The sequence below is a fragment of the Oryctolagus cuniculus genome, chromosome 10, assembly GCF_964237555.1.
Source record: "Oryctolagus cuniculus chromosome 10, mOryCun1.1, whole genome shotgun sequence".
Lineage (NCBI taxonomy): Eukaryota > Metazoa > Chordata > Mammalia > Lagomorpha > Leporidae > Oryctolagus > Oryctolagus cuniculus.
The window spans coordinates 76,175,150-76,285,279 of record NC_091441.1 but is presented as its reverse complement, the minus strand read 5'-3'; the positions used below and the strand labels follow the sequence as shown (position 1 = coordinate 76,285,279).

The 110,130-nt window shown below is 43.4% G+C and overlaps 2 protein-coding genes and 1 pseudogene across 12 annotated transcripts in view; all 3 read left to right on the top strand.

The window, feature by feature from the left end:
- Positions 1 to 15,635, top strand: part of GXYLT2 (glucoside xylosyltransferase 2) — a 100,024-nt gene extending 84,389 nt beyond the window's left edge. Inside the window, exons 6-7 of the mRNA XM_051851472.2 lie at positions 2,577 to 2,749; positions 9,796 to 15,635. Coding sequence (XP_051707432.1) covers positions 2,577 to 2,749; positions 9,796 to 9,981 — 359 coding nt within the window. The 3' untranslated portion in view covers positions 9,982 to 15,635. The remainder of the gene's footprint in view (positions 1 to 2,576; positions 2,750 to 9,795) is intronic.
- Positions 15,636 to 29,848: 14,213 nt separating this feature from the next.
- Positions 29,849 to 30,246, top strand: LOC138843932 (large ribosomal subunit protein uL23 pseudogene; annotated as a pseudogene).
- Positions 30,247 to 37,323: 7,077 nt separating this feature from the next.
- Positions 37,324 to 102,397, top strand: PPP4R2 (protein phosphatase 4 regulatory subunit 2). 11 transcript variants are annotated; one of them, XM_070050574.1, is made up of 10 exons: positions 40,069 to 40,122; positions 41,315 to 41,396; positions 71,287 to 71,363; positions 80,294 to 80,464; positions 92,895 to 92,988; positions 95,002 to 95,039; positions 96,047 to 96,121; positions 96,941 to 97,084; positions 98,001 to 98,290; positions 98,546 to 102,397. In XM_070050574.1, exons 4-10 carry the CDS (start codon positions 80,346 to 80,348, stop codon positions 98,863 to 98,865), a joined length of 1,080 nt encoding a protein of 359 aa, XP_069906675.1. In that variant the 5' UTR covers positions 40,069 to 40,122; positions 41,315 to 41,396; positions 71,287 to 71,363; positions 80,294 to 80,345; the 3' UTR covers positions 98,866 to 102,397. The 11 variants fall into 11 exon arrangements, with proteins under 11 accessions (XP_069906666.1, XP_069906673.1, XP_069906671.1 ...); XM_070050568.1 differs by lacking the exon at positions 71,287 to 71,363 and adding an exon at positions 69,335 to 69,448; XM_070050573.1 differs by having other exon boundaries at positions 40,076 to 40,342.
- Positions 102,398 to 110,130: the final 7,733 nt, after the last annotated feature.

The following is a 110,130-nucleotide window of genomic DNA, read 5'->3' as shown; positions in this document are numbered from 1 at the left end:
CATCTCCTACATGGGTAGCAGGGACCCAGCTGCTTGAGCCATCAGCACTGCTTCCCAGGGTCTGCATGAGCAGGAAACGGGGATTAAGGAACAGAGCTGAGACTGGAACTCAGGGACTCAGAGACGGATGCAGGCATCTTAACCACTAGGCCAAACACCTGCCCTGATTTTAGATATTGCCGTTCAATTGATCCTCACTCCACCCTGTGCACTGAAATGCAGAAAGACCGCTCAGCTAACAGGGTTATGATTCAAATCTGTGACAGGAGGATGGCCACTGCTCCGTCCCACTGAAGGGCTGTGCACGTGCAAATGTGGAGGGAAATGCAAGCAAGAGGAAGGTGGGAGTCTTGAAAAGAATTCCAGGGTGTTGTAGACAGTTGGGGGGGGGCGTGGCTATCACCAGCCGGCCATTCACGGTCTGCCAGAGAGAATGCGATCCCATCTTTTCCATCGGGACACTTTCTGAATGCAGTCTCCAAGCAGTGGTCCTTTTTCCGTGAGTCGGGACTGCCACAGCAGAATGCTCAGCACATCCTGAAGTCATGGTCACAGTCACGGTCACTGCTTCACTCTAACACCTCTGTGCTCACTCACAGGGCCTTTCTCATGCTCAGTGACACGCGTGTGCAGAGCGATCTGGTACACAGTCCTCTGGCCCCACCCTGAAAGGGGAAGCTAAGTTACTTCTTAACTTCTTTCATAACTCTGACTCCATGAGGGCTACAGCAGTGTCTCAGCACCAGTGCCATCCTATTGGGAGCACTGTCAGGTTCACTGCCAGATGCTGATAGCATCCCTGGTCGCTGCAGGATGTTTACAGCACCTGCTGCATGGCAGGGGTGACCCCCCCCCCCCCCGCAGTGTACAAGAGCCAACAGTGTCTTCCACCCAATACTGCCAGATGGGCACTGTGGCTGGGGGAGTGGCTAGGGGAGAGGGGGAAAACCAATGCTAGTTAAGAACCCTGTTTAGAGAGTCATTTGTTCAGAGATGCACGCGCATAGCCATGGTGCACCAAGTACCTTTAGCCTAGGACTTTTATTTTTTTACCTCCTGCTTTAGGTTTTTCTCCCTTTGCTGTTGTAGATGGTATTTCTTTTTTTTAATATTCTGTTTGTTATTTAAGGTTTTGTCTCTTTGAAAGACAGAGGGCAGAGGGAGAGAGAGAGAGAGAGAGGGAATTTTTCATTTGCTGACTCTCTCCAAATGATCACAATGGCAGATGGGCCAAACTGAAACCAGGAGCCTGGAACTCCACCTGGATCTCTCACTTGGGTGGCACTCACTGCTTTCCCAGGCACATTAACAGGGAGCTGGATTGGAAGTGGAGCAGTCGAGACCCGAACTGGCACTCATGTTGGGTGCTGGCATTGAAGGCAGCGGCTTTACCTGCTGCGCCATGGTACCAGTCCCTTTTGTTTTGTTTTTGTTTTTAATCTGTAGAGGAATCTTGGCCTTGATCTTGCTTCTTATTGTTGGCATCTTCCCAGCTCACAGTTTTTGGGTTGGAGCTGGGATTTGGAGCCAGGCTACCTGATTCCCTCATTTGCCTTCATGTCCAAGATGCCTTAACCCCATCCTCTTTCAGATGCAGTCCACGACATCACTGATAGGAACCCCTTCAGTTCGGCCCAGAAAGTTGACAATTGGGGCTGTGCTGGTGCTGTTTTCATGTCCGTAATGGAGTACTCGGGGCTGGGTGCTTAAGAGAGATTTGTGCAGCTCACAGTGTGGGAGGCGGAAAATCCAAACAGCATGGTGCTGGCATGGGGGAGGACCCCATGGCCGTGTCAACTCGTGGCTGACAAACCCATGGGAGCAGGAGCACATGACAGGAAGGGAGCCCATCACCAGAAGAGCAGGGAAGGGCTCTTCTCTTTCCTTTTAAAGATGTACTTACTTATTTATTTATTTGAAAGGCAGAGTTACAGAGAGGCAGAGAGAGAGAATCTTTGAGCTACTGGTTTACTCCCCAAATGGCCAAAATGGCTGGGGCTGGGCCAGGCTGGAGCCAGGAGCCAGGGGCTGCATCTGGGTCTCCCATGTGGGTACAAGGCCCCAAACTCTTCAATCATCTTCAGCTGCCTTCCCAGGAGCATTAGCAAAGAACTTGATCAGAAGTGGAGCAGCTGGGACTCGAACCGCTGCCCTTTGGGGATGCTGGCAACACAGGCATGGTTTAACTCACTGCATCACAGTGTTGGTCCCTGGCAGGGCTCTTTTCTAATAATATATTCTTGTGAGAACTAACTCAAGGCCCCATAAGAATACTTCACTCCCTTCTGGGGTCACATTTCCAATGACACCACCCCAGCTCCCACTAGACCCTACCTCTTATAGGTTCCCCCCTCTCACATCACCACACTGGGCACTAAGCCTCCAGCCTGAGAACCCTTCGGGAACAAGCCACAACCAAACCCTAGCAGTGAGACTTGGTCCATGGGTGACAGTCACGCTCCTGTGCACTCATGTGTGCTGTTGGGATTATGCATCGTTGAATCACCAGTCACACAGGTGGGAGCTGGCATTGACTGTGGACACGTCTGTCTCTTGTTCTCTCCTCCACCCCCCAGAGTGTCTCTATGTGTTCCCGTGCCAGTGGAACTACCGGCCTGACCACTGCATGTATGGAAGCAACTGCAAGGAAGCTGAGCGTGAAGGCGTGTCTGTGCTGCACGGGAACAGAGGCGTCTACCACGACGACAAGCAGCCAACGTTCAGGGCGCTCTACGAAGCGATACGGGACGTAAGTGTGCCCTGGCTTGCTTTCGGCAGACATGCCCTCAGCAGCATGGAGCAGCACAGGTGCTTTGGTCACCAGACCCTTGGAAGACCAAACGTTTACGAAGCATCGAGTAATCCCGGCAAACATTCAGTGTTTCCCGCCTCAGTCGCTCAGATCCCTATAGCCACTCACCACCTAATGCTATACCGTGTTCACGGGTGACTGTTCCCAGTAGGCCACTCATTATTTTTTATTTATATCTAAATCTATTTAATGTACTTATGTACAGATGTATTACACATAGTTAAGAGAGAGCTCTTCCATCTGCTGGTTCACTTCTCTAAATGGCCGTCAGGGCTGGGGCTGGGCCAGGCCCACGCCAGGAGCCAAGAGCTTATTCCAGACCTCCCACGTAGGTGCAGGGGTTCAAGTACTTAGGCCGTCCCTCTGCTGCTTTCCCCAGCTGTTAGCAGGGAGCTGGATGGGAAGAGAAGTGGAGCAGCCACGACTTGAACAGAATGCCAGCATCACAGGTGTCAGCTTTACCCGCTATGCCACAGCGCTGGCCCATAAATAAATATTTAAAGGAAAAAAAGGAAAGAGGAGTCCTTTGCCCTTTATCACAGTAGAAAGTAACAGAGTAAAGAGAGTATGATAAAAATAAAATGACATGACTCAGTCTAAAGGGTTACCCTTAACAATTTTTTTTCAATATTTATTTATTTGAAAGGCAAAGCAAGAGAGAGAGAGAGGGAGAGAGAGGGGGGAGAGACAGAGAGAAAGATCTTCCATCTGCTTGTTCACTCCCCAAATATCCGCAAAAGCCAAGGCTGGGCCAGGCCAAAGGCGGGAGCCAGGACCTCCATCCAGGTCTCCCACATAGGTGCAGGGACCCAAGCACTTGAGATATTTTCTTCCATGTTCCCAGGTGCATTAGCAGGGAGCTGGCTCAGAAGTGGAGCAGCTGGGAGCTGAACTGGTGCTGTGAGAGGGGATGCCACTGTCCAAACTGATGCCTTAACCTGCTGTGCTACAATGCTGGTACCTTAATTTGAGAGATAGAGAGCTCCCATTCACTGGTTCCTGACCCAAATGCCTATAATAGCCACACTGGGCAAGGGGGTGGAAGCTGGGAATTCAATCCAGGTCTCCCATGTGAATGGCAGGAACCCAGTGCCATGAGCCATCACCTGCTGCTCCACAGGACTTGCGTTAGCAGGAAGCTAGAGTCAGGCCCTGGAGGTGGGGACTGAACCCAGGGCCTCCAGCAGTGGGATGCAGGGGGCTGAACTCCTGGGCTGAACAGCTGCCCCAGAGGTTACCTGTTTGAAACGGTAATTCCAAGGCATAGAGCATGGGTCAGCCAGTTGAGAAGAATCTGTTCTGTTACCTGTTTCTGTAAGGCACATGGACTGAGAATGATTTTTACATGGATGGAGAGAAAAAAAAGGAGAAAATTTTTTCCTGACACAAGAAAACTACCTAGAATTCCAATGTCAGCATGCATATTGAGTTTACTGGGACATAGTGGCACCTCTCTGTTTGTGGGTGGTCTGGGACTACTTTGGTGCTACAGCAGCAAGGATGCTCAGTTGCAGTAGAGAGCTATGGTCCCCGAAGTGTGAAGGATTTTCTACTGGGACAGTGTTGTGGCTCACTGGGTTGAGCCACTGCTTGCCGGTGCCAGTAGCCCACACTGCAGTGCTAGTTTGAGTCCCAGCTGCTCCCATTCTGACCCAGCTTTCTGTAATGTGCCTGGGATAGCAGCAGAGGACAGTCCAGTGCTTGGCCCTTGCCACCCATGTGGGAGACCAGGATAGCGTTTCTAGTTCCTGGCTTCAGCATGGCCATTGTGGTCTTTTGGGGAGCAGATGGAAGATAGCACTCTCTCTCTTTATTCTGTCTGTCTCTCTGTCACTCTGCCTTTCAAATAAATAGTCTTTGAAAATAGAAAAAGAAATAATTATTACATAGTAATCCTAATAATATTTGACACCCCCTAAATAAAATGTATAGATTTTATTAGAGGTGTTTTTCTTTTTGAGATTTATTGATTTGAAAGGCAGAGTGACAGAGAACAAGAGACAGATAGAGAGAGATCTTCCATTTGCTGGTTCATTCCTCCAAATGGCCACAATGGCTAGGGTTGGGCCAGCCTAAACCAGAAGCCTGGAACTCCATCTGGGTCTCCCATGTGGGTGGCAGGGGTCCAGGTATTTGGGTCACCTGCTTTCCCAGACACATCCGCAGGGAGCTAGATGGGAAGGGGAGTAGCCAGGAGTTGAGCTGGCACTCACATGAGATAAGGGTGTGGCAGGTGGTCCTAACCCCCTGCACCACAACACTGGCCCAGAGTTTTTTGTTTCCTTGAGGAACCCTAGGGGTTTCATGCAGGCTTTGGAAGGAGTGAGGCAGGGGTGAATGCTATGACTCAGTAATACATTCTCGTGTCTATGAAAGTGTGCCTTCTTCCAGGGAGAGTTCCAGAGAATTCCACCTCTGGAATTCCTGGAGCCATCGTCTGTGTGAGGAGGAGTTTAGCGCGCACCTCTTTCTTCTCCTGGACTCATGATTCCTAATGTTTGGGCCTGAAAGGCCAGGTGTTTAACTGCATAGGCGGCTTGTCCAGGACTCATCGAGAGCGTTACCTTCGGCCCTGCAAACACTGGCTGCAGGGGAGAACCTGGTGGGGACCACATGGAAGTTCAGGAAGCCGCAGCATCCCCTGGTTCTCGGGGTGGGGGTGCCCCCTCGTTCTCGGGGTGGGGGGGTCCCCTCGTTCTTGGGGTGGGGGTGTGTGTGATCTGCCAGCCCTGGTGCAGAGTGGGGCACCTGTGGCTCTCTCATCACAAGTCATCTTGTTTGCCCTCTGGGGAGTCACAGGGAGGGCCGGAGCCCTTGCTTCGTGAGCCATGCTGTGGAATACACTGGGTGACGGAGTTCCTCAGTTGGGCCTAAGCACCCAGCTGTTCATGCAGGCATTTCAGTCGGCAGTCACTAGCCCCACCCCAAAACCTGGGCCCACCATAGATGGACTCTGTTGTAAAGGATGCCTTTGCCCACCCTCGACAAGGCTGTGTGCCTTCCTGGCTCAGACCTGGACAGACATAGGCTCAAATCCCAGTTTTGTTCCTTTATTAACTGTTTTTACCTTACTGAGTTTCCTCACTGACAAAATGGACATAATGTCTATCTCCTAAAAGTACTTTGAATGATGGTCTTTAAACTTGACTTATGCTTATACTCAATAGCTAATAGAAGTTGTTGGTTTTTTTTTTTTTTTTTATGTTACCTGTTTTCATTTACTTGAAAGGCAGAGAGACAGAGATCTTCCATGTACTGGTTCACTCCTCAAACGCCTGCGATAGTAGATACTCGACCAGGCTGAAACTGGAAGCCAAGAGCTCAATCCAGGTCTCCAGTGTAGAGCTCAGGGACCCAGCTCCGTGAGCCATCATCTGTTGCTGCATCAGCAGGAAGCTGGAATCAGGAGCAGAGCCAGGACTTGAACCCAGACGCTCCAAAATGAGATATGGGTGTCTCAAGTGGTATTTTTTTTTTTTTTTTTTTTTTGACAGTCAGAGTTAGACAGTGAGAGAGAGAGAGAGAGAGAGAGAAAAGTCTTCCTTCCATTGGCTCATTCCCCAAATGGCTGCTGCGGCCGGCACTGCGCTGATCTGAAGCCAGGAGTCAGGTGCTTCCTCTTGGTCTCCCACGCGGGTGCAAGAGCCCAAACACTTGGGCCATCCTCCACTGCCCTCCCGGGCCACAGCAGAGAGCTGGACTGGAAGAGGAGCAACCGGGACTAGAACCCAGGATCCATATAGGTTGCCAGCGGCGCAGGCGGAGGATTAACCAAGTGAGCCACAGCGCCGGCCTTTTTTTTTTTTTTTTTTTTTTAAGATTTATTTATTTACTTGAAAGGCAGAATTACAGAGAAGCAGAGGCATAGAGAGAGAAAGAGGCCTTCCATCCACTGGTTCACTCCCCATTTGGCCGCAACAGCTGGAGCTGGGCCAATCTGAAGCCAGGAGCTTCTTCCGGGTCTCCCACATGGGTGCAGGGGCCAAGGATTCATGCCATCTTCCACTGCCTTCCCAGGCCATAGCAGAGAGCTGGATTGGAAGTGGAGCAGTCAGGACTTGAACCGGCGCCCATATGGGATGCCAGCACTGCAGGCGGTGGCTTTACCCACTATGCCGCAGCACTGGCCCCTCAAGGTATCTTAACTTCTACATTAAACACCTGTGTCTATAAATTGTTTCTGATAACAGTTTCACATTTGTCTCTTTCTCTAGCATGTCCATATTTTCTCACTTGCTCTTTCTCTTCCTGTTTATAAATACTCTCTGTCTTTCTCTTTACCTAACCTGTGCAGTACGGTCTCCTCCCATCACAAACCGAGGACAGTCATCCATCACATAGACATTCTTTTTCAGTTTGAGGCACTGATTTTATGCAGAAACAAGTCCATCTTCTAGGATTTCAAAAGTTAACAAGACAGAGCGCTGGACCTCCAGCTGTGTCTAGCCAGGTGAGGGAAGCCAGACAATACTCAGAAAGAAAGCAAGAGACACCCAGGCGAGGTGTTCACCTGGTGAAGGAGAGCAGGGTGCTGGGGCTGGACCCACAGGTGGGGAGGCCTTGGCAATCAGATGGAGGCAGCCCTGGGGAGGTCTGGCGAGGGTATCACCCTGAGCAGAACAGCCACATAAGGAGAGAGGGGAGGCTTGGGGGGTGCCCAGACGGCTTTGCGCCTTTAGCTCGACCTTTGTCCACTGTGGAGGGAAGCCCCTGTGGGAATGTGGTGGGCTCTGATTAGGGTTCTGATTTATCACGTGGGTAACTCAGTGGAACGGGCACAAGAGAAGCAGCACGGGGCCATCTCTGAGACGGACGGCAGCTGTTAAGTGAGAGACGGGGCCTGCATGGGTTTGCATGGGACTGGGAGGCTGGGAAGAAGTGGCCGTATTCTGTGTATGTTGTCAGGATGGAGTTTGCAGGCCTTGCTGATGGGGCGGGGAGAGAAAGGGGTCGAGGATGATGGCAGGGTGGTTTTGGCCTGTTCTGTTCCCATCACTGGGGATACAGTGGGAGGACAGACTCTGGGGTCTGTCAGTGGTCCAAACTGGACTGGGAAGGAAACTGTCCCAGTGCTGGTCTGGGACAGAGCCTTCTTGCATTCTGTCACGTGACGTACAATCTGTTTTGGGGGACTTTAAAAGGATTAACATGTGCTCCAGAAACCAGACACCGACCCACTCCTGCCCTCTCCCCATCCTTTTCTTCCTTTCCGTTGGTCTCATCTTCCTCTATAAAACGTCCTTGGCAGGGATGAACCTTGGACTTGATCTAGTGAGTGGCCTCTTCCCGGACAACAATACTAATAAAACAGGGACACACGCTCGTGACTAAATAGTTGGAAAGATTTATTTGAGAATACTGCTCATGGACATTTCCCATGGGAAAACATGGGAATTTACCAAATAAAACAAAAACCCCAAAAGTATGATATAAAGTGGGGCCAAAGAAACCATCACTTTTTAGTACATGAACTATTAAAACAAAGGTCACTGGGGGGTGGGCATTTGGTGTAGTGATTACGACGCACTTGGGATGCCTGCATCCCACATTGGAATTCCTCCGTTCAGATCCTGACTCTGCCCCTGATTCCAGCTTCCGGCTGATGTGCACCCCGGGAGGAAGTGGTAGAGTGGCTCAAGAAGCTGGGTTCCTGCCAGCCACATGGGAGACAAGGATTGAGTTCCCAGCTCCTAATTTTGGCCTAGCCCAGCCTCTGCTGTTGCAAGCATTTGGGCTGTGAACCAGCAGATGGGAAATCTGTCTCTCTCTCTCTGCCTTTCAGATAAATATGACTAATTAATTAAACAGAAATAAAGTTCATTGCCAATAAATTTCACTAGTGATCACTAAACTCTGGACTGATGAGATTACCATAGACATACTTCAAGTTTCTTCACTAAGACTTCTTAGTGGTTAAGCTGTGAGCTAGGATACCTTTGGCCCACATCTGAATACCTGGGTTTGAGTCCTAGCTCCTGACTCCAGCTTCCTGCTGATGTAAACCCTGGAAGGTAGCGGTGATGACTCAAGTAGATTCCTGCCAGCTATGTGGAAGGCCTAGATTGAGTTCCTGGCTCCCAGCTTTTGCCTTGCCCAGCCCTGGCTGTTGTGTGCATTAAAAATTGAACCAGTAAAGGGGCCGGTGCTGTGGCACAGTGGGTAAAGCTGCTGCCTGCCGTGCTGGCATCCCATTTAGGCGCCGGTTCGAGTGATCCAGCTCTCTGCTATGACCTGGGAAAGTAGTAGAAGATGGTCCAAGTTCTTGGGCCCCTGCACCCACGTAGGAGACCCAGAAGAAGCTCCTGGCTCCTGGCTTTGGATTGGCGCAGCTCTGGCCATTGCGGCAATTGGGGAATGAACCAGCAGATGGAAGATATCTCTCTCTCTCTCTCTCTCTCTCTCTCTCTCTCTCTGCCTCTCCTCTTTCTTTGTAACTCTTTCAAATAAGCAAATAAATCTTTTTTAAAAAAGTAAACCGGTAGAAAGGATTTTCTTTCTCCTCTCTCACTCATTCTCTTTCTCTCAAATACATATTTTTTAAAAAAATAAATATTACTTACTTTAAAGGCAAAAGCTATGAAAAATTCAATGTTTTGGTGTAACATTTCAAGTGAATATTTACTGAGTCTTTTTCTGCTCAGCATGAACATGCTATGTAAACTGTCCTGTCCCAAAGAATGTGCTTCGTTTTTAGACTTTAAAAGAATTGAGGATGCAAATGAGCCCTCTTCCTTGTGTGTGTGTGTGTGTTTTTTTTTTTTTTTTAATAGGTAAAGACACTGAGATCCAGAGAGGTTAAATAATTACATGAGGTTGCAGGACTAAGTCAGGATTTGAATTTAGGTCCTAAGAACACCCAAACCTGTGCTTGCATGCTTCCATGAAATCCCTAGCATTTCTTAGGACAAAAGTGATTTGCATGGTAAACGGTGTCTCAGTAACTAAAGTCAACTTTTTCTTTCTCTCTTTAAATCGCCTTTCAGTTTCCCTTTCAAGACAATCTCTTTCAATCCATGTATTACCCGCTGCAGCTGAAGTTTCTGGAGACTGTGCACACTTTGTGTGGACGAATTCCCCAGGTCTTTCTGAAGCAAATCGAGAAGAGCATGAGGAGGGCTTATGAGAAACACGTCATCATCCACGTAGGCGCCCACCACCAGATGCACTGAGCGTTTCCCCCGCTGCGAGTCAGTCGGGCATCTTGGGACCGGGGAAAAGCTTCTTCCAGCTGCCTGTGCCTCTCGTGTGTGACCACTTAATGGTGCTCCACCACTGCCGAGTTGAAAAGGACTCGTTAAATTTCCCTAAACTAGTTGGCCCTAAAAGGGAATATGCTTTTCTTCATGTTTTTCTAAAATGCTATTTATCTTTTTTTTTCATGAACTATTTTTATGCATTTAACATTGTTCAGGCAGGTTGCACCAGCTGGGAAAAGGAACTTCTGTGAGTCTACAGGTAGGCCTGAGATGCGTCTGAAGACATTTTAGTGGAGTCGGGCGTGGCTTATGCCCAAGAAGCTCCCACACTCTTGGGATAAAAGTAGTTATCTCCTTGAGAAGCAAACAAGCAAATGTGTACAGAACATAGATAAAGGAGGCAAAGGCAAGATTCGCTTAGCCATAATCCTACCCACTCGTGGGGAAGATGGCAGCCACTTTGATGGGCTCCTTCTGACCCCTTTCTCTACCTCTCTACTTTCCTTGTAAAATAAGCCATCTCAGTAAAAGTCGACCTCTTTGCTGAGATTTTTGTGTAAAAGACTAAAAAGTTGGACATTTAAAATACACCCGGGGAGTAGGCATTTTGCTTAGGAACCAGGATGCCCAGGCCCCAAATCCAAGTGTTGGTTCCCGGCTCCATATCCTGAATCCAGCTTCATGCTAATGCAGACCCTTGGAGGCAACCCTGATGGCTCAAATGATTGGGTTCTTGCCACGCACACTGGGAATCTGGATAGTGTTCCTGGCTCCCAGCTTTGTCCTTGGCCCAGCTCTGGCCATTTTGGGCATTTGGGACATGAACCAACAGATGGGAGCACTCTCTCTCTGCCTTTAAAAAAAAAAAATCTGGAAGAAACATTCAGATTTCAGCTAATTCGACAGTGTTAAAGAATGAAGCATGTTTCTTTAAAAAAAAAAAATTATGGAATGGGCCTGGGAAAAAAGCAAAGATAGCCAAAGTATGTGAGTCCCTGCCACCATGTGGAGACCCAGCTGGAGTTCCTGGTTTCTGGCTTTGGCCTGGCCTAACCCAAGCCATTGAAGCCGTTAGGGGAGTAAATCAGTGGATGGAAACTCTCACCCTCCACTCCTACTGTCTCTCCCTCTCAGTCTGTCACTCTGCCTTTCACATAAATAAAATAAATCTTTTTAAAATTTTTAATTATGTAAATTTTAGGAATCATACCAGCTGGCACTATGGCACAGTGGGTTAAGCCACCATCTTCAGTGCCAGGATCCCATGTGGGTGCCAATTCAAGTCCTAGCTGCTCTACTTCCCATCTAGATCTACTCCCTGCTAATGCACCTGGGAAAGCAGTGGAAGATGCCCCAAGTACTTGGGCCCCTGCACTCACATGGGAGAACTGGAAGAAGCTCCTGGCCCAGCCCTGGCTATTGTGGCCATTTGGGGAGTGAACCAATGGATGGAAGATTTCTCTCTGTCTTTCCTCTCTCTATCTCTCTCTCTGTAACTCTTCCAAATAAATAAATCTTAAAAAAAAAAAAATCATAACAAATTCCCATGCAACAATAGCTTCTGAAAGGAAATTCAGTAATTGTATCAAACCCAAGGAGTCTTATTGGCAGAGATGTGATTTTGAATTTATATTCAGGCAGAAATATTTTATCTCTTCAGTTATTTGTAGGGGTGGTCATCTTCCTTCTTTTTAATTTTTTATTATTTATTTGAAAGGCAGAGTTATAGAGACAGAAGCAGAGAGAGAGAGAGAGAGGTCTTCCATCCGCTGGTTCACTCCCCGAAGGCCAGAGCTGCACCAGTCCAGCCAGGAGCCAAGAGCTTCTTCCAGATCTCCCACGCAAGAGTAGAGATCCAAGGACTTGGGCCATCTTCTGCAGCTTTCCCAGGCCATAGCAAAGAGCTAGATTGGAAATGGAGCAGCTGGAACTTGAATTAATGCCCATGTGGGATGACCAGCACTGCAGGCAGCAGCCTAATCTACTTCACCACAGTGCCGGCCCCTCATCTTCCTTCTTTTAACTCTTGGGCAATGGGGTAGAAGTGTAAGGCCAATGTCAACTGTTGTGTATATAAAATAAATAGTTTAGCAAATTCCAGTGGCAACAAAATTCAACTTTAAATTTTTAAATATTAAAGTCCCTTTCATTTTTTTTTCTGCAAGAGAGCTTGCAGGTCTTACTACCTTGGTACAGTGGAGGAAGTTCTGTACTCTGTTCCCCAAAGGGACCTGACTTACAGTTGGTATCAGCGCAGGGGCATTTTGCATAATGCTTTATTTATCTCAAATGACTTTTGCAAATGTGATCACTCTGATATTTGCAAACTCTACTGAACTTAGTAGCGGTCCACATCATCTCCACTAGGTAAATAAGGGAATTGTAACACAAAGAAATGAATGTACCAAATATAACTCCTGCTCTGTAAGACACACAGGCCTGTGTACGTCGTGCATCCTGTCTTACAGAGAAAGAATGGGAAAAAGCAATATAAAAACCTTTCATCATAAGCGGAAAGCAGTCTGAAAGTGTCAAGTGAGAAATAATATTTGCTAATGTAAATATGGTATGCTGTGAAGTATAGGTGCAATATCAGCAGAAAATGTCTTACTCTGAGAAGAAGCTGTGAAAACCTCAGCACTAGTAAGAGGTAAATAGATATCAGTCAGTATTGGTATGTGGCACCCTGATGGTAGTAGCAAATTTAAATCTAAAATTTTAGAGTGATAACTCATCTTTTCCTTTGGCTCTGTTGGGTGGCCTTTGGTTTTTTTTTTGTTTTGTTTTTGTTAAGATGTGAAACTTATTTTTGCCTTTATATTTTGTTTCCTTATTTCACCACTAGGGCAGTGCTGCAGGTGATATCATTCATTCTTTTGTAGCTTTGGTGCCAGGCGTTCCATCCATGGTATGGGCACATAGGATTTGGAGAAATTTTGAATTGTCATTTGGTTGGGGGGCAGGTGCATCCTACATACCCCCAAAAGAAGGTTTTAGTGAGAGACCCGGGGTGAGAACACAATCCTCTCACTTCTAGGCTTCTTTCTCCTTGTTCAGAATGGTCAGTAAGACCCACAGCTCTCTCTCAGACTTGCTGCGGCTCCCAGACGTATAAAGAGTCCCCTCTGTCCTCTGGGAAGTCCCACAAAGAACTGCTGCGAAGACTTGAAACACAACGATACTTTTCCTTTGTGAGAGTCAGGTTGACCCCAACTCTCAACCACTGGCGGGACAAGGTTGCCAGCAACGTCAATGACAGAACCTTGGAACGTACCAGAATGATGAACCATGAGCCTGTGAAAAACGTAGAACCTAGTCTGATTTTCTGCCTTGGAATTCCTGTGCTGCCTCCTGAAATTTTAGGTGAGTATGGCAAAGAATTTAGGGCCCATTTGTTCTTCCAGCCCCTACTGCCAGCAGGTGCAAGTTGTTTTCTGTAATATTTTCTCTGTTTTCAACAATTCTCAGCAAACTAGCTCATTCATACCTTTAAAATTGAGGCACTACCAAGTTGAATTCAATGGGCTTATTTTAAAAAAAATCACTATCATTTTTTTTTTATTATTATACAAGAGGCAAGAGAAACACAGACAGAGAGAGCTCCTAATAGCTGATTTCACTTCTCAAATGCCCTCAGTGGCTGAGGCTGGACCAGGGGCTGAAGCCAGGAGCAAGAACCTCAATCCAGGTTTCCTACATGAGTGACGGGGACCCTACTGCTTGAGCCATCACTGCTGCCTCTCAGGGCTTGCATTGGTAGGAAGCTGGAATCAGGAGCTGAGCTGGGATTTGAACCTGGGCACTCTGATGTGGGATGTGGGCAGCTTAACTGCCAGACCAGATAGATGCCTGCCCCAGTGGATTTCTTCAACATGTCATCTGTGGTCTGAAGTCTGCCAGAGGTTGTGTTGCGTCTTACACTGCATGGAGTCCATACTGGGAAGACCAAGGACAGGTTCCGTCTTCTGTCCTGCCCTCTCTGCTCTTCTCCTCTCTTCTGTTCTCATTTCTTTCAAGGCTCTGCTTCATGACTATAACTAAGTAGTTTCTTTGGAGAAGGAAAGAATGCTCTCTTCTAGCAAAATGTGCTGGGAGGCAGCGGTGATTGCTCAAGTGATTGGGTTCCTGCCATGCACATGAGACCTGGATTGAGATCACAGCTCTTAGCTTCTGTCCCCAGCCCAGGCTGTTGCAGGCATTTGGGGACAGTGGACCAGCAGATGGGAATCTTTCTCTCTCTCAAATAAAAAAGAAGAAGAAAAGATGAGGCATTCTATGGCAGAGTCACTAGAAATGCTGACAGTATTGTTCTTACTGAGTCTTTGTCCAATACAAATCTCAGAAACTGTGACTTACATTGAAAACTCCAGTATTTTGAAACTTAACTTGCTAGAAAATTGATTGAAGTTTTGCTTTGACTTGCAGAATGACAATCTAGCTTTTGTGGTATAATGCTCCAAGCTTTTCTATTCATGTGAAATCTCTATTGAATATTCAATGCTTCTGTTGCAAATTGTGACTTTTACTGGATGTGGTATGGAGATGGGTGTTTATATGGACTCCCAGAAGTTTGGGAGTATTTTGTTTGTTGAAATGATGGTTCAAAAACAAACCACACCACACAGAACCCTGCTGTTATTCACAGGGATGGGTCACAAGATGATGACCCAATAAAGGGAACAAAGCACTCCGACCCACCCTGAAAACCACAGCATTCATACAAATTAGATTTGTATTCACATTTCCTGGTACTCAGAGGGATGAAAAGATAAATTGCACGTGTTTGGTCAGCCAAAATGAACATATTTCACAAACAAATCCAGAAATGCATTGAGTTCTATGGGAATATGTCATTATACTCCTATTTAATAGGAAGGAAGGCAAGTTTTCTTTCTTTTTTTTTTTTTTTTTTTGGTCCTCTCTTTTTTTCGTATTCTTTTTCATTTTTGCTTTTCCCTGGGTAATACAAGAAGCTTGGCTGTGGTGGCAGAAGTGACAGAGCTTGGGGATCCCTTTGCAGATAGAACTGAGTTCTAATCCTGGGATCAAATCTTTATGATGAGAGTTTTCTAGAAATTAAAAAAAAAATTGTCATGTCATTTATACCTTTTATGCCTCTTAAAGGAGGCGCCAATGTGTGTTGTCCCTAAGAACTGAGCCGTCCTAGATGGCCAAGCCTTAGAGCAAACCACACCACAATTATATTGCTGGTATATAAAGCCGATGAGATTTCTCCAGCAAAAAGAGAGCTTTGTTCTAGTTTTTCTTCTTCACAGGTCAAAACTGGAAATACTCTCTGGAGTCTGTAAGATAGAGCACTTGTGTTTGTCCACCGTATACGCGAACATGTACAAATTGAGAGCAACTCCGCTGCATCGTTGTACATGTTTGTGTTGTCAAACGTTTATAGCTCCCAAGGAGACCTTGAATGCATTTTATGTTGGGGAAACTTAATTTTTTGTAGCATTTGCTTGAAAGGAAATGATCATAAAAAGAATACTCCAAAGAAAAATTATTGCAGCAAATAAAAAGGAATACTAAGTATTATGATTTAATTACTGTGTCGTCTGTTTAAATGCCATCTTATGTTTTGTCTTTGTTTTTTTAATTAAAATCTTTTAAATACATGTCTTTTGGGATTATTTGGAAATTGTGTGTCTTTTCCTTTATGGGAAGTTTAGAATTGTATAATGTTACATTATAAGATTTAAGCCCTTCTGGGACTGGTGCTGTGGCATATGGGTAAAACTGCTGCCTACAGTGCTGGCATCCCAGATGGATACTGGTTTGAGTCCCGGCTGCTCCACTTCTGATACAGCTCTCTGCTATGGCCTGGGAAAGCAGTGGAAGATGGCCCAACTTCTTGGGCACCTGCACCCACGTGGGATACCCGGAAGAAGCTCCTGGCTCCTGGCTCCTGGCTTCAGATTGGCGCAACTCTGGCCATTGTGGCCAACTGGGGAGTGAAGCAGCAGATGGAAGACCTCTCTCTACCTCTTCCTCAGTCTCTCTAACTCTGCCTTTCAAATAAAATAAATAAATCTCTAAAAAAAATTTAAGCCCTTCTAACCAGAAATCTTTAGTAGGTAGCTTAGTCTGTTTTTTCAAATCATAAAAATCTGCTTTGTTTATAAAAATGCCACACTATAAATTATGTTATTTGGTTTTGTGTTTGAGATAGAATGAACAGTGTTTGGAAAAAATGTGAAAATTAGTTCTCCACATTCCTACATTTTATTTCGCAAAATTGAGCGTGACTTGTTAGCTAGTACACATGAAAAGTAACAATCATGCCAAGAATTTTGAAGCCACACAAAATTTTTCCCCACAATCTTTTAAAATTTACTATGTCTTTTAAAATTTTACTATATTAATTTTTTTTTTTAATATTTGGGAGGCAGATAGGACTCCCACCTGCTGGTTCACTCTCCAAATGCCAACAACCACCAAGTCTGGGCTGGGCTGAGGCCAGGAGCTGGGCACTTAATCCAGGTCTCCTGTGTGGGTGGCAGGAACTCAGTGACTTGAGTCCCCATTGCTGCTCCCCAAGGTCTGCATTCGCACAAAGCTGGAATTGGGAGCCAGAGCCTGAGACTGAACCCAGGTATTCCAGTGTGGAATGTCGGCATCCCAACTGGCATCTCAACAGCTAGAACAAACACTTGCCATTCTAACCTCTGATTAAAAATCAGCACAAGGTGCTCAATGCAATTACTAAGTTTTCTCCATATATATATATATATAAGTATTTAAAGATTTATTTATTTATTTAAAAGGTAAAGACAGAGAGAAAGGTCTTCCATCTGCCATTCACTCCCCAGATGGCCACAATGGCCAGAACTGCGCCAATCCGAAGCCAGTAGCCAGGAGCTTCTTCTGGGTCTCCCACGGAGGTGCAGGGGCCCGAGGACTTGGGCCATCCTCCACTGCTTTCCCAGGCCACAGCAGGGAACTGAATTGGAAGTGGAGCAGCCGGGACTTGAACCGGCGCCCATGTGGGATGCAGGCACTGCAAGTGGCGGCTTTACCCACTGCACCACAGTACCGCCCCCTCATATTTTAAAACATGTCAAAATGCCAAGATATTTGGAAAGATCCTGGAGTAATTGAACCCACATTGAGTTATCGGGTGAGGTGTACACTAGCTAGGGCTGACATTCTCTGAGGGTCCAGGGACACCCTTGCAGCCCTTTGTACTCAGATTTCCACCCCCTGGAATGGGGCTGACTGTGACTTTCCTCATAGACTTTGGTGAAGAATACATGGGCCAGTGCACACAAAATACCTTGCACATGGCCAGCACTCAGCACATGTGAATTGTTGAGCAGGGACCCTCCTCCTGTGTTGAGAAGTTGTGATATGAGAAAAATCTGTTGCTTTAGGCAGTCTAGTTCCAAACAAGTGCTACCTCTGCCTTGACCGGTAACCCATGTGAGATGAGGCAGACAAAACCTGTTTCAAATCTATGAACAAACACCCTGGCAAGACTAGCATTTAGAAGATTAAAAAGGAAAAGGTGTTAGATTCCAAGCAGGTGGGAGAATGTCACATGCCTAGGGTTCCTATTTATGTATTGAATGTTTGCACTGTTTATTAATTCTTTGTATCTCAAGCTAACAGAAGTGGCCTCTCTGGGTTTAAAAGAGGCAGGGGCCTGGACCACGCAGTGAGTCTACTGTGTTTTCCTAGGGTATCATTTTGAGATTTTTTTACATTAAAATATACTGTGCTGTATGATGGAATGCAGTAAGCAATCATGGTTAGAAGATAGGCCCTGGAGCCGGCACCATGGCATAGCAGGTAAAGCCTCCACCTGGGATGCTGGCATCCTTATGTGGACTCTGGTTCATGTCCTGGCTGTTCCACTTCCAATCCAGCTCCCTGCTAATGGCCTGGGAAAAAAGGTGGAAAATGGCCCAAGTGTTTGGGTTCCTGCCACCCATGTGGGATACCTGGATCAGAGGTGGAACAGCCAAGACTCGAACTGGCACCCATATGGGAAGCCAGCACTGCTGATGGTGGCTTTACACCTTGTGCTATAGCACCGGCCCCCCTGTGCAGAATACCTGGATGGAGCCATGGTCGGACATTAACTTAGCAGGGAGTCCACATGCAGAAGTCCTGTCTTCTTTATCTTTTATTTATTTATTCTTTCAAATCTTGTACAGGGAGAGCAAGATCTTCCATCTGCCAGATCCAGGGCTGGGCCAGGCTGAAGCCCAGAGCCTGGAATTCAGTCTGAGATCTGACTACTTGAGCCATCACATGCTGCCTCCCGGTGTGCACATTAACTGGAAGCTGGAATGGGAAGCAGAGAGCTGGGGTTCAAACCCAGGCTCTCCAATAATGAGATGAGGGCACTCCATGCAGTGGCCTAACGGCTGTGTCAGCTGCTCACCCCTTCTTTGTCATTTTAGAGAAGCTCAGGTGGGAAAATGCGGGACTCCGGCTTCAGTAGCTTTACCATTCCCACAACAGTCTTGTTTTTGTTTGCTTCCTTACCAAGAAAGGAATGGCTCAGAGTAGCCCTGCTCCTTTATCATAATCTCGTAGCATTCTCCTCACTTCTCCTCCATGGTTCCATGAACTCAGTAAATGTCACCAAAATCCTTACCCCCCAAACCTGGGCGTTATCCTTGTCTTTTCCATTTTCCTGATCTTACGTGCTCTTCATCACTACATTCACCCCTAGACCATCCCACTCCTGACACCAGTTTCAGCAGTAGTCAAAACCCTTTGAATTCCCAATGGCAATAAACAAACATACAGAGTAAAAGAGAACGATTGCACTTACCACCTGGCTGTTAACGGATTCTGGATTCTGCATCCTATGTTTATCTTTAATGCTGCCTCTGCTTAATATACAGTTCCCTGGGTCCTTGTCCTCTCTGGCCTGGATGCTTGTTTAATGCCTCACTTACCTCTCTGCATTCACTCTGACCTTGCCTAAGCAAGAACCCACCTCCAACTCCTGTGTAAAACCTTTCAGTGGTTCCCCTTTGTTCTTTGAATAATATCCACGCGTCTTGTAAAATGTGTGTTCTACCTCCTACCTCATCTTGAGAGTTACTCTCTCCTGTTCCACTAATTTCCATTTATGCTGGTTTGTTTTCTGTTCCTTTAAGAAGCCGTGCTCCAGGGACAGTGTTGTGGTGCAATGAGTTAAGCTGCCACCTGTGCTGGATAACATCATCCCATATGGGTGCTGGTTCAAGTCCCACCTGCTCCAGTTCTGATCCAACTCCTTTCTAATGCACCTGGGAAGCAGTGCGAGATGGCCCAAGTGCTGACTTGGATGGAGCACCAGAATCTGCAGAATGAACCAGAGGATGGAAGATTCTTTCTCTCTCTCTTTCCTTCCCTCCCTCTCCCCCTCCCCCTCCCTCCCCCTCCCTCTTCCCCTCCCTCCCCCTCACTCCTCTCCCTCCCCTCCCCCTCCTTCCCCTCCCCCTCTCTCCCTCCCCTCCCTCTCTCTCCCTCCCCTCCCCCTCCTTTCCCCTCCCCCTCTCTCCCTTCCCTCCCCCTCTCTCACCCTCCCCCTCCCCTTCTCCTCCCCCTCTGTCTCTCTCTCTTTGTAACTCTACCTTCAAATAAATAAATAAATTTGTTAAGAAAGGTCAAGCTCCAGAGCTGGCATTGTGACACTTCGGTTAAGCTGCTGCTTGTGACTCTGGCATCCCATATGAGAGTTCCTGTTATGCTACTTCCAATCCAGCTTCCTGCTAATGCACCAAGAAGCCAGAGAATGATGGCCCAAGTACTGGGGCCCCTGACACCATATGTGAGACCTGGATGGAGTTCCTTGTTTCTGGCTTCAGCCTGATCTAGCCTTGGCAGTTGTGGGCATTTGGGAAATGAATCAACAGATGGAAGCTCGCTCTCTTCCCCCTGCTCTTTTCTCCGCCCTCCCCCCATCCCCATTCTGCATTTCAAAATCCTCAAAAAAAAAAAAAAAAGAAGCCAAGATCTCAGCTCAGGGGCTTTGCACAGACCTGGAACCTTCTATCCTGCCTCCCACTTTCTTTGACCTGGGAAATTTCTATCTGTCAGGTCTCAAATATCATTTCTTCATGCAGGCCTCCTCTAATCCCCACATAATGGCATATCCTCCTCTTATAACACTCATATCATCCTGTATGTTTTCTTTGCATTATCTATGGTATAGTGACAGCCTTCCACAGTAGACACATAATTCCTTGATGGTACAGTCTTTGCTGATCTTGTTCTCTGCTTCATGCCCATTATTCACCAATGATGAACCCTCTTCTCATACCCATAAAATACTTAAGGAGTAAGTAAATTAAATGATTCCACTGCAGTATGAATTAGGACCAATTTTTATCAGTCAAGCTTCACAACACATTATATTGACTTTGAGTGTTCTCAAAAACTACTTTTCCTATGAATGTTGGTGCTGGGCTATCATAACTCATCCTATAAAATCTTACTCATTGAAAATATATTATCACTTAATTCCTTGGAGAATTATATTTTATGCCTAGAAGGACATGGTTGGATCAGATGCTATTTAAGTTCCTTTCTGCTTCAATGCTCTCTACTTGTATTTCTACAAATCTGTTCTTTATGGCTTCATGGTTGGCATTTGTAGGATTTTGACTGCCTGGAAACTACCCCACTCCTGGTACCAACTTCTGTAGTAGTTAAAACTCCTTAAATTATAAGTGACAGCAAACACAGCTCAATTCATACAGAAAAAAAAAAAAAAGAAAATGCATTGGCTCATGTGAGTAAAAAGTACAAAAATAGCTCTGGGTTCAAAGACTCAAAAGATGCCAAAGGAAATGTGTCATTTTTAACAATGCTTTTTTTTTTCATGAATATTTTATCAAAAACAACATATCTTTCTAGGGTTCCAGGCATACAAATTTCATTTCATTTCAATGGGATATTCCGTCTTTGGAAAAATATATTGTCTCCACATTCAGCTGAAAAATGTTATTGCCAGCCTGGGCCAAAACATCAAGAAAACTGTTCTCCTGGTCTTTGCTTTAAAACAACTATAATGTATCTTTCCCCACCCCCTCAAGAATTAAATTATCCTAATAAAGCCTTCATACCAGAAAAAAATTCAGTCTAATATGAATGGGTGACGGGGGAGAGGCATTGTCAAAAACTTGATCTGTTAGATTAGAGTACTTTAGCAGTTCCTCAGCTCCACAGTTCTCATAGACTCCCCGAAGTTACAGGTTCTCCACTCCTGTAGACTACACGTCATATATGATGTGTAAGCTCTGGCTCTGAAGAGACTCCCAGGGATGGCTGTGCCTGTCTCTTTACCAAGCATTTATAGTTTTTCAAAACAATGGTATTTTTTTTCTGGATTGCTATTTTTTATCAAGTGACAAAAGCTAGTCTAAAATATATTAGGAAATGAGATTCTTCCTTGTCTATAGTATTATTATTAGGAAAGATAACAAGCACACAGAGTGCAAGGAAAAACAGTGATACTAGTTTTCGTATATTGGTTTAAAACTGGATAGTTGTTTATAGTAGTTCCCCTGAAATTCTACTATTGTTGGCATGTGTATGGTGGAGAGAGCTAACATAAAATACAACACACATGTTCAAATGAGAGGGATTTTAGATAAAGCTGAGAATTGATTAAGAAACTACTTGTGTGTTCAAACATGAGCCTCTTAAGGGTTCCAGCTGTCTGTTTAGACCCAGTAGTTTCTGGCCTGTAATGACGACGGGTATAGCACGTCTTGCCTTATTCCCTTATCACACCCTATTCCATTCAAGCCAGCTCACATTTTGATTCCCAGCCCCCTAACTCTGCCTGAAAGATCTCTTTGGCCTGTGCAACCTGTTGTTTGCCTGTGATCAGGATGAAAGTGTTAGAAAATTGATACCTTTGTGAGTAGCCAGCAAGCACTGAGTGGCAGGACTTGGTGGATAAATACCCCAGCTCCCTTTCCTGTCAGAGGAGGTGATCCTTCGTTGTCAGTTCCAGAGTTCTGTCCCAGCATACCCCCGTGGGGAGGAGCTCCAACTGCCCACAGAAGTGACTGCCTTCGTGGTACATTCCTCATTGGCTTTCTTGCCTCCCAGTCTTAGCTCCCCACTCTTCTCCCAAAATTGCTTTCGATTTGACCCCCAAAGAAATCACGAATGCGAGTAAAGAAATGCGAGTAAAGACTTGAATTTAAATAATACTTACACCCATTTTTTTTTTTTTTTTTTTGACAGGCAGAGTGGACAATGAGAGAGAGAAACAGAGAAAGGTCTTCCTTTTTGCCATTGGTTCACCCTCCAATGGCCGCCACGCCTGGCGCGCTGCGGCCGGCGCGTCGTGCTGATCTGAAGCCAGGAGCCAGGTGCTTATCCTGGTCTCCCATGCGGGTGCAGGGCCCAAGCACTTGGGCCATCCTCCACTGCACTCCCGGGCCACAGCAGAGAGCTGGCCTGGAAGAGGGGCAACCGGGACAGAATCTGGAGCCCTGACCGGGACTAGAACCCGGTGTGCCGGCACCGCAAGGTGGAGGATTAGCTTATTGAGCCACGGCGCCGGCCTTTTTTCTTTTTCTTTTTCTTTTTCTTTTTCTTTTTCTTTTCTTTTCTTTCTTTCTTTCTTTTTTTTTTTTTTTTGCCCATATCTTATTTTACTAATTATAAAATGGCTGAATTTTCCTCTTCCTCTACTTAAATTTCCTATTAATTCCCCCCTTTCTTCTCTTCCTCCTAAAACCCTCCTTATGGGTTTCTTCTTATTGTTCTTTTTCACTTTCTGTTTCTATTTTGGAATGTTTAAATCAACAAAATATTTGAAATTTAGCATCATTATCTCATGTTATTTACTTTTCTCTCATCACTGGCGTTTCTTGGCTATTTTATGTATCAAAATTTCTAACATTTAATGTCCAGTTTGTGTCACGGTTATTATTTTAATTGTATTATGAATAATACCATGGTTGAGTGATTTTTTTCAAAGATTTATTTTTTATTTATTTGAAAATCAGAGTTACACAGAGAGAGAAGGAGAGGCTCCCCAGTTGGCCACAACAGCTGGAGCTGCACCGATTCAAAGCCAGAAGCCAGGAGCTTCCTCCGGGTCTGCCCATGCAGGTGCAGGGGCCCAAGGGCTTGGGTCATCCTCTGCCACTTTCCCAGGCCATAGCAGAGAGCTGGATCAGAAGTGGAGCATGCAAGACTCGAACTGGCGCCCATATGGGATGTTGGCACTGCAGGCAGTGGCTTTACCCACCACACCACAGAGCCGGCCTTGAGTGATTTTTTTTTTTAACTTCAAAGATCCTCAAATACTTTTAGCTCTATTATCTCTTATCATCCCTTTTTTGTTTTATTTATTTTCATTTTTTTATGGCAGAGAGGCAAAGTGAAAGAGACAGAGAGACAGAAGAAGAGGGATCTATTCTTTGGTTCACCACTTCAATGCCTGCAACAGCCCAGGCCGAACCTCACAAAGCCCAGGAGACTGAAACTCGATTTGACTCTTCCACATGGGTGTCGGGACCCAAGCAGCTGAGCCATCATCTGCTGCCTCCCAGGGCGCACATTAGCAGGAAGCTGGACTTGAGGTGGAGTAGCCAGGACTCAAACCAGGCACCCCAGTATGGGATGAAGCCTTGCCAAGTGTTATTTTCACCAATGCCAAATATGCCAAATGCTCATCCCTAAAGTATGTACTTTTTTTTTAACGTTTTATTTATTTATTCTATTTTATTTATTTATTTGTTTGAAAGAGTTACAGAGAGGCAGAGAGAGAGAGAGGGAGAGAGAGATCTTCCATCTGCTGGTCAATCCCCAGATGGCCACAATGGCCAGAGCTGCACAGATCTGAAGCCAGAATCCAGGAGCTTCTTATGGGTCCCCCATGTGGGTACAAGGGCCCAAGGACTTGGGCCATCCTCTACTGCTTTCCCAGATCATAGCTGAGAGCTGGGGCGGGAGTGTGCAGCCGGGACTCAAACCTGCGTCCATATGGGATGCTGGCTCTGCAGGCAGCGGCTTTATCCTCTATGCCAGCCCCAAGTATGTACTTTAAATGGATTAAATTCTATGCTTGAGTTTCATTGTATATATTTTGCATTTCTGACTTGTATATAGCTATTCATTAACATATTTATATAATTTTGTTAAAAGAATTGAAATACAATGAAGTGCATATATTTCTAAAGGTGTGGCTTGATCACTTTTGACTTACATGTGCTCCTTTGAATCCATCCCCACAATCACGATAACAAATATTTCCACCACCCACAAAAGCTCTCTTCATGGGGCAGATGTTTGCCCTAGAAGCTAAGATATTGCATCCTACATCAAAGAACCTGGGTTTGATTCCCAGCTCCTGCTTCTTGCTAATACAGACCCTGGAAGGCAGTGGTGATGGCTCAAAGAGTTGGCTCTTTGTAACCCATATGAGACATCTGGATTGACTCCTAGGCTCCTGGCATTGGCCTGGCCCAGTGCTATAGCTGTTACAAGCATTTGAGAAAAACAACCATTGGTAGAGCCACCACCAGCAAAGCTGACATCCCATATGGGAACCAGTTTGTGTCCCAGCTGCTCCTCTTCTGATCCTGCTCACTGCTAATGGCCTGGGAAAGCAGTAGAATACGGCCGAAGTACTGGGGCCCTGCACTCATGTGGGAGACCTGGAAGAAGCTCCTGGCTCCTGGCTTTGGCCTGGCTCAGCCCTGGTTGTTGAGACCACTTGGGAAGTGAACCAGCAGATGGAAGATCTCTCTCTCTCTCTCTCTCTCTCTGTTAAAAATAAATAAATAAACCCTAAAAAAAAAAAAAAGAAGAAGAAGAAGCAAAAATAAAAAACAAGTGGAGCAGCTGGTACTTGAACCAGCAATGAAATATGGGATGCTAGTGTCACAAGCAGCAGCTTGGCCCACTACACCACAACACCGGCTCCAACAGAAGCAATTTTTTAAGTTGTAATATAAAATGAAATCTTTAATACAGGTATTTGTCAGAAATAGCTTTCAAGCCCCGGTGTCAGAGATAAGAAGTTTATAGGCAACCAATGAAATGCAACCATCATCTAGCATAAAAATAGATCATCTGTGGTAGTACATTGCAGGGAGAAGGAACAGCAGGTGCAAAGGCCTGAAGACACCCACAGCCATGGCAACTTTCAGGACTGATGAGAATTTTCCTGTACCAAGAGCAAAGAATGCTATGGGGTGGCCCAAGGAAAAAAGTAAGCCAAACAAGATGAGGTCAGAAAGATCAGCTGTGGAGAGTACAAAGATTTATTTATTTATTTGAAATGTAGAATGGCAGAGAGAGAGAGAGAGACATAAATCTTCCATCTACTGGCTCACTCCACAAATGGCTGCAAATGCCAGGTCTGGAACCAGGAACTACATCAGGATCTTCCTCGTGGGTGGCAGGAGCCCAAATCCTTGGACCATCTTCTGCTGCTTTTGCAGGTGAATTAGCAGGAAATTGGATCAGAAGTGGAGCAGCGAGGACTTTGATATGGGATACTGACATCCCAAGCAACAGTTTAACCTGCTGAGTCACAACATGCACCCCAGAACTTAAATTTTCTCAAAGCACAATCTCAGAAACCATCCCGGGAAGTGGCTCCAAGTGATCATCCAAGAACTTGACAGACATGAACATCTTTGGACCCCACCATAGACTTACTGAGTCTGATGCTTCGGGGGAGAAGCCTCGTAATTTTTTTTTTTTTTTTTTTTTTTTTGACAGGCAGAGTGGACAGTGAGAGAGAGAGAGACACAGAGAAAGGTCTTCCTTTACCGTTGGTTCACCCTCCAATGGCTGCTGCAGCCGGCGCACCTCGCTGATCCGAAGGCAGGAGCCAGGTGCTTCTCCTGGTCTCCCATGCGGGTGCAGGGCCCAAGCACTTGGGCCATCCTCCACTGCACACCCGGGCCACAGCAGAGAGCTGGCCTGGAAGAGGGGCAACCGGGACAGAATCCGGCACCCCGACCGGGGCTAGAAGCCGGTGTGCTGGTGCCGCTAGGCGGAGGATTAGCCTATTGAGCCATGGCGCTGGCCGTAATTTGTGTTTTTATAAGCATTTTATATAATTCTGATGCAGCCTGGTGCTTACCAACATGGAGATTCCTGACTCTCACCCAGGTCTACTGCTCTGGGGTAGACAAACCTAAACATCTGCTTTTGCTGAAGCCTGCCAGAGGACTTCTAATTCACTCTACATGCTGAGAGTGACAGGTCTAGGTGGCTTGTCCTCGGCTGTAGATGTTAGGGTGCCAGAGGAAATGTCAGAAACCCGCGGGGCCTCACTATGAGAGGAGTGGCCTCCTGGAAAGGAGGACTCCACGAGGAACCACAGTGATGTTGACAAACGTGCACAGAGCTTGCCATGTCATTGCTCAACATGTTCTATCATCTGTTAGCCTTGAGATGACACCCAAACCCCATCTCAAGGCTTAGTGGGGTCCCCAGGGGCAGCTGCTGCCCGCCTGCCTGCCTGTTGCTCTCCCCTGCTGCCTCCTGCCCCAGTCCTGACTGGCGCAAAGCCTTTGTATTTTTGTTTCCCCATCATGGCTCATTTTCAGGTCTGAACCCCAACGTCACCTCTCCTCAGAGGCCTTCCCTCATCATCCCATGCAAGGTGGCCTCCCCATTTGCTCTCCCTCCATTTTATCTGCTTATTTCCATGGTGGCATTTACCATCATTTATGATTCCTGGGCTTTTAGCTGATCATTGTCATCCTGTATTGTTTGTCCTGCTGGATTGTAAGAAACATGGGGGAAAGCAACCCATCTGCCTTGTTCACTGTTATCTCCGCAGACCAGTCCCCAAAATATGTTACATGGAAACACTCAAGCCCCGAGAACTTCTTTGGGTCAGCTTCGGTGCTGTGACTGTGCTAATCCTGTCCCCCACCGTAACTCACTCCACCCTTCTGAGCTGGTGGCACTGGCAACATTCATCTATATTTATTATTATTTTTTTTTTATTTTTGACAGGCAGAGTGGACAGTGAGAGAGAGAGACAGAGAGAGAAAGGTCTTCCTTTGCCGTTGGTTCACCCTCCAATGGCCGCCGCTGCAGCCGGCGCACCGCGCTGATCCGATGGCAGGAGCCAGGATCCAGGTGCTTTTCCTGGTCTCCCATGGGGTGCAGGGCCCAAGCACCTGGGCCATCCTCCACTGCACTCCCTGGCCATAGCAGAGAGCTGGCCTGGAAGAGGGGCAACCGGGACAGAATCCGGCGCCCCAACCGGGACTAGAACCCGGTGTGCCGGCGCCGCAAGGTGGAGGATTAGCCTATTGAGCCACGGCGCCGGCAAACATTCATCTATAAATAATAGGCAATCGCAGAGGGTGACATGCCTTTTTTTTTTTGACAGGCAGAGTTAGACAGTGAGAGAGACAGAGAGAGAAAGGTCTTCCTTCCATTGGTTCACCCCCCAAATGGCTGCTATGCTGGCGCACTGCGCCAATTCGAAGCCAGGAGCCAGGTGTTTCCTCCTGGTCTCCCATGAGGGTGCAGGGCCCAAGCACTTGGGCCATCCTCCACTGCCTTCCCAGACCACAGCAGAGAGCTGGACTAAAAGGGGAGCAACCGGGACAGAATCCAGCGCCCCAACTGAGACTAGAACCCGGGGTGCTGTGCCACAGGTGGAGGATTAGCCAAGTGAGCCGTGGCGCCGGACACCTTTTTTTTTTTTTTTTAAAGATTTATTTATTTATTTGAAAGTCAGAGTTACACAGAGAGAGGAGAGGCAGAGAGAGAGAGAGAGAGAGAGAGAGAGAGAGAGGTCTTCCATCCAATTGTCCACTCCTCAAATGTATGCAATGGCTGGAGCTGCGCCAATCCGAAGCCAGGAGCCAGGAGCTTCCTCCGGGTCTGCCACACGGGTACAGGGGTCCAAGGACTGCTTTCCCAGGCCATAGCAGAGAGCTGGATTGGAAATGGAGCAGCTGGATCTTGAACCAGCACCCCAGGCCAGGGCCTTAACCCACTGCACCACAGGCAGGGAGACACCCAAGTCCCATCACACCTAATCCAATCAACATGACTGGGTTATCTCAAGGGTCTCTCACTAATAGGGAGTGAAATACAAAGATGAAACTAGAACATTTGGCCAAATAATATGGGGAAAGTGCTCAAAATAACTGGTAAATCTTGGAAGTGAAAACCAAAACAACAGAAAGCTATTTTTCCCCTTAAGTTTGACAAAAACAACTTGCAGTCCACAAGCATTCTTACACTTGGACCTGTTGGGAAGGTGGCAGTGGAGTCAGTTGGCAATCTTGATTAAAATGCATATATGTGCAGGGGCCATCACTGGTATAGCTGGTTAAGCTGCCATCTGCAGTGCCAGCATCCCACATGGGCAACGGTTCGAGTCCTGACTACTCCACTTCTAATCCAGCTCCCTGCTAATGTGCCTGGGAAAGCAGTGGAAGATAACCCAAGTGCTTGGGCCCCTGCACCCACTTGGGAGACCTGAAAGAAGCTCCGGACTCCTGGCTTCAGACTGGCCCAGCTTTGGTCATTGCAGCCATTTGGGGGTTGAATCAGCGGATGGAAGACCTCTCTCTTTCTCTCTGCCTCTTTGTAACTCTGCCTTTCAAATTAATTAATTAATTAAAAAAAAAGAAAGAAAATCCATGTGTGCAGCAACTGCCTTCCTAGAGAAATAGTATTACATAGGAATAGAGAGGCATACAGGAGTAGCAGTGGCACAGGTAAAATAATTACATAGTGCCCAAAGATTTGCCAGACACTACACTAGGTCCTCTTTTTTTATTTTTTAAAAGATTTATTTATTTATTTATTTGACAGGTAGAGTTACAGACAGAGAGAAAGGGACTAGGTCCTCCTTTAATCATTAGCCTTTTTATGAAGTAAACAAATAAATAAGATTTAAATTATTATCAGGTGAGCAGACATTGTGGTACAGTGTGTTAAGCTGCTGCTTGGAACATCTGCATCCCACACTGGAGCACTGAACCAGGTTCAAGTCCTGGCTCCTCTGCTTCTGATCCAGCTACCTGCTAATGTGCACTCTGGGAGGCAGCAGGTAATGGCTCAAGTACTTAGGCCTTTGTCACCCTCGCAGGAGACCCAAATTGAGTTCTAGGCCTGACCCACCCTGGCTGTTATGGCTGGTGTCCGATATATGACAAGGAGTGCAAAAATGATACTCATGCTGTAGAAACTGTACTTTGAACTTTGGTTTTTCCTCTTGACTACCAATATGTGGTACGATGCTCCCAGTTAGCCAGGAGATGAGGAGAGTGAACAATTGACACTCCACAGTGCACTGTGTTGCTGAGCTATGGCATTCAATAGGTTAGGTGTATTAAATACATTTAATTAATTAATGTGTTTCTGACAAAACCCAAAGTCTTGAGAATGAGGACCTCTGAAATAGCCGATACAGATGCTAGCCAGAAAAACCAGGTCCCTCAGACAAGCTTCCACAACTACCAACAGCAGGGCTAGGTAGCAGTTGAAAAACAGCCCACTGGGCCGGCGCCGTGGCTCACTAGGCTAATCCTCCGCCTAGCGGCGCCGGTACACCAGGTTCTAGTCCCGGTCGGGGCGCCGGATTCTGTCCCGGTTGCCCCTCTTCCAGGCCAGCTCTCTGCTGTGGCCCGGGAGTGCAGTGGAGGATGGCCCAGGTGCTTGGGCCCTGCACCCCATGGGAGACCAGGAGAAGCACCTGGCTCCTGCCTTCGGATCAGCGCAGTGCACCAGCTGCAGCGCGCCGGCTGCGGCGGCCATTGGAGGATGAACCAATGGCAAAGGAAGACCTTTCTGTCTGTCTCTCTCACTGTCCACTCTGCCTGTCAAAAAATTAAAAAAGAAAAACAGCCCACTAACCCTTTTCACCAAGATGGCGCAGAAGGTGAAGAAGGAAGCTCCTGCCCCTCCTAAAGCCAAAACCAAAGCAAAGGCTTTGAAGGCCAAGAAGGCAGTGCTGAGAGGCATCCAAGCCACGAGAAATAAAGATCTGCATGTCATTCACGTTCTGGCTGCTCAAGACACCACGCCTCTGGTGGCAGCACAGATATTCTCGGAAACAAGCTTGACCACTATGTCATCATCAAGTTCCCCCTGACCACTGAATCTTCCATGAAGAAGATAGAAGACAACAATACACTGGTGTTCATTGTGGATGTCAAGGCCATCAAGCCCCAGATACAACAAGCTATGCAGGAATTCTATGATGTTGATGTGGCCAGAGTCCACACCCTGATCGGCCCTGACAGAGAGAAGAAGGCATATGTTTGACTGGCTCCTGATCATATGCTTTGGATGTTGCCAACAAAATTGGGATCATCTGAACTTAGTCTAGCTGGCTAATTCTAAATATATGTTTTTTCACCATTAAAAAAAAAAGAAAGAAAAATGATCCACTGGCCTGGGGAAAGAACATTTTTAAGGGGCCTTCATTGTGGTGCAGCGGGTTAAGCTGCCACCTGCAATGCCAGCATCCTATGTTGGAGCTCTGTTTGCGGTCCCCGCTGCCACCCTTCAGATCTGGCCCCTTGCTAATGTGCCTGGGAGGGTAGTAGAAGATAGCCCAAGTACTTGTGCCCCTAGAATCCATGTGGGAGACCCAGATGGAGTTCCAGGCTCCTGGCTTCAGCCTGGCCAAGCCCTGGCTGTTGTGGCCATTTGAGAAGTAAGCCAGTGGATGGAAGATCTCTCTCTCTCTCTCTCTCTTTCTCTCTCTCTCTTTCTCTGTCTGCTCCATTGTACCTCTCTGTCACTCTGCCTTTCAAATAAATAAATAAACAGTTTCCTTAAAAGAATAATATGTCTTAATCATGAAAATCTGGGAAAGGTAGGGGTAGGCCTAAGCTATTGATATCAAACCTACGTGAGAGGCTGGCAAGGTGGTGTAGTGGGTAAAGCCGCTGTCTTCAGTGCTGGCATCCCATTAGGTGCCGGTTCGAGTCCTCGCTGCTCTACTTCTGATCCAGCTCTCTGCTATGGCCTAGGAAAGCAGTGGAAGATGGCCCAAATCCTTGGGCTCCTGCACCTGTGTGGGAAATCTAGAAGCTCCTGGCTCCTGGCTTCAGATTGGCACAGCTCTGGCCGTTGTGGCTAATTGGGGAGTAAACCAGCGGATGGAAGACCTCTCTCTCTCTCTCTCTGCCTCTCCTCTCTCTCTCTGTAACTTTGACTTTCAAATAAATAAATAAATAAATAAATCTTTAAAAAAAAAAAAAACTACATGAGCTACAGATAAGGGAGGGTGGGGGTAGGGGTAGAGGGACTAGGCAAAGCTGGTCTTCCCTAAGAAGTAACAGTGGCTTCTGGAGTGATTGGGATTATGAATGGTGAATAGAAGGTGCTAGTGGCCAGAGAGGGTCGGGATGGAATTTAATTTAAGGTTTTAACATCCATTCAGGAAAGTAAAACTCTTGTTCTTTTTAGCCTGCAGCTTAACTAATTAACCTCCCCCTAGAATGTTAGGACATCCCAACATTTTTATCAAGGACATAAACCCCTTGTTATAGTATATAGGAAGCATCTATAGTGTTAAAAAAATCAAGTTGCATAATGTCCCCATTTACATAGAAAGAGAAATTTAAGCCAAGAATAACTGCTTGTGTGGCAAGTATTTATTTGTTGAGCATCTGTGGTTAAGATGGCACCCGAGAAAAATCGGTGAACAAATACAGTTCCCTGCTGTCAGGGTGCTTACGCTTTGGTAATGCAGAGACATGGCATGCACTGAAGTTTTCAGGAGTTTGGGAGGATCTGTTCAGCAACTTGAACACAAAGATTATTTTTATAATTCTTAGCCTAAGTAAGAACAATGGCTAACACTGAGTCAGATCTCTGGCTTAATTCTCAAAGTAAACCTGTAAGACATCACTATTAACTCTAGTTTACAGATGAGGAAACGGAAATATTGTGCTATTGATCATTTACCCGGGGCCAGTGTTCTGGCCACCTTTGTTGCCGGTATCCCATATGTATGCTGGTTCATGTCCTGGCTGCTCCAGTTATGATCCAGCTCCCTGCTAATGCATCTGGGAAAAGCAGTGGAGGATGGCCCAAGTGTTTGGGTGCCTGTCACCCACGTGGGAGACCCCGATGAAACTCCTGGCTCCTGACTTTGGCTTGGCCCAGCCCTGCCCTCGCTGTTGCAGTTGTCTAGAGAGTAAACCAGTGGATGGAAGATCTCTTTCTCTAACTCTGACTTTCAAATACATAAATAAATCTTTTTTTTTTTTTTAAATTTTAACCTTACTTCATGAAAGTAGGATGTGACAAGTCTATAATAAAGCCCAGATCTGTCTGATGTTAGACCCTTTCTTCTGAACCATCTCACCATTCAATTGTATTATATGCACTTAATGAGTATTGTGTGTATCTATATCTATCTACATCTGCGTGTATATGTGTTAGGATTCTCCAGAGAAACGGAAGAAGCTTGTAAGGATGTGGGTGTGTGCTTGTATGTGTAGAGAGAGACTGACTGTAGGAATCACTGCTTCATAAGATCATGAAGCTGGCGAGTTCCAGGACCTGCAGGGTGAGTTGGCTGGAGACCCAGGAGGGCTGCTGGTTCAGTTGCAGTCTGAAGGCTGGAACACATTCATAATCCCAGTTCAAAGGCAGTCAGCAGGAAGAATTCTCTTATTTGAAGGGTCAGCCTTTTAAAGTATGTTTTAACTTATTTATTTGAAAGCAAAGAGAGAGAGAGAGAGAGAGAGAGAGAGAGAGAGAGAGAGGGATCTTCCATCCACTGGTTCACTCCCCAAATACTCACAATAGCTGAGACAGGGCAAAGCAGAAACCAGGGGCCCAGAATTCAACCCAGGTCTCCCATGTCCTTCAGCCATCACCTGCTGCTTCCCAAGATGAACATCTCCAGGAACTGGGAATTAGAAAGGGAGCAGGGACTTGAAGGAAGGCACTCCAACATGAGGTGCGATGTCCCAAGGGGCATCTTAACTGCTTCGGCATATGCCTGCCCTGAGGGTCAGCCTTTTGTTCTTTTCAGGCCTTCACTGGATTTAGTGAGGCCCAACACATTAGAGAGGCCCATCTGGTTCACTGGGTCTGAAACAGCCTCATGCAGTGGCAATCTGGTAGCAAGAATTGATGAGTGTTGAGGCCAGTGTTGTGGTGCAGCAGGATAAGCTGGGGCCCGCAGTGCCATCCTCCTATTTGAGAGCTGTTTGAGTCCTGGTTATTCCACTTCCTAGCCAGCTCCCAGTTAATGCACCTGGGAAAGCAGCAGAGGCTATCCCAGGTACTTAAACCCCTGTCACCCACATGGGAAGACTCAGATGAAGATCCTGGCTCCTAGCTTCAGTCTGGCCCAGCCCTGGCCATTGTGGCCATTTGGGGAGTGAACCAATGGATAGAAGATCTCTCTCTGTCTCTCCCTCTGTAACTCTCCCTTCAAATAAATAAATAAATATTAAAAGAATTGATGGGTGTCTACCCAACCTTGTCCAAGGGAGACAGAGATGCCATTTCTTGCCTGCTGGACAAGTGAGCTCCTGCATGGGGATGGGTATGTGGTTTTTAAATCACACCACTGTCTGGATTAACTTTTTCTCAGACTGCTCATTTGCTTGGCCTCTACCCTGCACCATCCCACTTCCTCTGTGAGTGGTGGATGTTAGTCAAACCCTTTGCTGTAGTCATCTCTAGGCGTCTTTGGCCACCCTTACCCCATTTCTGGGCTTCCCTGCCCCTGTCTCCATGGTTGCACATTCAGGTTTATGTAAGGAGACCTTGTGCAACAGGCCATGGTGGAGGGGACATATGGCCCGAATCCAGCTAGTTAGATTCTCTGGGTGTGACTAAGCTATGTTGGTCAGTTGTTACAGTAAGCCATTTGGAACAAGGACATCTATTTGTGAGCAACAAACACTGATTTACACAGACACACAGGCATGCCGGCTGGGGTTAGTCAGAGTCCCATGGAGGTCCCTACTCTTCTAAAAAAATTCCCATTTTCTCTCACACAACCTGAAGCCACTTCCATGACTACAGTCAAACTTAAGATGTTTCCAGTGTCGTGGCATAGTGGGTAAAGCCACCAGCTGCAGTGATGGCATCCCAAATGGGAGTCGGTTCGAGTCCTGGCTGCTCTACTTCCTATCCAGCTCTCTGCTATGGCCTGGGAAAGCAGTGGAAGATGGCCCAAGTCCTTGGGCCCCTGCACCCATATGGGAGATCTGGAAGAAGTTCCTGGCTTCTGGCTCTAGATCGGCCCAGCTCCAGCTGCTGTGGTTATTCGGGGAGTGAACTAATGGAGGGAAGGGCTCTCTCTCTCTCTCTCTCACTCTCTCTCTGCCTCTGCCTCTCTGTAACTCTGCCTTTCAAATAAATTAATTAATCTTTGAAAAGAAATGGTGCTGGCATTTAGCATGGCAGGTTAAGTGGCCATCTGTGACACCTGCATCCAGGATGGGTCCCCAGTTCGAGTCCCGCCTGCTCCACTTCTGATCTGGCTCCCTGCTAATGTGCCTGGGAAGGCAGCAGAAGATGGCCCAAGTACTTGGACCCCTGCACCCATGTGGAAGAACTGGATGGACTGCCAGGCTTCTGGCTTCAGCCTGGCTCAGCCGCAGCCATTGTGGCCATTTGGAGAGTGAACCAGTGGATGAAGATCTCTTTCCTTCTATCTCTTCACCACTCTACCATTCAAATAAATAAAAATGTCTTCTTTTCCAAAACCAAATAAAAAATGATGACAAGCAATAACAATAATAATAAACTTGAGACATCCAGCAAGGCAGATCCCCTCTTTGGCAGTTGTCCCTTCTGACACTGCTCTTAAACCCAACTTGGTAGCCAGCAGCAATCACACCTGCTGCAGCATCAGAAACAACAACCCAGGCTCTTCTTCTCCAGCTTCCTATCTCAGCTTCAGCCTTCGCCCACTATGATATACAAAGAAGGACTTACAGGCATGAGTAAATGGACATGAGAATCAAAGAACCAGCCTTTATATAGATACTGGTATTTTCACCCAGCCTAATCCCTCTTCTCCAGCCTGTGTAGACTGGGCGTTGATATTTCAAGATTTTTTTTTTCCCTCACTCCCCTCTTCTCGTCCTTTCTCACAGACTCATCTCGCAAGGATATCCAAACTCTGGTTAAAAGATCCTATAAAAAGAGCCTCCCATGTTTTCTCTGATAGTCCTAGCTCTTTTCCTTCTCCTATTCTATCTCTGTCTTCCACCACTGCTCTGTCTCCTCTCCAAATTCAGGCCTTTTCTTTTTGGTAAAAAAAAATACATATTAATTTATTTACATTTGAAAGAGAGAGAGAAACAGAGACAGAGACAGAGAGAGATCTTCCAGCTGCTGGCTCACTCCCCAGATGGCTGCAATGGCTAGGGTTTGGTGAGGCCAAAGCCAGGAGTTTCACCAGGGTCTCCCAGTACTTGGGAGTACTCCCAGTACTCGGTCTCCAAGTACTTGGCACATCTTCTGCTGCTTTTCCCAGGCCATTAGCAGAGAGCTGGATTGGAAGTGGAGCAACCGACCCAAATTGGCGCCCATATTTGATGCTGTTGTTGCATCACAATTCCAGCCTCTAAGTTCAGGCCTTCACTTTTTTTTCTCCCTAAAGATTATTTATGCGAAAGCAGAGTTAGAGAGGGAGAGAGAGAGTGCGAGCAAAAGGGAAAGAGCTCTTCCATCAGCTGGTTCACTCTCCAAATGGCAGCAATAGCCAAGGCCAAGCCAAAGCCAGTAGCCCAGAACTCCATCCAGGTCTCTCCCATAGGTGGCAGGGGCCCAAGCACTCAGGGCATCTTCTGCTGTTTTCCCAGGCTCCTTATCAGGGAGCTGCATGGGAAGCGAAGCAGCTGGGACTTGATTGGGCACTCGTATGCGATGTCTGTGTGCAGGAGAGGCTTGATCTGTTGCCTCACAACAGAGACCCCTAAATTCAAGCCTTTTAACATACCCAGAGCAATGGGTCTTCCCCTTGCCCGTCTGCCTGCCTGTTCATAGCTGTTTGAGGTCTGTCTCCTCCATTAGACCTCGAGCTCCACCAGGAAAAGGGAGACCATGCTCATCTTCTCCCCAGCACCCCAGAGGCCCTGCCAACTGTTTGCTTTAATATCATTCAGTGAGCCTCCAGGGGGCTTTTCTCCATGGGGTACAAATCTCTTCCGGTCTTTAAGTGAGGTCCTGGGAGAAAGCAACTTCCATCCCTGCCTGGCAATTCTGGAGGCCTCAGAACACCCATCCGAGTTGCTTATTTGCTTTCCATCATGCATCAGGGCCTACTCTTGCATCTTAGGTCTCCTGGCATTCTGCAGACTTCTTGAAGACAAGGAAGGGTTGGGACTCAGGCTAGTTTGTGTTTGAATTAAGGGTCACTCACTTGCCTAGGGGTGTGCTTGTAGGGTAGGACACTGGGCAAGTTACTTTACACCTTTTAAAAAAATGTTTTATTGGAAAGGCAGAGAGACAGAGAGAGGGAGAGACACTTTCTATCTGCTGGTTCACTCCCCAAATGCCCTCAACAGCTGCAGCTGGGCCAGGCCTAAGCCAGGAGCCTGGAACTCCATCTGGGTCTCCCGTGTGGGTGGTAGGGGCCCAAGCACTTGAACCGTCATCTGCTGCCTCCCAGGGTACACATTAGCAGGAAGCTGGATCGGAAGCTAAGTAGCTGGGACTTGAACCAGGTACTCTGATGTGGGATGCAAATGTGGCCAAGTGGAGATTTAACCTGCTGCACCACAATGACCGCCCCATTATTTCACCTCTTTATACCTCTGATATCTCTTCAGTTAGGCGGGGATAATAGTATCATCAGCCTCATAGGATATATGTCAGGATTGAATTAGATGTTTGTGAAGTGCTTTCAAGAGGATCAGACACATAGAAAGTACTTAATAAATATTAGCTGGTAGTGTTTAATCTCTTATTTGTTGCACTAGTTATCTATTGCTGCCTAACAAATTATCCTGAAATTGAGAGGCTTAAGACACTTATATGTGTTTGCCATTTTTCATAGTTTGTTGGATCGGGACGTGGTTCACACGGCTATTCTGGTGGGATCTTGCCTAAGATTGTGATTCAGGTGTCAGTCTGGGCCACGTGCAAATCTGCAAGAATTTCTGAGGTTGGAGGATCCACTCCAAGGCCCCAGTTTCTCTGGGCAAGGGCCTTTAGAGAGGGTTGTCTAACTTCTCACAACATGGCCACTGGTTTTCTTCATTAAGCTGCCATCCAGCAGCCCAGGACTCAAGGACAGAAGTCCCAGTGCCTTTTATGACCTCATATTAGAATTCACACATCACCCCCTTTGCCACCTTCTCATTGGTCACACAGAGTTCTGATTCAGTGTGAGAGGAGATCATTCAGGGACAGGGTGACTCCTAGGAAGCCAGGCTCTCTAGGCACAATTGTGGAGGCTGGTTGTCACATTTGTGTTTTCCACCAAAGGAATTATCGCCAGTAGGAGGCTTTAGCAATCGCAAACTCTGGGATGAACTCAACTAGAGAAGTCATCAAGAGAAAGGAAATGAAGCAAAGTAAGTAATTATTCAGTATCCTCTTTTAAAAACATTAGTATTTGAAAGGAAATGGGGGGAAAAGAGAGAGAGGGAGAGAGAGAGAGAGAGGCAGGTAGGGCTGGGCCAGAGCAAAGCTGGGAGCCAGGAACTCGATCCAAGACCCAACTTCCTGAATCATCACAGCTATTTCCCGGGGGGGGGGGGGGGGCATTAGAAGGAATGCTGCAATCAGGAGTGGAACCAGGACTCTAACCCAAGCACTTTATGCAGGATGTGGATACCTCAAGCAGTGCGCTAACCACTGGGCCAAACATCTACCACCAGCCTCATCTCCTCAATCTTCAAAAGGCAGAGTTAGAGAGAGAGAGAGAGAGAGAGAGAGAGAGATATCTTCCAGAGAGGCAGATATCTTCATCCACTGGTTCACTTCCCAGTGGTGGCAATGGCAGGGGCTGGGCCAGGCTGAAGCCAGGAGGCAAAAACTCCGTTCGAGTTTCCCATGTAGGATTCAGGGGCCCACCTTCCACCCCTTTCCTAGGTATCTTACCAGGGAAAATTGGATTGGAAGTGAAGCAGCCGGAACTCATATGGGATGCCATCATCTCATGTCATGGCCTAACCTGCTGCACACCAATGCTGGTCCAGCTCCTCACTCTTCTTAAAATCTTGACTTCCAAACATGGGAGAAGGTCTGTAAAAGGAGAGGAAGTGCACACAGCAATGACAGCCTGAGAGTTTTTCAGAGGGTGTTATTAAAGCTGAGGCCTGAATTATGAGAGGGAGGGAGCTAAGTGACTGAAAGAGAAGAGGCTTTCAAACAGAAAAGCCACAGGTGCACAGCCTTGGAATGAGACGAGCCAGGCGAGTTCTTAAGAGCTGTAAGAAATTCAGCCTGACTTAAACCAAGAGTAACAAAAGGGATAGAGCCAAGTGGAATAAATGTGCATGGCATGTTCTCTAATGGAAACTTCCCATGGGACATTCTGCAACAATGGAATTTTCTTTATGTCATGCAATACTCTTGAGCACTTGAAATGTGGCTAATGTGACCGAGGAACTGGATTCCAGTGAAGAACTCAGGAATCGGATTTTAAATTTTACTGAATTTTAAGGAAGTTGAATTCAAATATCTACACACAGTTAGTGGCAAGGGTATTCTACAGCTAGCCATCTGCCTGGAAGGCAGACAGGGTGACAGAGAAAAGGGCAGGCTAAGCTTTGCCATGGAAGCAGTAGGCCTCTTCATGCCCCAAGAGACCACAAAAAACAATGCAGTGCTTGGTACATGCCAGCAGAGGGTCTGATGATGCTACCCCGTTACCTGGCCCAGCACCCCTGCTTGTAACTGAGCTGTGAGCTCTGAACAAACTGTCTGAAAACATCATGGCCTCCTTCTCTGATGATAAAATTCCAGGGGTATTTTGGGTATGCGGGGGTGGGGAGTGGCTTTTGCCTACCACCTAGGGTCGGAGCCACTATACACACACACACATATACATATTTAGATTTATTTATTTATTTGAAAGGCAGAGTTGCAGAGGGAGAGAGAGAGCTTCTATCCTCTGGTTCACACCTGAGATGGCCACAATGGTTGGAGTTGCACCGGAGCCAGGAGTTTCTTCTGGGTCTCCCACACAGGTGCAGTGGCCCAAGGACTTGGGCCATCTTCTATTGCTTTCCCAGGCCATAGCAGAGCATTGGATAGGAAGTAGAGCAGCCGGGTCTTGAACCGGCATCCATATGGGATGCCCGCTCTGCAGGCGGCACAGCGCCGCCCTGGAGCCACTATTTTTTAAGAAGCCCTTGGAGTAATAGCTATGCCCAAATTTGCACCTTCTAAGACAAATGAAGCAACAGCTTTCTTCCTTTCCATGCTTTTGTGCTGGATTCTGGAACAATCCAGTACCTTTTCTTTTTTAAAAGGCTCACGACCAGAGAGGAGTATTAACCTGTCCACACGCGGGCTGGGGTTCTGGTGCTACCGAGGCCACCTTGCGCTCCATGCTTTCCCATCTGCGTTGTCCCATTAGGGCCGACAAGAGCTCCGACATAACTCAACAGTACAAGGCTAGTAAAAAGAAAAAAAAAATAAGTCCCAGGCCCCGAACCACACGGGCCATACCCGCCATCTCAACTCGATCCTTGCGGCAGTGTGCAACCCCGCCTTGACACACGAGAAAACTGAGTTCAGGGATCAAGGCCAGGGTCCCTGGGGAGAAAGGAACTGACTTGGTATTTGGCCCAACCAATTCCAGGCGGTGGGCTCCCAATCGCCCTGTGAGGGCGCGGCCACGCAGGTGCTCTCTTCAGGACTGCCTATAAAACTGGTGTTTTCAACGCTCCCTGTGCCAGTGGGGGCCCTCAGCGTGCAGCCGTGGCAATGAACACGTTCGAGGGAACAGTTCGAGGCCACACAGCCAGCACATGGCAGACACGCGAAGGCAGGAGCCGCGCCTACGACCCTAGTCCGCTGCACTCGCTTCCCGGCCCTGCGCAGGCCAGGGCCCCGGGAGGGCGGAGCCGGCCCCAGCGCGCACGCGCGCTCGGGCTGCGGGCCGCGGCGCGCGGCGGGCGCGAGGACGGCGGCGGGGAGCGTGCGCGCGGTGACGTGCCGGGCGCCATGTTGGAGGGCTAGTGGTAGCGGCTCGGGAAGGTGCTCGCTCTCTCGGTCTCGCTCTCTCGCTCGCTTCCCCCGGCTCCCTTCGGTGCCCCCCCCGGTCGCCTGCGTGCCGGAGTGTGTGCGAGGGAGGGGGCGGGCGTCGGGGGGGTGGGGGGAGGCGCTCCGGGCCCCGGGAGGCCCGCGGAGGGAGGCGGAGGCTGCGAGGGACTCCGGGAAGCCATGGACGTCGAGAGGCTGCAGGAGGCGCTGAAAGGTGGGGGTAACTGCCCCCTCTCCCTTCCTCCTCGCCCTCTGCCGTCTCCTCTTCTCCCCAGTCAGGGTGGGGGTCCCGGAGGCCGGGGCCGGGTGAGGGGCGCGCTCCCCGGCCCCCCTCCCCCTCCGGCGTCCCCAGGGGCGGGGAGCCCTGTGGGCAGCTCCCTCCCGCCCCGCTCTGGGCTTTGTGTCGGCCGCCAGCGTCTGGGCTGGGGGAGGGGAGCCGGGCGCTCTCGCGGGGGGCCCCAGCCCTGCTCCCAGCCTTTTAGGGGCGGGTAGTGGTGGGCCCGCAGCCCCCTCCCCCTCAGGCAGGCTCGGCGCCGAGCTCGACCAGGCCCGTGAGGGGTGGGGGGGGTTCAGAGGAAAAGTGATCGGGGCGGGGTAGGGGGTGGCCGAGCAACTTGCGAGTTGTCTCCGGTAGCGTTTTTCAGGGCTGCGGAGACGTCGTCCTTGCCCGCGCCCTCGTTCTGAGGTGGTCGCCTTTGAAGCAACAGGCTGGGACCAGAGGTTTCTCCAACTTGAAAGACCGTGATTTCTAGCATTTCGAGAATTAACTCCGTGACGCCCAGAAACATTGGGGGGCGGGGAGACGGATACTCGGCGAGGCTGTTGTTTTCTTAAAAGACAGAATGTGGGGGCTCACTTAGACCCAGGGTGTCTGGGAGTCGGGGCCCCGGAGGTTGTAAGGATTTTCGTCGCATTCGCCGGTGGGTGGGATGGTGGTGGTGTTCCCCCGGGCCACACTTTGAGGAACACCCGGTGAAGAAGAGCGAGCGCTTCGTGGAGTTCAGTGCCCCCTTGGGGAGAATCCCTGTGGCAAGTGAAGGGGGGAGCCTTGGAAGGGAAACCGGGAGGCTTTGAGAAGCTGCTGTTGTAAAGTTGCCTCTCCGAAAGGGGGAGGACTGGGAGTAAAGTTTGTTTTTAGAAGACGTTTGAGAAATAATGATAAACCTTTCTTTCTTCCCTCATCTAGATTTTGAGAAGAGGGGTAAAAAGGAAGTTTGCCCTGTCCTGGATCAGTTTCTTTGTCACGTAGCCAAGACTGGAGAAACAATGTGAGTTGAAAACGCTTCATTCCTTGTTACAGACCTAGGCGCCTTTGAAGAGTTGCTTAGAAGTGGGGGAGAAGTGTATTCTGGGAGAACTACAGATTTTTATCTGTTAATGGGAGAAGCCCTGGTCGTTCAGAAGAGTATACTCAGTGTATACTTATTTACTTCATGTGAACGATAAGGGATTTTGAAATTTTGCTTAGGTTCAAGTTTTCCTTATGTCTCTGCATTGGTACACTTAGAGAACTTAGTCTGGAAGAGCCAGAGGAAGGAAGAATGCCTGTTCCACTATGTTCCTTTTTGGCCAGAACAAACAGGCTTATTCCCAGAAATCTTGTGGCTTTGATTCTGTTTCAAAGTCTTCTGTTGGTGGTATTTTTATATTGTGCTATATCCAACCTTTTTTTTTTTTTTTTTTGTCAAGTTTTGTATATGTGGGTGTTTGAAGTGTCACTTCTATTTCTTGTCTTGAGGGCTCTGGGTGATTATCTGAGGAATTCCAGATGCTACAGTTTTGACTGGCCTGTAAACTTTCTAGGACAACTAACTTGTTACATGTGCTCAACATTTTTATTTGGCTTGTTTTTCAAAAGTTCTGAATCTGAAACTTACAGAGTTTCAAAAAGAACATTCCAGTTCATTGTTTTGTAGTTTGGTAGGAGTTGTTTTGCGCTCTAGCCAAGTTAATTTACAGAGGACAGTGAATCTCTGTCTTCATGTAACCTTGTGTGTGGGTGAGGGGTAAGGAGGATGAGAGAGGGAAAGTGTAGACTCTGCCTAATGTAGGAGTGTAATCTGCAGCAAGTGATTGTAATGTCTCTGGCTTTATTAGCAAGTGTTCCTGTCTCAGAAGATTTGCTTATGTTGTAGACTAGCCTTTTAATAACTAGCCTGCCTTCAGGAGTAAGAACACCTCAGATGCTGTGATGCTTGTGATTAGATAAATGGCCACAAATACAAACTGAATTTCCTTGATGTTCCAGTAAAATATACTATTCAGATTAAGAGCATGCCTCCATTCATATTTCTATTTAAAATGCATTTTAAGAATGGAATCCTGTAAGGAGAAAAAAATCATTTTTGCTTCTGAACTGTGCTCTTAAAATATTTTTTTTTTGGTTTCTTGTTTTCATTTTTATTTGAAAAGCAGAGAAAAAAGAGAATCTTCCATGTGCTGGCTCACTCCCCAAATGACTGCAATAGCCAGGACTGATCCAGGTTAAAGCCAGGAGCCAGCAACTTCATCCTGTCTCCCATGTGGGTGGCAGGGACCCCCAGGTACTTGAGCCATCATCACCTGCTGCCTCCCCGGGTGTGTGTCAACAGAAAGCTGAATTGGCTCTATAATGGGATGCTTGTGTCCTAAGAGGCATTTATTGCTGTGCCAAATACTCACCCCATAGTCACTTTGATTTTAAAAAAACTGATGCAGAACTAATAACTGTAGATAGGTCTTAACAATGACTAGATGCCATCTTTCAGAAATAAATCCCTGAATCATAAGTGCTTAGATTGCTGCTGTTATTCTCTAATTGCTGGCTAGTCCAGACTTATTCCTTACTATATTACCAAGAGGAAAACCATTTTACTTTTAGACGTTTTTTAATACACACAGTTGTATCAAACTATTAGGAAATACTTAAAACCTTTATCAGGTCTATGCAAATTGTCTTTCCTTTTTGATAAAATACATTGTTTGTAAAATGTGTAAACAGTTCAGTTTCTAAAAAGGTAACTTTTAAATGTTCTTAGTAGAGCACTAAGTAGCCGGGAAGAAATTAGCTGATTTTTCTTGACAGTTATTTTGTCCTGATGGTGGACTTAAAGTATCATTCCTTCCATTCCATATTTAAATGTTTATGTGCTTAGTAAGAGTGTTCAGTGTTAGAATGTTGGTATTTTAGATTCTTTTTTCTATAGAGTTTGGAAAATATTTTTTATTTCATCATTCAAGCAGCTAGTATTTATATATTTAGCCTATTTTATTAACAGGGGCATAGCTTAACTTCTGGTAATGAAAAATGGTTTGTCATCCATTTATGACTAAAGCAAACTTTGTGTAGTTTGTAAGATTGCAACAAAAGGGTGAAAATTTGAGGAATAGCAATTGAGATCTGTTTTAAGATAAATGGATTAAGAATTCTATAGTTCTGAACATTTTAATTTTCACTGGTGCTTAATAGCAAGAAAACATTAACTGTGAAACTTCGTTTATGGGTGAAAATCTGACAGTTTAGGTGGGCTTTTGTGAAAAAAAATTGATTTAACACTTTTGTTTTTAACTCTAGAGAAGTTTTAGCATTGTTATTATAGGTTTTTTTTTTTTTTTTTTTTTTTTTTTTTAAGACTTATGTGAGGCCGGCGCCGCAGCTCCCTAGGCTAATCCTCCGCCTTGTGGCGCTGGCACACCGTGTTCTAGTCCAGGTCGGGGCGCCGGATTCTGTCCCGGTTGCCCCTCTTCCAGGCCAGCTCTCTGCTGTGGCCCGGGAGTGCAGTGGAGGATGGCCCAAGTACTTGGGCCCTGCACCCCATGGGAGACCAGGATAAGTACCTGGCTCCTGCCATCGGATCAGTGTGGTGCGCCAGCCACAGCGGCCATTGGAGGGTGAACCAACGGCAAAAAGGAAGACCTTTCTCTCTGTCTTCTCTCTCACTGTCCACTCTGTCTGTCAAAAAAAAAAAAAAAAAAAAAAAAGACTTATTTGAAAGAGTTACACAGAGAAGGAGAGGCAGAGAGAGAGAGAGAGGTATCGTCCATCCTTTGGTTCACTCCCCAATTGGCTGCAACGACCAGAGCTGAGCCGATCTGAAGCCAGGAGCCAGGTGCTTCTTCTGGATCTCCCACATGGGTGCAGGGGCCCAAGGACTTGGGTCATCTTCCACTTCCTTCCCAGGCCACAGCAGAGAGCTGGACCGGAAGTGGAACAGCTAGAACTTGAATTAGCAGCCATATGGGCACTCCTAGGCCGCAGCTCTACTTGCTATGCCACAGCGCCGGGCCCAGTTTTTTTTTTTTTAAACAGAGGAAGAGGTAATAGGAAAATTAAAGTGCATTGAAATGGTTTTGTTTCCTACCCTATTAAAATTTCCTGTAAGAATCTAATATAGAAAGTTAGAGAAGATGCCAAGACATAGGATACTAAAGTGTTACAAAGGGGTTATTACGTACGTGTGAAAGTATAGAAAAAGTGTATGGATTTAAAAAATTTTTGCACAAATGTAAACGTATTTTAGTTACATTTTTTTGAAATCAAACCAAAACATTTTTTTAAAAGATAGCTCTTGTCTGCTGATTCCCTTCCCAAATGCCGAGGTTGGGGCCGGGGAGCCAGGAAATGAGTAATGCAGGTCTCCCATGAGAGGGGCAGGAACCCAATTAATTGAGCAAATAGTACTGCTTTCCAGGGTATGCATTAGCAGGAAGCTGAAGTAGGAGCAGGAGCTGAGAATTGAACCCTGACATTTTGATGTGGGACGTGGGTGGGTGTCTTTACCTGCCAGGCTAAACACCTGCTGCTTTGCACAACTTTTTGAAATATGTAATCAAGACAATCCCCAAATTGTTTCTGTACACTTCAAAATAAAAAAGTTTGTTGAAGGTTACTTTCTCTTGACATTTTCTTGAGCAACACTTTATTGAGGCTGTTATGGTTTCTAGCAATGTTAAATATATAGTAGTGCTGAATAAAAAGAAACATTGTGGTGAGTTCAATCATGAGTTTAAACATTTGATGAGTTTGAGTTGCAGTTAGCCATTTTGATAGTCAAATTTGCCTTCAGTTGGCCCGTGGGTGACTTAGCTGATCCAGAGTAGTAGTCCTGTCCTTGCTCTCTGGTGTATTTAAAACTCATTTCCTCCCCCAGCCTTGGAATCAGCCATTTTTCAGGAAGCCCTACTTTATTTTAGTGAGAAATGATGTTTAAAGACTACATTCTGGCCGGCGCCATGGCTCAATTGGACTGACTTTTCTATTTTGCTGTTACTTGTTTTTATGTGAAATTTGTTGGACTGAACTTTTAGGGAGAGGCATGGTTAGAGTGACTTTTTACTACACAGGGCTCTCTCAGTGTTTTTGTGCAGTGTTTAAGTATGCGGCCATATATGTTCTGAAATTCCAGGCGCTCTTCCACTCTGACTTTTCTTGTTTGGATCTAGCATTTTGTTATTGCTTATTGTCTTCTCATTGTGTGGTCCTTTTAAGGGCTCATGTGTGTAAGAATGCGTTTCCTTTTCAGATCTCAATGTTAGGTCCCTTGTTTTACTCTATCAGCTACTGCTCTCAAATTAATCTGCCACAATTTCCCATGAATACCTGTTGGCCATTTGTGATTCTCCTATTTTAGCCCTTGAGATGCATCATGGCTTCTGTTTTCTTTTGCTTAGACCCTGATATTGAATAGGTTGTAGGATTTGTGGGATCACCTTGTCAGCTGGTATTGTTGGAAATGTTCATTGTTTTTGATTGTGCTGTCTAGTTGTCTATCCAAAGGGTTTTGCAAGAGAAAAAACTATAGCAGTGCTGATAATCTCTCAGAATACTGCTTTTTAGGAAAACTTTTAAATCTACCTCCTGTTTTTAATTTAACAATTTTTAACATTTTTGCTGGATTCATTTCATCTGTACACATTTCTACATACACATATACTTTTTTTTTTAGACAGGCAGAGTGGACAGTGAGAGAGACAGAGAGAAAGGTCTTCCTTTTTGCCGTTGGTTCACCCTCCAATGGCAGCCATGGCTGGCGCACTGCGGCCGGCGCACCGCGCTGATCCGAAGCCAGGAGCCAGGTACTTATCCTGGTCTCCCATGGGGTGCAGGGCCCAAGCACTTGGGCCATCCTCCACTGCACTCCCTGGCCACAGCAGAGAGCTGGCCTGGAAGAGGGGCAACCGGGACAGAATCCGGCGCCCCGACCGGGACTAGATGCCGGTGTGCCAGTGCCGCAAGGCGGAGAATTAGCCTAGTGAGCCGCGGCGCCGGCCTATATACTATTTTTTTGAAACAGCATATTAAAATCACAAAGTGAGGGATTCGTGACTGATTATAGAACATCAGGAAAGAAGGATGTGTTGTCATTATATATGGTATAACTCAGTGAAACAATACTTAAACTATGTACCAAGTAATATGACATCCACACAATTTTTATACTCTGAATAGGTTAGTTTCCTCATTTGAAAAACAGGGATAATAAAGTGTAGGCAGGTAATATATAGAAAACTTAGCACAGTGCTTGGTAAATGCTGAGTAAGTGCTCAACAATTGTTAGTTTATTGTTGAGTCTGCTTTTTTTTTACTCCTTGCAGTGAAGTTCCTCGCATTTACCTTATTTTGATATACTAATAAGAGACTAGAAGTCAATTTATAGAAAGTAGTTACCAACTAAGCTAAGACCTTTACAATTACAAACGAAATCTTCTTAAGCCCATGAGGCTATTAGATCCTTCTGCAGTTTCTTGAGAGTATTTTGTTGGTCTAACATACTATTTCCTTTTTAAAAAACAATTATTTGAAAGGCAGAGTGATAGCAAGAGAGAGATCGTCACTCCTCAAATGGCTGCAGCAGCTAGAGGAAAGCCAGAGCCAGGAGCCAGGGACTCTGTCCTTGTCTTTCATGTGGGTGGCAGGGGCCAAAGCATTTGGGCTATCCTCCACTTCTTTCCCAGGTGCATTAGGGCACTGGACTGGAAGAGGAGCTCTGGAGACTCAAACTGGTGTTCATGTGGGATGCTGACTTTGCAGACAGCTTCTCAACGCACTGCGTTGCAACTCTGGCCTCTTCAGATTATTTTTAATGGGGAAAATTTTACAGATAAAGATTAATAGCCTTGACTTAACATTCGCTAGAGTTGTAACTGCTATATTAATTAGAGCTCCTGTCTGCTGCTTCACTCCGCAAATGCCCAAAACAGCTGGAGTTGGGCTGGGCCAAAGCTAAGGACTGAGTCCAGTTCTCCCAGGCAGGTGGCAGAGATCCAAGTACTTGAACAGTCATCTGCACTTTCCCAGTGCATATTAGCAGGAAACTGGAATCCAAGGTGGTATAGGGACTTGAACACAGGCACTCTGATATGTTATGTGGTCACTCACTGGCATTTTAACCACTATGTTAGTCACTTGACTCCTAATTCTTTTTTTTTTTTCTTAAAGATTTATTTATTTATTTGAAAGAGCTACAGAGAGAGAGAGGAGAGGCAGAGAGAGAGAGAGAGAGAGAGAGAGAGGTCTTCCATCCGTTGGTTCACTCCCCAATTGGCCGCAATGGCCAGAGCTGCGCTGATCTGAAGCCAGGAGTCAGGAGCTTCTACCGGGTCTCCCACGTGGGTGCAGGGGCCCAAGGACTTGGGTCATCTTCTGCTTTCCCAGGCCACAGCAGAGGGCTGGATTGGAAGTGGAGCAGCCGGGACTCAAACCGACGCCCATATGGGATGCCTGCTCTGCAGGAGGTGGCTTTACCCGTTACACCACAGCGTTGGCCCCGTTGGCTTCTAATTCTAACCTTGAGAGAAATGAAGCCATTGGTTTGCTATAGTAGCTATATTTTTCTTAATTACTCTACAGTCTATAAATAATCAAATATATAATATTATCCACGTGCCACCTAAAACCCTCCCATGTATTATTATCACTGTGGTATATAAAATAAACAGATATTTAGTAAATATTAGTTGGATAAATATACTTTTGTTTCTCAGTATTTTAGTAAGTGTAGTGAGTAAAGCATGCCATAAAGATTATGATTGTCATTTTTTCATCACATCAAGCTTACAACCCTGAAGGGTCTTGTGTACTGCACAGTATTAAATGATGTATTGGAAGCTATGCATGCCAATTTTGTTTTTTTATTATAGAGTTAATTTTGCAAGTTTTTATTCTTTTTTTTTTTTTTTTTTTTTTTTTTTCAGAGTGGACAGTGAGAGAGACAGACAGACAGGTCTTCCTTTGCCGTTGGTTCACCCTCCAATGGCAGCCATGGCTGGCGCACTGCGGCCGGCGCACCGCGCTGATCCGATGGCAGGAGCCAGGTGCTTCTGGTCTCCCATGGGGTGCAGGGCCCAAGTACTTGGGCCATCCTCCACTGCACTCCCGGGCCACAGCAGAGAGCTGGCCTGGAAGAGGGGCAACCGGGACAGAATCCGGTGCCCCGACCGGGACTATAACCTGGTGTGCCGGCGCTGCAAGGCAGAGGATTAGCCTAGTGAGCAGCGGCGCCAGCCACAAGTTTTTATTCTTTCAGGCACCCTAGTGAGCTCATGTTTTCCATGTTCAGTCCAGATTTTTACTAGTAGTTAGCGAATTCTGTAATTTCATGTGAGTTTAGTATGTGATGGTGTGGTAATTCATACCTGAAACACAGGCGCATGACTTGACTTCTGAATGTAGCTTAGCTGCTTCTATGTGTGAAATTACTTATGAGCTTATTTCCTCACTTGAAAATTTTTACCTTATAACTTGTTTACCTAATAGCTTGCCTCAGCTTTGTGAGGATTAGAATAAAGTACATAGGTAGTAAAGGTGGGGAAGGAAGTAAATTTGAATTGCCTATGTACAAGGCATGAAAGAAAGAATTTGGCTCAAAAAAAAAAAAAAAAAAAAAAAAACAAAAACTGCCCAAGTTTGAGGCATTTAAGTGTTTCAGAACAAGCTCTGATTTGAGAGTAGAGAGAGCACAGGACTGACATGGGTTTGAATTCCCAACTGTGACAAAGGTGGAATTCTTTGTCACACTTAGTTCCTGATGTGTAAAGTGTGGAGTATTGTGGAAATGAGTTTATAGAGACTTTCACATAGTGACTGGCACATAGTAAGTGCCCTCCAGGTGGAAGCTACTAGTTTCAGTGATTTAATTCACTTAAATTACTGTGGGCCAGTTTCCTCAGGAATGAGCAACGTGATCTCCAAGATTCCTTTCTTTTTTTGTTTTTGTTTTTAAAAATTTACTTATTTTACTTAAAAGTGTTACAGAGAGAGAGGGGTCTTCCATCCATCCGCTGCCTCACTCCCCAACTGGCCACAACAGCTGGAGCTGCGCTGATCCTAAGCCAGGAGCCAGGAGCTTCCTTTGGGTCTCCCATGCGGGTGCAGAAGCTCAAGGACCTGAGCCATATACTCCACTGCTTTGCCAGGCCATAGCAGAGCACTGGATCGCAAGTGGAGCAGCCGGGCCTTGAACCGGCGCCCACATGGGATGCCAGCACTGCAGGTGGCAGCCCCTCCAAAGTTCCTTTCAGCTTTAAAAACTTACAGGCATCTGTTATGTTGTAGCACTAGTTGTCTGGGGAGGTTTATGTAACAGCAATGATTAGGGGTTGGAAATGGGGCATGGTGTTGGTAGCATCTGGTGATGTTGGAGATGTTAATTGGGACTATGTTGGATAGATGAATGGCTTGGAGATAGTTTTGAAAAAAGAGTTGGCTGGCACTGCAGCTCACTAGGCTAATCCTCTGCCTGTGGTGCCAGCACCCGGGTTCTAGTCCCAGTTGGGGTGCCGGATTCTGTCCCGGTTGCCCCTCTTCCAGTCTAGCTCTCTGCTGTGGCCTGGGAAGGCAGTGGAGGATGGCCCAAGTGCTTGGGCCCTGCACCCACATGGGAGACCCGAAGGAAGCACCTGGCTCCTGGTTTCAGATTGGTGCAGCGCGCCGGCCATAGTGGCCATTTTGGGGGTGAACCAACTGAAAAGCAAGACCTTTCTCTGTCTCTCTCTAACTCTGCCTGTCAAAAAGAAAAAAAAAAGAGTATCAGTTCTTAGGACTTAGATGAGAAAGACCAATCAGTGATACATCTAAACTCATTAGAGCCACAAAGAGGTTTCCAAATTGCCTATCTTACTGTAACCTGTATGTTGTACTAGTGTGGTTTTTATCTGTGTGCAGAGATCTGCTTTGTGTCTGCCAGTGAATGTATGGGTTCATAATGTTTATGGACTATTCCTGGAAGCCTGTCAAAGAACTCATATTGCATCAGTATGTCTCATTATTAAGAAGATAAGGAATTTGGCCGGTGCCGTGGCTCAATAGGCTAATCCTCCGCCTGCAGCGCCGGCACCCCGGGTTCTAGTCCCGGTCTGGGTGCCGGGTTCTGTCCCCGGTTGCTCCTCTTCCAGTCCAGCTCTCTGCTGTGGCCCGGGAGTGCAGTGGAGGATGACCCAAGTCCTTGGGCCCTGCACCCCATGGGAAACCAGGAGAATCACCTGGCTCCTGGCTTCGGATCAGCATGGTGCGCTGGCCACAGCGGCTGTTGGAGGGTGAACCAACGGCAAAGGAAGACCTTTCTCTCTGTCTTTCTCTCACTGTCCACTCTGCCTGTTAAAAAAAAAAAAAAAAAAGAAAAGAAAGAAAGAAAAGGAATTTATAGTCCACACATTACTGTGCTTTCCCTCTGCTCTGTAGATGGTGGGTCTTTTACTTTTCTGATACTGTAGTTTAATATTGGGGTGAGTGAGTCTGTGTGTGTCTCTCAACCTAAAATAAGTATCAGCATCAATAGCAGAAAACTTTAATCAGTGACTGAAGTATAGACCTTGAAGGGAAGAATGTTAGCTGTTTACTTACATGTGCCTTTGAAAGCATGTAATCTGTTACCTGACACTTTTGTATTGGGGAACTTGCACCATTGACTGTGAAGTGAATACTAGCTAAGTCTTGAATTAGTAATGCAAAATAATAGTGCCCTCAGTGAATGTGAAAAATGTGGCCTCTGGGGCTGGTGTTGTGGCCCAGCAGGTTAAGCTAGCTAGTCCTTACTGCTCCATTTCTGATCCGTTTCCTGCAAATACACCTGAAAAAAACAGTGGATGATGATCCAGTTACTCTGATGGCATTCATGGCTCTTGACTTTGATCTGTTCCAGATCTGGCTGTTGCCACCATTTGGGGAGTAAGCTAGCAGATGGAATATGGAAATCTCAGTCTCTTTCTCTCTCTCTTTTTCTGTTGACCTGCCTTTGAAATAAATAAAATCTTTTTAAGAATGTGGAACTGTGTGGTAATGCAAGTAGGACTTTTTTGTTATCAAGGAAAACTGAAAAGCTTTATAGAGAGGCTTTGTGGTAGAGTGAAGAGCCGTTTATAGTTGTGTTTGCCAGGATCTTTTTCCTCTGTGTTTATCATCAGTTTGAGTGTAGCTTAAGAAATGGTAGTGGTTAAAATTTTACTTTCATTATAATCTATTTGAATGACCATGGTGGAATAAGTTACCCAAGTCTTCTGCTTTCTGGTTGAAAATGAGGGTGATACTACATAGTTCACAAGGTTTTTGTGAAATGCATTCAACAAATCTCGGATTACTTTCTTTATACACCGTTGCAAGAAAAATGAAAATTAGTAAAAGATAACATGTGCTACCAGTTTTGGTGCCTAACAGTTTTGTAGTTTACTGAAATTGAGTCTTCAGAATAAAAACATTGACTGGGTACGGTGGTTCCGACCTAATAATAATTCCCCAAGTCTCATCCACATTTATACTCTTGAATAGCTAGCCATTCATTTGGTTTGCCAAAACTTTGTTTCTGCTGCTCCCTCCCCCAACTCCTGTTATTTTCAGCCCCCATTCTTTCCTGTAACCAGATCTGACTTAGGCTTCCTTGGACATGCAATATCTTGGTTTTTGTTTGTTTGTTTTGTTTTTTATTCTTATTTGTTTTTCCTATCTTCCCATGATTTATCTAGGCTGGGGGTGTGTGTGGCCATTTTTTTTTGACCCTTTTGTTATTCTAATGTTATTTTTCCTTTTATTTGGTGCTTCTCTGCATTTCTACCTAGCCTAGAGCCTTTGATTTTTAAGATGATGTCAACCTGGAATTGTGGTTTGTCTTTGTCTTTTTTTTTTTTTTTTTAACGATTTATTTATTTATTTGAAGGTCAGAGGTAGAGAGAGAAAGTGAGAGATCTTTGATCCACTGGTTCACTCCCCAGATGTCTGCAATGGCCAGCTCTGGCCCAGGCAGAATCCAGGAGCCAGGAGTTTCTTCCAGGACTCTCACATGGGTGGCAGGGGCCTAAGCATTTAGGCCATCTTCCACTACTTTCCCTAGGCTGTTAGCAGGCAGCGACTTTACCCGCTACACCGCATGCTGGCCTTGGTCTTTGTTTTCAGTGGACTAAGTTCCACACAATAATTTCTGCTTTGGGTTGTTACTGTTCCCTTTTTTTCCTAATAGGCAAATATTTCATGAACATGTATTTTGTGCCAGACATTATCAAATGTTTCATGTGCATACCCTAATTTTTACCCTTTTCTCTGAAGGTAGCTAACTCTCCTTTTATTTATTTATTTTTTAAAGATTTATGTATTTATTTGAAAGTCAGAATTACACAGAGAGAGGAGAGGCAGAGAGAGGTCTTCCATCCGATGGTTCACTCCCCAGTAGGCCGTAATGGCCGGAGCTGTGCCATTCCGAAGCCAGGAGCTTCTTCTGGGTCTCCCCTGTGGGTGCAGGGAACCAAGTACTTGGGCCATCTTCTGCTGCTTTCCCAGGTCATAGCAGAGAGCTGGATGGGAAGTGGAGCAGCTAGGTCTTGAAGTGGCACCCATATGGGATGCAGGCCAGGGCGTTAACCCACTGGGCCACAGCGCTGGCCCCGATAACGCTCCTTTTAAAAAATGTGGCAACTCCGTGGCATATTAGGCTAAGCCTCTGCCTTCAGTGCTGGCATCCCATATGGGCACAGGTTCGAATCCCAGCTGCTCCACTTCAGATCCAGTCCCCTGAATCTTGGGAAAGCAACGGAGGATGGCCCAAGTGCTTGGGGCCCTGCACCCAAGTGGTAGACTCAGAAAGTGGCTCTTGGTTCTTGGCTCTTGGGTTTGGATTGGCCCAGCTCTGGCTTTTGTGGCCATTAGGGGAGTGAAACAGCTATGGAGGAGATCTCTCTCTCTCTCTCTCACTCTGCCTTTCAAATAAATAAATAAATCTTTAAAAATGTGGCAACTAAGACTTACAAAGCCTACATAATTTGTCCAGGATTGTTCGTCTGGTCAATGGTGAACCTGGACTTTTATTCGGGCATTCTGACTTCAGATTCTCTGATAACTCATGCTTTATATGCCTTTGTCCCTTGTTGAGTTTTTTTTTTTCTCCTTCCTTACTGTAGCAGTCTCAGAATTCTTTCCAAGCCACCATTAGAATTTGAAGCTGTGCTTTAGGTGTAGGAATCTATTTGTCACCATTATTTCTGAGGTTTTCCAGTTGCTTGCTTAGGCCTCACCCCATGTACCTCTCCAGTCATCTTTTTTTTGTAGTACTGCATGATACAACTTACTGATGTCATATCATATGGTTGGGAAGAGGGGTTGTGACAAGTATAGGGAGGTTAAGTGTAGTGATTTGTGACACAAGAAAAACTGTTAGGCAATATTTACATGAAAGATCAATAAGATATGTGATTTGTAGTCTTGATTATTTTCCAGTGGCTAAAAATATTTAGTAATTGTAATTTTTATACAGCTATAAATTTGCAGGTAAATAGACTGGTAAATGTATTTTAGCTTGAAATATGTGAGTCTAGCTTTTTCTTTAATATATGCATCTTAGATACGCTACTCTTTTTTTAAGAAAATTTTTATTTAATAAATATAAATTTCGAAAGTACAACTTTAGGATTATAGTGATCCCCCCAACCACCCTCCCACCCATCCCATCTCCTACTCTTTCTCATCCCATTCTTCATTGAGATTAATTTTTAATTATCTTTATATACAGAAAATCAACTTAGTGTATACTAAGTAAAGATTTCAACGGTTTGCACCCACACAAAGTATAGAGTTCTATTTGAAGTATAGAGTTCTATTTGAAGACTAGTTTTACCGTTAATTCGTATAGTACAATACATTAAGGGCAGAGATGCTACACGGGCAGTAAGTACACAGTGACTCCTGTTGTTGATTTAACAATTGACACTCTTATTTATGATGTCAGTAATCCCCCAAAGCTCTTGTCATGAGCTGCCAAGGCTATGGAAGCTTCTTGAGTTCACAAACTCCCACCTTTAGATAAGGCCATAATCAAAGTGGAAGTTCTCCCTTCAGAGAAAGGTACCTCCTTTGATGGCTCATTCTTTAGATATGTTACTCTCAATCAGAATCTTATCCTTACAGCAGTATTTGGAGGTGGGTGGTAATAGTTCCATTTATAGGTAATGAAACTGGAGAAAGTACATTTTGAGTCTTGCTATACAAGTATTTGAAAGGATGTAAGAGGTCTTACAGATGGCATTTGTAATTTTGCACTATTGGGCATTTCTTAGAGGTGCAGTAAAATAACCAACAGTAAAATATTTGTATTTCTTTTTTTTTAATTTCTTCTTCTTTTTTTAAAGATTTATTTATTTATTTGAAAGTCAGAGTTACACAGAGAGGAGAAGCAGAGAGTGAGAGGAAATATTTGTATTTCAAAGTTAGCATATGAAAGGGACTCTATCCATTGGTGTGGGTTCAACCCACAGGGCCTGTGTATGGTGTGGCGACTGCAATCTTTGACAAGCAGCACCAGAGACAAGTTTCGGTGAACATATCTGCTTTATTAAAGACCAAGCACACTTTTTAAAGGGCAAGCAGAGGGAGTGTAACTAATTCAGGGCAATACTGATTCTATAGGATGAAGCCAACATTTGTGCCGCCATGCTTCTCCAATCAGCTTCAAAGTCAAGTAACTTGGGTAGCCTTCCAGATGGGCCTGGGCCACACCGGGGAGCAGTTTACTTGATTGGCAGGGGTGGGGGAAATGTGCCTGGGGCTCTTGCTGCCTGCCAGCAGTCAGGCCAGCCTCCTGCATGGGCCAGACAGGCAGTCTTATAGGATCACCAAAACATTGGGAGCCCGTTTTGTCTTTTTCTTTTCTTTTTTTTTTTTTTGTTTAGGGTTGCTGTTCATGATGACTTTTGAGGTGATAACCATTTTTGTCCTAAGTGGTTCTTTAATCTTTTCTAAGGCCTTTGTATAGTAGTGCTTCTGTATGGAACAGCTTTTGGAAAGTGGAATGTGGAATTTTTCTTTTTTCCTAGTCACTATGGTTGGTTAATTTGAGATTTTCTATTTCATAGTGGTGTTGCAAGACAAATTCTCTTTCTTGTCTGGTACTTCTTTAAGCCTTGCTCCGCTTGTTCCTATTAGAGGGTTCACCTTATTTTTGTTATCAGTTTTTCTGTTAATTCTGTCTGTTTCCTTTGGTTTTACCATCCTAATTACTCTAACCATGTTTTCTGATAAAATAGTAGGTGGGTAGGGGGGGCAAGAGGTAAATTTAAAACATTTGTTTTAAAACTTAGTCTTTCATAGTTAAATACTCAAATATGGAGATTACCCTAATACAGGCACGTGGTTTTTCTATTTGTATTTACATTTCAGCTGAAGATTTTGATGAGAACTGCCCTTTGTGTGTAATGTATCACATGAACTAAATAATTTTTCTCATGCCCAACTGTGAAAAAAATTCATGTACAAAGATTGCTGAAATTAGGGACTGATGTGACACAGCAGGTTAAGCTGCCATTTGATATGCTAGCATCCCAGCTGCTCCACTTCTAATCCAGCTTCTTGGTAATATGCCTTGTGGAGCAGCAGATGATGGCTCAAGTGCTTGGGTCCCTGCTACCTGCATGGGAGACCCAGACTAAGCTCCAGGCTCCTGGCATAGGCCTGACTCAGCCCTGGTTGTTGTGGCCATTTGGCAAGTGAAGCTGCGGGGGGGGGGGGGGGGGGGGGAATGGACACAGACACAACTCTCTCCTTCCCTCCCTCTCCTCCTTCCTCCCCTCTTTCAAGCACATAAAAAAATGAAAACCATTTTTAGAAAGATTACTGAAATTAATTCTGCTTTAGATAATTGCTTCATTAAAATTTTACAGAAAAATACTCCCAAAAAACTATATTGTTATCTGTTTCTTGTTCTTTGTAGTTCTATGCATATTTAAGTGCAGTATATTAATCCTTCTTTAAAACACATTTGGCATCAAACTTTTGCCTTATGCTACATGCTGTATTTAGATATCATTTCTTCTCAAAACATAAAAATTTACCTGTGTTGTCCTGGGTGTTCCTTTATTTAACATGTCTTTGTTGGTCTGTTAGGCTGTTTACTAACCAACTCACTACCAACAATTTAAATGATGCTTAAGTGAGCATACTTAAATTTTGATACAGATACAAGAATGGAATTTATTTATGGGTTGAATATTATGTACATTACTATCTGACAGAAACTGCCAGGCAGCTTTCCAAAAAATTTTTTCAGTAAATGCTTTTGTCAGCGGTGTATGAAAGTTATATCTATAATCTTGTCAACACCAACCATTATTCAGCTTTTAAATCTGATAAATGAAAACGCTTTATTTCAGTTGCTTTGTTTTATTTTGTGCCAGCCATCTTCCACGTGTTTATTGCTATTTGTAATTTTCTTTGATTTATTTTATTTATTTGAAAGAGTTATAGAGAGAGAGAGAGTGTCGCTCCCCGTCTTCGTGGAGGAACAACACAGGACCCTGCGCTGTTCTTTTGTCTGCTCGGCCCTCCCCGGGTTTGCTGCTGGTTCTTCCCGGGTTGGCTACTGACCCTTCCACCTCCATGGAAGGGCGGTTCCCCATAGCCACTTTCCCCACTTCCGCAGGGGAGCGGCACACCGCCGGCTGGCTCTCTTGGGGGCTGCTCAGGTGTTCCTTCAGATAGATGTTCCTTGTGCATGTTGTCTTTCTCCTCCTTTATAGTCCTCTTCCACCAATCCCAACTCTGCTACCCACACGCCGAGTACGCTGCTCTCCTCCAATCAGGAGTAAGTCCTACAGTTTATTGGTTGAACTGGAGGCAGCTGTGTAGAAGCTGTTTCTCCCTTCTCAGCGCCATATTGTGGGAGAGCAGATGCATAGAATAAGTCTTAATTCCAGTAACAGTCTAGTCCGAGTTGCTCCCCACAAGAGAGGTCTTCCATCCGGTGGTTCACTACCCAGATGGCTGCAACAGTTGGAGCTGCACCAACCTGAAGCCAGGAGCCAGGAGCTTCTTCCAGGTCTCCCACATGGGTGCAGGGGCCCAAGGACTTGGGCCATTTTCTACTGCTTTCCCAGGCCACAGCAGAGAGTTGGATTGGAAGAGGAGCAGCCAGGACTAGAACCAGCACTCATACGGAATGCCGGCGCTTCAGGCCAGGGGGTTAACCCGCTGTGCCACAGCGCTAGCCCATTATTTGTAATTTTCTATCTAACTCATTTATGAAGGTAGAAGTTCCTTTTTCAGATTTTTTTTTTTTTGCTAAATCTTTTTATTACTTCCTACATCTTGTTTGAGATTTTAAAGTGATAGTATTCTCAGTCATTATCATTTATTAGTTGGAATTCTTAAGAGAACTTTTTTTTTAAAGATTTATTTTATTTTATTTGAAAGAGTTACAGAGAGAGGTAGAGTCAGAGAGAGAGGTCTTCCATTGCTGGTTCTCTCCCCAGATGGCCGCGGTGGCCTGGAACTGCTCTGATCCGAAGCCAGAAGCTTCCTCTGGGTCTCCCACGTGGGTGCAGGGGCCCAAGGACTTGGGCCATCCTCTACTGCTTTCCCAGGCCACGGCAGAGAGCTGAATAGGAAGAGGAACATCTGGGAGTAGAACCGGCTCTCGTATGGGATGCCGGTGCTTTAGGCCAGGGCTTTATTTAACCTGCTGCATCACAGCGCTGGCCTCAAGAGAACTTTCAACAACTGCTTGCCATGAAGTTCTAACTTGAACAGTGCTTTAATACTGTCACTAAATCCTGCTTAGGCACACTCTTCTCATTTGCTTTCTCTTTCTCTGTTTTTCAGCTATCTTAATTTCTTTGGTGTTTAAATTGGCAAAAGTACCATGTACAACATATTGCTTTGAAATAGACATTATGGAATGGCTAAATCAAGCCAATTCACATGTATAACCTTGCATATCTACTCCTTTTTGGGTGATGAAAGCACTTGAATCTACTCAGGAATTTTCAAGAAAACATCTTTATCTTACTAACTAGAGTCACCATGTTGTACATAGGTACTTCAGAAAGTTAGTGGGGAAACGGAATTCAAAGGTATTTTTGTTTTTTAAGATTTATTTGAAAGGTAGAGTTAGAGAGAGAGAGAGAGAAATCCTCCATCCACTGTTCACTCCCCAAGGGCTTTGCCAGGCTGAAGCCAGGAGCTTCTTCGAGGTCTCCCATGTGCCTGCAGGGTTCCAGACACTTGGGCCATCTTCTGCTTTCCCCTGCACATTAGCAGAGAGCTGGATTTGAAGTGGAGTGGCCAGGACGCCAACTATGGGTTGACAGCACTGCAGGCTGCAGCTTAACCCACTACACCAACAGCAGCAACCCCCCAAAAAATTTGAAAGTTTTTCATAAAATGTATTTTCATGAGCTTTTTAAGCATTATTAGAGAGAAGAAGAGACCGATGGACAGAGATCTCCCAACTGTTGACTTACTCCATAAATGCCCACAATAGTCAGCACTAGGCAAAGGGGAAGCTGGGAACTTGGTCCAAGTCTCCCGAATAAGTGACTATCACCATTGCCTTCCAATATCTGGAACTGGGAATGGAGATGGGAATTGAACTTGGGAACTATGATATGGGATGTGTGTGTTTTTAAGTAGTGTCCTAACAACTACACCAAACTCTTGTGAATGTTTTAAAGATCCCTTATATGCGTGTGTTTACACCAAAATAAACACCCTTGAATTCCGTTTTTCATGAACGTTTTGAAATACCCTCATAAACCTACTTCGAAATTTCCTATGACATATGCCTGTTAGTAGTATGGCAGGTATGGCAGCTCTGTGGGTCTTAACAAGTCACAACCTGTCACAATTGGCTGTTACACCAGTGCCTGTTTAGTAGCAGTAGTGTTGACTACTACTGTCTCCAGTCAGGACCCTGAGGAGCTAGGCCCCTGGAGATCCCTGCGTGCTGTCCTTGAAAGGGTGAGGTTGGGTCTTGTTGAGTCTGGAAAGGGTGAAAGAAAGAGATGGGTTATTTCTGTTATCTTTCAGATGTCTGCCTGGAAGAAGTTGGAAGTAGAGTCGAGAATCCACCATACCAGCATGGTCTAATGCAGCTGTTTACGCCATTTTCTTTTTTGTGTGGTACAGATGGCAAACTGAATGGGACATCTGGTGTACCCACGTAGACTGGAGTGATTATGGGTAGACTAGGATGTGTAGTCACTCTGCCTTGTTCTCTTTGATACCCTTTTGTGTGGCATTCCTAGTTATTCTGTTTTTATAGTGTTTGTGAGAAAAATACTGGCTTAGTCTTTAAAATTCTTTCTTAATCTGGATGCTTTTTTTTTTTTTTAACCTTTCCAGTCTTTTTTGCTGTCACTCTATAGTTTTCCAAGTTATTTGCTAGTTTGGTTAATATGCTGCTGTTAACTCTGATAGTACCTTAGTCATTGCCTCAGTTGTTCTTACTCAGGAGCAACTTCACCTTGTCTTTTTTTTTTTTTTTTTTTTTAAGATTTCATTTATTTATTTGAAAGTAGAGTTACAGACAGAGGTTGCAACGGTCAGAGCTGCGCCAGTCCAAAGCCAGGAGCCAGGAGCTTCTTCCGGGTCTCCTATGTGGGTGCAGGGGCCCAAGGATTTGGGCCATCTTCTACTGCTTTCCCAGGCCATAGCAGAGAGTTGGATTGGAGGAGGAGCAGCGGGAACTTGAACCGGCGCCCATATGGGATTTAATCCCAGGCACTCTGATAGGGTGGCTGATGTTGCAGGTGGCAGCTTAACAAAACCGCCCCCAGAAGGCATAATTCCTTAAAAATATATTTATTATTTATTTGAGAGACAGGAAGAGACAAACAAATGGAGATCTTCATCTACCATAGTCAGGTTGGGCTGGTGTGAAGCCAGGAACCTGGGACTCGTTCTGGGTCTACCACATAGGCGACAGGGACCCAGCTGCTTGAGCCATCTCCAGCCAACTGCCTCCCAGAGTGCTCATTAGCAGGAAACAGGAATTTGAAACAGAGCTGGCACTCAAAGTCAAACTCACCATGTGAGTGCCCCAAGCAGTGCCTTAGCCACTGTGCCCAGCAGCCATGCCAGAAGGCATAATTTGGTGGTTTGATCTTTTTTTTTTTTTTTTCATTTATTTGAAAGGCAGAGTTAGATAGAGTTTCCATCCACAGGTTCACCCTTCAAATGGCCACAACAGCTGGAGTTGTGCCACACAGAAGCCAGGGGCCTGACGCTGCTTCTGGGTCTCCCATGTGGGTACAAGGGTCCCAAGCACTTGGACCATCTTCCGCTGTTTTCCCAGGCACATCAGCAGGGGAGCTGGATTGGAAATGAAACAGGCAGGATTTATTTGAACTGGCTTCCATATGGGATGCTGCTATTGGAGACAGTAACCTACTATGCAGCAATGTTTACCCCTTGCTTGATCATTAAAATTCTTTTGTGTCTATGTTACTGCTGGTTCAATAAACAGATTAGGTGTCTTAGCTTGGATTGCTACAACAAAATACTTTTGATTGGGTGACTTAATAGAAATGTTTTTCACAGTTCTGGAAGCTAGAGATCCAGACTACCTATATAGGTACTTGGGAAATATCTTTCTCTGAGGACACAGATGTCATCATGAGGGCTCATGTTCATGGCCTCATATGACCTAATTACCTCCAAAAAACCCCAACCCTAAATACTATCAAGTTGGGGTTTGGGGCCTCAACATAAGTATTTGGTGGTGGCAAGTTGGGGGTGGACATATGTTATGCAGTTAGTATACATCCATACTGATTAAATTTCTGTTGTGGATTGCTTTATGAAGATGTGTTTTTGGAAATTTCTATTAGTGTGGTAAACATTTTTTATTTTTATTTTTTGACAGGCAGAGTGAACAGTGAGAGAGACAGAAAGAAAGGTCTTCCTTTTTTTTCTGCTGGTTCACCCTCCAATGGCCGCTGTGGCCGGCACGCTGCAGCTGGCGCACCGCGCTGATCCGAAGCCAGGAGCCAGGTGCTTCTCCTAGTCTCCCATGCGGGTGCAGGGCCCAAGCACTTGGGCCATCCTCCACTGCACTCCCGGGCCACAGCAGAGAGCTGGCCTGGAAGAGGGGCAACCGGGACAGAATCCGGCACCCCGACAGGGACTAGAACCTGGTGTGCTGGCGCCGCAGGCGGAGGATTAGCCTATTGAGCCGCGGCACCGGCCCAACATTTTTTATTTTTTAAAGATTTTATTTATTTATTTGAGAGGTGGAGTTATAGCTGGAGGGAGAGACTGAGAGAAAGGTCTTCCCATCCACTAATTTACTTTCCAAATGGCTGCAGTGGCAGAGGTAGGCCGACCCGAAGCCAGGAGCTTCTTCCGGGTCTTCCACGTGGGTGCAGGGGCCCAAGAACATGGGCCTTCTTCCGCTGCTTTCCCAGGCCATAGCAGAGAGCTGGATCAGAAGAGGAGCAGCTGGGACTTGAATCAGTGCCGCAGGTGGAGGCTTAAGCCTACTGTGCCACAGTGCTGTCCCCAGTAAAGATTTTTTTTAAAAAATTTATTTACTTTGAAAGTTGGTTACAGAGAGACAGAGATCTTCCATCTGCTGGTTTACCCCACAAATGGCTGCAATGGCCAACACTGCCAGGCCAAAGCCAGGAGCTTCATCCCAGTTTCCCACATAGGTGGCAGCGGCCCAAACACTTGGGCCATCTCCTGCTGCTTTCCTAGGCCATTAACTGGGAACTGGACTGGAAGTAGAGTGGTCAAGACACAAACCTGTGTCCGCATGAATGAGATATAGGCAGCAGCTTTACCTGCTACAGCACAATGCTCGCCCCAAGGAGTGAAGTTCTAATAAAGAAGGAAAATAATAGTGACTTTTGGCAATGATCTGTCAGTGTGTATAAGGACACGGCATTTTCGTGCTAGAGGGGTACTGCAAATCTTATGAATACCTTTGGGAACTTTTAGATATTGGGTAGTTTACTAGACTGAATGCTTAAATGGCTCATTTGGGAATGTCTACTCAGACTTGAGTTAATTTACTGGTATCACAGCATTGTAAATGTTAAAACAAACTTTCAAATTATAATTTGGAAGTCCAAAAAAGAGATTTTCCCACCAATATCTTGGATTTCTGCTAGAAGTTAGAGCCTTCAAGATTTAATCCTAAAGGAGTGTTTGGGCTTTTGAACACATCAGATTAATTTCAAACATTTTTGCTTGCAGGTACCACGCTGATTATGATTTATGTAAGCCTTAAAGAAAACGAGAAAAGGAGGGAAAGGAAAATTTATCAGAGGGATATTGAGCTCATACTTAGAATCAAGAGTTGAGCTATACTACCAACCTGAGGATGTGAGGATGGGGCACCTCAGACTCAGCAGCAGTTGTTGTTAGAGTTGTTCTTCAGTTTGTTGCCAGAACAGAAGGGCTGATATGCTATAGTGAGTGACTCTTTGTCTTTCATATATTTCACATTTCTACACAAGAATATCCCACTGACCTACCCCAGGATTCATTTACTTTTTCTAAGGGGACATGTGGTATAGGTGGAGAAACAGCTAACCACTGGAAGTTCATCCTTTAGGTCCCTTTCTAAGAAAGTGGTAATCCTGTGCTAAGGAACCAGTTCATTGGCATGTGCTGTCATTAGCATAGATGCATGAATAGTTCCATCAATTCATAATACAGGTAAATATATTAAAATTATTGTCTTAAAATTTGAGAAGATCATAACCACAACTTAGATCAGTGAGAAGTCACCTGATCTCTAAGTATCTAAATAAACTTAGCACTTTTTTTTAAATATTTACTTTAAAATCTTTATTTACTCTTTGTATTTCACATATTTACTTAAAAGGCAGAAAGGGAGGGAGGAAGGGAGGGAAACAGAGAGAGAGAGAGAGAGAAAGAGAGAGAGAGAGAGATATCTTCCATATGCTGATTGACTTCCAAAATGGTTGCAATGGCCAGAGCTGGGCCAGGCTAAAACCAGGAGCTTCATACAGATCTCCATTATGGATGGCAGGAGCACAAGCCCTTGGTTCGTCTTCTGCCACTTTTCCCAGGTGCATTAGCAGGGAGCTGAATTGGAAGTGGAGGAGCTGGCACTCAAGCTGACACTCATATGGGATGCCAACATTGAAGATGGTGGCTTAACCTGCTACACCAGAACACCATCCCCCCCCACCATGGTGGTGTGTGTGGTTTTTTTTTTTTTTTTTTTTTTTTTAGTTTAAGAATTTTGACATTTTCTTTCAATTTTATTTCTCCATGGATTTCTTGAATCCTATTTATATTATCATGAGACAGTTAATGTTCTTAAAAAAAAAAATCTTTGAATTCCGGAAATGCTTGTAATTCTTGAGGATGTGTTTTTTGTTTTTGTTTTTGTTTTTTGACAGGCAGAGTGGATAGTGAGAGAGAGAGAGACTCTGAGAGAGAGAGAGAGAGAGAAAGATCTTCCTTTTGCCGTTGGTTCACTCTCCAATGGCCGCTGCAGCCGGCGCACCGCGCTGATCCGCCAGGTGCTTCTCCTGGTCTCCCATGGGGTGCAGGGCCCAAGGACTTGGGCCATCCTCCACTGCCTTCCCGGGCCACAGCAGAGAGCTGGCCTGGAAGGGGCAACCGGGACAGAATCCGGCGCCCCGACCGGGACTAGAACTCGGTGTGCCGGTGCTGCTAGGTGGAGAATTAGCCTGTTGAGCCGCGGCGCCGGCCGAGGATGTGTTTCTATTACAAATATAGTTTCTTTCCAAAAGAGAAGTTCAGCTCTGGTGTATGATTTTTAGCATCATGGAACCTGATCTTATAAGAGGAAAAAAGACAACTAGTGATTATGGTCTGAGGCAGAATATAATACTTGATTTGAGGAAGAACTGAACAAAGTGCGTTGAGAGCAGTAAGTGAAAAACTTTGATTTCTGATGAGGATTAGCGATTGTTTTTTGGCACAGAGATACTTCAGCTCAGGGAGCAATGAGCAAAGGAATTGTCAGGAATAAGTGTAGGACTATGGAGGAAGATTTAGGATCGATCAGGAAGTGTCTTGCTAATGTATAGCTTTTTGTGTTTAGAAAGACCTTTGAAGCTATTGAACAATTTTGAGCAGAAGAAGGATAAATCAGAGCTTTATCATGAGGAAATTGAGTGTAATTTAAGTTAGTTAGAGAAATCACCCAGGAGATGTTGAGAGTATTTAAGCTAGAAGGAATGGGAAAAAAAAAAAAAAAAAAAAAACTGGTAATAGAGCAGTATTAGTGGGAATGGACATGAAATTTCACAGAATATTGGGTTGTGGTTCTGTAGGTATGATTCATTATTTTCATCTTGCTTGAGTTTCTATATGATGATTTCTGAAAAGTTACCCTAACTGTAGTTTTGCTTGTCTTTTCTAGTCTGCCTAATCTGTGCTATTAATAGACTACAGGCTACAATATAAATAGATGTTTTTCTCATTATTAAAATTATTTTTAAAAAAGATTTATATATTTGAAAGAGTTACACAGAGGAGAGGCAGAGAGAGGTCGGTCTTCCATCTGATGGTTCGCTCCCCAATTGGCCTCAACGGCCTGAGCTGCGCCGATCTGAAGCCAGGAGCCAGGAGTGTCTTCCGGGTCTCCCATGTGGGTGCAGGGGCCCAAGGACTTGGGCCATCTTCTACTGCTTTCCCAGGCCATAGCAGAAAGCTGGATCGGAAGTGGAGCAGCCAGAACTCGAACTGGCATCCAAAAGGGATGCCGGTGCTTCAGGCCAGGGCATTAACCCGCTGTGCCACAGTGCTGGCCCAAAATTATTAAATTCTTTATTCTTTTCGATTCCTCTCTCTTGCCCAAGTTAAAACTCAGGGTGTTTATGAAACGTAAGATATGTGTCTAATTAATCTTGCTATTCCCCCATTTGCTCCCTATGTTTTTTTTCTCTCCTAAACTTTTCAATTCTCTGGGAATCATGTTTCCTCATCCTGTGACTTTTCCCTCTTTTTGACAAAGACCTTTCTTTTTCTTTGTATTCATCTTTTTGTCTTTTAAAATATCTATTTTATTTATTTGAAAGGCAGATTTAAAGAGAAAGAAATACTTAGAGATCTTCCACCCGCAGGTTAACTTCCCAAATGGCCTCAACGGCCAAGGCTGGACCAGGTAGAAGCCAAGATCCAGGAGCTTCTTTCTGGTCTCCCATGTGGGTTCAGGAGCCTCAGGACTTTTGGGTCGTCTTCCTAGGCACGTTAGCACGGATCTGAAGTGGAAGTGGAGCAGCCAGGACTTGAACCAGCACCCATATGGGATGCCGGAGTCACAGGTGGCAGCTTGACCCACTAAGCCACATCATCAGCCCCTGTGTTCATCTTTTAAGTTAGATGCTAAGGACATTCTCTTTTGGAAAACCTTCCTTGACTCTTGAGTTAGGTGTGACTTAGCCCACTATTTTATTATTACTTTCATCACCATCCTATATACATATGTGTGTATGTATGTGTGTAAGTATATATATGGCTGTGTTATTTATTTTTATTTAGATTGTGAGCTCCCTGAAGGCACTTAGATTTTTTTCATGTCTGTCTTTTAACCACAGAGAAACTTACAGGTGCTTGTTTGCACTAACTCTTTCTCCACCCTCATACTATTCATATAATTAGTTGTTGTGATGTATTAAGAGTATGGATTCTGAAGCCAAAATGCCTAGCTTGAAATCCTGGCTCTGGGGACCGTGTTGTGGCCATGGCATGTAAAGCAGCTGCCTGAGATGGTAACATCTCATATGGGCACAGGTTCGAGTCCCAGCTGCCCCACTTCCAAAACAGCACCTTGCTTATGTGCCTGGTAAAGCAGCAGCAGATGGCTCAAGCGCTTGGGTTGTTGCATCTAATGTGAGAGATCTGGAAGAAGCTCCTGGGTTTGTCTTGGCCTAGCCCCACCAATTGCGGCCATTTGGGGAGTGAATCAGCAGACGAAAGATCTTTATGTATCTCTTCTCTCTCTGACTTTCAAATAAATAAAGTAAATCTTGTTTAAAAGAATGTCTCCAGACTTGATAAGATCACCAAGTGTGTACAGAGAAGGGATAGGCTGAGCTACTGCATTCTCCAACTTGAAGCAGTTTGGGAAACCAGAAAAGGAAAAGAGCAATAAAGACCAGTGAGATCAAATAAAACCCAGGAAAATAATGAAGTGATAGCTATGTGAAAGACTCCTGATAGGCTATGAAAATGAGGTGGGAGTTCATTGGTGACTGCATAAAAGCAAATTAGTAGGGCTGGTGCTGTGGTGTAGAGCTGCTGCCTGCAGTGCTGGCATACCATATGGGCACTGGTTCGAGTCCCAGCTGCTGCACTTCCCTTCTAATCTGCTATGGCCTGGGAAAGCGGTAGAAGATGGTCCAAGTACCTGGGCCCCTGCACCAGAGTGGGAGATCCAGAAGAAGCTTCTGGCTTCGGATCAGAGCAGCTCCGGCCGTTGTGGCCATCTTGGGAGTGAACCAGTGCATGAAAGACTCCATCTCTCTCCCTCCCTCCCTCCCTTCTTCCCTTTACCTCTCTCTAACTCTGCCTTTCAAATAAATTTTTTGTAAAACAGATTAGTTTTATTGGAGGGGTTGGAAGCTTGACTGGAGTGGTTTTGAGAGATAATGGGAGAGCAATAACTTCTTAGGAATTTTACTTTAAGGATAGCAAATAAATGATGTGGAAACTAGGAGAGTAAGTGAAGTAAACATTTTTTTAAGATGGGAGAAATAACAGGTTTGGAGAAGGAATGATCCATTAGTGAGTGAAAAGCTGATACGGATGCGATTGATAAGATAAAGGGGAGCTTTACTCAGGTGATGCTCTTGAGTAGGTGAACAAATGTGGTATGTAAGGAGATGGACTTATGGACAGTTCTTCTGCAGTAACAGATAGGAATTCAGTGTGTGTATATGTACATGCTAGGGAGTAATTGGTGAGACTCTGGAAATTCCCTTTCCATTGCTTTAGTATTATTATTTTTTTAATGATCTGATCTCTGTTTTTTTTAAAGAATTATTTTATTTATTTGAAAGAGTTACAGAGAGGTAGAGCCAGAGAGAGAGAGAGGTCTTCCATTCTGTTGGTACACTCCCCAAATGACCGTAACGATCAGAGCTGAGCTGATCCGAAGCCAGGAGCCAGGAATCTCCTCCAGATCTCCCACAGTTGCAGGGGCCCAAGGACTTGGGCCATCCTCTACTGCCTCCCCAGGCCACAGCAAAGAGCTGGATTGGAAGAGGAGCAGCTGGAACAGGAACCAGCGCCCACACGGGATGCCCGAGCCACAGGCTGGGGCTTTATCCCTCTGAGCCACAGTACTGGCCCAGTTTTAAAGTGAAACCAGAAGCAAGGTCATTGAGGATCCAGAGTGAGGATGGGATGAAAAGAGGAAATCATTTAGAAACCTGCAAGTGAATAGACTAGGGAAGTCTCATTGTCTGGTAACATAATAGTGTACTTAAGGCTATCCAGTATGATGCATTTTTCTTTTACTTTATTTCTTTCCCCATTTTGTGTAGGCACAGATTTAGTGGGAGTTGCATTTCACTAGTGAAGTGGATTTTTTTTTTTCCGAGTACATTGAAGCCCAAGAGGGACTAGAGTCAAATGTGTGTTAGGAAGTGATTGTGATTATTAGGTACAATAATCTAAACTGGATACTGAAGGGAAATACCAAAAGGATGGAGGACGGTAGAAAGTTAGTAGGACTAATGGATTGGAAATCTTGGTGGGGTCAAAAGAATTTTTGGAGTAAGTGCATATATATATACACACACATATATATATGTCTTCTTGCTCATCAAACTATAAATATATATTTACATAAATATAAAACTATACTCTGCTTTTCTTTAAGTTGAAGTATTTTCTTTATATTTTAAAAAATGAAATAGGCAGTTTTGTGAATGGATGGAAAAGCAGTATTGAGAAGTTTCTCCTTAAAATAAAGGGAGGACTTAAGTGGAAGTATTTCTAGGCCAGAGACTGTCCCAAGTTATTTGTTATGTGACAGTGTAGTATAGTGTAAGCCCAGGCAAACAGTTACCTCTCACTGTTCAGTTCTTTTTACTAATGCTGTCTCAGAATGCTACCCTCATCCCAAAACCTCTCTGCATTTCTCTCCTGTTGCTTCTTGAGTCATAGCAACCATTGAGTGCTTACTTGGTATGAACCACTTTGGCTAAGCACTCTGCTTACACTCTTGTTAATCTTCACCACAGTGAAAGTAAATACAGTCGTGGGTTGCTTAACAACAGGGGTATAATCTGAGAAGTCTGTCATCAGTTGATTCCGTTGTGTGACCATCCTAGGTAAACCTAGATGGTATAGGTCAACCCTTTGGGTGCAGCCTCTTGATTAAGTCGAGGTGATGGTAGACACAAGATGGATCAGGCTGCCGCAGGTGGATGTGGTAATCTTTTACAGTAAACATTCTTCAATAAGTTAGGAATATACTCTAAATAATGACTAACATATAGTATAGTAAATACATAAACTAGTAACAATCATTTACTATGATTACATGAAATACTCTATGTTCTTATATAATTGTATTTGTTCTGGTATTATAAGATTGGCAGTACATTAGTTTGTTTACATCATCATGATTACCCACAAACACATGAGTCTTGTAATGTGGCACTACAGTGTTAATGACAGCTGCATCCCTAGGTAATAGGAATATTTTAGGGCCAATTTCAAGTCCAATTTTATAGGATCACCATCATGTAGATGGTGCAGAATGGTACTATGATTTCAGTCTTCACAGGTGGGTAAGCAGAGAGAGGCTAGAGTTTTTACTTTTTACCGCCAGTTTTAGTTTTTACTTTGTGAAAAAGGTAATAGGCGTGTGGTTTAATTATTTCCTTCATATGACCTAGGTCACAAAAATGTCTGCTGTGCTTTCCTTTTTTCCTACTCCCAGCCACTTTACAAATACCCTTTTGGGGTTACCTTCCTCTTTAAGTTGTAGTCTTATATTATGTTTTTGCTTTTGTTTATTAGTTGCTGATTTGTTACAATGAAAGTGAAAATTTGCTGTCCTTTACTCCATACATACATACCTCCTACTTTGATTGCCCAGCTTCTCCAATATAAGTATATTGAACTTTTGGTAAGGTCAGTATTTTTTGTTTTCACTATCTCTGTGAGTGCTATTTCTTTTCTTTCTTTCTTTCTTTTTCTTCTTCTTTTTTTTTTGAAGCTTATTCTTTTTCGGAGAGAATGCTCCCAATCCTCTGGTTCATTCTTCAAATGCTTGAAGTGGTTGGGGTTGGAGTGGGACTGAATCCAGCAACCTGGAACTCATTCTAGGTATTCTACATGTGTGGCAGGGATGCAACTACTTCAGCCAGGGTACACATTAGCAGAAAGCTAGAATTGGGAGCAGAGATGTCTGATACAGGATATGGATATTCTGTTATCCTTTTTTGTTTGTTTTTAAGATTTATTTATTTGAAAGTCAGAGATCTTCTCATTTCCCATATGGCCACAGTGGCCAGGGTTGAGCCTAGTTGAAGCCAGGAGCTTTATCCCCATCTCCCATGTAGGTGGGGTAGAGGCCCCAAACACTCGGGCCATCTTTTGCTTTTCCCAGGCCATTAACAGGGAGCTGGATTGGAAATGTAGCAGTGGGGACATGAGTCAGCACCTATATGTGGATACCGGCATTGTTGGCAGGCAGTGGCTTTACCCACTATGCCACCCACATCACAGACCCCCTAACTGGTATCTTAATAATATGTCCCCTGTGTGATTACTGTTTTCATTTAGATTTCTACTTACTAATGGTAAATTAATTAAGTCCAAAATTTTAGTAGTTTGTTTATCCTTGGAATATATTGAGTTATGTTAGGTCTTGTCAGTTTTGTGTTTTAAAAATCTCTTGTGGAACCTCTTCACTCTTCCTCTGAGTTGGCTGCTCTCTAGACTTGCTGTCACCCTGACATCTTTATGGTGAATATGAAAATCTTAGCATCTTATGATGAAGGAACTCCTTTCATCATAGTCCTGAGATTCATTTCTTTGATGTTGATTCATAGATTTCTACATTGCAAAATGTGCTCTTCTTTGGTTTACTTCGTTGTTTTGGTGGAGTGAGAGAAGACAAAATAGCAGACAGTTTCTTGTGTGCTTTCAATGTCTGAAAATGTATTCTACCCAAACTACCCACTCATTTAATGGATAATTTGGATCTGTAGTTCTGCGTTGAAAAACAAGTGTCTCTTCTAAGTTTTTATTTTTTGAGAGGTGCAGAGGATGAGAGCTAGAGTTCCATCTGCTAGTGCACTATTCAAGTGCCTGTATTAGCCTGGGGTGGCCGAAGCAAGGAACCAAGAATTCAGTATGGGTCTCCCAAACCTAATCACATGAGCCATCACTGGCTCCCAAGGTTGGCATTAGCAGGAGGCTGGAGTCAGGAGCTAGAGCTTGAAATTGAGCCCAGGCACTCAGATTGGAAATATGTCTTAACTATTAGCCTGAATGCCTGCCCCTGTTGTGTTGTTTCTAAAAAGAATTTCCAGTTTTTCTTAATTTTGTCATATGTAGATGTTGATTTTCAGGGGAGATTATCCATTTAATAGTGTTGCATTTGTTTATTTTCCACATGTTCAGACAGTCCTTGGACCAAAGTACAAGTTGTTCTTTTGGTAGGTACTTTGCCTTTGATGATTATTTCTTCTTCTTTTGAGAGTATGTGATACAGAACAGTGCTTTCCATAATATTAATATACTTATTTGGTAATTTTTTATTAAAGATTTATTTTAGTTAATTGAAAGGCAGAGTTACAGAGAGGGGTGAGGAAGAGACAGAGAGAACTCCCATCTGCTGATTGACTCCCCAAATGGCTACAATGGCCAGGATTGGGCCAGACAGGAATCAGGAACTTTTTCCCAGGTCTCCCATTTGGGTGCAGGGGCCCAAGCACTTGGGTCATTGTCCTTTGTTTTCCCAGGCACATTAGCTGGGAGCTGGATCGGCAGTGGAGCAGCAGCCAGGATGGTGCACCTATATTGGATGCCAGCGATGCAGGTGATGGCTTTACCTGCTATGCCACAATGTTAGTCTTGCTTGGTCATTTTTAAAATATTTTCATTTTACTTGAAAAGCAGAGAGAGACCTTCCATCCTTTGGTTCACTCCTCAAATGCCCACAACAGCCAGGGCTGGCCACGCTGGAGCCTGAGCCTGGAACTTCATTCAGCTCTCAGAGATCTAGGTGCTTAAACCAACACGCTGTGCCCTCCAGCCTGGGCATTAGCAGGAAGTTGGAGCAGAAACAGAAGAGTTGGGGTTCAAACCAGGAACTCTGATTTGGAATGCAGGTGTCACAAGCAGCAACTTAAACTGCTGCACCAAATGCCTACCCCTTCAGTACTTTTTAACAGCTGATGACCTTAATGTTATGAACTGACTTTGTGGAATAGAAAAAAGGGTCTAGTTAAGCTCTGGCAAATGCTGGGGAGAAGGAATGAACCAGTCCCTATTGTCAGCAGGTTGAACTGGTAGCAGCTGTGGTGAAAATTGGAGGGTTAAAAAGTACATCCAGCTCAGCTATTAAGTTAGTGCTAGTTAAAACCTCTTGAGTGGGCGGTTTTCGGCTTGAGTCACACAATTAGAGGAGGTAAACCTTTGGTTCAGCCACTTACTTGGAATCAAGTTCCCTGTGTTGTTGCATTAATAGATTTTAGGGATAATTTCAATAGGGCTCAAAGGCTAAAGAGTTAAGCAAAAATTACGTTAACTGTAACATACTATTTCTGGTACTTCTTTTTTCGTTTCATTTGTTAGGGAGGGATGGGGATGTGGATGGATAGTAACTTGAATCTTCAGGCACTTAGAAATTCTTCATGAATATACAAGTTGCCAAGAAAGAAACCCAAGATTACACTGAGGTATTATCTGAAAGTTTGTGTTACCTTCTGAAGCTTTCTTTTCTATCCAGTTAGATCCTTTTATGTGCCCAACCAACATTAAATATTTAGCAATCTTGAAAAATTCACTTGGCATGGCAGAATTTGCATAAAACTTTATTGCTTTGAGTCTGGTGCCATGTCATCTTCAAACGGAAGTTTTTGTTTGTTTGTTTGTTTTGGTTTTTATTTGTTTATTTGAAAGGCAGTTATAGAGAATGAGGGAGAGAAATGTCTTCCCTCTGTTGGTTCACTCACCAAATGATTGCAACAGCTGAGACTGGACCAGCCAAAGCCAGGAACCAGGAACTCCATCCTAGTGTCCCACAGGGGTGACAGGGGCCCAGACACTTGGGTCATCTGCTGCTTTCCCAGGAGCATTAACAGGTAGCTGGATCTGAAGGGGATGCTGATGTCACAGGCCGTGCCACAACACCAGCTCTTCAAAGATAATTTCAAAATGGCTACAGCTAGAAATATTTTAATATCACTTAAAATTTCTATCAAAAAGAACAGTTTTTATCTTTGAAGCAATACAAAATGAGAATCCAATAGTTAGTTCCTACTTGTATCACATAATTTTTTCATAATACCATGAGAGTAAGAAAAAGAAAAATAATTTTAAAGATGTGTCATAGGGCAGTGATCCTTAACAAGGAGCAGTGTTGGGAACATTCCGCAATGTTGGGAGACATTTCTTGTCACAAATGGAGGTGGGTGAGTTTGTTATGGTTTCTAGTGGGTAGAGGCCAGGGATGCTGCTCAGTATCCTGTGATACAGGACATCTCCCTATGACAGAATTAATCTGACTCAAAATGTCATTATTTACAGTGCCAAAGAAACCACAGGCTGAGGGCTTGCAAAGGATCTGTTAACCATACAAAAAAATGTCTTATGGCCAATAAGCATAGATGAAAATACACAGTTTTACTAACAAGGAAGGACATGCACATTTAAGTGTTTTTCTCCTATTAACAAAATTTTCAACGGTTACCATGCTCAAATAAAATAGGTGTTTCTATACATTACTGATGGCGTTATAAGTAGTGCATTGAATCTAGGAGGTTTTTTGAAGGTCTAATAAAAGAACTTGATATGTATACTTGATAGTTTTGACTTAATTCCTCTTATAGAAATCTGTCTTGAGCTGATAGATGCCTACAAAGGTAGTTTTTAGAATGTTTACTATAGAATTATTTTAATTAAAATAAGCTACCAGCCACCTAGTTTTTCAGCAGTGGTTGGTGAATAGTAGCACAAATGTGTAGTGCAATTAAAACTCTTGCTTTCAAAGGCTATTTGGTCCGTAGAAACACCCATATTAAATTAGGTGGGAAGATAAATAAATGAGTGTAATACAGTTTTGCAAAAAAAAAAAAAAAGGTACTTTAGTTATGTCACCAGACATATTATGGATAATTTGCATTTTTCTATCTGTATTTTCTAATATTTTGCAGTGACTATGAACTATTGATATAATCATAAAAGAGAAAACCAAGATATTGTTGTACTGTTTTGGAGTAGTCATATTTCTGTTTGCTGACGGGTGTGCTCTTCCCTCTGTATCAAGTTGCCATAAGCAGGTCATCCCTCCATACCCACAGGTTCCAAATTAATGGTTTCTAACAACCTCAGATTAGAACTGCTCAAGAGAAAAAATTATACGTATATGGAACATGTTCAGACTGTTTATCATTATTCCCTAAACAATACAGTATAATGATTACTTTATATTAGGCATTATATAAGTAATCTACAGATGATTCAAAGGATGAAGAAGGAAATAATGTAGTTTACATGCAGATATTATGTCATTTTATATAAGGGACTTGAGCATCCACATATTTTGGTATCCATGGGATTGGTGGATAGGTATGGAAGTACTAATTGGGTATGTTTCCAGTCTCCTATTCCACTGAACGATTTTTATGTTCGATTAATCAAAATGTGATATATGTTAATGCAAAAGGAACTTTTTTCGGGGTCCTTACTTGGAATTTTCTGAGATAATTTTTATTTTAAAATTAGTTCCTAAAAGTGTCATGTTTATGTACACAGTTCTTAACATACTCTTATTTTTGTCAGTCTTTTACTCACTTAATTCAATATTCAGATTAAACACACTTGTTTTATTTTCCGTAACCGTATAACTAATGACGCTCTAGGTCTTCTGATGCAAATATCTGTTTTGGAAGATTAAGTGTTCTAAAAGACTGTTAGCTTTCATGAGTGATAACCCCCTTAGAGTTTTGTTTCATTCATTCATTCTTCTCATGCTCCCTTTTGATGTTTACAAATGGTACAATACTTTCAATCCCTTTAGTAATGGATTTCCTGTGTGCTCTTTGGTTAACAAGTTAGGTTTGGGCACTGGCCACTAAATTCTAGCATCAACTGGGAAAAGAAAAGATGGGTTTCCTGTTCTTAAGACTCAAAAAAATGCCTTTTAACTTCTAGAGAATAATGAAAACCATGTGGACTTGTGACTTCCAGTGAAGAAGGAATTAGTATAGAATTTAGCAGGAAGACACATTTATTTGGGCTTTCCTAGAGGAGAAACTGCAGAAAGGATAATGTCATGAATTTCAATGAATTCTTCAGTTAATTTTAGCAAAGTAGTAAATTCTGAGTGTTAGCCGTCACAGAACACACCGGACACCGGAGTAAGGGAAGGAGGGCGAAGGGGCAAAGAGGGAAAAGGGAGAGGAGAGTATAAGAGAGACAGAGGAGAGGAGATAGTGAGGAGGGAAGATAGAGCAGAGAAACAGAGCCAAGAGAGCAGGAGAGAAGCCAAGAGAGCCACCTGTTCAGGAACAAGTCCTTTTAAAACTTTGCCCGAGGGCAGGCAGGGAAGCAGGAGCCGCGAATCCCATTAGGATGGGGGTGGAGCTTGACAACAGCAATTGGGCCATGTGGCCACCTGGCTTCCAGCAATGGCGGTGGGGGCTAGAGCTTGGGATGTAAATCAGGGTGTAGATCGCACCATAGATAAAACTGCACTTTTTTGGGGGGGGGGGAGGCAGAGTTAGAGACTGAGAGAAAGGTCTTCCTTTTTCCCATGGTTCAGCCCCCAAATGGCCGATCCAAAGCCAGGTGCTTCTCCTGGTCTCCCATGTGGGTGCAGGGCCTAAGCACTTGGGCCATCCTCCACTGCCTTCCCGGGCCACAGTAGAGTTTATGTGAGAAATTAATTAATTTCTAATCTCAGTGTTTCACAAGCATCTGTTTAGAATAATTTCATTTTCATATGAAAAATAAGGTTTTTAAAAATATTTTCTAGTTTGTACTCAGCCAGTGAGTACATTCCTAAGAAAATTTATTTTTGTTGCCAAAGTTTTAGTTTATTTACTCATTTCTTGTTTTGTGCCTGAATTATATAATTTTCAATGGAGCATTTCCGGTTTGCTTTCTTTTCATCAAATGCTTGTGTTCCAACAAAAAGCTGTATCTTTCACATTTTTAAAAGGCTTTAATCTATATGGCACAGTATCATTTGAATTATATCTTTTAGGTCTAATTTAGTGTGACTCAGCTTTATGTATTTGGAAATTAAAGTATAATGTGTGTCTATATAAATAAAAGTAAAAAAAAATGCAATGTATATAATTTATCAGTTTGCTTCCCCTAATTTCCCTTACCTGGGTCCCTTGCTTGTCTGGCTATTCCCATTACTATATTTTTTTGAGAATGTCATCCTGACTGGTTCATTGAAAGATGAGATTTTTAAGACTCCATGTAAGTGGAAATTCAAACTCATAAAAACATTATTATGGAGAAGATTGCGGGTGGGAGGGAAGTTATGGGGGGGAAAAAGCCATTGTAATCCATAAACTGTACTTTGGAAATTTATATTTACTAAATAAAAGTTAAAAAAATTATTATGAATTAGGATTATTAAAACCACAAAAACTTAAGTTTAAGAAATGAAGAGTATAAGACTCCTATTTAACTGTAACCTTTCCTCAGGTGTTTATTAATTAAATGCATGTAGAGGATCTTACAAAATTTAAAGATAGGTGTGGGCATTTTGATCTAATAGTTGAGACTCTGGTTGTCCCATATTGGATGCATAGGTTTGATTCTGACTCTGGCTCCTCATTCCAACTTATCAATACAGTCTCTGGGAGGGAACAGGTGATGGCTCAGGGGTTGGGAATTTCTAGTTCTTGGCTCTAACCTAGTCCATTCCTGCTGGTTGTTGGCATTAGGGGAGTGAGCAGTGGATCCAAGCTCTGTCCGTCTGTCTCTCCCCCCCCTTTTTTATTTTTTAACAGATTGAATATAGTTCATAGATATAATTCTAAGAATATAGTGCTATCCCCCCGCCCATTTTTGAGATAACATTTTAAATTTACAAAGGCTTAATATTTCACCACTTGAATTTTTTAAAAGCTAGAAAGAAGATAAATTTTGGGAGTCACTGGCAATTTTATGTTAATCAGAAATGAATATTAAATATATTAAAATTATAACATGATGCTTCTGCTTGGTATATCGCCAATTCTTTTTCCCAAATAGACTAGGATAAAGTTTATGGAACCATATAATTCACTGATTTAATAGAATCATTTGTTGGTTTATGTGTTAACTTCATGTTTGACCTTTTGAGGTACTACTCAGTTATTTTCAAAAGCAGCTGACACATTGTCAGCAACGACACATTGTCAGCAACTATACATTGTCACCAACAGTGTGATATTTCAAATTTCCCCACCCCCTCACCAAAACTTGTTATTTTCCATTTTTTTATCATATCTACCCTAGTGGGGCTGAAATTTATAACTCACTGTGGTTTTGATTTGTCTTTATTGCATCTTTTTATTCACTTACTGTTCGTTTTTGTTATCTTTGGAATAATGCTTGCTTATTCAACATTTTTGTCCAGTTTTCAAAACTCTTTTTGTGATATATTGCAGATAGCAAACTTTAAACTATTTAAGTGTAGAATTCATTGGTATTAAGTATTAAGGACATCCACAGTGTTGTGTAACCATCAATTTATATGTTCATCAGTTGGTGGATATTTGGGTTCTTTGTACCTTTTGGCTGTTGGGAGTAATGCTGCTGTGAGCATTGGTGTGCAAGTGGATGAATTCCTGCTTTTACTTCTTTGAGGCATCTACCCAGAAATGGGATTACTGTGTCCCTATGGTTATTTTATGCTTTTCTTTTGGAGGAACCATGTTTTCTACAGTAGCCACACCATTCCCACCAGCAGTGCACAAAGGTTCTAATTTCTCTACATCCTTGCCTACCAATACTTGTTGCATTTTTGTTTGTTTTGGATAATAGCCACCCCAGTAGGTATGAAATGGTATCTCATTATGGTTTTTGTTTTTATTTTTTAATTTATACAAGAGGCAGGAAGATTGAGACAGCATTCCCATCTGCTGGTTTATTTTGCAGATGCCCAGAAGACCAGGACTGTGCTGGGCCAAAAACTCAATTCAAGTCTCCCATGTGGGTGACAGGAAACCCAGCTACTTGAGCCATCAACTCGTACCTCTTAGGGTGTGTGCTGGCAGGAACCCTGGGATCTGAAGCTCAAGCTTGGAGTGGAACACAGGCATTCCCATAAGGGACATGGCATCTTAACTTGGCCAAACACTGTCTCCGTACACCCCCCTACTTGTGGTTTTTTTTTATATTTTCCATATACATACAGGCCATTGGGAAATACCTATTTACCATGCTTAGCCCATTTCTTAATCAGGTTTTGTTGTTGAGTTTTAGCAGTTCTTTATAAATTCTGGATATTAACCTCTAACTACATAGAAGGTTTGCAAATATTTTCTCTTATCCTGTAGGTTTTCACTCTGTTGATAGTATCCTTTGATACTTTAAAGTTTGACATTTTGATGTGGTTAAATTTATTTTGTTGCCTGTCTTTTTGTGTCACAAGATACCTTCTAACATCAATCATTTTTCAAAATGTCTTGGGAATGTAGCAGGAAACTTCCAGGCTCACAGTGAAGATTAAAAATTTTCCAGAGTTTAAGTTCTTTGCTTGGAAGTACAGATTTTTTTTTTTTTTTTAAGAAGTGTAGATTTTATCATTGGTAACAAACATGGTCAGTTATTTGTCTTGAAATGATAGCCTACTCCATTCGTTTTTGAGAAAATCTCTTTTATGTTCTCTTAGTCTGTGCAAGCAATATTTGTATGGTAGTCCCTTCCCTATATTCTGTAATAATAGTAAGTAGGTATTTAAACTAGCAACAATATTCAGGTAGTCCTTGAGACTTCATACTGCTTTGATAAGTATGTTTCTCATTTTGTTGCACAGTTTTAAGGAGATGTATATTCAAGATTGGAGATTCAGTGAAATTAGACTCTTTTAAAAGACTGATTTTATAGTAGTGAAGATCAGTTGATTGACTCCTACTGTGTTAGAGTACAGTTTGGTGCTACTGTCTTGATTCGCGCTAAAATGTCATCAGGTTTACCTTTGCTTTTGTACCATCAGTTCTGTTGTCAACAGCATGAAAAAGCTTTTAGTTTTGGACCACAGCTTGAAAACTGCTGCCCTGTGGGGTTGCCCTCTGAAGGTGCTGGATGTGATGGAAGGGTGATTGCAAATTAACATTCCTCTAATTTTGTATAATTTTGTTAAAGTAGTCATTCTGTTTATGCCACTACTGATGGTAGTACTGCCTGCCTCCAGAGTTGGTTGACATTCTGACTCTTGGATCTCCTGGGATTTAGACTATTTGGGAAGGTATCACAAAATTTCTTCCTATGTTAGTGGTGAAATGTAAGGCAAGATGGCTAGAAAGATGTTTATTTAATCAGTGAATAGATATGAAAAGTGTATAAACTATATACACGTTTTTAATATAAAGATATGCATAGATCCAGATTCCTTCCCTTTAAAACCAACTTTTTAAAAAAAAATTTATTTGAAAGTCAGAATTGTAGAGAGAGACAGATCTTCCATCCACTGGTTCAGTCCCCTAAAGTTCACAATGGCCAGTGGTGGGCCGGGCTGAAACCAAGACCAAGAACTACTTTTGGGTCTCCTACATGGGTGGCAGGGACCCAAGCACTCTGGCCATCTTCCACTGCCTTCTCAGGCACATAAGCAAGGAGCTGGGTTAGAAGTGGAACAGCTGGGACACAAACCCCCAGTGGGATGTCGACATCGTAGGTGGCAGCCCAGCCTGGTATGCCACAACACTGGCCCAGAAACTGTTTTTACTGTGCAGTGTTGGTTGGATAAACCCATGTCTTAACTGATAACCTGAAAATATTAGTTGAAAGAAGTGAGGAAACAGATTAAAGTTGATTTTGCTGTTTGACAGTTAAAAGACAAGAAATGTTACTTGTACCATGTAAGCATTATAGCTTGGTTATTGAGGCTTAAGTGCAAAAATTTATTTCTGGCATGGTTAAGTGGAGCAGTAACACCGCTCTAGTTAGCTTTGTTATAAGGGGCAGAGTTGAAATGAAATAGGTGATGCTGTGGTGTTAAGGCGCCATCTGCAGCACCAGTATCCATGTGGGTGCCAGTTCAAATACCGGCTGCTCCACTTACCCAGCTCTCTGCTAATGTGCCTGAGAAATCAGTGAAGATGGCCCAACTGTTGGGGCCCCCGCACCCACATGGGAGAACTGGATGAAGTTCCTGGCTCCTGGCTTCAGCCTGGCCCAGCCCTGGCCCTTGCGGCCGTTTAGGGAGTGAACCCGTACATGGAGGATATCTCTCTCTTTCTCCCACTGTTGTAATTCTTTCAAATAAATAAATCTTTAAAAAATACTCAATCAATTCCAGCATCCTGGCTTGCAGACTGACAGTGCATTGTAAAGATTTTAATAGAGATTTGGATTTTGTTTGGATCAGAGGAGTTGGGGGTTTGGGTAGAATCCCATTGGAGCTTGGTGAGTCGTACTGATCGTGCATGATGGGTGCTACTGAACAGACATTCTCTCTGCTACTTATTCTGGTCTTAATTTTGTTAGCATTAGTGACATTGTATAGTATATTTGTACTTTGTATTCAAGAATTGTAAAGCTTCATGGTATTATATTTTTCCAATTTTTTGCTTGTAGGATTCAGTGGTCCCAATTTAAAGGCTATTTTATTTTCAAACTGGAGAAAGTGATGGATGATTTCAGAACTTCAGCTCCTGAACCAAGAGGTCCTCCCAACCCTAATGTCGAGTATATTCCCTTTGATGAAATGAAGGAAAGAATACTGAAAATTGTCACTGGATTTAATGGGTATGCACTTAACACTCTTTCAAATATTTAAGTTTTATGAGACATCATAGATTTATCTTAAGTTTTGCCATGTCTGGTTGTTTGAAATTCATTATCAGAGTAAGTTCTGTGTCTCTAGTGACATACAGCACTTATGATTTTTAGCTTGTATGTGTTTAAAGTATTCACAGCCTTAAAAAAAAACTTAAACCATTTTATGAACTCCAGTGGCTTTCAGACTTTAAGTGGGTACAAAAGTAGAAGTGTTCATTGTCAGGAAATATTTTTATGGTTTTTTTTCCTGTATCATTTTATATTTGCTATTATAAATCAGACTTTGTATAGATTCTGTATCATTGAGAGAAGTTATATTTATTTTAAAATGGAAAATGATTTATGAAAGTATTATTTAGTAAGTTTTTATTTAGAAATTTTGGGAGGGATTTGTCTTCAACCCCCACCAACAAGTAACCATTTTTAGCTCTTTGTAAAACACTTGAAAACAACAAAAAGATACTGTGCCCTAAAATAAGAACATAGTCGTGTCTCATTCTCTCATTTAAATTATATATTTTTAGGACTTTATACTTTTAGAGTTTCCTAAGGGAAGATTTGTTTGTGAAGTATATTGTTTAGTTTGCCATTTAACGATTTGGGGTGTAGAATTGCAGTCTCGTATATTGTGAATTTGGGAATATTATCCATGAGTTAATATTTAGACAGATTTTATTTGAAGGGGTTTAAAAACAGGATTTAGATAATGTGGTTAACCCTTTGTTATTATAGTTTCTACTTGTCTGAGTTTAGGAATTTTGCTTAAAATACATCCTTAGGCTTTGGCTTCTGGTTCTATTACCAGAATACATTTTTTGGGGAGAAATTGTAGCTTTTTCCTTGAAGTCAGTCCATTATAGTGACCTGGAGGTCTAGAATGGGAAGGAGATTTGTTTTTCCTGTGTAGGGTATTGTGCTGTTGAAATTATTTAACCATATGCATATCTTTCCTTACTAATATTAGTTAAGACATTTTTTTTAAAAAGTACATTCCCAGAAGCATCCACATTCTATGTATTAGAAGCATGTTTTATAATGTTCATGAAGAAACTGAGTATGGTCCAGCTGAGACTAGATCTCTTGGGAATATTTCCAAATAGTGTACACATACATAAATCAGACTTTGACATTATGATGACTAACCTTTTATTTCAGTAAATTATAGGTGATAGGTGCCATTTAAAAATAAGAGGGTGAAACTAGGCAAAATATAACCTTTGCTTTGTAAATAATAAGCTAATTGTGAGTCTGAATTAGTAATAAGGAATATATTTTTTACATCTTTCAAATTAATTTGGAATAGATGCAGATAATGTAAGTTATTAAGTAAGTCTGAATATATATAATTTCTTAATCTGTAAATCAGGTAATTTATCTACTTTAGAGAATGATGTAAGCAGTCATTAAATGCCTAATTGCTTTTAAAAAGTTTTATCATTACACCATAAATATTTTGAACTTAAATATTTTAAATTAGATTTTTCAGGATGGCTGTTTCTGAATCAAGTTTCCTTAATCAGGCAGAATCTAAATCTTAATCAGTGAAAGATTAGTATCTTCCAGTTTAAATTTACTTTTTTGGTCTATATTATCAAATATTGGTGTGTTGAGCATGTTTGCAGTCTTTTTCAATTTTGTTTTTGTGTTTTGATTATGCATAAATTAGTTTTTAATATAAGAGGTATAGCATTTTGTTTGTTATCCAGTTTAGGGGTATTCTTTCTAGTACATCCCTCCCCCATTTGTAATAGGTTATCTTTTAAATACAAAACTGATAATTCTCATATTTTTAGAAAGGTCCCTAAATGTCATAGAAAATAAGTAGAATCATATTGTGTAGTTGTTGTATTTTCCTTTTACAAGAGCTTTGATATTTTCTCTATATCAGTATCTTTAAAATTAATGTTTTTTGTATATTTATTGGTAGTGGATGCGTTGTTTTCTGTTACATGAGCAGGTTATAATTTGCCTCATTTTCATTGGTGGTGGGTGTTTCTTTTTGGCTGTTGAGTAATGCTTGTAGTGAGCATTCTTGCACATGCCTCCTTTTCGTGGTGAATGTCATGTTTTGGATTTATATTAAAGACACTTATTTTTGTGAAAGTTCATAGAAATTTTATTGCTGGATAAGAGCATATGGTCATTTGAAATTTTTTAATATCAGCACTACAAAATCACCCTCACAAAATGTGTTTTATGTTTCTGTGTATTAAGTGTAGATTTCTGTAATTCATTATTTTTGTGTGTACCTTTTTGGATTTATGTTTCTTTGATTGCAAGTGAAGGGGAATGTCTTGTGGGTATTGCCCTTTCAATATGTATTGCCCTTTGATTTTTTTTTTTTTCTGATTTCCTTTTTGGTAAGTTTCTTTTAGCTTTTAATTTGTGAGTAATATTTTTCCATAAGAAAATTACCTATATAAAGAATTACTTTAGTTATAATGTTGGAATGTAGTTTTTCCAAACTCTGTGAAGTAGAATTTGTCCACTCACTTGTTTGCTTAATTTCCTGAACTGAAAGGTTTTGTAGAACAAGGGTAACTGTCTTTTCTAAGCAAGGACTAGAGGATGAAGTGCCTGAACATGGCAGGTTGTTGTCAAACAAGCAAGCAAGGATGGATGTATGGATTGATGGATGGGTAGATGAAAAACACATTTATATTTCTGTTTTGTTTTAGGGGGGCATAGTTGGATGCTTAAGGTTTTATTTTAGTCATTTCCTTGTCCTTTTAAAATTACTTTTGAACTTTAAAATTTTATAGGAGAAGATGGATTATAGCTACTCTCCAGAACTGAAGTTAACAGTTTCTTAGGTGAGAAACACCAAAAATTAAAATGAACAAAAGCTAAGAATTTAATAGAGTGGTCAATTAAGAGATTTGCTGCCATTTAATACCCTCCTCTTGGGATTATAGTGAAAGAGTATATGAGGTTACTCAAGCCAAGGGTGTTTATGAAAGTACTCCTCCTTTCATGAAAATAATACTAGCTAATAGTTCATTCCTTTGATACACAAAAAAGGATTTTAAAGGGGTAAAGTGTAAGCTGAATTCCTAGTAGTTTAAAAAGAGCATTTTCTATTCAGCAGAATAATCACTTTAATCACTTAAATCATGCTCCTCACTTGACAGTGCTGTTAGGTCTAAGACCTCTAAAATAGGCAGCAAGTCTCACTCATTGTGAATAGCAGGCTTAAAATAGCCTTACTGTATATTTATGAGGGGGTCTGAAAAAAGTAACACCACCACTTGATGCCTAAAAATCTTTTTAAAAAGATATATATGTATATACTGTGCATGTATTGTAGATCATGAAATGTTCTGAAGCTTTAAGTTTTCTGATCACAAGATGTTCTCATTGATTGTTTCCTAGGAAATTTGTTTTCATCTCACTGAAGTCAGGATGTGCTATTAGAAATTGGGCATTTAAAAAAATTATTTATTTGAAAGTCGGAGTTAGAGAAAGATAGGCACACAGAGAGAGAGAGAGAGAGAGGTCTTCCATCCGCTGGTTCAAATCCCCAGTTGGCCGCAATGGCTGGAGCTGCGCAGATCTGAAGCCAGGAACTTATTCCAGGTCTTCCACGTGGGTGCAGGAGCCATCTTCCACTGCTTTTCCAGACCATAGCAGAGAGCTGGATTGGAAGTGGAGCAGCCAGCACTTGAACTGGCGCCCATATGGGATGCCGGCACTGCAAGTGGTGGCTTTACCTGCTATGCCACAGCGCCAACCCCAAAGCCTAAAAATCTTAACATCATCTGTAAGGCAGAGTATGATCACTTAAGCTGAATACTGTGTTTCTTTTAGCCTGATGATCTTTTGGAATTTGGAATTTCCTTTTGAAAGTTACTTTAATGTATACTATAAACTGGAATTTTCTTAGTTCTGAAAATTTTCATTGATTGTCTTACTCTTGTGCACACATAGACATTCATCTCCTGAAAGTATCTGTGCTTGAAGATGCCATTTTTAAAAAGATCACATAAGGATTTTTATGGTTTCTGAATTTTAGATTTAAGACACACCCTCTTTTTTGATTTTTGTACTGTTTGCTTTATACTTAGCTCTGGATTATTCTGAGACTAGAAAATGCGTCCTTAACCTTTGGCTCCCCTGACCCATTTTATTATTGCCTGGTAGACTTCTCTGCTCCTCAGCTAGCTGGGGAAAAGTGTTTGCATTTCTATTGATTATTTTGTGTCATTTGTGAGCTTGAATATATTAGTGAAAATGTGTTTCGTTCTTCACTTTGTGTCTGTCTTAGTGTAATTAGTTTTTAATTGTAAATATTTAGTGCCCTTTTCTCTTTAGTCTGTTCTCCTCTTTAGTCTATTTCCCCACCTTGTTTTGTCCAATGGTGATATAAAATTCTTAATAAGTAGAAACTAGCAGAAAGCTTATTTTTCTTGATACTCTTATTTGATGCGAATAACCTAAGAATTCATACTATTGTAACACTTCGGGAGATGATTAACTTGATTAAAATATTTTTTTTCCAAAAAGATTTCTTTCTTTGAAAAAGTTACAGAGACAGAGAGAGATCCTCCATCCACTGGTTCACTCCCCAGATGGCCACAGTGGCCAGAGCTGGGCCAGGCAAAGGCTGGAACCTGGAACTCCATCTGATTCTCCCATGTGGGTGGCAGGGGCCCAAACACTTGGACCATGTTCCACTGCTTTTCCCAGGCCAGTAGGAGGGAGCTGGATCAGAAGTGGAGCATGCAGGACATAAACTGGCTCCCATGTGGAATGTCACTGTTACAGGTGGCAACTTTACCCTAAACACCATGATGCCAGCCACCATTAAGGTGAACTTTGGGGTGAAGAATGAGTAGACAATTTACTTACAACACTGGTGGTCTTTATAACTGAACAAGGCTAATTCTATTCTTAATTTTTTTATACTTCTCATTCTACAGTGACATTTTCGACATTTCAGAATGTCTTGGCATTTGATCTGAAATATGAAATACATGTGTATGAATGTTTATGGATGGGTCTATTTATGTAAATGTTATATCCTTAGTACTGAAAGGGCATCTTACTTCAATCAGCAGTAATATATCAGGATTCCAGTGGTATTTCTGACAGAATACCAATCAGAACCTTGGACATGTTCACCCTTTGATAACAGATTTAAATTAGTTCTCACTTTAAGAAAGGCTATTTAGAAAAGCAAGATGTAGCTAAAACTACATCTTAATGATAAAACAAAATTGGTTGGCTATTTTGACATTTATCTTGATAACATGTCTGGTTTAATGGTCATCTCTACGTTTTTACTCTAAGGAGTCTTTGTGCTATATATATATATATATTTTTTTTTTCTTTTTCATGAAGAAAGTTGCTTATGTAGCATAAAGTACTTAACTGTCTTAAGAAACGTTCATTTATTTTTTTTGAATGCCTTGCTTCCAGTAGAATGTCTTAATACATTCAGAATATTTTGGGAGGCTGGTGTTATGGCATAATGGGTTAAGCTTCCATTAGCAATGTCAGCATCTCATTGGTGCCTGTTTTTGTCTTGTTTGTTTGTTTCTTTTTTTTTTTTTTTTTTTTTTTTTAAGATTTATGAAAGGCAGAGTTACAGAGAAGGAGAGGCAGAGAAAGAGAGTTCCATCCACTGGTTCACTCCCCAGTTGGCCACAATGGCTGCTGCACCCATCTGGAGCCAGGAGCTAGGAGCATCTTCAGGTCTCCCATGCAGGTGTAGAGGACTTGGGGCCATCTTCTACTGCTTTTCCAGGCCATAGCAGAGAGTTGGATCGGAAATGCAGCAGCTGGGACTCAAACCAGAGCCCATATAGGGTACCAGCACTGTAGGCAGTGGCTTTACCCGCTACACCACAGTGCCGGCCTCTGCTTCACTTCTGAGTCAGTTCCCTGCTGATGTACCTGGGAAAGCAGTGGAAGGTGGTTCAAGTATTTGGAGCCCTGAACACATGTGGGAGACCTGAATGAAGCTCCTGGCTTCAGTTTAGCCCAACCTTGGCTGCCGTGGCCATTTGGGGAGTTAGCCAGTTGATGGAAGCTCAGGTTCTCTTTCTCCCTCTTCCTTTCCCCATCTTTTCCCCCCCTGTCTTTTCTCCCTCTCCCTTCCTCCCTCTCTTCTCCTCTCCCTTCAACCTCATTCTCTCTCTAACTCTGCCTTTCAAGTAAATAAATCTTTAAAAAATTTTTAAAAGTAGATGAAACCAGCCCTGTGGCATGGTGGGCTAGGCCTCCACCTGTGGTGCTAGCATCCCCTATGGGTACTGGTTCGTGTCCCAGCTGCTCTTCTGATCCAGCTGTCTGCTATGGCCTGAGAAAGCAGTAGAGGATGGGCCAGGTGCTTGTACTCTTGTACCTGCATGGAAGACCTGGAGGAAGCTCCTGGCTTCGGATCAGCCCAGCTCCAGCCATTGTGACTGTTTGGGGGAGTGGGCCAGTAGATGGAGAACCTTTCTTCCATGTCTCTCCCTCTCTCTGTGGCTCTGCCTCTCAAATAAATAAATTAATTTAAAAAATTTTAAAAAAGCATAGAAAATATTTTGGTATCTTACCGAGGAAACATTTTAAGCAGATTAAGATAAATTTTAGTCAACTTATGATCTGGTTAAAATGAAATTATTTCTTTAAGGTTTAGCAATCTGTTTTTAAAATTCTCTTTTAAAAAAAGTTCTGTATTGCTACTTAGTTGTTTTCAGTATTCTCTCTCGTTTCCCTATAGCTGTTTCTATACTTGTTATTTTTTTAACTTTATAGCTCATAGATTTATTTATATTTAAGGAATACTGGTGTTAATATTTATTTGAAAGAGTGAGAGAGAGAGAATGAGAAATATCTTCTAGCTGCTGGTTCACTTCCAAATGCCTACAACTGGACTAGACCAAAGCCAGGAGCCCAGAACTTCATCTGGGTTTCTTACCGTGAGTGGCAGAGACCCAAGAACTTGAGCCTTCATATTTCTCCCAGGGTGAACTAATATTAGCAGGTAGCTGGATCCAAAGCTGATGTGGGACTTGATCCCAAGCAGCAACTTAATCTGTGGTGGTACCACAGGCTCTGCCCCAGATTGGCTACTTTTTTAAAAGACTTTTTTTAAAAATTTATTTGACAGAGTTATAGACAGAGAGAGAGACAGAGAGAAAGGTCTTCCTTCCATTGGTTCACTCCCCAAATGGCCACTATGGCCCGCACTGTGCTGATCCGAAGCCAGGAACCAGGTGCCTCTTCCTGGTCTCCCATGCGGGTGCAGGGGCCCAAACACTTGGGCCATCCTCCACTGCCCTCCCAGGCCACAGCAGAGAGCTGGACTGGAACAGGAGCAACCGGGACTAGAACCCGGTGCCCATATGGGATGCTAGTGCCACAGGCAGGGGATTAACCAAGTGAGCTACGGCGCCAGCTTCTAAAAGACTTATTTTATTTGAGACAGAGATACTGATCTTCCATCTGTTGGTTCCTCAAATTCCATCTGGCTATCCCGTGTGAATGGCAGGAACCTAGGTACTTGGAATATCATCTGCTGCCTCCCATGTACGCTATCAGGAAGCTGTATCCAAAGTGTGGAGTATCTGGGATATGGGATGTGGGCTTCTCAGGTGGTGACTTAACCTGCTGTGCAACAGCGCCTAACTGTGAATGACCTTCCTGCTTACATGTCTTTGATGTTTAGCAACTTTCTTGGTATTTAAATTTCCAGAGCTTTTTAGGTATATAAGACTGAGTATCTTGTTTTCAGTTTTTAATAATAAATGGGGACAGATTACATTACAAATAAAATTCCTAATGAAAAAATGTGTGATCCTATTTTATTAGGTTTCATTGCTGCCTTTGGAATTTAAAAAAAAAAATGTTTTTTGGTCTGCCTCTCTTAGAACCCCCCTCCTGGCTGCTATGCTCAAAATACAAAACAAAACAAAACTTTATTGTCATGTGCTTGAAAGGCAAAGAGAGTCTATTGATTCACTGCCCAAAGATCCACAACAGCTGGCAGCTGTACCAGCCTGAAGCCAGATGGCAGGAACCCAGTTAATGGGCCTTCATCTGCTGCCTCCAGGAGCATTATCAGGAAGCTGGATTGGAAGCGGAGCAGCCAAGACCCCAACTGCACTCTGATATGGGATACTGGCAACTCAAGTAGCAGCTTAACACACTGGACCACAATGCCTGTCCCATGAAATATTTTTAGGCAGAGTAATACTTTGGTTTTATTCTCTTGTAGTTCATCTCTGAATTTTTTGTTCCTTCCTTCCTTTTTTTTTTTTTTTTTTGACAGGCAGAGTGGACAGTGAGAGAGAGAGACAGAGAGAAAGGTCTTCCTCTGCCGTTAGTTCACCCTCCAGTGGCCACCGCGGCTGGCACGTTCGCACTGATCTGAAGCCAGGAGCCAGGTGCTTCTCCTGGTCTCCCATGCAGGTGCAGGGCCCAAGCACTTGGGCCATCCTCCACTGCACACCCGGGCCACAGCAGAGAGCTAGCCTGGAAGAGGGGCAACCGGGACAGAATCCGGCGCCCCGACCGGGACTAGAACCCGGTGTGCCGGCGCCGCAAGGCAGAGGATTAGCCTAGTGAGCCACGGCGCTGGCCTAAAGCCCTATTTCAAATTAAGTGTTTCCATATTCAGGTTTACTTGCCTGCCATACAATTTATTCTGTCTTCATGGCACTACATACACGATAAGTGTTTATTCTAGGTTTTAATTATTTCCATGTCTGTTTGCTGCAGAGCATGCGTGGCTATAGTTTATGTCCTTATGTTTGTGGGACAGGTTAAAAATATAAACTTTATGTAATGAGACCTTTCAGTGCTGTTGTCAAAGTTACTACTATCAGTGTGTACTTTGATATATAAGAAGTGTTTGTATTTTCATTGCTCCTGTGAGGAAGCAAGAGTTGTATGGCATTTTATTGCCATCTAGTGGATACATGCTAAAATAACTAAAAGCTTCTGAGAATGCCTTAAGAAAGTAAACTGATTTTATCATGGTCTGTTGCTGCTGACATTGATACTTAAACATACTTTATTCCCTGGTAGAAGCAGTATTAATGTCACCAATATATAAAATGTTAATAACCGATTACAGTTTTACTTCCACCCTTAAGTAAAATTAGGACAGAAAGTTTAAAATATTTATATGTTAAAATTTTAAGAGAAAACACTAGAGTTTGGTGTAAGAAAGAATTTTAGTTGGGTAAAAAAGTACAGTTGAATGATAACTATTTAAATGTTTTTCTGTTGAGTACTGTTTGAATACCCAAACGTTTGGTACCATTTTAAATAATGTATAAACTGTTTCAACTGTTGTGTCGTTCTGAGGTAGTTAATGAGCTTAGGTATGGTGGTGGTGGTGGTGGTGGTGATGATGATGTGTGTAAGATCTGGAGAACAATGAGATAGAAGTTGGCCTGAGGGACTGATATACCTCTCAGATTTTTAAATTCATCGTAGCACTGCATTTCAGATACATCCAGGGGGCTTCAAAAACGTTTATGGAAGCTGTGTTATCTTAAAGTTCTTTAGAAATTTATTTTGTTGAGAGATAGAAAGAGTTCCCATCTGCTGGGCCAGTCCCCAAGAGTTCACAGTGCCTGGGACAAAGCCTGTGCTAGGACAAAGCCAGTAACCAGGAACTCGGTCTGGAAGCTGGAATCAGGTGGTGCTGGACATTAAATCTAGGCCTTCTTACATGGAATGCCGACAGGCTAACCCAATAGCTTAACCACTTGACCAAATGCGTACCCTGTGTGTTCTCTCCTCCCACCCCCTGTTTAAGATTTATTCATTTATTGAAAAGGGAAAGAGAAAGGTTGTCCACCTGCTAGTTCATTCCCCAAATGACTACAATGGCCAGTGCTGAGTCAGGCCAAAGCCAGGAGCTTTATCTGGGTCTCCCATATAGGTGCAGGGGCTCAAGCAATTTGGCCATCCTTCTGGGTTTCCCAGGCACATTAGTAGGGAGCTGGATCAGAAGCAGAGCAACTGGGACATTGAACTGGTGTCCATATGGGATGCTTGTGTCGAAGACAGCAGTATAACCTGCTGTGCCACAACGCTGGCCCTAGTACTTTATCTGTTAATTCTACCTTTTCCATGAATTTTGTAAAGCCCCCTGTGTGTATGCAGATGGTATGTTGAGCATAATACATGTGAAGAAGTCCTGTCCTTTAAGAAATTTTCATTCAAATGTAAGAAGGGACAGATATTTAAGAAACTAGTTATGTGTTAGCTTTGGAAGATGATGTAAAAAAATCCTTGTTAATTTGTTAATAATTTTCTGTGTAATAGCTGTAGGTTTCCAAGTATGTGTTGTATTCATATAAATGGACAAAAAAGAGATATGTAAGTTTACTAGTTCATTGTTAGTCATGATGTTAGTGAGCTTTGTTTTTATTCATTTCAAAATACCCTTAGTTTTGAAAGCAGTCTTAAGTAGATTCAAAAATGTGGAAAAGAATGTTCTTTCTCAAAAATACAAAGGGATTTCCCAGTCATGATGAACGTCCAAGAAGTTCTGTCTTGTTGCTTCTGAATAGTTTTGATATTAGGCAGACATTTCCTCTCTTGTGCCATGGCATTTGACAGAGGAATAGTTTTCTCACCTTTGGATTTGAGTGCTGATTGAGAAAAGATTAATTCTTGTTGATAGACAACTAAAATGTTTTCACACAAATAACATTTACTTTATACATTTCCTAAATTTGTTGTAAATATTTTTAAAGATTTATTTATTTGAAAGGCAAAGTTACAAAGAGGAAGGGAGAGGGAGGGAGGGAGAGATAGATCGATCTTCCACCTGCTGGTTCACTCCCCAGGTGGCTGCAACTTACAGTGCTGGGCCAGGCTGAAACCCTAGCCCTGAGTTTCATCTGGTCCCCCATGTGTATGCAGGGACCCAAACACAGCCCCTGCTGCTTTCCCACACCATTAGCAAGGAGCTGGATCACAAGTGGAGCAACCTGGACTCCCATCTGGCACCCATATGGGATGCCTACTCTGCAAGTGGTGGCTTAACCCACTGCACCACAGTGCTGGCACCTATATAAATCTTATACTGACTTTTATTATAAGAACATAAGAATAGTATTGATGCTAAGAATATGAAAATAACATGTAATTTATCCACCTTAAAAAAACTACAATCTTAAATGTGGTACATTGTGAAAGATATGGGATTTGAAGTTACAGAACCTGAATTTGAGTCTGGCATTATTATTTACTAGCTGCTTTACCTTGCTGGAGAGGATATTGTGTCAAACTGCCTATGGAAACTGAAGAATGTTGTGAATGTTAACTATTTTAGGGCTTCTAATTCTTTTTAGAGATTTATTTTATTTATTTGAAAGAGTTACAGAGAGAGGTAGAGACAGAGAGAGGTCTTCCATCCGATAGTTCACTCCCCAAATGGCTGCAAGGGCTGGAGCCGCTCCAATCCGAAGCCAGGAGCCAGGAGCTCTTTACAGGAGCCCACGGGGCTCAAGGGACCCAAAGACTTGGGCCGTCCTCCACTGCTTTCTCAGGCCATAGCAGAGAGCTGGATAGGAAGAGGAGCAGCCAGGGTTTTAACCCGCTGCACCACAGCACCAGCCCCTAATTCTTTTCATAAGGAGAATAAGCATATTTGTAGGGCAAACACTGAACTCTGAAGATTTATATCTGTATTGTTTAGCTTCATTTGTCATAGCTAATGCTCCTAACTTTGCTCTTCAGTTGGTAATTCTGATGAATGCTAATAGTTGTATGAGCTCAAACCTTTTATTTATTTATGAAATGATTTTAATTCCAACCCAGCTCAGTTTTCTATTTACTGTTGTGAAGTGAACATGAATTGTGGTGAAAGTATTTGGCAAAGTTAACAGGAATTTTACCAAAATGTTGAGTACGGTTTTCTGTATTTTAAGATTGATTAAATATGTGGTTTGTATAGGAAAATTATTACTAACAGAGCAGAATCATATTTAAGATACTTCTTTATTGGAGTAATTTGTCTTATTCCATCCAGTAACAAAAATCATTCGTGGTCATTCGAACACTTCAAAGAAATCTTTGTACAGGAGAACACTTGAGAAAAAGTCTGTGTGTTGATAAGCTCTAACTTGATCATTTAATTTGTTGCCTTTCTTGAAAACTTAAAATTGAATTATCAGAATTAGAATGTTCAGATTTCTTTCACCCAGTTTTAAAGTATTTTGTTAATTTTGAATGCTCCTTTTTATTACTTTTTAAAGTAAGGAAGGGAGAGTTGTTTTGTTAAATAAAAAGGTATGCTTATTGTCTTTTTGAATGACTTATCCTTTTCTCTTTTGTAGCATTACACATGGGTGACTAGATAAAGCTTTCATTAGCAAAAGAAATAATGTTTCTAATTCTTTTGGTAATTAATGACCTCAAACTATGAAATTGTATTCTTTTGCAGTATCCCTTTTACTATTCAGCGACTATGTGAATTGCTAACAGATCCAAGAAGAAACTATACAGGAACAGACAAATTTCTCAGAGGAGTAGAAAAGGTATTTATATTATTATGGGAATTACATTAAACGATACAGATTTTAGAACTAATAGCATTTCATGAAAGTACACTAATATTTGAGGCACTTTTTCCCAAAAAGAAAAATTCTCTTTTTAGCTCTTCTTAAAAATTTTTTTTCAAGGATTTATTTATTTACTTGAAAGGCAGAGTTAAAGAGGGAGAGAGAGACTTGTGTCTTCCATCTGCTGGTCCACTCCCCAGATGGCTGCTGCAAAAGTCAGAGTTACACAGAGAGAGAGAGAGAGAGAGAGAGAGAAAGAGAGAGAGAAAGAGATCTTCCATCCAGTTGGCCGCAACAGCCGGAGCTGAGCTGATCAGGAGCCAGGAGCTTCTTCCGGGTCTCCCATTCGGGTGCAGGGGCCCAAGGACTTGGGCCATCTTCCACTGCTTTGCCAGGCCACAGCAGAGAGTTGGATAGGAAGTGGAGCAGCCAGGTCTCGAACCGTCGCCCATATGGGATGCCTGTGCTTCAGGCCAGGGTGTTAACCTGCTGTGCCACAGTGCTGGCCCCAGGTATTATTTAATAGTATATACTATAAGTATACTAAAGATTCTGAGAGGTTGGTATTTTAACTCAGCATGTTTTACAAATACATTTACCTGTGGAATGCACTTCCTCAGTTCTGGAGTATATAACTTTGGAAACTTGCCAGTGTATACCATTTAAATTAGATATTATGTAGAAAGATGCAGGTCAGATTTTTCGTGGGTGAGTGGGTGTTAATAACAAGGAGAGGACATTCTGAACAAAGAAAACACCTTGATGAAGAAATGGAAAGAATAAATGAAGGGCCCTTTGGGAACCAGAATGGGCCGGTGAGTTACTGAATCTCAGTTGATGATTGATCCTGAAACCTAGTCCAGTATTGATTTTGAGGTTCTGATGCAAAAATCACTTAGTTTTATTCCAGGAAATAGGGATCAAAAGCCACCGCACAGTGATTTACAACAGTTCTTAGGGTTTTACTGGATTAATAGGAGTATGTTTTATTGAGCCTTTATGCTGTCAGTTAAGATTCACACAGTGCAGGAAACTTATGTTCATCAGTACTTAATTTTCACCTCAAGGACTTCTTGATTTTTAAGATTGATTATTTACTGGAAAGAGTGACAGAGAGAGGGCAAAAGACAGAGAAAAGAGATCTTCCATTTACTGATTCACTCCCTAAATGCCCATAACAGTTGGAGCCAAGGCTAGTTTATTTGAGAGGCAAAGACGGAGTGAGCAAGCTCCCATTTGCTGATTCATTCCCAAATGCCTGCAGTGGCCAAATTTGAGCCAGGGCTGGAGTTGGGTTTGGGGAACACAATCCAGGGGATGAAGATCACTGTCACATTAGTTGTACCAGGAACCCTGCCTTCAAATTCAGGCTATGGTGCTTCATAGTTGGGCCAGTTACTTAAATGTTAGTTTTTTAACTCTTAACTTTGCTCTGTGACATTGGTGCTAAGCACATAGACTCTGACTCATACTAAACTTTCACTGAATATTGCCTATGGTCACTTGTATTATTATTACCTACAATAATCAATTATATTGCAGAGAAAGGTTTGAGTCTTTTTCCTTGGGTGTGGTGCCATACAAGCTCTGGTTTGGGTATTTTATAAGGAAAATCATTATAATTGGCCTAAGTACTTCAGTTTTTAAACATCTTTGGGTGATTCCATCTAAAACAAGAGCACATAATTCTACTCTGTTACATATAGTACATGATGCCAGAGTTCCAGAATAACTTAAGAAGAATAACTTCTGTTAACTCACAGAAGGTGAGAAAACAGACTAGCAACAAAGTGAATGGCTTAGGATATTTCTGTTCTCTTTTAATATTTTGTCACAGTTTTGTTTAGTCAGTTTTCATTTTTAACCATTTATTTTGTGTTATTAGCAAAATTGGAATAGTTGGAAACTTAACCCACCAGGATAATTTTAAGAAATTAAACTTTAGTAGTAATTTTCCTCATATTAAATAACTAATTTTTGTTATTGCAGAATGTGATGGTTGTTAGCTGTGTTTATCCTTCTTCAGAGTAAGTACAGATTTTTTTCTGTTCCTAGTATATTGTTTAATTGTTGTAGTCTAATATATTATTTTTAAATAGGTTGTATTTATTTTATATGTAATTAAGAATAATTATGTTTATGAATGCTTTGAATGTGCCACCCAGTCCCCAAAGTAGAATGTTTTATCAATAACACTGCCTGTGTATCTTTCTAGTAAAGAGACTAGTGGTTAACTGTAATTCTAAGACTTGGACATGGTTTAGCATTGTGGCCCTCAAAGCACCGAGATGCCATCCTAGAAGCCTTTCAGGGCATCTCCATAGCATAATTCAGGTTTGGAATAGCCGCTTGCTGCCATTCCTCTTCATGCTGGAAAAGTATTTCCACTTGTCATAATTTATATAGCAAAGTAAAACTAAGTTTAGGGCACATTTTCTAAACCTTGGGACTAATATTCAGGGTGGAGAATTCTTTGTTGAGGATGGATGTACTGGGAATTATGGGAAGATTAGCAATGTCTCTAGGATTTAGCCCACTGATGCCAGGGCTGTTCCCTTTCATGTAGCTTCATATTGCCCAGTGCCCTCTGGAAGTATGAAAGGCAGGGAGAAGGGATTGGCCTCCGCCCCTGTTGAGAACTCTTTGTTTTAAAGTTAAGCTGCTTCCACTTTCATAGAAAATAACAGTGACTTAGCTTTTAGAATTCTCATGAGTATACTCCCAGTGTTAAATGAGATGCTCAGATAGTCTCCTGCTTCTTTGCAGAAAAAAATATTTTTAAAAACATACAATAAGAATTGCTTTCATTTATAAGCTAAAGTAATGTTTTGCTGATGAATGTGAGATATTCTGGAAAAAATGACAAAAGAAGGGCAATATCATAATGATTAGTAACAGACTTTTCTCCTTTGCCCATAGTGTATGCCTATTTTAATTCTCAGAGAAATCATTTTGTTTGGATATGTGACAGTGAGTTTCTTGAAAAGCTCCTGTAGATCCATGATTCTTATAACACTATTTTCTTTTTTTACAGGAAAACCAGTTCTAATAGTTTAAATAGAATGAATGGTGTTATGTTTCCTGGAAATTCACCAAGCTATACTGACAGGTGTGATTGATTTTTAATATCCAAAGAGTCTGCATTTTCCTGGTTTTGAGTAGCAGGCTCCATGTACAATTAATTAATTAATTAATTAATTTCTCTCTCTCTCTTTTTCTCTTTCTCTTTCTTTCTCTCTCTCTCTTCCTCTCTTTCTTTCTTTCTCTCTTTCTTTTTCTTTCTCTTTCTCTTTCTCTCTCTTTCTCTTTCTGTCTTTCTCTCTCTCTTTCTCTCTCCTTTCTTTCTCTCCTTTCTCTTTCTCTCTCTCTCTCTCTCTCTCTCTCTCTCTCTCTCTCTCTCTTTCTCTTTCTCTCTCTCTCTTTCTTTCTTTCTTTCTTGATTATTTATTTGAAAGGCAGAGTTACAGAGAGGCAGAGGGAGAGAGGTCTTCCATCCGCTGACTCACTCCCAGTTGGCCTCAATGGCCGGAGCTGACCCCATCCGAAGCCAGGAGCTTCTTCCGGGTCTCCCATGCAGGTGCAGGGATTCAAGGCCTTGGGCCTTTTTCTACTGCTTTCCCAGGCCATAACAGAGAGCTGGATCGGAAGTGGAACAGCTGGGACTCAAACCAGTGCCCCTATGGGATGCCGGCATTGCAGGTGGTGGCTTTTACCTGCTATGTCACAGCACCACTTCCTGTTCATTTTTCAAAATGGCTGGTTTGTGAAGGGTTGAGGATGTACTGCATGGAATCAGTTAATTCAGCGAGGCATGGATCTGAAAGTATAATTGCAACAAATACTTCTGTGACATGTTCTTGTAAGCAGCTCCTAGAAGAGAAGGTTTCTTTAAGAAATAGAAAATGAGATTTTATTTATCTTATTACAGGTCTAATATAAATGGGCCTGGGACGCCCAGGCCACTTAATCGACCAAAGGTTTCTTTGTCGGTTCCAATGACAACAAATGGTTTGCCTGAGAGTCCAGACAGTAAAGAGTCAAACTTACAGCAAAATGAAGAGAAAAACCACAGGTTTGTATGGGATTTCTATTTAAAAAAAATGTTTTATAAAACATTAACATAATTATGAATGGTTTTTAGCACTTGTTACTTATTATTTGCAATGTGTAGTCAGCCCTCTGTGTCCAAGGGTTGTTCAAATCTGTGCATTCAGTCATCCTCCTGTGAAAAGTACTGGGAAGAAAATTGTAGTAAACATGTAGACATTTTCTTAGCCTTATTCCCTAAACAATACATGCAACATCTCTTTGTGTAAACTCTTAGAGATTCGAGTATGTGTGTATGACATGGCAGAGACTGCATTTTATGTAGTGAGAGATCAGAGCAGCTGTAGATTTCAGTACCTTCAGGTCCTGGCAGCAGTCTCCCACAGGCACGAGAGATACCTGCTCTGTTGGCTCTGAGAGGCAGAGCCAGGTGACCCTGTGGTTCTAGAGTGAAGGCTACTGTTGGCACATTTGCTTGTGCTGAAGGGGCCCTAGAGCAGACATCCACCTGCTAGCTTTGGGAGAGTGTTTGTAGTAAAGGATCCTTAGGAGCTGAAGACACCATGCAGATTTTTGTTTTTGAAAGTTACTTGAGAAAACATCTTTGCAAATAAGATGAAAAGAAAACTTCTTATATCAGGATTTCTGCATCACATTAAGGGAAAAATGACTAAATTAGAAGACTCAGAGTGTATTATGGAGGAATATTTACAGACTTACCTAGAGAACTGTTCAGAAAGGTCATTTAGTTTGCTGGTTACGTCCTAATGAGAAATAATCATGAAACATTTTAGGTTGACTTGACATTAATCACGTGTTTTTCTTTGTGTACATGCTATAATTTAAATTTCATATTAAAAGACAAAAAATTATTAGACCTTAAAAATTAGAATGTAGATAGGGAAGATAATCTTATTAATGACACTTTAAAAAATTTACAGTGACTCGCTGGCATCTGAATCAGAAGTCTCCTCAGTGAGCCCCATAAAAAATAAACACCCAGATGAAGACGCCGTAGAAGCGGAGGGCCACGAAGTAAAAAGACTCAGGTTTGACAAAGAAGGGGAAGTGAGAGAAGCGGCCGGGCAGACAGCTTCCAGTGAGAGTTCTTCAGTTCTGGCAGAAGACGCAGAAGCCCTGTCTTCACCTCAGGGTAAAGACAAAGAAAGCCACACTGCCAGGCAGCACTGTGCAGAAGACGAGGAAGAAGAGGAGGAAGAGGAGGAAGAAGGTATTTAGAGACCATCTGTAAAAGGGTGGAGTAAGGAGATCTCACATGCTTATTATCCTTTTTTTCCCCGAAACAATTTAACATAGTGGAACGCCTTACTATGCTGATGCTGGGCTTGTCTCCCACCTGTGTGTAGTTGCAGCTGAGTTTTCAGGGGATATGATTGGAACTGTAGAATATCAGAATTCATGAAACTTAACTGTGGAGATGTTTGGAAAATCAAATTTAACTACAACAACGTTTGCTTATTTTTAGAGTCTTTTATGACATCAAGAGAAATGATCCCAGAAAGAAAAAATCAAGATAAAGAATCTGATGATGCCTTAACTGTGAATGAAGAGACTTCTGAGGAAAATAATCAAATGGAGGATTCCGATGTGTCTCAAGCGGAGAAAGATTTACATTCTGAAGGTAGTGGAAATACAGGCCCTGTAAGTAATGGTTCTAACTGCCATGAAACAGAAGAATTAGAAGGATCCAGCTCCAGTGAACCTGGAGAGATTCTGTCAGAGTCATCCATGGAAAATGATGATGAAGCCTCAGAAGTCCCAGAGGAGCCAATGGAGCAGGACTGACTGTTTAGAAACACATAGATGCAGTATTTTACATACAGTTCTGGTTTTACACTGTATAAAACTTTTATGTGATAAAGTGGACCTGTAGTTTTACAAGAGAAACAGGTTGTAAAGTACTTTAAATCCTGAAAGAGTTGTACATGTAAGAACTGTGAATATCAGCTCCTCTGGGTCCTGCTTACCGCTCACTGTTTTTTTGGTCTGGTCAAATCAGTGGTTTGTGTATAGATTTCTTTTTTTTAATTTAGGATTAAAGGTTTTAAACTGGAAGGTAATAATTATAATTTTGAAAACTTTTTTGAGATTATCACATTTAGTTTATACATATGCAAGAAAGCTTTTTGTCTTGTCTCTTGACAGCCCTAGCAGTTTTCCTGTTTTGGTCATAGTTTCAATATTTTAACGTGAATTGTAGGGTTTCATGCTGGTTTCCAGATTTTATTGTTTGACTGTGTACAATGGAACTTTAAGTCATATATACATATATATATAAATACATATATATACATATATATTATTCTAAGGGGGGAAATGTTATATTTTTCTGTTTCTATAAGAGATGAATACAGTGGATACTTTTTCTATTGGTAATGATTGAGTTCACCTCTTTCAGAAGACATTTTCTTTCTCTTCTGAGTAATTCAAATAAAATCTGGCCCTTGTGAAACCCTGGAAATCTTGTCTGTTGAAATACCAGGTTAAACACATTCCAAGAGATTTGAAGTTTTTTGTATACTTCTAAGGTGCCTGAGAAAAACACATGGTTATTTATGAGAAGATGTACTTATCTTGGAAATTGTGTTCCAACAGTAGCTTACTATGTTGTAGAACGAATGCTTCTGAAGCTGACATGAGACCATCTCAAAGAACCAGGCAGGTTCCTTGACTTTTTGCTTGCTTTTCTGAACATTGTGAATATTACGCATTTCTTTCTAAATTATTCTAGAGTATGCAAATGTCGATGGTATGAAACACCACTGTACTGGAAGAATTAATATATTGCTTTAGTAATGTACCTGAGCTAATTGAGGCGTTAGAGGTGCATAGAAACCACCATAATTTGTATGACATTTTGAAGTGAATTAAATATTTTTGAACATGCTTCTTCGACAGCCAGTGTTATATTTTTCAAATCAACACAAAGCACAATGATTACTCTAAACTCAATATTTTCAAATTCACATATTTAAAGTCATGTGAGCTGCAACTTCCCTGTCAAAATTACTGGCTGCCAAATTTATACCTGTTTCCTCAGCTGTACTTTTTGATATTAGAATTTTTAAATTTCTGTAAAGTAGATTTTGTAGAATGTAATGTGTTCACTGCCTTTGTGAAGCGGTATATAATTGTATAATTTCTGTGTGTAAACTTGGCTTGGGCTTTCAATACAGTATTCATATAAAGCAATAAATATTAATGTTATGAAATATTGGAGTACATTTTTATCAAAATATAAGAGAACACCTTTTTTAGTTTCAGATACCTGAAGTACACAGATAAACTTATAAAACTGATGCAAATAATTCCTGACACTATATCATATGCTTTTGGGCCGTTTGGAGGGAAACCACAAAATTTTGCGTTTAATCAACTAAAATTGCTATGACTAAAATTACCAGAATGATTTGGCTCCGTGAAAGTTTGTAGGATAATATACTACTGATTAACTTGACTGTCAAATTCACAGCAGCTAGATAATATATTTATGAATATGTCTTATAGTTGAAATAAAAACTGAATAATGAGTCGCTGTACTCAAGAGGGAAGAAAAAATGTAGATTTTTCAAAAATTTTTTGCAAAAAATGTTAAGATGAAGCTAACTCTAAATGTGACATTCATTTGTAGTGACCTATTAATTTTATCAAGGGATATTTTGCCAATGAGAACAAATTTTAAACATTTTAAGTTTAGAAATTCTTGAAATTTTCTTTAGACTATTTATGAGATTATTGTCAATAAACCTATTCTTTAAGATCCTGTGACCTTTTGATATTTTTTATTTTAATTGTGCCATGGACCATTTGTAAACAAGTCGATTTACTTTTTTGTTGGTTATTAGTTGAAGATTTAACATCACGACTTTTGAGGTCTGTGGTTTTATTTGTAAACTTGCAATTAACTCTTTTTGCAAGGGCAAATGTATTTCTTTATTAAATAAAGTACAATAATGGTGAATGTACCAAAATGGCATCACTTAACTCTATGAGAAATCCTGCATTTTACTCTATAGTTTAATAGTTTTAATATTTATTAGATATTCATGTTGATCATAGATCAAAGTTGTTGCTGTTTATACAGATAATTGTAGAATGCTAATGGAATATCTTTAGGATAGGTGGAATACTTCTGTAGTTAAATCGGGAAACCTTGTTCAGCTGGCTTTAGGTACTGATGGCCATTTGAAGTAAATTTCTGCAGGTATGCATAGGTGCACTTAACACAGACTTGCTTGATGAAATTGTCAGTTCCAATTCACTTGTGAATTTTAAAAAGGCTAATTTTAGGCACATTTTCTTAATAGACACCAAGCAAAGTCCTATTAAAAGATTAAAGTGAAGAATCAAGACCTTGGTGATTAAAGACACGTTTATTTTTGATCTTGAACAGATTGTTTGCAGTTACCATAGACTCTGAATCTAACATGTCACAGGAATTGGAAGATGCTAATGAGGAAAGTGAGTATATATGTAATATGTTTTTAGCACTTTTCTCTCTTATAAAAGTGAAAACCGCCTCATACATTTTTGAAGAATCCAGTTCATTTCTAAAGTTGTAGCAGAACAGAAATATGTAGTGAACATGTCCTATTTTAAATGTTGATTATTAGATTTAATCCACCTAGGGTTTGTCATATAACTACACCTGTCAAGTGTACCTGGAGCACCGAATTGCCACTTGGGGGGCCGTTAGGGTCCTTCGGCTTGGGGAGGTGTCCCAGCAGCCATGGGCCAGAAGATGTGGCCTCTCAAACCAGTGAGGTTCAGAGTAGTTTATTTTGCCAGTGTAGATAGGCATGTATTTATGCATTTTTGCATTTGTAAAATCAGCAATTTTTCAAATAATGTAAATGTAATATACTAGCTTACTTACAAAGGTACTTGGGCAGAATCTAAAGCTGCTACAATGTTTGTGAAAAACTGTAACTTGTGGTAAGGATGAAAATGCAACTTGTAGAACCAAAGGAAATAAAAATTTGGGGTAGTTCAAACTGTTTTTTTCTGAACAGGAGTTTCTTAAGTACGTTGATTTGGATGACATGAAGATCAGTTCTCTTGAGACACGTGCTGATCATAAAATGGTTGAATGCAAAAACATCTGTAATTTCATATGGAATTATTACAATTAGGTTTACTGGGTTATTGGCCTACTTATAAGAATGCAAGTAATGTATTGGTTAGAGTACATCTATTTCACGTTTAAAAAATTAAATAATCAGTACACTTCAGAATTTTATTTCAACTTGGAGTCTAGATTACTTTGCCAAATAAATGTATTATTTTCATAATGCAATAAAGTATAAATTAGAAGATATTTTCATGCGTGGAATTACTTTATTTGCCATAATAGTCACTCCCGCCTCCCCTTCCCTACCCTCATCAGAAAGTGGAGGATACACAAGCATTTGGTCATGGGGAGGAAGCTTGGTGCAGAACCGTTGGAGCTGTGTTTCCTAAGTGCTGACGGCTTTAGCGGCTGGAGGGTACCTGAGTTGAATGGACCATTGTGACTCTGCCAGACAACTTCAAGGCTTGTTAGTGTCTGGCAGAATTCAGACTAACCACACACAAATTTACCTGTTGGCATAATTTGGCACTAGCTTGCATGCCCCACATCTGCATCATTTTTGGTTGAAATCTAGAAATCTTGGTTTCAGATGACTATGATAAGACTTGCAGTGACCAGAAGAATAGAGGGTTGTTTAATGCTCTGGATTCTCCCTTTCTTTACACTAATACTGTGTGAGAATTGCAGTAGGGAGTAACGTAAGTGGCTCTGCACCCACAGGAGGTGAATGCTAATCACTGTGCGTGCCCATGTGTGTTTAAAGATTTACTTTATTTGAAAGAGCATCAGAGATCTTCCATCTACTAGTTCAGTCCCCAAATGGCTGCAACAGCCGGGGTCCATCCAGGACTCCTACGTGGATGGCAAGGGCCCAGGTGTTTGGGCCATCTTCTCTGCCTTCCTAGGCACATTAGCAGGGAGTGGGGTCAGAAGTAGAGCCCCCAGGACTGGAACCTGTGGTCTGATACTGAGTGCTGGCTTCTCAAGCAGCAGCTCCACCAGCTCTGCCACAGTGCAGGCCCTCACCGCCGTATTTGTAAACTTCAGTGTTTTTGAGTTTCAGCTTCTTGTTCATAGCTGATGTCTAACTTACCCTGACTGAGTTTCATTTACTAAATGGTATGACTAGTAGCCGGTTTTGGGGACTAATGTTAGGAAAACTGCTCCACTGACTAGGAGTAATATGCTTGGTCTCTGACTACTATCCTGTTTTGTAAGATTTATATTATTTGAAGGCAGTGTGAGAGGGAGAGAATTTGTTAGTGGACACTCCCCAAATGACTGTAATGGGGCTGATGCAAGCAGAAGCAGGAACCTAGAACCGCACTGGGTTTCCCATAGAGGCGTCCAGCAGCTTTCCCTGGTGCATTAGCAGGGAGCTGGGTGGGAAGCAGAGCAGCAGGGACTGGAAACCATGCTCTGATATGGATGCTGGCGTTGCAGACTGGCATAACCCTCTGCACCACAATACCGGCCCCAGCTACTTTTCTGATGGGAAGAACATTCCCTTCTAGCAGTTGAGGAGCAGGTTTTTTGTTTTTTGTGAGAGTGCTAGCTCCCATCCACTAGTTCATTCAGTCTCAAAGACCGGTACCAGAAGAGAAACCTGCCAAAATGCAGCCCAGGTTACGCGGGAGTGACGGGGTCAGAGCTGAGTATTAGCCAGGCGTTCTGATGTGGGCTTCAGCATCTGTTACCATGTGTCTTTACTGCTACACTTAGTGCCTGCCCCAGCAAGACTTCCTCAGTTTAAAATCTATCCACAGAATTTGTTGTCTTCGGGCTTATTGATAAACTCTCAGGGCCTTTCTTCCCAAAGGAAGACAACACATTGTTTGAAAATGGGAAATAATCTGTACCAGTCTGCAGGCTCCAGTGTTTTGTTTTTTGTTTTGATTTGAGAGCTAGAGTTACAGTGACAGGGAGAGACAGAAAGGTCTTGCTTCCATTGGGTCACTCCCCAAATGGCCACAGCGGCCGGAGCTGCGCTGATCCGAAGTTAGGAGCCAGGTGCTTCTCTCACTCGGGTTCAGAGGCCCAAGCACTTAGACCATCTTCTGCTTTCCCAGGCCATAGCAGAGAGCTGCCAGGACTAGAGCTGGTGCCCATATGGCTCCAGTGTTGGCTCATCTCTAGGTTAGGCCAGCCCCTTGAGTGGCTTGTAGTCACAGCCAGAAGCAAGTGGGAGCACAATCTACTCCAGATTCCTCAGCCTTTCTGCTCTCGTGCTGACTTTGCCACAGGGACAGGGCCGTGTCATCCCAGAAAGCTTTCTTTGCTTCTGCTTTCTGGAGCTGGGAGCAGTGCACCTGCTGGTTTGCTCCTGTGTATACTGAACTGTCTCTCCTTAACCCAGTCTTTCTCAATGAATTTGTCCAGCTAGATACTTTGAACATATGCCTTATTTTTAACATTAAATTTATACCCAACAAAAAATTCAGATAAAACAAAATTGTAGATACCTACCTGTTCTTCTAAATCCCTGTCACACAGCCACCCTATTCCCCTGCCCCAAGCCAGTGAGGCATCGTGCTCCAGAGCAAGGATTTTGGAGGCAAGATCTCTGGGGTTTGAGTCCTAGCTCTGCCGTTTGTTGACTGATTTCTGCTTGGGTAAACCAGGTAGCTCCCTCCCAGAGCTGCCATGAGGATTAGTCATTAGGAGGAGGGTGTGGCAGATCAGGGGTGTCTGGCAGGCAGCATCTCCCAGCAACCTCTTGTACTGAGTCAGAGACACCTGCTCCTCCCCGCCTCCTTGTTACCATAGCGAATGCACACAGTATACATTGAGATGCACACTTGCCCTTTTCCCCTCCCCCCCTTTTAAAAATGTATTTATTTGAGAATCAGAGCCACACAGAGAACGAGAGGCAGAGAGCGTGAGCTGGTTTACTCCCCAGTTGGCCGCAATGGCTGGAGCTGAGCCTATCCAAAGCCAGGAGCCAGGAACTTCTGGGTCTCCCATGGGGGTGCAGGGGCCTAAGGATTTGGGCCGTCTTCTACTGCATTCCCAGACTACAGCAGAGAGCTGGATTGGAGTAAGTGGAGCAGCCAGGACTCAAACCAGCACCCATATGGGATGCCGGCACTGCAGGCAGTGACTTCACTTGCCACGCCACAGCGCCGGTCCCTTCCCTTTTATTTATTTATTTTTTGACAGGCAGAGTGGACAGTGAGAGAGACAGGTCTTCCTTTTGCCGTTGGTTCACCCTCCAATGTTGCCATTGTGGCCGGCGCACCGTGCTGATCCGAAACCAGGAGCCAGGTGCTTCTGGTCTCCCATGGGGTGCAGGGCCCAAGCACTTTGACCATCCTCCACTGCATTCCCAGGCCACAGCAGAGAGCTGGCCTGGAAGAGGGGCAACTGGGACAGAATCCGGCGCCCCAACCGGGACTAGAACTCCGCCGCAGGTGGAGGATTAGCCTATTGAACCGCGGCGTCAGCCCCCTTTTATTTTTATGATAATTCCAAATAGGTGCCTTAAGAGCTGCCCTGGTCATGTTGACAGCTCCCAGCCCCCCTTAAGCGACCTCATTGGCTCAGCATGACACTGGGATGTGCCCTTGCCATCCCTGGTCCCCCACCAACACCAACCACTGAACACTTCAGTGTTTCCCAGTGATGTATGCTACAGACATCCTTGTTCCCAGGGTGTGTTGGAGGGGAGAAGGGGCCGTTACCTGGCAGACAAACCATGAGCTGTATATTAAGCCATGTGAGCCAGTAAGATACACCATTATTTCGGATGAAACGAAGCCGCTGTTAAAATAGACATGTGCCTTAGTGACATTTGTGCAATGCGTGGACCAGTCACAAGTGTCTCAGCTTGACATTTGCATCTCTGCGGGATTTTGCACTCTGGCTTGTAATGGGGAACCATGCAGCAACCAGACCACAGCTTCCTCTTGGAGGTGTTTTCCTTTCTTTGGTTCTGCACAACTCTCAGAGTTGCTGTCCTTCCCTCAGCGGCCAAGATGGGCTCCACCAGTGTTGGCTTTTGCTCCTGGCTGCTGCTTCCAGGATTTGGGCAAGGATGTGCTGATATTGGGTGTCAATGTGGGATCCGTGAGTGCAGTGACTGTGAGCTGCTGTGGTCTGGTGCACCTGCAAGGCACGCCCCTCAAGCAGAATGAGGGCAACTGGAGCCAGCAGCCCTCGTAGCGACAGCGAACCATAGGAGTGGAGACACCCAGCCAGCTTTCTAAGATGAGCCAGGTCCCTCACCCAGAGCCCACAGCCAATGCAGGCAGAGATCTGCCCACAAGTTCAGCCCTGGAGATGCACCTGCCCCGGGGATCCAGCTGTTAGCAAGATAGATGAAAACAGAGGGGCCATGGTGGCACAGCAGGTTACATCGCCACCCCTGACACCAGCATCCTACATCGGAGCAGCTGCCCCACTTCTGATCCAACTCCCTGCTAATGTGCCCGGGAAAGCCACAGAGGATGGCCCAAGTGCTTGGGCACCTGCCATCCACGTGGGAGACAAGTACGGAATTCCTGGCACATGGCTCCTGGCTGTGGCCTGACCCAGCCCTGGCTGTTGCTCTCTCTGTTTCTCTGTCACTCTGACTTTCAAATAGAGAGTGGGTGCTGGCTGTCGTGTCGCCTGCCTCTCACCAGGGGCCTGACCACCTCTGCAGGTGTGCTTGTGTCCTAAGTGGGTTCTAATACTTGCATCTCCCTCTGTCTTTCTCATACACATGTGTTTCACTAGGAACCAGAAATGGTTTCTGAGTGATAGAGCTAAGTTGTTTCCCGTTGCCCCAGAGCCGATAGCAGACTGTTTTGAATATGTATATTTAGGAGTGTGCAGTCTCATTCCCTATGACTCCCATCCTTCATCCCTGCCCAGGAGCCTGGGGCATTGCTGAATAAGTCTATGAACAAGTGAGATCATGATATCTTCAATTTTTAAAATTAGAAAAGGTGAGGGGGAGAGAGAACTCTCATCTACTGGTTCGCTCTCCGAAGGCCTGCAATTTCCCAGGGCAGAACTGGGGGGGGGGGGGGACAGGACCTCAGTCAAGGTCTCCCGAGGGGGTGGCGTGAACAGATCGCTGGATGCATGGTGCATCTCTGCCTCCCAGGGTCCACACTAGCAGGAAGCTGGAGCTAGGCGTCCTCACTGCTCCATTTTTTAATTAGACTACTTAAAAAAAAAGATTTATTTATTTACTTGAAAGAGTTACAGAGAGAGAGGAGAGGCAGAGAGAGAGAGAGGTCTTCCATCCGCTGGTTCACTCCCCTGATGGCTGCAACAGCTGGAGCTGCGCTGTTCTGAAGCCAGGAGCCAGGAACTTCTTCCTGGTCTCCCACGCGGGTGCAGGAGCCCAAGGACTTGGGCCATCTTCTACTGTTTTCCCAGGCCATAGCAGAGAGCTGGATTGGAAGTGCAGCAGCCGGGACTAGAATCAGCACCCAAATGAATGCTGGCACTGCAGGTGGCGGCTTTACCTGCTATGCCATGGTGCCAGCCCCTGGACTACTTTTAAATGATGAACATGTAAAGATACACAACTCCCCTTCCCATCCTATCCCTCACTATCCTAGCCCATCATTATCCTCTTTGCCCTAAATCCTCTATGGATCTGGAACTATTTTACTTTTCCTATGTAAATATAAACACATTAGAATGCATGGCCTCCTTTCCCTTCCTGGCTCCCCTGTGGGCTACTAACACGGCTGCACACCTGTCTGGGTCCCACTGGTCCCACTGTGGCTCCCTCGTTTACCCGTGTTCCTCTCCCGTGTCCCGCAGAGCCTGGCTTCTACACTTCAGCCTAGCTGTGTCAACGTCATTTCCTGTGTGGACGGCCTGTCTGCAGGGTGGGGTGTCAAAGAGAGAGAATCAGAGGCAAGTGCCAGCTTTGGTGATTGGGGTGTTCCCCTCAAAGCCCCTCCCCTGGGGTTGCTCCCTGCTGCGCTGCCCGGGGGCAGGTCTGAGGTGCCCACTGCCCGTGGCCTTGCCAGCAGCCTGGACCTTTTCCACAGGTTTAGGGCTACTGGTGTTTTTCTGTGACCTCTCCATTCCTGTCCTTTGCCCATTTTCCAGCTGGGTTATTGGTCTTTTTCTTTAGAATTTCTAGAAAATTTTAGAATTTACTTTAGAATGTCTTTTCTATGTTATAGAAATTAACTCTTATTCTGTGAAATGAGTTACAGTCATATTTCTAAACACTTTGTCTTCTTCCTTTGTTCTTTGCATGACAAAAAAAAAAAAAAAAAAAAAAAAAAAACCCAAAACCAAAACCAAAAAAATGATCTTGCAGTGCCAGCATATAGGTGCCAGTTAGTATCCCGGCTGCTCCTCTTCCAACCCCGCTCTCTGCTGTAGCCTGGGAAAGCAGCAGAAGATGGCCCAAGTCCTTGGGCTCCTGCACCCTCGTGGGAGACCCAGAAGAAGCTCCTGTGGCTCTTGCCTTCAGAGCGGCTCAGCTCCAGCTGTTGAGGCCATGTGGCGAGTGAAGCAGCAGATGGAAGACCTCTCTCTCTGTCTTTCCCTTTCTCTCTAACTCTACCTCTCAAGTAGATAAATAAATTTTGTATTTATTTATTTTTTTTGACAGGCAGAGTGGACAGTGAGAGAGAGAGACAGAGAGAAAGGTCTTTCTTTTGCTGTTGGTTCACCCTCCAATGGCCGCCGCGGCCAGCGCGCTGCAGCCGGCGCACCGCGCTGATCCGATGGCAGGAGCCAGGTACTTATCCTGGTCTCCCATGGGGTGCAGGGCCCAAGCACTTGGGCCATCCTCCACTGCACTCCCTGGCCACAGCAGAGAGCTGGCCTGGAAGAGGGGCAACCGGGACAGAATCCGGCGCCCCGACCGGGACTAGAACCTGGTGTGCCGGCGCCGCAAGGCGGAGGATTAGCCTAGTGAGCCGCGGCGCCAGCCTCGATAAATAAATATTTTAAAAAAATCTTAAACAAAAACTTACTTTTACGTATTTGAAGATATGAGTTTTACCTTTTAAACCGTACTGGATTTTAAATTGTTTTTAGAAAGGCTCCCTGTATTTTCAGGTACACGGTTTCATTTCTTCCAATATCTGGTCTTCGTGGAGTGCTGGCCCTCCGATGCGTACGGGATGGGCTGAAGCTTGGGTGTAAGTTTGTCCCCATGGCCCAACAGCTTTCATGAAAAGCCCCATCTGTACCACGCTGATGCTGGTCCACTTTGCTGCCTTGGTCGGGCAGGAATTCCTGGGGGAGCATCTGGGAGTGCGTCTGGGTCTTGTGCTTTGCTCTGCTGTCTGTGCACCTGCTGATGCCACACTGGAAAAATGTGGCCATCTACAGAGCTTTGCACTGGAGCACGGCTGCGTCCTCACTGCTCTTCCTCTCTGAGTTTTCCAGACTGGATTGGCCTTTTTTTTTTTTTTTTTTTTTTTTTGGTAGGAACTTTAGGTTCAACTCGATCTGGAAAAACGATTGACTGGTACTTTCACTGGGATCATAATGAACACATTGTTAAATTCACGGCGCAACAATGTGCATCTCCTTGGCATTGCCTGTATGACCCAGAACATGGCTGAAGCCAGGAGCCAGGAGCTTCATCTGGCTTTTCTACGTGGGTGGCAGGGGTCCAAGCACTTCAGCCATCGTCTGCTGTTTCCAAAGGACATTAGCAGAGAGCTGGATCAGAAGTGGAGCAGCCAGGACTCAACTCAGTGCCCTTACGGGATGCCAGCTTCACAGGCGGCCACGTGACCCAGTGTGCCACAATGTGGCCCCTCTATACTTGACAGCTGTTGTCCTTGCACTCAATCCTGGTAAACTAAGAGCAAAGTATCCTTGGGTAAAGAAGGTTCTTTTGTAATGTTCCTAGTAGCTTGGAGAGGTTTTGCAGCTTCTTATTATTAAATAATAAACATTAATATGGAAATGGTGATGATGATGATGATAGGCTGTGTTACCACTGAGAGATGTAGCTGCCAGTTTGAGAATAAGGAAACGGAGTTTTGCCCGGTCCCCAGCAGGTC

What these genes read in the sequence shown, in the direction of transcription:
- PPP4R2 (XM_070050565.1), top strand. Translation starts at nt 37,442, where the DNA reads ATGAACTCAACTAGAGAAGTCATCAAGAGAAAGGAAATGAAGCAAA. An exon ending in TGTGTTTATCCTTCTTCAGA is followed by an intron (nt 95,040 to 96,046) that starts GTAAGTACAGAT and finishes CTTTTTTTACAG; the next exon opens with GAAAACCAGTTCTAATAGTT. An exon ending in TCACCAAGCTATACTGACAG is followed by an intron (nt 96,122 to 96,940) that starts GTGTGATTGATT and finishes ATCTTATTACAG; the next exon opens with GTCTAATATAAATGGGCCTG.